This window comes from Lactuca serriola, chromosome 5 (assembly GCF_051521515.1).
Source record: "Lactuca serriola cultivar US96UC23 chromosome 5, Lser_US96UC23_V15, whole genome shotgun sequence".
Lineage (NCBI taxonomy): Eukaryota > Viridiplantae > Streptophyta > Magnoliopsida > Asterales > Asteraceae > Lactuca > Lactuca serriola.
Genome location: NC_136412.1, coordinates 31804132 through 31948310, shown reverse-complemented (window position 1 = coordinate 31948310; position 144179 = coordinate 31804132). Strand labels below are relative to the sequence as shown.

The 144179-nt window shown below is 40.6% G+C and overlaps 1 protein-coding gene across 1 annotated transcript; it reads right to left on the bottom strand.

Moving 5' to 3' along the window:
* Positions 1-134697: 134697 nt before the first annotated feature.
* LOC145052289 (3-beta-hydroxylase-like) lies at positions 134698-136766 on the bottom strand. Its single transcript, XM_079000093.1, has 2 exons — positions 135863-136766; positions 134698-135427 (listed from the first exon to the last, which is right to left on the bottom strand). Exons 1-2 carry the CDS (start codon positions 136748-136750, stop codon positions 134813-134815), a joined length of 1503 nt encoding a protein of 500 aa, XP_078856219.1. The 5' UTR covers positions 136751-136766; the 3' UTR covers positions 134698-134812.
* Positions 136767-144179: the final 7413 nt, after the last annotated feature.

Genomic DNA, 144179 nt, shown 5'->3' with positions numbered 1-144179 from the left:
TGAATAACTTAGGCCCTAAGCAATCCAATGATCCTTCTAGATAATAGCCTTGGACGATTTTAAGATATCTTTATCCCTAAAAATTGTCCCCCTCATTATCCATAAGGATTCATAGCCCAAAACACAATTATCATACATTTGACAATTTATGCCCCTTTATTCAATTAACCTCTTTAAGTCACCAAATTAATTCTTAATTAATTTATGACTTATATCAATCAAATAATATTATTATTCCTTTAACATATTATTCTTATAATACATTAATAATAATATCTCTTCTCTTTATATAAATCATCCTGTCAAGTTGATATGGTGAAGGCAACCCAAAAGGACCATGCACAATCGGGTCAAGTACTTACCAAATATAGTTACAGCCTTAGACACTAATCCAATAGTACCCCCACATAAGCAATTTCCAACATAGAACCCCAACAACAGCTTGTGAACAACCAGTAACATAATGCATACATCCCATAGAGGCTTTCTGATACTTCCCACAGTCCTTACTGCTCCCTTAATTAAACCAACAGGTTTGTGGGTCTTCCAATTCCCCACCAATGCGTCAATATTGAGAGTATCCTAAACAAGAGAAATGAATGATCCTGTCCATTAGGCCCACAACATGAGTCTGGAATGCCATCCACGACCCTCATACTGACACTGTCAGCATTACATCGCTTGCCTAACATCCTGGGCCTAAAGATACTCACCTCCTTCTATTGTCTTGAAGGGACCAAACCAATGTTCCCCACAACACCGAACAAGCACAACAAGGGCGAAACCCTACCATGCACGATTCACTTATAGAACAAGATGTTATCCAAGCAAAACCTTACGAACCCATGGTCACACACGACCCGAGAATAGGATGATGGTCGAGCTCTTGATCCAATCTGCAGACTATAATCCCATCCTAACTACGCACATAAGTCGAACCAAACCCCAATGCTACCTTGAACATCCTACAAATACACACAAGAATTACCATCATGCACATACTTAGGGAACCCCCAACCTCATGATTGATCGTAAAAAGATCCCATACTTGATTGAGACTGAACAGATTCTACAACCATGAGACAAGCTCGCGAAGACTTCCAAGGCGATCCCGAAGGTTGTCAAATCCTGAGTCCGATATGAATCATAATTCGACTCCACCATTAAGGGTAAACATATCCTAAAGACGAAGGGATGTAACGCCCTATTCTGAATCACTTTCCTAATTCGGGACTATGGCCTGGAGATAGGTTATCATAAGGCTTAAGGCCTTTGGAAAAGAGAAATCTATACCCATTTAGGTACATATAATATAATTGAGGTGATCTAGGAGTTTGGGTTATGTCTTGGCGCCAAGGTGTAAATTGGTAAAGTGGCATTGTGAGATCTTTATGAATTTTAGATTTTCATTTGGAAGGTTTTAAGGTGAGGATAAGTTGATAGATGTGTAGAGCTTCTCGCCACCTTTCCATGGATATAAAGAACGTCAAAAACGGAGTTGAAACGAAGAAGTTTTGAGCGTTTGAACTTGGAGTGGTTCAGGCGAGTGATCGTTGACTTGTTGACCAAGCTCATTTAATGCTCACAACGTGAGCATGAAGTGCTCACGACATGAGACGCACGTAATGCACCGGAGCCTTAATTTTCAGGTTTTTAAAGGTATGGGATGATTAAGGTTGCTTCTCCTCAACATCTTTCACTCCCAAGTCACTAAAAACCCTAGATTCGGCCCTATTGAGCCCTTGAGCTATTGTCGGTGGTTTTGGTGTGCTATAGGTGTTTTAATTCCCTTGAAGAGGAAGAAGAAGCTCTTGTGGTAATTTCTTTTTGGCAAGATAATCTCCTCCTTGTGGCACTTCAGCGCTTATAATCCCTTGTAAGTCTCAAAGATCCCACCTTTCTCTTCTAATCTTGCTAGATCTAGGTTATGGTTACCTTCTTTGCATAGATCTTGGATTATCACGCATGAGGTCCATAAAGTTGGCAACTTTATGGACCATTGAGTCATTTTCTATGCTAGAATCCTTAGATCTGGATTTTGGTGCAAGTTATGCTCTCTAAGTTTGAATCTTGATGTTTATACTCATCTTTTGACCTAATAGTATTTAAGTCATGTATTGGACATATGTGACAAAAAAAGCTTTGATTTTATGGTCCTTGAGGTCAAGTAAGACCCTCTAGACTATCCCATGTTGAGGCTTAATAAATTAGAGGCTTAATGCTCATTTTGGTCAGATCTGGACTCACGACATGAGGAATGAAGCGTCATGAGGTGAGAACGTATTCTAGGAAGCTTCTGGGCCAAATTCGCAACCTCATGACGTGAGCATAAGGTGCTCACGATGTGAGAACATCCTGTGCAAGTTTTGGACTCTTTAAATGTTGGCTAGTTTTGTCTTGGACTTATACTTTGGTTTGGGATCATAATGGACTAAGGATTTTAGAGTAATGGACTTTTGGTTGGGCTTGCCTTGCTAGGCTTGCCCTAATGGGCCTTGGATGGTGAATTGGGCCTTAGTGGGCCCAATGGAGTTGGGCCTTGTTTGGGACCAATGGGCTTGGGCAAATTGCAGGCTTGGTTAGTTGGACCATTTATGGGAGTAGTACTTGGTGGTTTTGTCATGGGCAACTATTAAAGAATGGTTTGGTTGTCAGATCAATTCGTGGAAGCCGTTTCGTAGTAGCTGCAACAATTTTGGGATTTATCTACCATTCGAGGTGAGTTGTCATCACTATACTAACATGATCGAAGGCACCAATGTCGGCCCTTTTCGGATTTGTATCTGGGTTTATTACATATTGATATGCTTAGTGATCTGTTAGGTCAGTATCCTGGTATATAGGATGATGCTATGTTAGTGACCTGTTAGGTCAGTATCTTGGTATATATGATGATGATATGATTAGTGATCTGTTAGATCGGTCTGACTATTTGTATGTAATGCCCGTGTTTCTAGGCTAGGCATTAATATTGACATAATGGTCTAGGTTAACCTTTGTAACTCATTAGAAGAAATGGAAAGGAATTATGTGAATTTTATGTGAATTATGTGTTTTATGCTTAATTATTAGGGTTTAATTAATTAAAAATAAAAATAAGCGTCAAAATTAAAGTGTGAGATAAGCCCGATATCTTTACATAAAGTTGCAGTGGTCGAAACAAGGATTTCAGGGATATAAGGAATGCCAAAATCTGAGTTCTAACGAAGAAGTTATGACCTGTCGAAGTTTCGCGACAAAACCGGCACGGTGCCGAGTTTCGTAAAAAGTGAGTTTTCAATAAACTACTTTTTAGCCTTAGTAATCTAAACAAAAGTCGTAGTATTTGTTAAACCGAGAAGTTCGATAAAAAGAACGCCCAAATCTGACTTTGTATGAGGAAGTTATGATTTTTCGAAGTTTCAGCGTAGCAGTAGACAGCTAAAACCTCGAATTTTAGATCGAGCGATTTTTAGCCGACACAACCTAAACGAGAATTGAAGGTCTCGTCATTAGGAGCACAACGGTAAAAAGTCTGACGAAAATGGACGTCGGATGAAGAAGTTATGAATTTTTAACGGATTTCCTGTCCCGTTCTGTTAAAAATAATAATATAAAATTTAAAATCAAAATTAGCCGACAAAGTCTAAATGGAAGTTGTAGATTGTAATTTTAGCTACGCGTGCATATAAAGAACGTCAAAAACGGAGCTCGTATGCGAAAGTTATGGATTTTAGAAGTTTTGGCACGAAAATCGAGAAAATTCGCATAGTCACACTTTGCCACGTCACCCTCGCTTAGAATGTGACACGTGTCCTTCTGAGTCACCAGGCTGCTGAGTCACCGAAACTGCTGAGTCATGCGAAGCCACGTGTCTTCTTCTGATTCGACCGAGGAGGAGGCCTAATCCGAAGCAGCCAGCTCCCTAGCCGAAGCTTCGCCCTGCTGCCGCATGTTCCGAGCCTCGCATAGCCTAGCTCCGAGCCTTGCTTAGCCTAGCTCCGAACCTCGCAGGTGCACCAGTAGACTCCGGTCCACTTAGAAGCTGCCAGCGAGCCCTCGCAGGTGCGAGCCATGTGCGAGCCATGCGCAGCCTCGTGCGAGCCTTCGCCTGCGAATCCTCTCAGCCATCGGATCAGATGCTTCTCAGCCCTTGGATCAGAAGCCTCGCCCCTATAAATAGAAGGGTGCGAGACCTCCCGGGTAATTTTGGAATTTTGCCATATTTAACCCCTAAACCCATATTTCTTTCATCTTAACATCCCGCAAAGCCCCGATATCGATTGTAAAGCCCGGAATACGCCACGAAGCGCCCGAGAAGCCCGAAAAATTTATCTTTTCGGTTTCAAAGCCCGACTTTTGCAGAGCCCGGTTTCTCAATAAAACTCCCGATTTTATTAGAAACGATCGTTTTAGGAAACGAATTGCTGCCCGGTTTTCATTAAATCAAGTGAGTGTGTAGTTACTTTCACCTTACACATAGATATGAAGTATTTTACATAAAATACGTGTTGTGTGAATATATATTGTTTGTTTATTTAAGATGGGTGCTGAAGGAATGATTTATACATGCTTTTAAATAATTTAAACTATATATGTATTTTTATCTACGAAAAATGTTAGGTAAAACATGGGTAGATGAAATAGTGGGTATGATGAAAGGTGAGTTGGATAAAGGAGATGATCAATAATATTGATTCTGAGTTGAGGGTGAGTGGTGAAAATTTGAGAGAATCACTTACCCAAATTGTTGGGCCCCGTCATTCAGCAGAGTATGGATGACAACCATGGACTATTCTAGACAGTCTATGGAACACTAGCAGGCCCGCAACCTGTAGGTGTAATGAACTATATGTTCATTTGCTGTACTCTAAAAACCCGTTGACATGTATTCCAGGAGAGAATACCTATAAATAATACTGTCGATAAATGAGAGCTATGGACTTAGCACATGTTGAATAAACCTTGGCAGCTATGGAATTTGTGCCTGTTGTATAAACCCCGATCACGAGGTGACTTTGTGTCTATTCCTTAGGATGAATCCTTAGGAAGGAGTGATAGTTGATTTTTAGGGTAAACCCTTAAGAAATAAATAAAATAATGGGGTTTGGGGTAATTCGGTTGATTGATTGATGTTTAAACATAATAAATTTATGTATTTTGGGTTGAAAACCCTATATGCTCACCAGGCTTCCAAGCCTGACCCACTCAGTTTTTTATATTATAGGTAGAGGACCCCGAGCATAGTCAGATGATGATGATTGAGTGAATTTTGGATTATAGGCCAGTAGTTACAAATAACTGTCGTAAGGCTTATAATGTCTTGTTTATGCTTTTGATCTATATCGGAACATGACATCCCGAGGTTTTGATATAAAAGGAAATGATATATTTCTTAAAGAAAGGCTTTGACAAACTTTTATCATATTTTGTTTTGGGGACCAATTCCGCAACATCTTTTATAAAGATTTCTCTGATTTGATTTTAAAAAGCATAAATTAAATCGGTCTTTTCTGGCCGAGAAATTAGGGGATGTCACAGTTGGTATCAGAGCATTAGTTTAAGCGAACTAATAAATTGTTGAATTTCTATACTTGAACTTAGAATGCTAAGTGATGACTGTGAGATGAGTGTCTACCATAATTTAGACACGAGCACTAGTTTATTTTAGGAAGGATGCCTAAAATGCTTTTATGTGCTAAATGTTTTGTGTTATAGCTATAACAATGCTATTATTTGTTCGGATCTATGGTCTGTTCCCGACTGGATCTGGAAACCTTATGTGTGTAGGATTCTAAACGTATGAGTACGATATTGGAACTAACATATAAACGTTTCGAGACTTAACATCTAACGAAAATGAAGATCTAAATTCACCTACGATTGGTGTATAGATTGAAATGGCGAGTACTCAAAGTGGGTTCGGAAGTGATAATCCATAGCCTGAGCCAATCACGATGACTGGAGTGCAGGCAATGGTACGTACGATGTTAGGTGAACAGATGGAAGAAACAAAACGTTTACTTCAACAAAGTAAGGATGAACTTATTGTGCCAATAGGTCAGACATCTGTTCTTGAGGCAACTATTAGGGTTGCTAAGTCTATTGAGGAAATGATCAATGACACAATCGCCAACAAAGTTGAAGCTGGCAAGAAGAGGAAATTTGAGGGGTCTTCAAGGCCCAACAAGAGCAACATATCCTCAAAGTTTGGCAAAAGAAGAGATAAAGGAAAATGGTGCGGGAAGTGCAAAAATAAACACTCTGGGAATTGTGACGGGAAGGTGAAGTGATTTAAGTGTGGAGAAATAGGGCATTACGCCAATAAGTGTACGATTCCCAAGGAGGTGTGCTACGGATGTAAAGAAGAAGGCCATATTTCTAAGAATTGTCAGAAGAACAATGATGTAACAAGGCCAAGTGCACCATCAATGCCAAAGGAATTTCAGGATATCCTTGACGAAGCGATTAATAATACTAGGAAGTAGAAGTCAAGAGTTGATACCCAAAGATCAAGTTACGAAGTAGTAATGTGAATAGTAACAAGTAGTTTAGCCTATGAGAGGCATAGTATAGGGTAAACTTGAACCTTTGTGTAATCGTTTCAAGGAAATAAAATAAACCCTAGTTTTGTCATCTGATGAATAGAATGGCTGGTGTAATTTTTTTTTGAAGTTGTCCCAATCATCTGGAATTTCCATCACCAACCAAGTTGAAGTAGAGTTGATCATTGAAGATACGCGTGAAAGAAGTCCTAGTAGAGTCTAGGAAATTTTATGATTAATTGGACACATTTGTATGTGTTAAATTGTTTTGTGATTTTAGGACTTGGGGACTGCGAGACAGTACTTGGGACGAGTATGAGTAGGTGTGAATAGTAGTAGAGATCTATACTACTGGAAGCATAGGACTCGCACTTGGATCAAGGAAAGTCACAAGGTTACCAAGAAGCTATTATTTGATTCCGTCTTGTTCTAGTCTGTCGTTACCATCGTTTCGGTAATGACTAAGAAGATGATTGTTATTCCGACCTTAGAGGTCATATCAAATTGAGTCCGACGACGATGAGTTTAATATGTGGTTCAGAGAACCAAATTCGATGTAACATTTGACTTAAGCCAGAAGATTGAAATGAAAGATGATCAAAGCGATCAATAGAAGTATCGCACTCATTGTTAAAGAAGTTGGTAGTTAGAAATGATACATGTTGAACGGTGATTGTATCACATTGGAACATGAAGGAAGGTATAAGTTGTTCTAAAATTTGTCCCTAGGAGATCTGAGTCTAAGTAGTGCAGTATACAATGAGAGATCGTTAGAACATGACCCATCGGTCTGTTACAATAAATGACGGAAAGTACTTATTCCAAGAAGAAGAAGGAGTCCTCAATAAGGATTTATTTTGTAACTCGAAGGTTACGATTGAAGGTCCTATGAAGATCTGAAGCTTTTTAAGATTAGCTGGATATTATTACTGAAGTATCCAAGGCTTTTCTTCGATCGCGACTCCATTGACAGCTTTGACCCACAAAGGAGCTGTCTATACTTGGAATGGGAAGCATAGGAAGCTTTGAGAAGTCAAAGAAGAAGTTGTGTGAAGCACCGATTCTTTCGTTACCCAAAGGAGTTGATGACTTCACAGTTTATAGTGATGCCTCTGGAGTTGGGTTAGGATGTGTTCTGACCCAAATGGATAAGGTGATAGCGTATGCATCGAGGCAATTGAAAGAGCATGAAAAGAACTACCCCAATCACGATTTGGAGTTGGCAGCGATAGTATTCGCCTTAAAGATATGGAGGCATTATCTTTATGGCACAAAGTGTAAACTTTTCACTGATCATAAGAGTCTTCAATATCTCTTTAATCAGAAGGAATTAAGCATGAGGCAACGACGCTGGCTAGAGTTACTCAAGGATTACGACTGCGAGATACTTTACCACCCTGGTAAAGCAAATGTGGTTGCTGATGCTCTCAATCGGAAGGTAAGCCTTGAAAAGAAAAGGCCAAGAGCATTGAGAATTGAAGTTGTCTCGACAATTGTGGAAAGTATAAAGAAAGCTCAAGAGGAAGCTTTAGAGAAAAGTGACCGAAAGGAAGAACGTTTGGGCAAAACGTTAGTATTCGATACAAACAACCAAGGGTTGAAGGCATTCCAAGATAGGATTTGGGTACCTAAGACGGGCGGAGTAAGAGATCTTCTGATGGAAGAAGCTCACAAGACCATGTACTCGATTCATCCCGACAGTACAAAAATGTATAGGGATTTAAAACCCTATTATTAGTGGCCGACGATGAAGCTCGAAGTTGCTAAAGTATATGGCTAAGTGTGTAACTTGTGCCAGGGTTAAGGCAAAACATCAGAAAACATATGGGAGTTTAGAACCTTTACCTGTACCCATGGGTAAATGGGAAGATATCACTATGGATTCTGTGACTAAACTGCCCAGAACAAGGAACGGTCACGGCATGATTTGGGTGGTCGTTGATCGCTTCACTAAGAGTGCGCATTTCATAACAGCCAACGAGAAATGGTCTATGGATAAACTTGCGAATTCTTATGTGAAGGAAAGTGTGAGGCTTCACGGTGTTTCATCAACGATTGTATCCGATCGTGACAGCCGTTTTACCTCAAGGTTTTGGAGGAGTCTATAAGAGGAAAAGCAGTTTATGGGACTTGAAATAGTCCATTAGATTGCTGAAAAGTTGTAAGTGATTAGGGAAAAAGATGTTAGCTGCTCAAAAGAGCTATGCTGACAAGAAAAGACAACCGATATCATTCGAAGTTGGAGATTCGGTTTCACTTAAAGTCTCGTCATGGAATGGACTTTTAAGATTTGGTAGAAGGGGAAAGTTGAGTCCAAGGTTTATTGGACCATTTAAAGTTCTTCAGAGAATCCGGAATCAAGCTTACAAGCTAGAATTACCGGAAGAACTAGAGAGTATTCATAACACCTTTCATATGTGTTATTTGAAAAAGTTCACGGGAGGTGTGCCCGACATAATTCCCATTTCTGAATTAAGGTTGGACGAGAACAAGAGGTTAATTGGAGAACCTGAGGCAATCGTTAACCATAAGACTAAGAAGTTGTAACGTAAGATAGTCGATTTAGTGCCTGTACGTTGGAAACTTATAAATGGGCCAAATCCCACCTGGGAAACAGAGAGTGACATAGTGAGTCGCTACCCGTAGTTTTTTGTCGTTGTGTGATTCCGGGGACGAAATCATCCTAAGGGGGAGAGAGTTGTAACGCCCGTGTTTCTAGGCTAGGCATTAATATTGACATAATGGTCTAGGTTAACCTTTGTAACTCATTTAGAAGAAATGAAAAGGAATTATGTGAATTTTATGTGAATTATGTGTTTTATGCTTAATTATTAGGGTTTAATTAATTAAAAATAAAAATAAGTGTCAAAATTAAAGTGTGAGATAAGCCCGATATCTTTACATAAAGTTGTAGTGGTTGAAACAAGGATTTCGAGGATATAAGGAATGCCGAAATCCGAGTTATAACAAAGAAGTTATGACCTGTCGAAGTTTCGCAACAAAACCGGCACGGTGCCGAGTGTCGTAAAAAGTGAGCTTTCGATAAACTACTTTTTAGCCTTAGTAATCTAAACGAAAGTCGTAGTATTCGTTAAACCGAGAAGTTCGATAATAAGAGCGCCCAAATCTGACTTCGTATGAGGAAGTTATGATTTTTCGAAGTTTCAGCGTAGCAGTAGATAACTAAAAACTCGAATTTTAGATCGAGCGATTTTTAGCCGACACAACCTAAACGAGAATTGAAGGTCTCGTCATTAGGAGCACAACGGTAAAAAGTCTGACGAAAACGGACGTCGGATGAAGAAGTTATGAATTTTTAACGGATTTCCTGTCCCGTTCTGTTAAAAATAATAATATAAAATTTAAAATCAAAATTAGCCGACAAAGTCTAAATGGAAGTTGTAGATTGTAATTTTAGCTACGCGTGCATATAAAGAACGTCAAAAACGGAGCTCGTATGCGAAAGTTATGGATTTTAGAAGTTTTGGCGCGAAAATCGAGAAAATTCGCATAGTCACACTTTGCCACATCACCCTCGCTTAGAATGTGACACGTGTCCTACTGAGTCACCAGGCTGCTGAGTCACCGAAACTGCTGAGTCATGCGAAGCCATGTGTCCTCTAGATTCAACCGAGGAGGAGGCCCAATCCGAAGCAGCCAACTCCCTAGCCGAAGCTTCGCCCTGCTGCCGTGTGTTCCGAGCCTCACATAGCCTTGCTTCGAGCCTCGCTTAACCTAGCTCCGAACCTCGCAGGTGCACCAGTAGACTCCGGTCCACTTAGAAGCTGCCAGCGAGCCCTCACAGGTGCGAGCTATGCGCAGCCTCGTGTGAGCCTTCGCCTGCGAACCCTCTCAGCCGTCAGATCAGATGCTTCTCAGTCCTTGGATCAGAAGCCTCGCCCCTATAAATAGAAGGGTGCGAGACCTCCCAGGTAATTTTGGAATTTTGCCATATTTAACCCCTAAACCCATATTTCTTTCATCTTAACATCCCGCAAAGCCCCGCTATCGATTGTAAAGCCCGGAATACGTCACGAAGCGCCCGAGAAGCTCGGAAAATTTATCTTTTCGGTTTCGAAGCCCGACTTTTGCAGAGCCCGGTTTCTCAATAAAACTCCCGGTTTTATTAGAAACGATTGTTTTAGGAAACGAATTGCTGCCCGGTTTTCATTAAATCAAGTGAGTGTGTAGTTACTTTCACCTTACACATAGATATGAAGTATTTTACATAAAATACGTGTTGTGTGAATATATATTGTTTGTTTATTTGAGATGGGTGCTGAAGGAATGATTTATACATGTTTTTAGATAATTTAAACTATATATGTATTTTTATCTACGAAAAATGTTGGGTAGATGAAATAGTGGGTATGATGAATGGTGAGTTGGATAAAGGAGATGATCAATAATATTGATTCTGAGTTGAGGGTGAGTGGTGAAAATTTGAGAGAATCACTTACCCAAATTGTTGGGCCCCGTCATTCAGCAGAGTATGGATGACAACCATGGACTATTCTAGACAGTCTATGGAACACTAACAGGCCCGCAACCTGTAGGTGTAATGAACTATATGTTCATTTGCTGTACTCTAAAAACCCATTGACATGTATTGCAGGAGAGAATACCTGTAAATAATACTGTCGATAAATGAGAGCTATGGACTTAGCACATGTTGAATAAACCTTGGCAGCTATGGAATTAGTGCCTGTTGTATAAACCCCGGTCACGAGGTGACTTTGTGTCTATTCCTTAGGATGAATCCTTAGGAAGGAGTGATAGTTGATTCTTAGGGTAAACCCTTAAGAAATAAATAAAATAATGGGGTTTGGGGTAATTCGGTTGATTGATTGATGTTTAAACATAATAAATTTATGTATTGTGGGTTGAAAACCCTATATGCTCACCAGGCTTCCAAGCCTGACCCACTCAGCTGTTTATATTACAGGTAGAGGACCTCGAGCATAGTCGGATGATGATGATTGAGTGAATTTTGGATTATAGGCCAGTAGTTACAAATAACTGTCGTAAGGCTTATAATGTCTTGTTTATGCTTTTGATCTATATCGGAACATGACATCCCGAGGTTTTGATATAAAAGGAAATGATATATTTCTTAAAGAAAGGCTTTGACAAACTTTTATCATATTTTGTTTTGGGGACCAATTCCGCAACATCTTTTATAAAGATTTCTCTGATTTGATTTTAAAAAGCATAAATTAAATCGGTCTTTTCTGGCCGAGAAATTAGGGGATGTCACAGTTGGTATCAGAGCATTAGTTTAAGCGAACTAATAAATTGTTGAATTTCTATACTTGAACTTAGAATGCTAAGTGATGACTGTGAGATGAGTGTCTACCATAATTTAGACACGAGCACTAGTTTATTTTAGGAAGGATGCCTAAAATGCTTTTATGTGCTAAATGTTTTGTGTTATAGCTATAACAATGCTATTATTTGTTCGGATCTATGGTCTGTTGCCGACTGGATCTGGAAACCTTATGTGTGTAGGATTCTAAACGTATGAGTACGATATTGGAACTAACATATAAACGTTTCGAGACTTAACATCTAACGAAAATGAAGATCTAAATTCACCTACGATTGGTGTATAGATTGAAATGGCGAGTACTCAAAGTGGGTTCGGAAGTGATAATCCACAGCCTGAGCCAATCACGATGACTGGAGTGCAGGCAATGGTACGTACGATGTTAGGTGAACAGATGGAAGAAACAAAACGTTTACTTCAACAAAGTAAGGATGAACTTATTGTGCCAATAGGTCAGACATCTGTTCTTGAGGCAACTATTAGGGTTGCTAAGTCTATTGAGGAAATGATCAATGACACAATCGCCAACAAAGTTGAAGCTGGCAAGAAGAGGAAATTTGAGGGGTCTTCAAGGCCCAACAAGAGCAAAATATCCTCAAAGTTTGGCAAAAGAAGAGATAAAGGAAAATGGTGCGGGAAGTGCAAAAATAAACACTCTGGGAATTGTGACGGGAAGGTGAAGTGATTTAAGTGTGGAGAAATAGGGCATTACGCCAATAAGTGTACGATTCCCAAGGAGGTGTGCTACGGATGTAAAGAAGAAGGCCATATTTCTAAGAATTGTCAGAAGAACAATGATGTAACAAGGCCAAGTGCACCATCAATGCCAAAGGAATTTCAGGATATCCTTGACGAAGCGATTAATAATACTAGGAAGTAGAAGTCAAGAGTTGATACCCAAAGATCAAGTTACGAAGTAGTAATGTGAATAGTAACAAGTAGTTTAGCCTATGAGAGGCATAGTATAGGGTAAACTTGAACCTTTGTGTAATCGTTTCAAGGAAATAAAATAAACCCTGGTTTTGTCATCTGATGAATAGAATGGCTGGTGTAATTTTTTTTTGAAGTTGTCCCAATCATCTGGAATTTCCATCACCAACCAAGTTGAAGTAGAGTTGATCATTGAAGATACGCGTGAAAGAAGTCCTAGTAGAGTCTAGGAAATTTTATGATTAATTGGACACATTTGTATGTGTTAAATAGTTTTGTGATTTTAGGACTTGGGGACTGCGAGACAGTACTTGGGACGAGTATGAGTAGGTGTGAATAGTAGTACAGATCTATACTACTGGAAGCATAGGACTCGCACTTGGATCAAGGAAAGTCACAAGGTTACCAAGAAGCTATTATTTGATTCCGTCTTGTTCTAGTCTGTCGTTACCATCGTTTCGGTAATGACTAAGAAGATGATTGTTATTCCGACCTTAGAGGTCATATCAAATTGAGTCCGACGACGATGAGTTTAATATGTGGTTCAGAGAACCAAATTCGATGTAACATTTGACTTAAGCCAGAAGATTGAAATGAAAGATGATCAAAGCGATCAATAGAAGTATCGCACTCATTGTTAAAGAAGTTGGTAGTTAGAAATGATACATGTTGAACGGTGATTGTATCACATTGGAACATGAAGGAAGGTATAAGTTGTTCTAAAATTTGTCCCTAGGAGATCTGAGTCTAAGTAGTGCAGTATACAATGAGAGATCGTTAGAACATGACCCATCGGTCTGTTACAATAAATGACGGAAAGTACTTATTCCAAGAAGAAGAAGGAGTCCTCAATAAGGATTTATTTTGTAACTCGAAGGTTACGATTGAAGGTCCTATGAAGATCTGAAGCTTTTTAAGATTAGCTGGATATTATTACTGAAGTATCCAAGGCTTTTCTTCGATCGCGACTCCATTGACAGCTTTGACCCACAAAGGAGCTGTCTATACTTGGAATGGGAAGCATAGGAAGCTTTGAGAAGTCAAAGAAGAAGTTGTGTGAAGCACCGATTCTTTCGTTACCCAAAGGAGTTGATGACTTCACAGTTTATAGTGATGCCTCTGGAGTTGGGTTAGGATGTGTTCTGACCCAAATGGATAAGGTGATAGCGTATGCATCGAGGCAATTGAAAGAGCATGAAAAGAACTACCCCAATCACGATTTGGAGTTGGCAGCGATAGTATTCGCCTTAAAGATATGGAGGCATTATCTTTATGGCACAAAGTGTAAACTTTTCACTGATCATAAGAGTCTTCAATATCTCTTTAATCAGAAGGAATTAAGCATGAGGCAACGACGCTGGCTAGAGTTGCTCAAGGATTACGACTGCGAGATACTTTACCACCCTGGTAAAGCAAATGTGGTTGCTGATGCTCTCAGTCGGAAGGTAAGCCTTGAAAAGAAAAGGCCAAGAGCATTGAGAATTGAAGTTGTCTCGACAATTGTGGAAAGTATAAAGAAAGCTCAAGAGGAAGCTTTAGAGAAAAGTGACCGAAAGGAAGAACGTTTGGGCAAAACGTTAGTATTTGATACAAACAACCAAGGGTTGAAGGCATTCCAAGATAGGATTTGGGTACCTAAGACGGGCGGAGTAAGAGATCTTCTGATGGAAGAAGCTCACAAGACCATGTACTCGATTCATCCCGACAGTACAAAAATGTATAGGGATTTAAAACCCTATTATTAGTGGCCGACGATGAAGCTCGAAGTTGCTAAAGTATATGGCTAAGTGTGTAACTTGTGCCAGGGTTAAGGCAAAACATCAGAAAACATATGGGAGTTTAGAACCTTTACCTGTACCCATGGGTAAATGGGAAGATATCACTATGGATTCTGTGACTAAACTGCCCAGAACAAGGAACGGTCACGACATGATTTGGGTGGTCGTTGATCGCTTCACTAAGAGTGCGCATTTCATAGCAGCCAACGAGAAATGGTCTATGGATAAACTTGCGAATTCTTATGTGAAGGAAAGTGTGAGGCTTCACGGTGTTTCATCAACGATTGTATCCGATCGTGACAACCGTTTTACCTCAAGGTTTTGGAGGAGTCTATAAGAGGAAAAGCAGTTTATGGGACTTGAAATAGTCCATTAGATTGCTGAAAAGTTGTAAGTGATTAGGGAAAAAGATGTTAGCTGCTCAAAAGAGCTATGCTGACAAGAAAAGACAACCGATATCATTCGAAGTTGGAGATTCGGTTTCACTTAAAGTCTCGTCATGGAATGGACTTTTAAGATTTGGTAGAAGGGGAAAGTTGAGTCCAAGGTTTATTGGACCATTTAAAGTTCTTCAGAGAATCCGGAATCAAGCTTACAAGCTAGAATTACCGGAAGAACTAGAGAGTATTCATAACACCTTTCATATGTGTTATTTGAAAAAGTTCACGGGAGGTGTGCCCGACATAATTCCCATTTCTGAATTAAGGTTGGACGAGAACAAGAGGTTAATTGGAGAACCTGAGGCAATCGTTAACCATAAGACTAAGAAGTTGTAACGTAAGATAGTCGATTTAGTGCCTGTACGTTGGAAACTTATAAATGGGCCAAATCCCACCTGGGAAACAGAGAGTGACATAGTGAGTCGCTACCCGTAGTTTTTTGTCGTTGTGTGATTCCGGGGACGGAATCATCCTAAGGGGGAGAGAGTTGTAACGCCCGTGTTTCTAGGCTAGGCATTAATATTGACATAATGGTCTAGGTTAACCTTTGTAACTCATTTAGAAGAAATGAAAAGGAATTATGTGAATTTTATGTGAATTATGTGTTTTATGCTTAATTATTAGGGTTTAATTAATTAAAAATAAAAATAAGCGTCAAAATTAAAGTGTGAGATAAGCCCGATATCTTTACATAAAGTTGTAGTGGTTGAAACAAGGATTTCGAGGATATAAGGAATGCCGAAATCCGAGTTATAACAAAGAAGTTATGACCTGTCGAAGTTTCGCAACAAAACCGGCACGGTGCCGAGTGTCGTAAAAAGTGAGCTTTCGATAAACTACTTTTTAGCCTTAGTAATCTAAACGAAAGTCGTAGTATTCGTTAAACCGAGAAGTTCGATAAAAAGAGCGCCCAAATCTGACTTCGTATGAGGAAGTTATGATTTTTCGAAGTTTCAGCGTAGCAGTAGATAACTAAAAACTCGAATTTTAGATCGAGCGATTTTTAGCCGACACAACCTAAACGAGAATTGAAGGTCTCGTCATTAGGAGCACAACGGTAAAAAGTCTGACGAAAACGGACGTCGGATGAAGAAGTTATGAATTTTTAATGGATTTCCTGTCCCGTTCTGTTAAAAATAATAATATAAAATTTAAAATCAAAATTAGCCGACAAAGTCTAAATGGAAGTTGTAGATTGTAATTTTAGCTACGCGTGCATATAAAGAACGTCAAAAACGGAGCTCGTATGCGAAAGTTATGGATTTTAGAAGTTTTGGCGCGAAAATCGAGAAAATTCGCATAGTCACACTTTGCCACATCACCCTCGCTTAGAATGTGACACGTGTCCTACTGAGTCACCAGGCTGCTGAGTCACCGAAACTGCTGAGTCATGCGAAGCCACGTGTCCTCTAGATTCAACCGAGGAGGAGGCCCAATCCGAAGCAGCCAACTCCCTAGCCGAAGCTTCGCCCTGCTGCCGTGTGTTCCGAGCCTCACATAGCCTTGCTTCGAGCCTCGCTTAACCTAGCTCCGAACCTCGCAGGTGCACCAGTAGACTCCGGTCCACTTAGAAGCTGCCAGCGAGCCCTCACAGGTGCGAGCTATGCGCAGCCTCGTGTGAGCCTTCGCCTGCGAACCCTCTCAGCTGTCAGATCAGATGCTTCTCAGTCCTTGGATCAGAAGCCTCGCCCCTATAAATAGAAGGGTGCGAGACCTCCCAGGTAATTTTGGAATTTTTCCATATTTAACCCCTAAACCCATATTTCTTTCATCTTAACATCCCGCAAAGCCCCGCTATCGATTGTAAAGCCCGGAATACGTCACGAAGCGCCCGAGAAGCTCGGAAAATTTATCTTTTCGGTTTCGAAGCCCGACTTTTGCAAAGCCCGGTTTCTCAATAAAACTCCCGGTTTTATTAGAAACGATTGTTTTAGGAAACGAATTGCTGCCCGGTTTTCATTAAATCAAGTGAGTGTGTAGTTACTTTCACCTTACACATAGATATGAAGTATTTTACATAAAATACGTGTTGTGTGAATATATATTGTTTGTTTATTTGAGATGGGTGCTGAAGGAATGATTTATACATGTTTTTAAATAATTTAAACTATATATGTATTTTTATCTACGAAAAATGTTGGGTAGATGAAATAGTGGGTATGATGAATGGTGAGTTGGATAAAGGAGATGATCAATAATATTGATTCTGAGTTGAGGGTGAGTGGTGAAAATTTGAGAGAATCACTTACCCAAATTGTTGGGCCCCGTCATTCAGCAGAGTATGGATGACAACCATGGACTATTCTAGACAGTCTATGGAACACTAACAGGCCCGCAACCTGTAGGTGTAATGAACTATATGTTCATTTGCTGTACTCTAAAAACCCATTGACATGTATTGCAGGAGAGAATACCTGTAAATAATACTGTCGATAAATGAGAGCTATGGACTTAGCACATGTTGAATAAACCTTGGCAGCTATGGAATTAGTGCCTGTTGTATAAACCCCGGTCACGAGGTGACTTTGTGTCTATTCCTTAGGATGAATCCTTAGGAAGGAGTGATAGTTGATTCTTAGGGTAAACCCTTAAGAAATAAATAAAATAATGGGGTTTGGGGTAATTCGGTTGATTGATTGATGTTTAAACATAATAAATTTATGTATTGTGGGTTGAAAACCCTATATGCTCACCAGGCTTCCAAGCCTGACCCACTCAGCTGTTTATATTACAGGTAGAGGACCTCGAGCATAGTCGGATGATGATGATTGAGTGAATTTTGGATTATAGGCCAGTAGTTACAAATAACTGTCGTAAGGCTTATAATGTCTTGTTTATGCTTTTGATCCATATCGGAACATGACATCCCGAGGTTTTGATATAAAAGGAAATGATATATTTCTTAAAGAAAGGCTTTGACAAACTTTTATCATATTTTGTTTTGGGGACCAATTCCGCAACATCTTTTATAAAGATTTCTCTGATTTGATTTTAAAAAGCATAAATTAAATCGGTCTTTTCTGGCCGAGAAATTAGGGGATGTCACAGTTGGTATCAGAGCATTAGTTTAAGCGAACTAATAAATTGTTGAATTTTTATACTTGAACTTAGAATGCTAAGTGATGACTGTGAGATGAGTGTCTACCATAATTTAGACACGAGCACTAGTTTATTTTAGGAAGGATGCCTAAAATGCTTTTATGTGCTAAATGTTTTGTGTTATAGCTATAACAATGCTATTATTTGTTCGGATCTATGGTCTGTTGCCGACTGGATCTGGAAACCTTATGTGTGTAGGATTCTAAACGTATGAGTACGATATTGGAACTAACATATAAACGTTTCGAGACTTAACATCTAACGAAAATGAAGATCTAAATTCACCTACGATTGGTGTATAGATTGAAATGGCGAGTACTCAAAGTGGGTTCGGAAGTGATAATCCACAGCCTGAGCCAATCACGATGACTGGAGTGTAGGCAATGGTACGTACGATGTTAGGTGAACAGATGGAAGAAACAAAACGTTTACTTCAACAAAGTAAGGATGAACTTATTGTGCCAATAGGTCAGACATCTGTTCTTGAGGCAACTATTAGGGTTGCTAAGTCTATTGAGGAAATGATCAATGACACAATCGCCAACAAAGTTGAAGCTGGCAAGAAGAGGAAATTTGAGGGGTCTTCAAGGCCCAACAAGAGCAAAATATCCTCAAAGTTTGGCAAAAGAAGAGATAAAGGAAAATGGTGCGGGAAGTGCAAAAATAAACACTCTGGGAATTGTGACGGGAAGGTGAAGTGATTTAAGTGTGGAGAAATAGGGCATTACGCCAATAAGTGTACGATTCCCAAGGAGGTGTGCTACAGATGTAAAGAAGAAGGCCATATTTCTAAGAATTGTCAGAAGACCAATGATGTAACAAGGCCAAGTGCACCATCAATGCCAAAGGAATTTCAGGATATCCTTGACGAAGCGATTAATAATACTAGGAAGTAGAAGTCAAGAGTTGATACCCAAAGATCAAGTTACGAAGTAGTAATGTGAATAGTAACAAGTAGTTTAGCCTATGAGAGGCATAGTATAGGGTAAACTTGAACCTTTGTGTAATCGTTTCAAGGAAATAAAATAAACCCTGGTTTTGTCATCTGATGAATAGAATGGCTGGTGTAATTTTTTTTTGAAGTTGTCCCAATCATCTGGAATTTCCATCACCAACCAAGTTGAAGTAGAGTTGATCATTGAAGATACGCGTGAAAGAAGTCCTAGTAGAGTCTAGGAAATTTTATGATTAATTGGACACATTTGTATGTGTTAAATTGTTTTGTGATTTTAGGACTTGGGGACTGCGAGACAGTACTAGGGACGAGTATGAGTAGGTGTGAATAGTAGTAGAGATCTATACTACTGGAAGCATAGGACTCGCACTTGGATCAAGGAAAGTCACAAGGTTACCAAGAAGCTATTATTTGATTCCGTCTTGTTCTAGTCTGTCGTTACCATCGTTTCGGTAATGACTAAGAAGATGATTGTTATTCTGACCTTAGAGGTCATATCAAATTGAGTCCGACGACGATGAGTTTATTATGTGGTTCAGAGAACCAAATTCGATGTAACATTTGACTTAAGCCAGAAGATTGAAATGAAAGATGATCAAAGCGATCAATAGAAGTATCGCACTCATTGTTAAAGAAGTTGGTAGTTAGAAATGATACATGTTGAACGGTGATTGTATCACATTAGAACATGAAGGAAGGTATAAGTTGTTCTAAAATTTGTCCCTAGGAGATCTGAGTCTAAGTAGTGCAGTATACAATGAGAGATCGTTAGAACATGACCCATCGGTCTGTTACAATAAATGAAGGAAAGTACTTATTCCAAGAAGAAGAAGGAGTCCTCAATAAGGATTTATTTTGTAACTCGAAGGTTACGATTGAAGGTCCTATGAAGATCTGAAGCTTTTTAAGATTAGCTGGATATTATTACTGAAGTATCCAAGGCTTTTCTTCGATCGCGACTCCATTGACAGCTTTGACCCACAAAGGAGCTGTCTATACTTGGAATGGGAAGCATAGGAAGCTTTGAGAAGTCAAAGAAGAAGTTGTGTGAAGCACCGATTCTTTCGTTACCCAAAGGAGTTGATGACTTCACAGTTTATAGTGATGCCTCTGGAGTTGGGTTAGGATGTGTTCTGACCCAAATGGATAAGGTGATAGCGTATGCATCGAGGCAATTGAAAGAGCATGAAAAGAACTACCCCAATCACGATTTGGAGTTGGCAGCGGTAGTATTCGCCTTAAAGATATGGAGGCATTATCTTTATGGCACAAAGTGTAAACTTTTCACTGATCATAAGAGTCTTCAATATCTCTTTAATCAGAAGGAATTAAGCATGAGGCAACGACGCTGGCTAGAGTTACTCAAGGATTACGACTGCGAGATACTTTACCACCCTGGTAAAGCAAATGTGGTTGCTGATGCTCTCAGTCGGAAGGTAAGCCTTGAAAAGAAAAGGCCAAGAGCATTGAGAATTGAAGTTGTCTCGACAATTGTGGAAAGTATAAAGAAAGCTCAAGAGGAAGCTTTAGAGAAAAGTGACCGAAAGGAAGAACGTTTGGGCAAAACGTTAGTATTCGATACAAACAACCAAGGGTTGAAGGCATTCCAAGATAGGATTTGGGTACCTAAGACGGGCGGAGTAAGAGATCTTCTGATGGAAGAAGCTCACAAGACCATGTACTCGATTCATCCCGACAGTACAAAAATGTATAGGGATTTAAAACCCTATTATTAGTGGCCGACGATGAAGCTCGAAGTTGCTAAAGTATATGGCTGAGTGTGTAACTTGTGCCAGGGTTAAGGAAAAACATCAGAAAACATATGGGAGTTTAGAACCTTTACCTGTACCCATGGGTAAATGGGAAGATATCACTATGGATTCTGTGACTAAACTGCCCAGAACAAGGAACGGTCACGGCATGATTTGGGTGGTCGTTGATCGCTTCACTAAGAGTGCGCATTTCATAGCAGCCAACGAGAAATGGTCTATGGATAAACTTGCGAATTCTTATGTGAAGGAAAGTGTGAGGCTTCACGGTGTTTCATCAACGATTGTATCCGATCGTGACAGCCGTTTTACCTCAAGGTTTTGGAGGAGTCTATAAGAGGAAAAGCAGTTTATGGGACTTGAAATAGTCCATTAGATTGCTGAAAAGTTGTAAGTGATTAGGGAAAAAGATGTTAGCTGCTCAAAAGAGCTATGCTGACAAGAAAAGACAACCGATATCATTAGAAGTTGGAGATTCGGTTTCACTTAAAGTCTCGTCATGGAATGGACTTTTAAGATTTGGTAGAAGGGGAAAGTTGAGTCCAAGGTTTATTGGACCATTTAAAGTTCTTCAGAGAATCCGGAATCAAGCTTACAAGCTAGAATTACTGGAAGAACTAGAGAGTATTCATAACACCTTTCATATGTGTTATTTGAAAAAGTTCACGGGAGGTGTGCCCGGCATAATTCCCATTACTGAATTAAGGTTGGACGAGAACAAGAGGTTAATTGGAGAACCTGAGGCAATCGTTAACCATAAGACTAAGAAGTTGTAACGTAAGATAGTCGATTTAGTGCCTGTACGTTGGAAACTTATAAATGGGCCAAATCCCACCTGGGAAACAGAGAGTGACATAGTGAGTCGCTACCCGTAGTTGTTTGTCGTTGTGTGATTCCGGGGACGGAATCATCCTAAGGGGGAGAGAGTTGTAACGCCCGTGTTTCTAGGCTAGGCATTAATATTGACATAATGGTCTAGGTTAACCTTTGTAACTCATTTAGAAGAAATGAAAAGGAATTATGTGAATTTTATGTGAATTATGTGTTTTATGCTTAATTATTAGGGTTTAATTAATTAAAAATAAAAATAAGCGTCAAAATTAAAGTGTGAGATAAGCCCGATATCTTTACATAAAGTTGTAGTGGTTGAAACAAGGATTTCGGGGATATAAGGAATGCCGAAATCCGAGTTATAACAAAGAAGTTATGACCTGTCGAAGTTTCGCAACAAAACCGGCACGGTGCCGAGTGTCGTAAAAAGTGAGTTTTCAATAAACTACTTTTTAGCCTTATTAATCTAAACGAAGGTCGTAGTATTCGTTAAACCGAGAAGTTCGATAAAAAGAACGCCCAAATCTGACTTCGTATGAGGAAGTTATGATTTTTCGAAGTTTCAGCGTAGCAGTAGATAGCTAAAAACTCGAATTTTAGATCGAGCGATTTTTAGCCGACACAACCTAAACGAGAATTGAAGGTCTCGTCATTAGGAGCACAACGGTAAAAAGTCTGACGAAAACGGACGTCGGATGAAGAAGTTATGAATTTTTAACGGATTTCCTGTCCCGTTCTGTTAAAAATAATAATATAAAATTTAAAATCAAAATTAGCCAACAAAGTCTAAATGGAAGTTGTAGATTGTAATTTTAGCTACGCGTGCATATAAAGAACGTCAAAAACGGAGCTCGTATGCGAAAGTTATGGATTTTAGAAGTTTTGGCGCGAAAATCGAGAAAATTCGCATAAACACACTTTGCCACGTCACCCTCGCTTAGAATGTGACACGTGTCCTACTGAGTCACCAGGCTGCTGAGTCACCGAAACTGCTGAGTCATGCGAAGCCACGTGTCCTCTAGATTCAACCGAGGAGGAGGCCCAATCCGAAGCAGCCAGCTCCCTAGCCGAAGCTTCGCCCTGCTGCCGCGTGTTCCGAGCCTCACATAGCCTAGCTCCGAGCCTCGCTTAACCTAGCTCCGAACCTCGCAGGTGCACCAGTAGACTCCGGTCCACTTAGATGCTGCCAACGAGCCCTCGCAGGTGCGAGCTATGCGCTGCCTCGTGTGAGCCTTCGCCTGCGAACCCTCTTAGCCGTCAGATCAGATGCTTCTCAGTCCTTGGATCAGAAGCCTCGCCCCTATAAATAGAAGGGTGCGAGACCTCCCAGGTAATTTTGGAATTTTGCCATATTTAACCCCTAAACCCATATTTCTTTCATCTTAACATCCCGCAAAGCCCCGCTATCGATTGTAAAGCCCGGAATACGTCACGAAGCGCCCGAGAAGCTCGGAAAATTTATCTTTTCGGTTTCGAAGCCCGACTTTTGCAGAGCCCGGTTTCTCAATAAAACTCCCGGTTTTATTAGAAACGATTGTTTTAGGAAACGAATTGCTGCCCGGTTTTCATTAAATCAAGTGAGTGTGTAGTTACTTTCACCTTACACATAGATATGAAGTATTTTACATAAAATACGTGTTGTGTGAATATATATTGTTTGTTTATTTGAGATGGGTGCTGAAGGAATGATTTATACATGTTTTTAAATAATTTAAACTATATATGTATTTTTATCTACGAAAAATGTTGGGTAGATGAAATAGTGGGTATGATGAATGGTGAGTTGGATAAAGGAGATGATCAATAATATTGATTCTGAGTTGAGGGTGAGTGGTGAAAATTTGAGAGAATCACTTACCCAAATTGTTGGGCCCCGTCATTCAGCAGAGTATGGATGACAACCATGGACTATTCTAGACAGTCTATGGAACACTAACAGGCCCGCAACCTGTAGGTGTAATGAACTATATGTTCATTTGCTGTACTCTAAAAACCCATTGACATGTATTGCAGGAGAGAATACCTGTAAATAATACTATCGATAAATGAGAGCTATAGACTTAACACATGTTGAATAAACCTTGGCAGCTATGGAATTAGTGCCTGTTGTATAAACCCCGGTCACGAGGTGACTTTGTGTCTATTCCTTTGGATGAATCCTTAGGAAGGAGTGATAGTTGATTCTTAGGGTAAACCCTTAAGAAATAAATAAAATAATGGGGTTTGGGGTAATTCGGTTGATTGATTGATGTTTAAACATAATAAATTTATGTATTGTGGGTTGAAAACCCTATATGCTCACCATACTTCCAAGCCTGACCCACTCAGCTGTTTATATTACATGTAGAGGACCCCGAGCATAGTCGGATGATGATGATTGAGTGAATTTTGGATTATAGGCCAGTAGTTACAAATAACTGTCGTAAGGCTTATAATGTCTTATTTATGCTTTTGATCTATATCGGAACATGACATCCCGAGGTTTTGATATAAAAGGAAATGATATATTTCTTAAAGAAAGGCTTTGACAAACTTTTATCATATTTTGTTTTGGGGACCAATTCCACAACATCTTTTATAAAGATTTCTCTGTTTTGATTTTAAAAAGCATGAATTAAATCGGTGTTTTCTGGCCGAGAAATTAGGGGATGTCACATTGTATATGCTAGCATTTGATATTATGTGTTGATTGTGTGATTGGGGATGGGTTGAGGCAGACTTGATTTGTGCTGAAGGCCAACAAACCCAGGGCAGACCGGATAGACTGCAGACCTAGTAAGGGCATACTAGTCAGACCGAAGGCCTAGTGAGCAGTCCAAATAGGCTGATGGCCCTGCGAGGAGGTCCAGTCAGGCTGATGGCTTAGTATGCAAGCTATTTGTTTGCTATGATATGGCTATGTTTGTATGGCATTGGTATTTTAGGGGAACTCACTAAGCGTTGGGCTTACAATTTTGGATTTTGTTTCAGGTACTTCAGATGATGGTGGGAAGTCGAAGGCGCGATTGTGCACCTCCTCACATTTTATGATTTTGATTTCTGGGATAATCTGATATGAAACTATTTTTAAAACATTTTGTAATAAATAATGGTTTTTGAATGCTTGAAAAAGTTTTAAATTTTCATGAATTTTATGAATATTACAAGTTGGTATCAGAGCCTTAGTTTGAGTGAATTGGAGGAACACTCTTCTGAATCCTGTCTCAAACTATGGAAAAAGATTTTCCAAAATGATTTTCAAATGGTTTCAAAATACTAAAGGAGGATGCAGAGTGTACGATCAGCCGAAGCCAGTAAGTAGACCTCAAAATACCATACAGATATTTGATTATGATATGTTAGAACAACATGATAGTGATAGGCTAGGGATTTTCAGGAATTGTATAATAGAATTGCCTAATTATATGATGCCTGATAGCCTAGGATTTCTTTATATGAAGTTGACATCATTACTGTAGGTGCTTAGTGTATGCATCATAGGTGTACATAATTAAGATCTTATAGCCTGAGAATGTTTGGTTTGGCCTTATTTCTTGTTCTTGTCTGATTAAGGGCTTAGGGTAGGATCGGATATTCAAAAGTCTATAGGGTCTAGTATTATGTATGACTAGCATACATGAGTGGTGCAGGGTGGGTGGAAGTTTCATGGGTGAGTTGTGCGGGGTCAGTCAGCCAGTTATGAGATATTTAGCCTTCCTCTAGGAGTGAGGATTAAGCACACACCATGCTTACATATATTATTAGGGCGTTGTGATGACACTTGAGACAAATATAGGTAGGTGTGGAAGGTAGTATGGTGCCGTACTACTAAAAGCACAGGACCCATACGCGTATCAAGGAGGTCACAACCCCTAGGGTTTTGTTGGTAGTTGGTTTTCCATTGTTGCATGGATTGTCTGATATCTTTCTGGTATATTTTTGGTATGGTGACTCCGAGGCAATTTGAGGCCGGATCCGGGTCAGGATCAGGAGCTGCCAGCCAGGATAAGCCAACATTGACATAGGATCATGTCAGGGAGATCATCCGGGAGGAGGTGATTGAGAGATAGTCCGGGGTCAGATTCTAGAGATTTTTGGGTCTATTAAGACCACCATGATGGGGTATTTTGTTGACAGATACACAACCATTGCAAAGACTGCGACTGCTGCAGCCCTCACAACCGTAGCGGCTACAGGTGCGGGGACAAGTCGGGCTTTTCATTATCGTGACTTTGATAACACGAAGACTCGACTTTCGTGGGAGTTCAGGAACTGATATTAGCCATGAGGTGGCTGTCTAATGTGGAGGGATGTTTCTTCACTTGTTCCTTCCCTGCTGACCAGAAGGTCAGGTGTGCTCTGAACCTGCTGAGGTCCAAAGCAAAGGATTGGTGGAAGTTGATTAATGGGTCGTATTCTGACGAGCAGAGAGCTGCGGCTACATGGGATCAGTTCAGGGAGTTGTTCCGTACTCGATAAATTCCACGGGTTGAGTGTGAGCGGCTGACACATGAGTTTTTGGAGATGAGATAGGGTACAAAGTTGGTGACGGAGAACACCCACATGTTTACTGAGAGGGCGATGTTTTGCCCTGAGTTTGCTTCTGAGCAGGCTCAGATGACTCGTTATCTGAGCATGTTTAAGATGGACATCCGATAGTTCAACTCCACTCAGCGTTGTGACACATTATTATAGTTACAGGAGGCCGCCAAGTGGCATGAGATAGAGATTGAGCTTCAGTTAAGAGAGAAGAGACAGGCCCCGATGCAGTCACAGCCTGCACCGAAACGGTTTAGGGCCGCTGATTCTAGGCATGAGAGTCAAAGGGGTTACACTTGTGGGAAGTGAGGAAAGGCGCATGGTGGGGTTCACCGATCTTCTTCAGGATGGCACAAATATGGCAAGGAGGGTCACATCACGAAGGATTGTAGGCAACAAACTTCAGGTTCTGGTGTCAGACTTTGTTACCATTGCAAGCAGGTGGTCCATGTGAAGGGCCAGTATCGCATCCTAGCTGCCAGTCCAATGTTTGCTCCAGTGTCGGATACCTTGAGGATTGCTGACGGAAGTCCGGGTAGAGTAGAGCCCCCGAGGGCTTGGGGACGCGCCTTCCAGCTTACTATTGGCAAGGCCAGGACAACACCTAATGTGGCGACTGGTATGTATTTACCTCTTATCTTATTGTTTATGATTGTATTGTGAAGTTTCAGTTGCCTTCTGCATGAGACACTAGGACATAGCAGGGTCATGGAATTTGGTATCAAAGGGTTGTAGATGGTTAGGATCCAGGGATGCATTTGAGGATGAGAAGGTAGGGTAGAGAATCCCCATCCCAGGGTAAGTAGTCATAATTTGGAAATTCAGAAGTATTCAACTGGGATTCAGGTTTCTCTTGAAGTTCGGTTGCTCCGTGCCGGGAGGACTGTTCTGTGTAGGTTATTTCATTCCAGGGTTAACCATTCCATGGTTAAGTATGGTAATACCTGGTTGGGATGGTTAAGTTGTGTTTTTGTTTTGCCACTAGTAGGTAGTGGTTAGTGTCCTACATGGGGGAGGATTGAGAATTCTCAGATGGAGCATCATCCATTGAAGGTTCTGTCTGTTGCTGTCTGGATAATGGTTTCCAGAGAGGTTGGGCGATCAAACATGAAGTCACGGGTTTCCCTAAGTACGTGCATGGAGGTGATATTTTTCGAGTATATCTGCAGGTGCTCAAGGTAGCATTGGGGGTTTGGTTCGACTTACGTGTATTATTAGGTCGGGATTATAGTCTGTGAATTGAATCGAGAGTTCAAACGCCAAGTGGGGGAGTGCTCGATATTTATGGAAAGGGCACCAGGATGGGTCCAGGGTTTTGGCTCAACGGACCTAGGGCGGCCCGAATAGACTGAAGGCCCAATGGGGCGTACCAGTTAGGCCGAAGGCTCGGAGAACGGTCCAGACAAGCTAAAGGCCCGGGGAGGTGGTCCAGACATGCTGAAGGTTCTGAGAGTGGCCAGATAGGATGAAGGCCCGGTGAGGCGGTCCAGTCATGCTGAAGACTCTGTATGTATTCTGTTAGATCTACGTTCGGATATTGAGCATGCTACTTTGTGATAATAACTAGTGGAATTGTATGTTACCTATGCTTGTTGGTTATCACCTATGTAATGCCCTTAAGGATTGTCGATGGTCATGAGTGAGAGCCTGAAAACTCTTGTGCAACTACTTTTTCTATAAGGGAATCGTGCATGGTAGGGTTTCGAGTTCCGACATAGATCAAGAGTTCAAGCGTTTTTCCTCTGAGGATTGTATGCGAATTTGTTTTTGTAAGAATTGCTTGGGTTGCAACTATGTGGGGTTCAGTGGTACTGGGGATTGTTGTCGAGGTTTGTGTGTTATCAGAAGCATTCCAGTCATGGGTTGTCGGCCTAGTGATCATAAAGATTCGTTCCTTCTGCTCGTGGTGTTCTCGGCATTGACGCGTCGATTGGGGGGGGGGGGCTGGCGAGTTGTAAATCCGTTGGTTGGAGAAAGGAAGTAGTAAGGACTGAGGGAAGTATCAGCCAGGTATTAGATTGAATCTATGAAATGTTTGCCCCATATTCCTATATGTTCATAAGTTGTTGTTAGGGATCGGATGAAATGCGGAAGTTCTTAGTTTATCATCTTCTTTCATCGCTTCGAAGATTGGAAATGTCATGGTAAAGAGTCAATGGTTATACTAAGGTTTTGGTGTATCATACGGACTCAGATTGTGAAAGGTTTGCTATCAACCTGTTTGAGGATCTTTTCTGCATGGTTTGTGGTAGTTTCAGTCAGAAATACGACCATTTCGGGATGGATCATATTGGAAACTTTCGTTGGGAATCGAAAGTATATCCGTGTGAGGCATGCACTTTGGAGGTCAGTGATGTAAATGGGGGGAACCTTTTTTTGGTTGTGGGGTGAGTCGCGAGTTTTAGATGGAAGGTGTGATGTCATCGATGGTAAAATCGAGGATTTTCCAGGTTAGAGTGTTCCTGTCTTTCAAGTTTTGTGAATCGGGTTAGACGTTTCTCCTGATTGTCTATGGCAACACATTGGGTTGGGAGGGTTGAGGCGGTCTTGCTTTATATAGTAGGCCAAGATACCCGGTTCGGGCCGACTATGAGTCGTAAGGACGAAGACTCAGGAGGAGCAGTAGTATTAAGACAATAGGCCAAGATGCTTGGTGCGGGACGATTGTGAGTCATAGACACAGAGGCTCAGGGGGAGCGGTAGGGTTGAGGTGGTAGGCCAACAAACCCTGAGGATTTCAACCCGATGGTTGAACTGATTTGACATGTTGATATTCCAGCTCAAGGTTAATCGGGCCAATCATGGGTGTTCATGGTTATGAGTTGGCAGTGGTGTGTATATTAGTTCGGGGGTTAATGGAAACATTAATGGGCGACACAAGAAGGTTCATCTTCTAGTTTGACTCCCATTTTCACCATATCCTTGGAAATTTTGTCATTAGTATTAGCTTTCTTTGGAAGGATTATCGAATCTCTTTGTCTAGTAAATAGTTGTCGGCAGCAGAATATGATCTACAGTTCTGTTTTCTAGTAGGAATTTCAGGTTTCCAAGGTTGTGTAGTCCATTTAAGGGATAAAGGGAATGGAATTAGTGATGGATAGTATGGACGGTCTATCGGGGAGTCAGACGAAATTCAAGTTTCCGGATTACAAATTTTTAGGTGAAGTAGGGTTGATTGGTTGCACGGGATTATGTATTTGTTTTCTTTAGATTGGAAACTTTCTGTTGGGTTTGGATGCCTTGGAAAGGTCATAGTATGTTCAAGGTTGTGGGTGTGTCCCTCAGGATGTCGGGCTTACCAGGGATGGCAAAGGATGATTTCGAGGATGAAATCGAATTTAAGTGGCAGAGAGTTGTAGCGCCCTGTTCCGAATCGCTTTCCTAATTCGGGACTATGGCCTGCAGATAGGTTATCATAATGCTTAGGGCCTTTGGAAAAAAGAGATCTAGACCCATTTAGGTACATATAATATAATTGAGGTGATCCGGAAGTTTGGGTTGTGTCTTGGAGCCAAGGGGTAAATCGGTAAAGTGGCATTTCAAGCTCTTTATGAAATTTGGATTCTCGTTCGGAAGGTTTTAAGGTGAGGAAAAGTTGATAGATCTGTAGAGCTTCTTGCCACCTTGCGTTGGATATAAATAATGTCAAAAACGGAGTTGAAACGAAGAAGTTATGCACTAAAACCCCAATTTTCGAGTATTTAAAGGTATAGGATGATTAGGGTTGCTTCTCCTCAACTTCTTTCATTCCCAAGTCACTAAAAAATCCTAGATTCAGACCTCTTGAGCCCTTGAGCTATTGTTGTTGGTTTTGGTGTGCTATTGGTGTTTTGATTCCCTTAAAAAAGAAGAAGAAGCTCTTGTGGTGATTCCTTTTTGGCAAGATAAGCTCCTCCTTGTGGCACTTCTAAGCTTATAAGCCCTTGTAAGTCTCAAAGATCCCACCTCTCTCTTCTAATCTTGCTAGATCTAGGTTATGGTTACCTTCTTTGCATGGATCTTGGATTATCATGCATGAGGTCCATAAAGTTGGCAACTTTATGGACCATTGAGTCATTTTCTATGCTAGAACCCTTAGATCTAGATTTTGGTGCAAGTTATGCTCTCTATGTTTGAATCTTGATGTTTATACTCATCTTTTGACCTAATAGTATTTACGTCATGTCTTGGATATATGTGACAAAAAAGCTTTGATTTTATGGTCCTTGAGGTCAAGTAAGACCCTCTAGACTATCCCATGTTGAGGCTTAATAAATTAGAGGCTTAATGCTCATTTTGGTCAGATCTGGACTCACGACATGAGGAATGAAGCGTCATGAGGTGAGAACGTATTCTAGGAAGCTTCTGGGCCAAAGTCGCAACCTCACGACGTGAGCATAAGGTGCTCACGATGTGAGAACATCCTGTGCAAGTTTTGGACTCTTTAAATGTTGGCTAGTTTTGTCTTGGACTTATACTTTGGTTTGGGATCATAATGGACTAAGGATTTTAGAGTAATGGACTTTTGGTTGGGCTTGCCTTTCTAGGCTTACCCTAATGGGCCTTGGATGGTGAATTGGGCCTTAGTGGGCCTGATGGAGTTGGGCCTTGTTTTGGCCTAATGGGCTTGGGCAAATTGTGCTCTTGGTTAGTTGGACCATTTATGGGAGTAGTGCTTGGTGGTTTTGTCATGGACAACTATTAAAGAATGTTTTGGTTGTTGTTTCAGTTCGTGGAAGCCGATTCGTAGCAGCTGCAACAATTTTCGGATTTATCTGCCGTTCGAGGTGAGTTGTCGTCACTATAATAAGAGGGTTGAAGGCACCAATGCCGACCTTTTTCAGATTTATATTCGGGTTTATTTCATGTTGTGACGTGTTAGGTCGGTATCCTGGTATATAGGATGATGCTATGTTAGTGACCTGTTAGGTTGGTATCCTGGTATATAGGATGATGATAGGATTAGTGATTTGTTCGATCGGTCTGATTGTTTGTATATGCTAGAATTTGATATTATGTGTTGATTGTGTGATTGGGGATGGGTTGAGGCAGAGTTTCTTTGTGCTGAAGGCCAACAAACCCAGGGCGGACCGAATAGACTACAGACCCGGTAAGGGAGTACTAGTCAGACCGGAGGCCTGCTGAGCGGTCCGGATAGGCTAAAGGCCCGCGAGGCGGTCCAGACGTGGCGATGGCTTGGAGAGCGGTCCAAATAGGCTAATGGCCCAGTGAGGCTATCCATTCAGGTTGATGGATCAGTATGCATGTTGTTTGTTTGCTATGACGTGGCTATGTTTGTATGTCGTTGGTATTTTGGGGGAACTCACTAAGCTTCGGGCTTACAGTTTTGGATTTTGTTTTAGGTATTTCAGATGATCGTGGGAAGACAATGGCGTGATCGTGCACCTCCTCACATTTTATGATTTTGATTTCTGGGATACTCTGACATGAAACTATTTTGAAAACATGTTGTAGTAAATAATGGTTTTTGAATGCTTGAAAAAGTTTTAAGTTTTCATGAATTTTATGGATGTTACAAGGGAACATAAACACATTGCACAGGAGGGTTGGTGACACATCTCTTGCTTTTGACTGTCGCCTCTTGGATCCTTCAGAGGATTCCTGCTAAAAGATGAACTCAACAACTGATGGTCTAGAGTACTCTGACACCTAAACCAGAGACCCATGAGTCCACCTGGGGATGAACATTCTCGCTTCTGGAAAGGTTCACCGACCAACACATGCCCAACAAATCTGAAAACAGCAGTTCGAACAGCAACTGATAAAACCTTCAATTGCTAACGCTCAACCTGAGAATTCCGAATTCTCCCCCCCCACTTAGAACACTAACTACCTCCCACTGGTGGTGAAACCAAAACATAACCTAATCGATCCAACCAGGTATTACCATGCTTAACCATGGAATAAATAACATACATAGAATAATTCTCTAGATACAGATCAAAAAAACCCCAAGAGAAACCTGAATTCCAGCCGAGGACCTCTGAATTTCCAAATTATAACTACTTACTAAGCATAAGCAACTACCAATTTTCGATCCAGACATACCTTTCTTGCTTGCAACCCAATCCAATTCCTAGCTTTCCCATTCCCAAGAATGCGGGCCCTTGCTCGCATCACTAAGGTACTCATGCCACCTTAATCCACCTGCACACCCTGGCACTAATATATTATTGCTAACCACGGCGACCACCTCCTTAAGTCCTTTATGTTGGCGACTAAAACCACAACCCTTACCCTGAACTGGCGAATCTTTACTCTAACGTCTCATCCTCAAATGAATCTTTGAAACCTATCTATCTATAATCCCTTGTGATAATAAAATTCCCCTGGAATTCCCAATGACCTAACGACCCATGCGGAAGGTACATGGAGATGCATAATTCATAGATCAAGCAAAACAGAGAACTAACCCAAAGTTACCACTTACCCAAAACAAAAAATACTGATCAAGGACAATTTCGCCATAAGATTATTACAGAACAGAGAGGGGGGGGGGGGGGTTCAATTACATACCAGAGATTCCTTGCGGCTCGACCTTGACCTCCTTAGGAATGATGATCGGTGGAACCCGAATTCCCTCCACCCCCAAAGTAGGACAGCTGGACGTGAAATGACCTGGTTGATGACAGTGAAAGCATATCTGATCCTTCTTACAATCCCGTTGCACATGCCCTCTTTCTCCACACTTGAAGCACCTGAACTTGTTACAAGCAAATCCATGAGTGCCCCCACACTTGCCACACACCTCATGATTCTCTTGACTTCCAGTTCCCCGGTCAGCAATCTCAGACTCCTCGTCTCCTGCTGAAAGATCCCTCCTCTTCTTTCCTAGTTGTGTCCCTATATCCAGCACTCCCCCAGTGGTAATCTCAATGGTAATACCTCTCGCAGTCTGCAAGGTCGCAGTTTGCTTCTCGAGTTTGGCGATTACCCTAGCAATGACCCGATCCATGACACCAAACAATTCTTCTTGCAAAATCTGATAAATCTCCATGGATATCGTCTCCCGTATCTGATCAACGGACAACACCGGCCTATCCTGGCCACTAGATCCCGCCTCCAATCGTCTCGCCATCACCATACTAAACATAAACTAAGGAGGTATGAGATGAAGCACATAACATACCAGGGGAGCCAACTCCCAACAAAGTCCTAGGGGTTGTGACTTCTTTGCTACGCATACGGGTCCTGTGCTTTCAGTAGTACAGGCCCATAGTACCTTCCACAACTACCTGTATTTGTCTCAGGGAATATCACAATGCCCTAACAATACTCATAAACATAGGCGAGTGCTCAATCCTCACTCCTAGAGGAGGGCTAAATATTTCATAACCGGCCGACTGACCCCATATAATCCATCCTACGACCAACTGCCACACGACCCTCCTTTGGTGCCAGTTAGCTATTGAATGACCACCATCACATATCACATGAATTAAACAATCCTAGGCTAAAAGATTCAATTCCATAACGGTTGGAATCAGACGAGAGCTGCGTAGCAAGACCAAATCCCCTAACCTCAGACCGTTTAACCCATGCAGTATGTGACTTAACGCATTCATTCAATAATTAAGTTACACATGAAGGAGTCACACAACAATCAATGAGGTACTCCACACAAGATAAGGCATCAAAGATCAGGAAATTCTATCATACGATTCCTTAAGGATCCTTATCCTATCACTAGCATACTATTCTAACGTATCACAATATCAAATAATAACATGGTGTTTTTGGGTACTATTTACTGGCTCCGACTGATCGTACACTTTGCATCCTCCTTTAGTATTTTGAAAATTATTTGAAAATCATTTTTTAAAATGTTTTCCTTAGTTTGAGACTAGATTCACACGAGTGTTCCTCCAATTTACTAAAACCAAGGCCCTGATACCAACTTGTAACATCCGTAAAAATTCATGAAAAATTTAAACTTTTTAAATATCCCAAAACATTCATTGTTTAAAAATTGTATTCAAAATAATATAACATCAGAGAACCCCAAAAATCATGACATAAAATGTAAAGAGGTGCACGATCAAGCCTTCGCCTTCCCGTGATCATCCGAAGTACCCGAAACACAATCCACAACTGTAAGCCCGAAGCTTTGTGAGTTGTAACGCCAAGTTTCTGGTATGTATTTAAACTTGTAATTCATTCATTTTTATAGAGAAACTCAACGATTCGGAAGCCCCAGACTCGTTGAATAGAGATTTTTTGGAGTGCGTGTTTTGGTGACCAACTCGATGAGTTGGTAGACCTCAACTCGACGAGTTGGTTTGGTAAAATGAAACCCTAATTCAACGGTTTTGCACCCTATTTAAACACCTTAAACCTTTCATGCTGGCCTCATTTCCTAGCCTCCACTATCCTAACCCTAAAACTCGAAACCCTAAGGCATTTGTGAGAGTTTGTGAGCTATTTTGGGTGTTTTTGGTGTGTGTTTAAGCCATTGGAAGAAGGAAAAGCTTGAAGACTCAAGAAGGAGCTTATAGATAGTGAATCCATGCCTCATCCATGACCCTTTTCTGGTATAAAGCTCGAACCTTGCCTTGTAGTTGTTTAGATCTTCTTTTGGGGTTATTTTGCTTGGTTTTGGCCCAAATATCATGGTTCTTGGGAGTTGGACGTCCCAAATGAGTTAACACTTCAGATTTAGGGTATTGAGGGGTTTTCATGGCATAAAGGTGCTAACTTTATGGCCATGGAAGTCCCATGTAACCTTTAGACCATCATTTTAATCCTTCAAACTCCAAATGGCCATGCATGTGGATAAATTCTAAGACTTTATGTGACCTTTTAGTCCCTAGAGTCCAGATCTATGACCTCATGGTCTATCTTGTAGTTTTGGTGGCTCTTAGATGAAGACTTTGACATTTGTGTGTTAGGGTTTGAGCTTAATCTCATTAGGAAAGGTATTAATGGGTAAAGTTGGAAACTTTACCCTCTTAAAGGCATTTCGAGTCTAGATATGGAGTATAGTGTGTAGATCTGAAGAATAATGGCTTAATGCATTAAGAAGGGTTAACAGACTGAAGAACTCGACGAGTTCATGGAAGGATTCGACGAGTTGTATTGAGGAGTCCCGATTTTGTTATAATGGAGAAACTCGCTGAGTTGGGGGAAAACTTGGCGAGTCAACCCGGGATATCGCAATTATGTGAGTAATGGAAACTCATCAAGTTGGAAGATAACTTGACGAGTTAGATCGCAATATCATGATTATGTGATTCATGAAAACTCGGTGAGTTAAAGGGAAAACAGGACGAGTTGAGTCAACTCAGAGTGTTAAATTTGAATTTAACTTGGACCAAAAGTTGACCCTTTAGGGATGGTGAGTGTGAAAGGGTAATTAAGGAAATCTTTTATGTTCGGGGGATTGAGTTGGATTGATATTCGGAGCCGGGAACTATTCAGCTACTTCCAATTATCAAGGTGAGTTTCCTTCTCGATATAAGTGGGTCGAAGGCACCAATGCCGGCCCACTAGTAGTCTTTTATGGTTAAGATGATTGTCTTTATGATAATTATCTGGTATGCCATTATCTATTGAGATTTATGTGCTTGTATGCTATGGTAGTGGTTGGGGGTGGGGTAGACCCTGTAACCGGTCGAAAGAGACCGAAATGGTAGGCCAACACCCAGATATGCTAGGTAGTATGTGATTTATGTGCTTATATGCTAGATATTATATGGTAGTGGTAGGGGTGAAATAGACCCTGTAACCGGTTGAAAGAGACCGAAGGGGTAGGCTAGCACCCATATATGCTAGGCAGTTATCGGTTGAAAGAGACCGAAGGGGTAGGCCAGCACCCTGATATGCTAGGCAATTACTAGTTGAAAGAGACCTAAGGGGTAGGCCAGCACCATGATAGACTAGGTGGTTACCGGTTGAATGAAACCGAAAGGGAAGGCCAACACCCGGATATGCTAGGCAGTATGTTTATTATGTGGTATATGGTATGATGGGGGAACTCACTAAGCTTCGTGCTTACGGTTTTCAGTTTTGGTTTCAGGTACTTCTACTTGGAAAGGAAAGGAGTCGACATGATCACAGCACATCACACTATGATTTTCCGCACATGAGATCTTTAGGAGTTGTACTCTGATGTTGTTTTCTTATGATATGTTTTGGATATTGGTTTTGATTATGATATGAGATTACACTATTGATGTTTTCATAGTACTGGTTTTTATAATTAATTAGTTAAAATGAAATTTTTTGTGATGAATTTTAGGATGTTACAAGTTGGTATCAGAGCCTTTGTTTGAGGGTTTCGGACAAACCTTCGGGGGTGTCTGGACTCAAACCGAGGGTTTGAGATATTTTTACAAGAAAAACAATTTTTCTAAAATTAAGAATATGGGTTTTCATAAAGAACAAGGAGTGTGATGCGCGCAATCAGCCGAGCTCCAGTATGTTTTCCCAAAGGTACCCATACATGTTATATTATGATATAAAGTGTGAATATGTGAACTGCATGCTAGATTAGGGCTGAGGATCTAGGCAGGATGCCTTGTATGCCTACTGTATGTGCTTATTGCATAACATGCTAGATTAGGGCTAAGGATCTAGGAAGGATGCCTTGAATGCCTACTGTATGTGCTTATTGAACTGCATGCTAGTAATGATTAGTCAGTGATATGATGACCTGTTTAAGATATGCCTTGTTTTGGTTACTCAATGCTCAAATGTTGCTTGCTTTTTGCTTTTAGGAGTTCTAGTCATCTTTAACTAACTAGTAAATGAATACGTTAAGTTACATATTACGAGGAATAAATAATTTCAGAAGGTTAGGTCTAGCCCTATTTCACTGCTCTTGTCTAAGTCCAACCGTTGTAGGGTAGGACCTCTCATTCGAAGAATTATCTGGTCTTAGTAATATGTAATGGTATTCGCAAGTTAGTTAGGGAGAGATAGCAGGGACTTCTTACGTAGCTGATGGCGAAGAATAGGTCAGAGATTACCCTAGGGTAAGCCCAGGAAGAGATTAGTGACATGATCTATCTAATTAAGTGTTGTATTCATGGATAGGAAGCGTATTTGGGAACCCAAGGCGACCTAGGAGGAAAGTATGGATAAATGTGGAAAGTAGTGTGGGCCCATACTACTGAAAGCAGAGGATTCGTACTTAACTCTTGGAGAGCTGCAAAGAACCAGGGGTGGAAGAGTGTGAGACCTCTTGAGGATTATTATGACCCTGACGATTGTTTGGTTTGTTTTAGATGGTGGTGACACGTCATGGATCAGGGGGCTCAGGGTCTGGGTCTGCTTCGGGTACGGGTTGCGAGCCAGTTGATGATGGATTGCATGAGTTCATTGCATCCGAGATTCCGAGAGGCATCATTGTGTCAACCCCGGGGATTTTTGAGTTGATCAAGGAGGGTATTATTGAGTTGATGGATGATCGCCTTAGGGCATTTAGGAGTGACATGGCACCTAGCCATTTGGGGACTCATACTCTATCCTTCAAGGATTTTAGCGGATGCGGAGCACCAGACTTTTGCGGGGTCAAATACCTCATTATGGGAAGGCGATGGATCATAGACATTGAGTCTGCACATGTGACGAGCTTTTTCCCTGATGTGGCATACCCAAAATCATGGCCAGAAAAGACTGGTTTCATTGATGCTTTTAAAATAATTTCAGACTAAATCCATTGATTTAAAAGAGTTGCGGAATTTGTCCCCAAAACAATACATGATAAAATAAGGTTTATCAAAGCATTTCTTAAAGAAATGTATTTTCATTATATATCAAAACTCAGGATGTCATGTTCTGATAAAGACACAAAAGCATAAACAATAAAACATAGACCTTACACAGTTATATACAACTACTTGTCTATAAACAAAAACATCTTCACAATTTCTCCAACTTATGCTCTCGCGCCACTACCTGTAATACAAAGAAACTGAGTGGGTCAGGCTTGGGAGCATGGTGAGCATATAGAGTTGTCAACCCACAATAAATAGTTATTATTAATTTCACCAATCAACAATAACCTGATTACCCATTCCCGTTATCCTCACTTAACGTCCCTATGACAACAACTATTACAAGGGACCTAATCTAGGATTTTCATCGGGACGGACACTACTGCAAAAGGGTTTCCTCAGAAATGAATGTCCTAAGGCAACCATGAGGGGGATAGAATACAACAAATGTATACCCAAGTTCACTACACCTACATGTTATGAGCCTACCAGCGTTCCGCTAAACTGTCTAGAAAAGTTTGTGGTCGTCCTCCATATTCTGTTGGACGACTAGATCACAATCACATTGAGGCCTCTCATCATTTTTATTTCATCACACATCACTATCTACCAATGTTCTACCTAACATATTTGTAGATAAAATATACTTGTTTATATACAGCTTAAAACCTGTATAACATATTCATTCAATACTTATACCACATAACAAATAGTATATAGTCACATAACATGTATTTCATAGAGTATAATTCATATATGTGTATTATCAGAAGCAACTACACACTTACTTATATCATATATCCAATACATTCATCAATACTTGTATTAAAATCGTGTATATGAATGGGACTATGCACTCACTTGATAAGATGATTATCGGAGAGCACTACGGCTCTAAATATAGTATTCTTCGATGAAACCGGGATGCTTCCTTGAAAACCAGGCTTCTTGCGGGCAGAGTTTCGGCTCAGGAACTCTGTTTCTCAGGATCTTCGGGGCTTCGAGACTCGCTTCGGGTCTCGGGATGATACCAGGGCTTCGGGGGTATAACTTGCGCGTAAATCGAGGGAATAAGGAGTGAAAGGAAAGAAATTGGCAACCCTAAATGGCTGGCCCCGCTTTCTATTTATAGGGGGCTGAAAAACCATGCTCACATCGTGAGCCACTTATGCTCACGTCGTGAGCTCGAATATGTCACTATGTTCGTCATGGCCACTTGCCCTGGAAGGCGTCCATCACCTGCTCACGTCGTGAACACTTTGCTCACGACGTGAGCTCTGACACAGGTGGAAGTTTGTGCCGCGAACTTCAGAAATTTATATATTTCGCATACGAGCTCCATTTTCGACGTTCTTTATATCCATGCATAGATGAGATTATGCTCTACAATTCTCATTTAGACTCCGTCGGCTAAGTTTGACTTTAACTTTTATTATTTTATTTTTAGTAGGCCGGGAAAGGGAAACTTCATTATAAATTCATAATTCCTTCATCTGACGTCCGTTTTCGTCTCTCTTTTTACCGTTGCATTACTATCGATGAGATCTTTGATTCTCGTTTAGATTGTTTCGGCCAAAATCGCTCGATCTCAATTTCAAGATCTGGGCTGCATACCATTAAGTCAAAACTTAGAAAAATCATAACTTCCTCATACAAAGTTAGATTTAGACGTTCTTCTTATGCACGCTCTTGGTTTAACGTATTCTACGACTTTCGTTTAGATCACTAAGGCTAAATGTCGCTCTATCATAAACTCACTATTTACATCATGCAGTGTCGTACCGGTTCTGTCGCGAAACTTCAACAGGTCATAACTTCTTCATTATATCTCGGATTTCGGCATTCTTTATATATCTGAAACCCTTGCCACGACCACTACAACTTCCTTCATAGATATTGAGCTTATCTAATATTTTAATATTACACTTATTTTTATTCTAAATTCATTTAAGCCATAGAATCAAGCATATAACACATAATACTCAAATAATACGTTTCTATTATTTCAAAACGAGTTACAAAGGTTAACCTAGACTATTACATCAATATTATTGCCTAACCTAGAAACACAAGCGTTACAATTCTCACCCCCTTAGGATGATTCCATCCCCAGAATCACACATCAACAAAAAAATGCGGATAGTGACTCATCATGTCACTCTCCGTCTCCCAGGTGAGATTTGGCCCATACGTATGTTTCTAATGGACAAGCGCTAATTCGACCATCTTGCGTCGCAACTTCTTAGTCGTATGGCCAACAATTCCCTCTGGTTCTTCAATTAACCTCTTGTTCTCATCAATTCTTAATTCCGAAAGTGGAATCATGTTGGGAACTTCTCCCGTGAACTTCATCAAATAACACACATGAAAAGTGTTATGAATTCCATTTAGTTCTTTAGGTAATTCGAGCTTGTAAGCTTGGTTCTCAATCCTATGAAGAACTTTAAACGGTCCAATAAGCCTCGGACTCAGTTTTCCCCTTTTACCACATCTTATGAGTCCCTTCCACAGTGAGACTTTAAGCAAAACCGAATCCCCAACTTCAAAAGTCAGCGGTCGTCTTTTCTTGTCGGCATAGCTCTTTTGACGATCCTTAGCTACTAACAATCTATCCCTAATCACTTTCAACTTTTCAGCAGTCTGATGGACTATCTTAGGTCCCATAAACTGCTTTTCCCCAGCCTCAAGCTAACAAGACGGCGTACAACACTTCTGTCCATATAAAGCTTGATAAGGTGCCATCTTTATGCTCGAGTGGAAACTATTACTGTATGAAAATTCTACCAAAGGCAAATGTTCATCCCAGTTGCCTTGGAATTCCAGGGTACATGCTCTCAACATATCTTCATGTGTTTTTATCGTCCATTAGCTCTGACCATCAGTCTATGGATGGTATTTTCCAAAACATTGAGGTGAAATGGCTATCACGATCTGATACAATCGTTAATGAAACACCGTGAAGCCTCATAATTTCTTTCATGTAAGAATTCGCAAGCTTATCCATAGACCATTTCTCATTGGCTGCTATGAAGTGCACACTCTTAGTGAAGCGATTAACGACCACCCAAATCATGTCATGACGATTCTTTGTTCTGGGCAGTTTAGTGACAAAATCCATAGCAATGTCTTCCCATTTACCCATAGAAACAGGTAAAGGTTCTAAACTCCCGTATGGTTTCTGATGTTGTGCCTTGACCCGTGCACATGTCACACACTCCGCCATGTACTTTGCAATATCAAGCTTCCTCGTTGGCCACCAGTAATAGGGTTTTAGGTCCCTATACATTTTAGTGCTGCCAGGATGAATTGAGTACATGGTTTTGTGAGCTTCTTCCATCAGAAGATCTCTTATTCCTCCTGACAAGAGTACCCAAATACGATCTTGGAATACCTTCAGTCTATGACTGTTTGTACCAAACACTAACGTTTTACCCAAACGTTCTCCCTTTCTGTCATTCTTCTCAGAAGCTTCTTCATGAGCTTTCTTTATACTCTCCATAATTGTCGAGAAAACTTCTATTGTCGATGCTCTTGGACTTTTTCTTTCAAGATTGACCTTCCGATTAAGAGCATCAACGACAACATTTGCTTTACCGGGATGGTAAAGTATTTCACAGTCGTAGTCCTTAAGTAGTTCTAGCAAGCGTTGCTGCCTCGTATTCAATTCTTTCCGACTAAAGACATATTGAAGACTCTTATGATCAGTGAAAAGTTTGCACTTCGTTCCATAGAGGTAATACCTCCATATCTTTACCGCAAAAACTACCGCTGCCAGCTCCAAATCGTGAGTGGGGTAGTTCTTTTCATGCTCCTTCAGCTCTCGAGACGCATATGCTATCACCTTTTCTCTTTGGGTCAAAACACAACCCAACCCAACACCTGACGCATCGCTATAGACATCGAAGTCTTTAACTCCATCGGGTAGAAAAAGAATCGGTGCTTCATGTAGCTTCTTCTTTAGCACCTTGAATGCTTCTTTGTACTTAGCACTCCAAGCATAAGTAGCTCCTTTGTGGGTCAAAGCCGTTAGTGGAGTAGTGATCGAAGAAAAGCCTTGGATAAACCTTCAATAATATCCGGCTAATCCCAAAAAGCTTTGGATCTCCGTGGGACTTTTCGGTTGTTCCCACTTCATTACAGCTTCAAGCTTTGCTGGATCAACCATTATCCCTTCTTGGTTGACTACGTGACCCACGAATTGCAATTCTCGAATCCAAAAATCACATTTGGAGAACTTGGCATACAAATTCTCCTTCCTCAAGACTTCCAACAATTCTCGCAAGTATCTGCCATGCTCCTCTTGGCTCTTCGAGTAAATCAGAATGTCATCTATGAACACTATCATAGATTTATCAAGGAACAGTTTACAAACCCTGTTCATTAAATCCATGAATGCTGCTGGAGCATTGGTTAGTCCAAACGACATAAACAAAACCTCGTAGTGTCCATATCGTATTCTGAATGGAGTCTTTTCGATATGCTGCTCTCTCACCTTCAGCTGATGATATCCTGACCTTAGGTCCATCTTTGAAAAATAACTTGAACCTTGTAGTTGATCGAACAGGTCATCAATCCTCGACAACGGATATCTATTCTTTATTGTTGCCTTGTTCAGCTCTCTGTAATCGATGCACATTCTCATACTTCCATCTTTCTTCTTCACGAATAACACCGGAGCTCCCCATGGTGATGAACTATGTCTAATGGAACCGTTGTCCAAAAACTCCTGAAGTTGCATCATCAGCTCCTTCATCTCCGTTGGTGCTAATCGATAAGATGCTTTTGCTATTGGCGTGCTTCCTGGTAATAAGTCTATTATGAACTCCACTTTTCTATCAGGCGGTAATCCTGAAAGATCTTCGGGGAATACTTCCGGATAATCACACACCACAGGAATGCTCTGCATCTCATTTTTCTCCTTCTTAGCATCGATCACGAATGCCAAATATGATGTACATCCTTTGGCTAAACACTTGCTGGCTTTCATTAGGGAAATAATCCCAGAACTTACTCTGTGTTTGTCCCCATACACCATAAATGACTCCTTTCCAGGGGGATTTACCCTTACTATCTTCATTCGGCACAATATTTCAGCATCATTGGCGCTAAGCCAATCCATTCCCAACACGATGTTGAAACCATTTAGTTCAATAGGCAATAATTCCTCGCGGAACTTATTCCCATTCAAATCAATGAAGACATTTTTCATGCGATGGCTAACATGTATAAACTTGCCATTAGCAACCTCGATTAATAAAGCATTATCTAGTCTAACGACAGGCAAAAGCTAGTTTTCTACCAAATTCATGTGAAATAAAGGGGTAGTTGGCTCCAGAATTAAATAAAATTTGGGCATGCAATTTGTTTACGAGAAAGGTACCTGAAGCGACATTTGCTTCATCTTTCGCAACCTCAAGTGTCATCTAAAAGGCTCTCACCTTTGGCTTTGGTGGAATATTGGGTTTTGCTGCCTCCTTCTTTTTAGGACAGTCTTTTAAAATGTGCCCCTCTTCGTTACATCCAAAGCACACTCTCTTGTTGGACGGACACTCATTTGCATAATGCCCATTTTTTCCACATTTGTAAGAGTCACTTCCTCACTACATTTCCCAAAATGTTTTTTCTTGTAGTTTTCACACCATTTCGCTTCGCCTCCAAACTTCTTCGAATTAGACTTCAAAGATTTGTTTTTTCTTGATGGAACCCGAAGTTCCTTCAAACTTTCTCTTATCACAAACTTCAACCTTTCTGGTAGTTCTTCCCTTGATCATGTCCTCAACAGACTCCGCAGCCCAAATAGCTGCCTCTAGAGTAGGTGCCTGATGTACTGGCACATCGTAATGCCATGGGAGTCCTTTTGCGTACAGGTCAACTTTTGTCAGCTCATCTGGGACGATGCGCAAAGCAAACTCCATTTTGTCTGTAAAGGCATTGGTGTATCCATCGACTGACATGCTGCTTTTTGTCAATGTCAGAAACTTGTTCTCCAACGCCAGTAGATTTTGGGCCGAGCAGAACTTGCACTTGAATTGCACCAAGAACTCTACCCAAGTCAGTTGCAGTGGCTCATTAGGGCTTAGGGTCTTCCCAAGAGTGTTCCACCAACGAACAGCTCCACGCCTAAGCCGACGTATTGTGAAAGTGGTCTGCAACTTGCCTCTGCAGCCACACGTCAAGAAGGCTAGCTCCATTTCTGAGATCCAATCCATAACTCCGATCGGACCCTCCTTTCCAGTGAAGGTCGATGGTTTGCAAGTCAAAAAGTCTTTGTACTTGCATCCAAGTCCATCAATTCCTCCCTCATGTTTGTTTTTTCTAACTAACAGTGGGTTGGCTTGACCAACAATCCTACTGAAGTTACCTCCATCCGAATACTGTGATGTGAGCGGTTCAAATTGGTGTGATCTTTCCCGATCATCCTGTCCGGAACTTGTACGCCCTTATTCAACTCGGGCTATTCAATAGACATTGAAAGTTCTTCACGATTCTGCCGAAGCAGACGTCTAGTTTTATCCATTTGATGATCCAACATCGCCTGAATCATTAATTGTACATCAACCATTGTTATTGGCTCAGGTGTTGCTGCTACAACAGCCACTCGCTCAATCAGATGTGGTTGATTCCTGTCTTCGTTCACGTTTCCAACTCCACTTCTGGTTCTTACCATTTTTGATCTACACACCGAATAAGATGAATTTAGATCTTCAATGACGATAGATAATTAAATCGGATGGGTTTTGAGCATTCTAACACTTCCTAAGTGTACATGCAACCCTAATAACCTTGAATCTATGTTTTCTCTATATACATGCAAACTGCTTTTCAAGGTTATTTCCTAACTAGCATGGCATGGGGATTACATAAAATATAAAACTAGTAGAAATACATACCTTGTTGTTGCTTGGATTCCTTCAAGACTTTGTGAGCCTAGCACCCCAAATGTTGCGCCTCAAATGCTTCACACAACACCACAAAACTTGTAATAACTTGAACGAATACTTCTTAACCTTGAAAATCGGCTATGCCCTCCGAAGAATACTCTCTAGTGTCTGATTTTTCTAGCCATGGGTCCCTTTTATAGTGGTGTCACAATTAGGGTTTCATCATGAAGGCTCATAATTTTCATGACTCTTCCATTCTCATGACCCATGGGTTTGTAACTCCCATGGACTATCCATGGAGCTCCAAATGGTTATATCCATAACCCATAAACCATGGATCATTTAATCCACTATAAAAGTCTAGATGATTGTTATAATCAACCCCACATATTTAATTAGTTTCAACTTGATCACCAAATTAATACTAGATTAATACTTGATCAATACTAATTAAATAATACTATTATTAATATATTAGAACTTATAATATATTAATAATCATAAGTGCCTTATTCTCTCATTTAGTCTATCCAAGTATTGCAATGCCATGCAACCCAATTGGACCATGCTGGGTCGGGTCAAGTACATACCAAATAAAGTTGTGGACTTAGAAACTATATCCAACAGTCTCCCACTTGGATAGGTCTAATAACTATATTTGCAAATATGACTTCAAAATTCGACTAGCAATCGTAGCTCTTTCAAAGTCTGTCAGAATTGAGATGATGATGATACGCCATTTAGAATAAGTTATCATATAATCCTCTGTTCTCATGATATCAGCCGGACAAACACATGGAACATGGTCTTACTTATTGTCCAGCATTTGTTTCTCGATCTCTAATTTGTTTCGACATAGAACTAAATTGAACACATCAATTAGGTTCTGACCGGGCACGGTACATAGGTCAAAACCAAATCATCGAGGGGCCCAAATATCGTTTCTATTTCTAGAAGGAACAAATAAACTTCGACTGATATGTTTGTACTAACTACTTGTTGAATTACTCACAAAGGCACATTTTATAACATCGAGTTACCAATGCGTTTTCGTACAATCAATGAATAACCAACTCAGAGTCAACAACTCATATCTCTAGGTTTGAAGATTTATATGATATTACCGTCTCACGATCACTCGAGATAAATTCCATGAAGTGATGCAAGTGAGCGTGGGTTGAATCCAATACTCAGCCCTTATGAGTACTCATGAATGTTGTAGCAACCATTGCATTGTCTAAAGCACTTTAGACAAATCATACAAGCCAAATTCATGACGGTCTTAAATCAATACTTACTTCCAAAGTTTGACTGACTGTGGATGGTTTGAATAATAACATAATTATTTTGGAAGTAAAAACATGCAAAATTGAAACATAGTAAACAATCGACACAAGATAGTAACACCTTACTCATAAATAAATAACAACTTTTATTTATCATCAAATTTCAATTACATTTTACAAGTTTCAGGAATCTAATTATTGAAACTAATGTCATCCTTCAGCCCAATGCGTCTCGCATGCTATAAATGCTTAACCCTGCTCAGTCCCTTCGTGAGGGGATCTGCCGGGTTCTCATCTGATGATACCCTCTTTGCCACGGGGAGTTCTTCTTCTATTCTATGTCTGATGAAATGGTATTTTCTGTCAATGTGCCTAGATCTCCCGTGATCTCTTGGTTCTTTAGCCAAAGCAACCGCACTTTCCCTGTCACAGAAAATTTCCATTGGATCCTTTATAGCTGGTACAACTCCAAGGTCTCCGATGAAGTTCTTTAGCCATATCGCCTCTTTTGCTGCCTCGCTTGCTGCTATGTACTCTGATTCACAAGTTGAATCAACTACTGTCTCCTGCTTGGAACTTTTCCAAGTAACTGCTCCTCCATTTAGGATAAAGACCCAGACTGACTGAGAGCGGAAATTATCCCTATTAGTCTGAAAGCTAGCATCACTATATCCTTCCACTCTCAAGCCATCACTGCCTCCGAGGGTAAGGACCCAATCCTTAGTCCTCCGCAGATACTTAAGAATGTTCTTTACCGCTGTCAAGTGTTCCTTGCCAGGGTTCCCTTGATATCTACTGACCATGCTCAAAGCAAAGGCTACATCAGGGCGAGTACAAGTCATAGCATACATGATCGAGCCCATAGCAGAAGCATATGGTATCTCACTCATCTAATCTATCTCAGCCTCTGTACTCGGACTCTGAGTCTTATTTAGCTTGGCATCACTCTTGATTGGTAATTCTCCTTTCTTGGAATCTTGCATACTGAACCTCCTCAGTACCTTATCCACATAAGTACTTTGACTAAGTCCAATTAGTCTCTTACTTCTATCTCTCAATATCCTTATCCCTAGGATATTGGCAGCTTCCCTAAGGTCCTTCATAGCGAAATACTTCCCAAGCCAGGACTTAACCTCCTGCAAATTTGGGATGTCGTTTCCTATGAGAAGTATTTCATCCACATACAACACCAAGAAACTAACTATGCTCCCACTAGCCCTGACATACACACAAGACTCATCCTCACTCCTAGAAAAGCCAAACTCTTTGACTTTCTGATCAAAGCAAAGATTCTATCTGCGAGATGCTTGTTTCAATCCATAAATGGATTTCTCAAGCTTACACACTTTATTAGGGTATTTTGGATCGACAAAACCCTCTGGCTGAGCCATGTAAACATCCTCAGCCAACTTCCCATTAAGGAAAGCGGTTTTGACATCCATTTTCCATATTTCATAATCATGAAATGCAGCTATGGCTAACAAAACTCTAATAGACTTAATCTTAGCTACTAGTGAGAAGGTCTCATCATAGTCAACTTCCGGAGTTTGAGTAAAGCCCTTCGCAACCAGTCGCGCTTTATAAGTGTGTACTTTCCCATCGATGTTAGTCTTCTTCTTGAAGATCCATTTGCACCCAACTGTCTTACGACCTGGTACATTGCCAACCAAGTTCCAAACTCGATTGTCATACATGGAATGAATCTCCCTGTCCACAGCGTCCTTCAATTTCGCAGACTCAGGGCCTACCATGGCTTCTGTATAATTATTAGGTTCATCCAAATGTATCAATGTACTATCATTGATAAATGTATCACCTTCAGTGGTGATGTGATAACTATAATAAAATTCAGGTGTGTTCCTCACCCTAGTGGAATGTCTTGGAGGTACAGACTCATCTATCGGCTCAACAAGAGTTTCCTCCTCAGGTTGGACGTTAGTGTTTGAGGTTCCTTCACCACTTGACTCTTGAATTTCTTCAAGGTCAATTTGCCTCCCACTGTCCCCTTGGCTTATGAATTCTCTCTCACGAAAGACTCCTCTCCTTGCTAATAAAAAACACATGATCACTGGGTTTGTAGAAGAAGTAACCAAAGGATCTATGTGGCTAGCCGATGAAAATACACCTCTCGCTTTGGGGTTCAATCTGGTCATGAGTCTCACGCCTCACAAAATCTTCACAACCCCAAATCTTGATGTGGTCCAAATCGGGTACTTTCCCAGTCCACATCTCGTGAGGTGTTTTGGCAACCTTTTTAGTAGGGACTAGATTAAGGATATGGGCAACAGTATCTAAAGCATACCCCCAGAAAGATATTGGTAACGAAGCTCGACTCATCATGGAACGAACCATATCCAACAAGGTTCGATTGCACCTCTCAGCCACACCATTCAATTGTGGTGTCATGGGAGGTGTCAATTGTGAGACAATCCCACATTCCTTAAGATAGTCAAGGAACTCAATGCTAAGATACTCTCCTCCCCGATCGGATCGGAGCATCTTGATGTTCCTGCCCAATTGATTCTCAACTTCCTGCTTAAACTCTTTGGACTTTTCAAAGGTTTATGACTTATGCTTGATTAAGTAAATATATCCATATCTACTATAATCATCAGTAAAAGTCACATAATAGCGATTAACATCTCTTGTAGCAACTCTGAAGGGCCCACACACATCCTTGTGTACAAGGTCCAACAAACCTTCACCCCTATCACAAGTACCTATGAAGGGTGACTTTGTCATTTTTCCAAGTAAACAAGACTCACAACTATCATCTGAATTGAGGTCAAATGATTACAAGACTCCAGCCTTTTGGAGTTAGCCAATGTGCTTCTTGTTGACATGTCCAAGACGACAATGCCACAAGGATGCTTTATCCAAGCTATCTGAAGAATCAATATACAACACATTATTTCCTAAATTTTCTACAACATTCACAACTTCATATACACCATCACAAGGTATTGCTTTAAAGTAAAATACATCATTGTAATAAACATTAATAGCACCATTTTTATTATCAAATAAAAATGAAAAACCTTGTTTGTACAACGCATGAAAAGAAATAATATTTCTCGCCATTTCGGGCAAGTAACAACACTTATTCAAATCTAACATTAACCCATTATTAAGCAATAAAGAATAAACTCCTATCTTGGTAACAGGTGATGCTTTCCTGTTGCCCATGACTAAGTTTATCATCACGTGCTCCACTTGCTCACTTCTTTTTAGTTCCTGCAAATTAGTACAAATGTGAATACCACAACCTATATCAAGCACCCAAGAAATAGCATTAGATGAGTTGTTAGACAATATTGTGTAAATATCTACATGGGTGGGTTTCACCTTCCCATCCTTTACATCTTGCAGATATTTGGAGCAACTTCTCTTGAAGTGCCCCTTATCCTCGCAATAGAAGCAATGTGCTTCCTTTGGGTTTGAAGAAGGAGTAATGGGACCTTTCTTTGTCCCACTTGAAGAGGAACCATCAAGAGTCTTACCCTTGGTACCCTTCGAAGGGCTTTTCCTCTTCTTACCCTTTCCCTGCCCAATAGCCAGAACAGGGGCTGTTGAAGGAGTAGAAGTAGCAACCGCTTTACCCTTAAGGCCATTTTCAGCTGTCCTTAAGAGTCCTTGAAGTTTGCTAAGTGTGACTTCCTCCTTGTTTATATGATAAGTCGTACGAAACTGATCATAACTTGGAGGTAAGGAATGGAGAATGATGTCAATCGCCATTTCCTCAACGAAGTCAACATTTAGCTTCAACAACCGGTCAATGAACCTTTGCATCTTCCACAAGTGACCGGTGATGGGTTCACCATCCTTCATCCTTGAGGTTATCATGGAGGAAATGATTTCATACCTCTCTTGACGCGCGCTCTGATGGTACCTTTCCATCAGATCCTAGTGCATCTCATAGGGGTAGAAATCTTCATAAGACTTTTGGAGTTCCGGAGTCATTGTGGCCATCATGATGCAGGACACCTTGGTGGCATCCTTCTCATGTGCAATGAACTCTGCAAACTCTTCAGGAGTGGCAGTGGCTTCATTAACAACCTTAAGCTCCCTGTCAAGAACATATTCTTTGTCCTCATAGCGGGTAATCATTCTGATGTTTCTGATCCACTCGTTAAAGTTGGATCCATAAAAAATGACCTTACCACACAAGTTCATTAGGGAAAAGGAGCTTGTAGGGTTTGATCCAGCAGCGTTATTGGAAGACATCTGAAAGAAAGACAAGTTTTATTAGATTAAGAATCCTTAATAATTCACCCAAATGAAATATTAAGGCTAGGATCCAACAAACTATTTATAGGTGGAAGAGGGATGCCGTAATCCACACTATAAAATATTTGAAGGTAGGTAAATGACGATTTACCAATTTCCACAATAAGAACGAAATATTTTATTATTAGGTTTTATTGGTTTTGAAACTCCTAGATCTTTTGAGATACATTGAAGTTTTCAATGGCATGTTTGAATCTCGATTGTGCCCTCTCAAGTTTGTGACTGGGATGCCGAGGATCACAAACAAGGTGTGAATAACCACACGAATTGACTTGGTACCCTCAACAATATTACCTAATCGATGTGCCGGTTAACCACAAACGCTCCACCGATCTATAATAAAGTCAAGTTACCCTTTGTAACTCTTACTAGTCCATGTTAGTGTGCCGATTAACCACACACACTCCACTAATGACTTGGTAAGGTACAAAGTGTAATTTTATGGGCTAGCACCAATTTCACATTTTCCTAAAGTAACTAAGATTGGGAATTTATAATGTATAGTTACTTTATAATTCATTATACTTTTAATGAGTCTTTAAAGTCATATCCTACCCGTTCGGCTAACGACCCTCCACCGATCAAGGAAGTGGTGGGTGAGAGTGGACACCCATTAAGTCACCATTTTATAGGCAACAACCTTATACCCCCCTTATAGATTGGCTTCGTGAATGAGGCTTACTAACGGTAAGAATGATATATTCTTATACATACATATATATATATATATATATATATATATATATATATATATATATATATATATATATATATATAAATAAAATTATAATAATAGTATAAGTGTTGATTTTTAAACTTTTTAAAAATCTAAGGTTTAATTTGGAATTAAAGTATTAAAGTGTAAGACTTTTCAAATTCCAAAACTTGAGGGCAAGATTTGAAACTATTCCAAGTCTCTTCAATTTGTAACTTATGAGTTTTAATGGTTCATAAAAAAATGAAGACTCTTCATTTTATGAAACCTATTTAGTTCTTTAATCACAATTTCAAGAAGTGACTTTTAGTTATCCATAACTTGATGACAAGTTATGGACACCATCATTGCCATTAAGATCATGAATTAAACACACATGGAGGTTACACATAATTCCTATGATCTTCTAAAAACTCATAAGAACACAAATTCATGTCAAGCAATTTCAAGAAATCATATAAACATATATAATACTTGAAAATTGATAAAAGTCATGTAAAATGGGTTAACATAATCATTATCACTTTGAAAAACAGATTTTACAAGTCCAAAACAGATTGGGATAATGATTTTAATCCATTTCCAGCAACAAAACTCAAAAAAACTGACCAGCACGCTCCTACTCGTCGAGTGCATGATCCTACTCGACGAGTAGGATGAATTTGTTAATGGACTCGGCGAGTCCTCCCCATGAACTCGGCGAGTCTAGTCGTCAGAGTGCAGAATTTTCGATTTTGTTAAGCAGTTTTGCATCAAGTATACAGAAAACAATCCTAGGCTCTGATACCACTGATGGGTTTTGAGCATTCTAACACTTCCTAAGTGTACATGCAACCCTAATAACCTTGAATCTATGTTTTCTCTATATACATGCAAACTGCTTTTCAAGGTTATTTCCTAACTAGCATGGCATGGGGATTACATAAAATATAAAAGTAGTAGAAATACATACCTTGTTGTTGCTTGGATTCCTTCAAGACTTTGTGAGCCTGGCACCCCAAATGTTGTGCCTCAAATGCTTCACACCACACCACAAAACTTGGAATAACTTTAGAGAATACTTCTTACACTTGAAAAACGGCTATGCCCTCACAAGAATACTCTCTAGTGTCCAATTTTCCTAGCCATGGGTCCCTTTTATAGTGGTGTCACAATTAGGGTTTCATCATGAAGACTCATAATTTTCATGACTCTTCCATTCTCATGACCCATGGGTTTGTAACTCCCATGGACTATCCATGGAGCTCCAAATGGTTATATCCATAACGCATAAACCATGGATCATTTAATCCACCATAAAAGTTTAGATGATTGTCATAATCAACCCCACATATTTAATCAGTTTCAACTTGATCACCAAATTAATACTTGATCAATACTAATTAAATAATACTATTATTAATATATTAGAACTTATAATATATTAATAATCATAAGTGCCTTATTCTCTCAGTTAGTCAATCCAAGTATTGCAATGCCATGCAACCAAAATGGACCATGTCGGGTCGGGTTAGGTACATACCAAATAAAGTTATGGACTTAGACACTATATCCAACAAAATCATCCTTATCACTCCGAAATGTTTACATGCTAGTTCTAATACTATCGTAATACGCTTAGAAACCTACACACATAAGGTCTCCAGATCCGGTTGGCAACAAACTGTAGATCTGAACAAATAACATCAAATATGACAAACATATAACATTTAGCACATAAAAGCATTTTAGGCAACTTTCCTAAAATAAACTAGTGCTCATGTCTAAAATATAACAGACACTACCTCAAAATCTTCACTTAGCATTCTAAGTTTTAGTCTAGAAATCCTACAAATTTCTAGTTTGCTTAAACTAATGCTCTGATACCAACTGTGACATCCCCAAAAATCATAGCTAGAAAAGACCGGTTTCATTTATGCTTTTAAAATAATTTCAGAGTAAATCCATTGATTTAAAAGAGTTGTGGAATTTGTCCCCAAAACAATACATGATAAAATAAGGTTTATCAAAGCATTTCTTAAAGAAATGTATTTTCATTGTATATCAAAACTTGGGATGTCAAGCTCCAATATAGAAACAAAAGCATAAACAATAAAACATAGACCATACACAGTTATATACAACTACTGGTCTATAAACAAAAACATCTTCACAATTTCTCCAACTTATGCTCTCGCGCCACTACCTGTAATAAAAAGAAACTTAGTGTGTTAGGCTTCAGAGCCTAGTGAGCATATATGGTTTTCAACCAACAATAAATAGTTATTTTTAATTTCACCAATCAACAATAACCTGATTACCCATTCCCGTTATCCTCACTTAACGTCCCTATGACAACAACTATTACAAGGGACCTAATCTAGGATTTTTATCGGGACAGACACTACTACAAAGGGGTTTCCTCAGCAATGAATGCCCTAAGGTAACCATGACGGGGATACAATACAACAAATGAACACCCAAGTTCGCTACACCTACAGGTTATGAGCCTACCAGCGTTCCACTAAACTGTCTAGAAAAGTCCATGGTTGTCATCCATATTCTGCTGGACGACTAGATCACAATCACATCGAGGCCTCTCATCATTTTTATCTCATCACACATCACTATCTACCCATGTTCTACCCAACATATTTGTAGATAAAATATACTTGTTTATATATAGCTTAAAACCTGTATAACATATTAATTCAACACTCATACCACATAATAAATAGTATATAGTCGCATAACACATATTTCATAGAGTATAATTCATATATGTGTATTATCAGAAGCAACTATACACTTACTCATATCATATATCTAATACATTCATCAATACTTGTATTAAAATCGTGTATATGAAAGAGACTATGCACTCACTTGATAAGATGATTATCAGATAGCACTACGACTCTAAATGTGGTATTCTTTGGTGAAACCGAGATGCTTCCTTGAAAACCGGGCTTCAGCTCGGGAACTCTGTTTCTCGGGATCTTTGGGGCTTTGGGACTCGCTTCGGGTCTCGGGATGATACCGGGGCTTTAGGGGTATAACTTGCACGTAAATCGAGGGAATAAGGAGTGAGAGGAAAGAAATTGGCAACCTTAAACGGCCGGCCTCGCTTTCTATTTATAGGGGGTTGAAAAACCATGCTCACGTCGTGAGCCACTTATGCGCACATCGTGAACTCGAATATGTCACTGCGTTCGTCATGGCCACTTTCCCTGGAAGACGTCCATCACCTGCTCACATCGTGAACACTGTGCTCACGTCGTGAGCTCTGACACAGGTGGAAGTTTGTGCCCCGAACTTCAGAAATTCATATCTTTCACATACGAGCTTTGTTTTCGACGTTCTTTATATCCACACGTAGGTGAGATTATGGTCTACAACTCTCGTTTAGACTCCGTCGCCTAATTTTGACTTTAACTTTTATTATATCATTTTTAGTATGCCGGGACAGGGAAACTTCGTTAGAAATTCATAATTCCTTGATCTAACATCCGTTTTTGTCTGTCTTTTTACCGTTGCATTACTATCGATGAAGTGCAGCAAGTTGGGGCACTTTAGCAGGGATTGTACTGCCCTTACCCCCACCATTAAGACATTAGACATGCTTTGTTTCCACTACTTTCAGCGAGGTCATAAAAAAGCCAACTGCCCGAGATTGGTATCAGGAGTGCCATTGGTGGCGCCGGCTCCAGCTACCCTGCGGATCACAGAAGGCCGCCAGGGCAAGTCAGATGCTCCTATGGTGAGGAGCCGAGCCTTCCAGCTGACCTCCAAGGAGGAGCGTGCTTCACCAGATGTGGTGACTGTTATGTTTCTTCTCCCTAGTTTTTTTTTTATATGTCAGTTATGATATTTATGTTCCATATATTTTTTTAGGATCTTTCCATGTGAACGGTATCCCGGTACTGGTATTATTTGACTCGGAGGCTACCCGATCCTTTGTATTTCTCGCGCTTAGCAAGCGGTTTGTTGGAGCTCCAGGGTAGCTGGACTGTCCTGTAACATCCAAAAATACGACCCAAAATTTTTTGTTTAAATAATAATAAAAATCATACACTGAACGACATATCATAAAACCATACGTTAAATATCTCCAACCATAATAAAATGTCATGACACAACTGTATCAAATCAAACTAAGTATCAAAACAAACTCACAGGACAAAGACTGAAGTTGTGGTGTGTGCGATTCCATCATCCCGAGCTCTTCCCTTTACTTGCGGAAGTACTTGAAACCAAAACTGAAACTGTAAGCACGAAGCTTAGTGAGCTCCCCCAGACTACGACATACCATACAATACATGTATATCACATACTGGGCCTTTCCCACTGCATTGGCCCAAAGTTCGGAAACTGCATCAGACCGAAGTCCGAAACTGACTGGGACCTTGTCCCTTGCATCGGACCGAAGTCCGGAACTAGCTGCATCGGACCGAAGACCGGAACTGACTTCATCGGACCAAAGTCCGGAACTGACTGATCATAGCATAACATAAACACATATCAACTAGCATAACACACATCATCTAGCATAAACACATATACTGCATACTGCATCAGGCCGTAGCCGGGAACACATAACACATAAATCCTGTCTGAGCCACGAAGACATCAAACACACTATCTATTGCATCGAACCGAAGTACAGAAACTGCTGTTAGCTAATCGGACCGGCATTGTGGTCGTAGAACCGTTCCTACTGGAAGGAAACTCACCTCGTAATATGGCTGCTGAATGAACTGCTCGGGAAACTGTCTGCTGCTGCTCCGGTATCTCCCTGACTACAATTTCCATAAGTACACTCCATCAATCACTGATAACTATACTGAGGGTAAAATGACTATTTTACCCCTGGTCAAAGTTAACCTATTGGTCAAAGTCAACATTTAGTTGAATTGACTCGTCGAGTTGGGTCACCAACTTGTCGAGTCCTTACTCTCACTTTCTTGCTTCTGCTCGCTACTACTCGTCGAGTTTGGCATAGACTCGACGAGTTCCTCTTCGATACTAACACTCAGTCAATCTGCATCCGACTCGCCGAGTTGTATGAACAACTCGTCGAGTCCTCCTTCAATACATGAACACTCTGGCTGTGACTCGCCGAGTTGTATGAACAACTCGTCGAGTCTGATCTTGAGGTATGAAGATTGCCTTCGACTCGCCGAGTCAGGGCATTGACTCGCCGAGTCCCTTCATGAATGAGTCCGATCTCCGACTCACTGAGTCCACCTATTACTCATTGATTCCACTCGGCATGACACATAAAATGGGAAGAAATCGGGGACTCGCGACTCGACTCGCCGAGTCTGAAGAACAATTCGCTGAGTCGGTTGCATGCAACACTACTCCGATGATTTAGCTCAAAACTAATGCATACAACTTATAGATCTGGGTTCATAAAGCTTAAATACCACGTAAAGTTTCAAACGTTACGTGTACATATGCATGAAAAGGGGTTTAAAGGCTAAAAAGACACTTAAAGGAGTAGATCTAGGGCTTTCAAGCAAAATGGCTCCATAAAGGTGTTAGATCCACGACTTAGGGACTGAAACATGGCTAGACCCGAAGGCCAATCACCCCAAACTGATCTCTCCACCATAAATAAGCTAAGGAATGGATTAAATGATCTAAAAGAGACTCAACACTGGAGAATCAAACATAGAAACAGAGGGAATCTAAGTTTTAGCTCAATAACTATGCAATAGATGCAAGCTCTTGGATTTCCTTCTACTCCCTTGGATCTAGCTTTCTTCTTCTCTTCCAAAACTTCAAGATTCACACAATAAATGCTCAAAATGCTCAAGGAAAGGTTAGGGTTTGCTAAATGATGCTTCTGAGGGTGAAGGGGACGAGGTTGGGGCTCATAACATGGTTTAAATAGGGTGCAAAACCCAGGGATTTAGGGTTTCATTCAGACTGATGGACTCACCGAGTCTAGGATATGTACTCGCCGAGTCACCAACTTAAACGTGCTTGAAATCCCGTCTCTACTCGACGAGTCAGGCCACTGACTCATCGAGTCCCTCTTGAAACTTGAATAAATAATAATAATATTAAATAACATACCAGAATTGGGGCATTACATGCCCCCTTGATGTAGAGATTGCAGGTGATAGGACCATTCAGGTTGTGATGGTTCACCAAGGATGTACACTGTAGTTGTTCGATGAGCAGTATTCCATGGATTTAGTCCCTATTACCCTACGAGGGAATAAGGTTATCATGGGTATGGACTGGTTGAGCGCCAATGCGGCAGTGATCGACTGCGAGCAGCAGCTAGTGTGAGTTCGGATCCCAAGTAGGGGAGGATTAGTGATTCAGGGCGAGAGGCCGCAGTGTGAACCGACTTTATGTTTAGCACAGAGGGAGAGACACTACCTACAACATGGTTGTGCAGCTTATGTTGCCTATGTGATGGATAACATGGATAAGGGTTAGGAGACCGTGCATTTTATACCGATGGTACGGGAGTACCCGGACGTGTTTCCTGAGGATTTGTCTGGGGTACCTCTGGAGAGGCAAGTAGAGTTCAAGATTGACTTAGTTCCTAGTGCGGCTCCGATAGCCAAGACACCTTATTGGTTGGCTCTTCCTGAGATGCAGGAGTTGTCTACACAGCTGCAAGAGCTGTTAGACAAGGGATTTATCAGACCGAGCAGTTCACCATGGGGAGCCCCGATCTTATTTGTGAAGAAGAAGGATGGGTGATATCAGATGTGTATAGACTCTTGGGAGTTAAATAAGGTAACAGTGAAGAACCGTTACCCACTCTCAAGGATTGACGATCTCTTCGACTATCTTCAGGGAGAATCTTGGTTTTCCTAGATTGATATGCGATCATGCTACCATTAGATGAGAGTTAGATACCAGGATGTACAGAAGACAGCCTTTCAGACTCGATATGGTCATTACGAGTTCTCGGTGATGGCATTTAGGATCACCAATGCTCCTGCGGCGTTCATGGATTTCATGAACCGCGTATGCACACCGATGTTGGATCGGTTTGTGATAGTCTTTATTGATGACATCTTGGTTTACTCCAAGACGCAGGAGCGGAACGATGAGCAACTGAGGGAGGTGATGGAGTGTCACATCCGGACTTCTAGGTATATTGTTTATTTATTTATTTTGAGGACTATTGAGCAAATCAACGAGTTGGTGCTACAACTCGTCGAGTAGAGTCGCGTTGTGTCACGTGGGATTAATGATCTACTCGACGAATCAGAGAGTCGACTCGCCGAGTAGACGCTATGAAGTGAAACGCTAAGTCCCCGGGTTTAGGACATATTTAAGGGCACTTATTGCCTCATTTGCGGCTCATCAGCTGCATAACTCTTCTGAGAGAAAACCCTATTCGGCCATTGAGCTAAGAGAGAGTATTTAAGTTAACTTGAGTGTTTGGTGCATCTTTTGAAGAGAAGGGAAGGAATCCAAGCCAAGGGACGAGAAGGGGCTGTTAGATCCATGGTTATTTCATCCGAGAGCTTCTGTGAAACATAAATGTTTGCACCTTTCTCATTTTATTGAGTAGATCTCATGATTTTGGGAGTTTAGGGATTTTTCCATCTAACTTTAGGCCTTTGAGTGTTTTGAGTTCATATTGAGGTTTGGACTTCAGATCTGGACATGTGAGGTCCCTAGAGTCCAAAGGTTCCTGCTTTATTAAGCCATAATAGAGCTCTTGAGTGAAAAAACCATAATAAAGCATGTTCTTGGCATTTCAAGCCCTAAGTTCCATGCATGGACGTAAAGCTCATGGCTTTACGTGATAAATGAGCCTTAAGAGTTTAGATCTAGAGTTTTGGGAAGGTTTTCTGCCTTGAAATCGCCTGAATGAGAAAAGAGTTTGAATGAAATCGCCGACTCGACGAGTCGATTAGGGTTTGTCCTGATGAGTATGATCATGCGATAACTCGGCGAGTTGGGGGTCGACTCGACTCGATGATTTTAACCTTTACGATACTTACGAGGAAAATGAGTGGACTCGACGAGTCACATTCGTGCACTCGTCAAGTCGAGTCAAACATGGACTGTTGACTCGAGTTTGATTTTTTTTTGACTTTAGGGTTTGGTCAAATATGGATAGTGGAGACCATGAAGGGGTAAAATGGTCTTTTGCCCATAACAAAAGTTAGAGAGAGAGAGAGAGAGAACAACCCTTGGTATATTTTGCGCATGAGTAGAGTATTATATAGGGTCAATTATCCAATGTGTTAGGTGGAGGCTAGTTCAAGATTTCCGAGTACGAGACATTTACTTGCTAGCTTACGAGGTGAGTCTTCTCACTATACTTACCATGAGTGGTATACTTGTGTGATTGAGATGTCTTATGTGCTTATCTGTGTATTGCGATATTCTACATTATGTCTTTGTGATTTATGTTAAGTATTATTATTATGAGCTTATTGAGTTATGACCGGAGGGTCCACTCGAGTTATGGTCGGAGGGTCTCCACTGGAACACATTGAGCGGAGGGTCGTATTGAGTTAGCCTCGAGTGGCTAACGTGATATGTGTGGTATTTTGGGGAACTCACTAAGCTTTATGCTTACCGTTTTAGGTGTTATGTGTTTCAGGTACTTCTCAAGATCACGCGAAGGCACCGACTTGATTGTACACACATTAGAGTTTGAGTTATGATTGAAATGATCCTGGAGTTTTTATATACAGTTTTTGGATATGGGTTTTGATGATTTGACATTGAGATATTTTGTGATTTTATTATTAGGATACATGTGTTTTTAAATTGAAAATTTTGGTTGAAAATTTACTTTGTTACAAGTTGGTATTAGAGCCTTGGTTTGAGGGATTCGAATACACCTCCGGGTGTGTTTGGACTCAAACTGAGGACTTGAGAAAAATTTCAAAAGAAATGATTTTTCTAAAATGAGAAAGAGTTTTAATGAAAAACGAGTTGGAGTGGTGTGTACAATCAGCCATTGCCCGAACGTTGATTTCCCAAAGTACCCTTACCTTGTGTTATGAGATATTTATTTAGGATTGCATGCTAGAGAGTAGGCTAGGTGTTTCATATCCTAGGGCTAGAGTTTCCTGATTTGTGATGCCTTAGCCTAGGAGATGCTTTGATCAGTGTTAGATGTTATTTGCTTGAGTATGTGCTGAGTTCTAGTCGGGAGATAATATAGGAAGAGATACTTAGATGAGTTTGAGAGGGGTCTTCTGAGAGAGTAGTCTATGATTCGTGAGATATAGAGTATTTGTGAATTAGAATCCTAGAAGGAGGACTTGGGGTGACTATACGTGGGTTGTGGAAACTAGTATTGGGCCCATACTACTGAAAGCACCCGGTATGTATGCAATCCAAGTAAGAATCCTTGGGATGCTAAGGAGCAAGTAGGGATGAGTAGTCGAGTGTGAGTATGCTCGAGTGAGTCTCTGATGATTTTTGTGTTGTGTTTCAGAGACATCATGGTAGGTACACGCCACACCCCAGAGAGTAGTGGAGTTAGCGATGATGAGATTCGCAGGATGATTCACGACGAGGTTGTCGCAGCTATACGAGAGGCTATTACGGAGATGTTTGGGTCTATTAAGACCACTTTGATTGAGATGTTTGATGAGTGAGATGCTGCAGTTTCTGAGGCGGCTGCTGCTGCAGCCACCGCAGTTGTCGCTGCTGCCAGGCCACAGGGAGGTGACTCGTTGCTGTATCGGGAGTTCAACAACACAAAGCCACCATAGTTTGATGGGACTCAGGATCCGATTGCTGCGATGAGATGGATCTATGATATCGAGGGGTGTTTCTACACTTGTTCATGTCCAGAGAATTTGAGGGTATGGTTCGCGCTGAACCAGCTTCGCTTGGGAGCGAAGGACTGGTGGAAGTTTGTGATGGCCAGTTTTACTCCTACAGAGCATGCTGCAGTGTCTTGGGAGAGGTTTACTAAGATGTTCTGAGATGAATATGTTCCCCCGGTGGAGAGGGAATGGCTGGCCTAGGAGTTTCTGTCTCTCAAGCAGAAGACAGAGTCGGTGACTGAGATTACACATATGTTTCACGAGAGGGCACTATTCTGCCCCGAGCATGTGTTGACCGAACAGGCGCGCATGAGCCGATATTTTAGCATTCTGAGGAGGTATATTTGGGAGTTCATGGCGAACTTGTCTTATTGGACATTTTTTGAGCTTCAGTAAAATGCCAGGAGGATGGAGATCGAGCGGGAGACTTAGGCCAAGGAGAATGCGGAGTCTCAGGGGAGAGACCGGCGGTCGGTGTAGTCATAGCCGGCAGCGAAGCAGGCTAAGCCCGCTGATTCGAGAACGGGAGGCCAGAAGGGCTGCATTTGTGGCAAGTGTGGCAAGAGTCATGAGGGATCTTGTCAGGCGGGGATTTGCTACAAATGTAGCAAGGAGGGGCATATGGCGAAGGATTGCCCCAAGGGATTTTCATTCTGTTTCCACTGCAATCAGACCAGCCATCGGAAGGCCGAGTATCCTCAGCTCGTTCAAGGATCAGCCCAGGGTTCCACTCCTACAGCTTTGCGTGCTACCGATGTTCGGCCGGTGAAGGACGAGGTTCCGAGGGCTTGTGGGAGAGCTTTTTAGCTGACAGCGGAGGAGGTCCATGCAACACTTGATGTCGTGGCTGGTACGTATTTATTTATTTATTCATTTTGAGATTTAATATGCTTATCTTGTGTTGTATTTAGGTATATTTCTTGTGAGTTTTGTACCTGTTTTGGTGTTATTGACTCGGGTGCGAGGCGATCGTTTATGTCCTTAGCTTTTAGTCGTCACATCTATGTTCGACGTGAGATGTTGAGTCGACCTCTGAGGGTTTCTATAGCGGACGAGCATGCAGTTTTCGCTACTGATGTCTTTCGAGGATGTGTGTTGGAGATCTTTGGTGTCGAGTTCCCGATTGATCTGGTACCGATTACGATGGGGGATGTCTGTGTCATCGTGGGTATGGATTGGTTGAGCCGTTTTGGATCAGTGATCGACTGTGATGTCAGTTGGTGACAATACGAGACACCAGTGGGGGGAGTTCTTACAGTGTATGGCAAGGGTACCAGATCTGGGACAACTTTATGCTCTGCTGCCAGGGTGAGGCAGAATTTGTAGTAGGGTTGTATGGGTTTTCTAGCGTATATGATGGATATGCGGATTGTGTCACGGAGGTCGTGTTCTATCTCTAAGGTTCCAATAGTGTGCGAGTTTCTTGATGTTTTCCCGAGGAGTTTCCCGGTATGCCTCCTGAGAGGCAAGTAGAGTTTCAGATTGATTTGGTTTCGGGAACGACGCCTATCGCCAAGGCACCTTATATCCTTGCACCACTAGAGATGCAGGAGTTATCCTCACAGCTCCAGGAGCAGCTGGGGAAGGGATTTATTAGACCGAGTAGCTCGCCGTGGGGGGGCGCCGATCCTTTTTGTCAACAAAAAGGATGCTTCACACCGAATGTGCATTGATTACTGGGAGTTGAACAAGCTTACGGTCAAGAACCGTTATCCACTTCCGAGGATCGACGATTTATTCGATCAGCAACAGGGGGCATCTTTGTTTTCCAAGATTGCTTTGAGATATGGATATCACCAGATGAGAGTATGCGACAAGGATATTCAGAAGACGTCCTTTAGAACTCGTTATGGGCATTATGAGTTTGTGGTGATGCCTTTCGGGCTCCCCAACGTACCGACAACATTCATGGATCTCATGAACTGGGTTTGCATGCCTATGTTGGACCGGTCGGTGATCGTGTTCATCGATGAGATATTGGTGTATTTGAGATCCAGAGAGCAACATGAAGAGCATCTGCGAGAGGTTCTTGGGGTATTAAGGTCGAAGAGGCTATATGCCAAATTCTCCAAGTGTGATTTCTGGTTACAAGAAGTGCAGTTCCTGGGACATCTCGTAATCAGAACGGGATATTGGTCGATCCGTCCAAGATTGAGGCGGTTGTGCGATAGGAGGTGCCAAGGTCCTTATCCGAGATCAGGAGTTTTATGGGATTGGCTAGCTACTATCGGAGATTTATCAGGGATTTATCCAAGATTGCAGTTCCTCTCACCATATTGACCCGAAAGGGTGTTACTTTTGTTTGGGGGCCTGAGCAACAGGCAACATTCGAGACTCTTCGCCCGAGATTGTGCAAAGCTCTAGTATTAGCCCTTCCGGAGGGAGTGGAGGACTTTGTGGTCTATTGCGATGCGTCTATTTTGGGGATGGGCGCACTGTTCATGTAGAGAGGTCATGTGATAGCATATGCGTCGAGGCAGTTGAAGCCTCATGAGACGAGATATCCCACCCATGATCTAGAGCTGGGGGCGGTGGTGTTTGCCCTCAAGATCTGACGCCACTATTTGTCTGGGTTTCGGTACCATATACACGGACCACAAGAGCCTGAAGTATCTCATGGATCAACCCAACCTAAACATGAGATTGAGGAGATGGTTAGATGTGGTGAAAGACTATGACTACGAGATCCTGTATCATCTGGGCAAGGCTAATGTGGTAGTCGATGCCTTGAGCCGTAGAGCCGTGAGTGCTCTAATCCGAGATGTGTGTATGAGGATGAAAGTGATGACTCCAGTCTTAGATACCATTCGAGAGACCCAAGTGGGGGCCGTGAGACCGGAGAATCACAAGAGGGAGCGGGTGATTGGGCAGGTGTCTGAGATTGTGGCGGACAGTCATGGGCTTATGACTTTTCGAGGGTAGATTTGGGTGCCATATACGGGCAAATCTCGACATATACTGATGGAGGAGGCGTATAGATCGAGATTCTCAATCCATCATGGGGCCACTAAGATGTATTTGGAGCTGAACAGAGACTATTGGTGGCCCTGTATGAAGAGGGATGTCGCTTTGGTAGTTGAGAGGTGCTTGACGTACCCCTGGGTCAAAGCAGAGCACCGGCGCCTACACGGTCCATTACAACCTCTGGAGATTCCCCAGTGGAAGTGGGAACATATTTCTATGGACTTTATCACCAAGTTACATAGGACTGCATGTGGAGTTGATTTGATTTGGGTGATCGTGGACCGGCTGACAAAGAGTGCTCACTTCCTTGCTATTAGTGAGAGCTCTTCTGCAGAGAGATTGGCCGAGATTTATGTGAGAGAGGTGTTAGCTCGGCATGGAGTGTCGACCTCGATAGGGTTAGACCGAGACGTGTGCTTTACTTCCAGGTTCTAGAAGAAATTTCATGATGAATTGGGCACACGTCTGCATTTCAGTACCGCATACCATCCGCAGACAGACAGACGGAGTGAGCATACGATTCAGACGATTGAGGATATGCTACGGGCATGTGTGATTGACTTCGAAGGAAGTTAGGACACATATTTTCCTTTGGCTAAGTTTTCTTACAACAACAACCACCATTACAACATCGGTATGCCCCCCTTTGAGCTTCTATATGGGAGGAGGTGTTAGACTCCCATTTGTTGGGGAGAAGTGGGGCAGAGAGTGATGGGTGGCATAGAGATAGTGTTGAAGACGATTGAGCAGATTCAGCAGGTTAGACAGAGGTTACAAATGGCCCAAAGTCGCCTGAAGAGTTATGCAGACAGGCGACGATCCGAGCTAGAGTTTTAGGTTGGAGATTTTGTCCTCCTGAAGGTATGCCCATGGAAGGGGGTGATCCGATTCAGGAAATAGGGCAAGTTGGGGCCCCGGTACATCGGTCCTTTCAGAGTGACCGCCAGAGTGGGCAGGGTAGCATACCAGTTGGAGCTACCTGCAAAGTTAGTAAGATTCATAACACCTTCCACGTGTCCCAGTTGAGGAAGTGTGTAGCCGATGAGATGGAAGTGGTACCCCTAGAGGACATTCAGGTGGATGCAAGTCTGAATTACATTGAGAGGCCGATCGCGATTTTGGATCAAAAGGTCAAGGTTCTGAGAAACAAAGAGGTGCCCTTGGTACAGGTACAGTGGAAACATCGGAGGGGGTCCGAGTTGACATGGGAGCCCAAATCCGAGATGCAAGAGCAGTAACCTGAGTTATTTCCAGAGCATAACTTCGAGCGCAAAGTCTGATTCTAGTGGTGGAGAATTGTAACATCCGGAATTCCAGGTATTTTGTTTATTTATTTATTTTGAGGACTATTGAGCAACTCGACGAGTTGGTGCTACAACTCGTCGATTAGAGTCCTGTTGTGCCAAGTGGGATTAAGGATCTACACGACGAGTCAGAGAGTCGACTCGCCGTGTAGACGCTGTGAAGTGAAACCCTAAATCCTCGGGTTTGGGGCCTATTTAAGGGGACTTATAGCCTCATTTGCGGTTCATCAGCTTGTTAACCCTTCTGAGAGAAAACCCTATTCGGACATTGAGCTAAGAGAGAGTAATTGAGCTAACTTTAAGTGTTTGGTGCATCTTTTGAAGAGAATGGAAGGACTGCAAGCCAAGGGACGAGAAGGGGCTGTTAGATCCGTGGTTATTTCATCCAAGAGCTTCTATGAAAGGTAAAAGTTCGCACCTTTGTCATTTTATTGAGTAGATGTCATGATTTTGGGAGTTTAGGGCTTTTTCCATCTAACTTTAGGCCTTTGAGTATTTTGAGTTCATATTGAGGTTTGGACTTCAGATCTGGACATGTGAGGTCCCTAGAGTCCAAAGGTTCCTGCTTTATTCAGCCATAATAGAGCTCTTGAGTGAAAAAACCATAATAAAGCATGTTCTTGGCATTTCAAGCCCTAAGTTCCATGCATGGACGTAAAGCTCGTGGCTTTACGTGATAAATGAGCCTTAAGAGTTTAGATCTAGAGTTTTGGGAAGGTTTTTTGCCTTGAAATCGCCTGAATGAGAAAAGAGTTTGAATGAAATCACCGAGTCGATGAGCCGACTCGACGAGTCGGTTAGGGTTTGTCCTGATGAGTATGATCATGCGATAACTCGGCGAGTTGGGGGTCGACTCGACGATCTTAGTTGAACGTTCACGAGACTTCTGAGTAAAACGAGCGGACTCGACGAGTCACGTAGGTGCACTCGGTGAGTCGAGTCAAACATGGATGGTTGACTCGAGTTTGATTTCTATTGACTTTTGGGTTTGGTCAAATATGGATAATGGAGACCATGGAGGGGTAAAATGTTCTTTTTCCCATACCAAAAGTTAGAGCGAGAGAGAGAGATAGATAGAGAGAGAGAGAGGGAGAGAACAACCCTTGGTATAGTTTGAGCATGAGTAGAGTATTAATTAGAGTCAATTATCCAATGTGTTAGGCGGAGGCTAGTTCGAGATTTCCGAGTACGAGACTTTGACTTGCTAGCTTACGAGGTGAGTCTTCTCACTATACTTACCATGAGTGGTATAATTATGTGATTAAGATGTCTTATGAGCTTATCTGTGTATTGTGAGATTCTGCATTATGTCTTTGTGGTTTATGTTGAGTATTATTATTATGAGCTTATTGAGTTAGGACCGGAGGGTCCACTCGAGTTGTGGGACCGGAGGGTCTCCACTGGAACACATTGACCGGAGGGTCGTATTTAGTTAGCCTCAAGTGGCTAACGAGATGTGTGTGGTATTTTTTGGATCTCACTAAACTTTGTGCTTACCGTGTTATGTGTTATGTGTTTCAGGTACTTCTCAGGATCACGGGAAGGCGCCAGCTTGATTGTACACACATTAGAGTTTGAGTTATTATTGAAAGGATCCTAGAGTTTTTATATATAGTTTTTGGATACGGGTTTTGATGATTTGACATTGAAATATTTTGTGATTTCATTATTGGGATAAATGTGTTTTTAAATTGAAAAATTTCGTTGAAAATTTATGTTGTTACATGGAGACGTTGAGGAGGGAGAGACTTTTCTGAAAGTTCTCCAAGTGCGAGTTTTGGTTTCATGAGGTGTAGTTTCAGGGGCATCTCATCAACCAAAATGGTATACTGGTCGATCCGCCTAAGGTAGAGGCCATGATCAGATGGGAGATTTCGAGGTCTCCATCCGAGATTCGGAGTTTTCTTCGTCTGGTGGGTTATTATCGGAGATTCATCCAAGATTGATGTTCCACTGACCCGACTAACAAAGAAGTCGGTAACGTTCTGCTAGGGACCTGAGCAGCAGGCGACTTTCGAGACATTGAGACAGAAGTTGTGTGAGGCACCGATATTGACTCTACCAAAAGGCGTTGAGGATTTCGTAGTCTATTGTGACGTGTCTATCACGGGCTTAGGCGTAGTATTGATGCAGAGAGGGCGCGTCATCGCTTACGCCTCGAGGCAGCTGAATCCTCACGAGGAAAATTACCTGACACATGGCCTGGAGTTGGGGGCAGTTTTTTTTTACCTCAATATTCGGCGACACTACCTCTATGGGTTCCGTTCTACTATCTACACAAACCATAAGAGCTTGAGGTATTTGATGGATCAGCTAAATCTGAACATGAGACAACGATGTTGGTTGGATTTGGTGAAGGATTATGATTGCGAGATCCTCTACCACCTAGGGAAGGCCAATTTGGTTGCCAATGCTCTCAGCCGCAAGGCGGCCGCGGCTCCGATTCTGGATATATGCCTAAGGATGACAGTGATTACTTCGCTGTTGGAGCGGATTCGGAAGGCTCAGGGCGAGGGTATGTAGGAAGAGTGTTGAAAGTGTGAGTAGATCATAGGGTAGGTGGCTTCATTTGACTATGATAGCTGAGGATTGTTGACCCTGCATCATAGGGTCTGGGTTCCTTACTGGGGCGGTGTACGTCAGGTTTTGATGGAGGAAGCGCACAAGTCGAGATTCTCCATTCATCCTAGGGCAACGAAGATGTATCAGGATCTTCACCCTGATAATTGGTGGCCCTGCATGACGCAACACATAGGTTGGTATGTGGAGCGATGCTTGACTTGTAGGAAAGTCAAGGCCGAGCATCAACGACCTCACGACAAAATGCAGCCAATGGAGATTCTTGTGTGGAAATGGGGAGACATCACAATGGATTTCATCACAAAGCTTCCGTGGACCGCACGAGGAGTAGATTCTATCTGGGTCATCATGGATCGGTTGACCAAGAGTGCACATTTTATCCCGATCCAGGAGAGTATATCGGCGTTGAAGCTAGTCGAAATTTATGTCCGCGAGGTGGTGGCTCGACATGGGGTGCCGATTTCGGTTGTGTCAGACCGAGATGCTCGCTTTACTTCCAGATTTTGGAAGCGATTTCATGATGAGATGGGTACTCGTCTTCATTTTAGTACCGTTTTCTACCCATTGACAGAGTGAGAGGATGATTCGGAATCTAGAGGACATGATGCATGTGTGCGTATTAGATTTTTGACGGAGTTAGGATACGTATCTTCCGCTAGCAGAATTTTCGTATAACAACAGCTATCACGCTAGCATAGACTGACCTCCCTTTGAGATACTCTACGAGAGGAACTGTAGGACCCCAATATGTTGGGGCGAGGTTGGTTAGAGAGTCATGGGGAGTACCGAAGTGGTACTCAAGACTACTGAGAAGATCCAGTCGGTCCGGAGTAGGCTCCAGACTGCTCAGAGTTGGCAAAAGAGTTATGCCGACAAGCGCCGGTTGGACCTAGAGTTTTAGGTGGGAGATATGGTTCTCCTGAAGGTGTCACCTTGGAAAGGTGTCATCCGGTTCAGGAAGTGGGGAAAGTTGGGCCCCAGGTACATTGGTTCATTCAAGGTTTTGGCTTGGGTGGGTCGGGTTGCATATCGACTGGATCTGCCAGCCGAGCTTTGTCAGATCCACAACACTTTTCATGTCTCCCAGCTGCGGAAGTGCTTAATGTATGACTCCGCAGTTGTGACTTTAGAGGATATTCAGGTGGACGACACCCTGAACTACGTTGAGATGCCAATGGAGATTCTGGATCAGAAGACAAAAACCTCGAGGAACAAGGTTGTGTAGTTAGTGAAGGTGTAGTGGCTGCACCGCAAGTGGTCAGAGTGGACATGGGAGCTAGAGGAGGAGATGAGGGAGCACTATCTAGGATTATTTGAGACAAAGAACTTTGAGGACGAAGTTTGAGACAAGTGAGGGAGAATTGTAATGCCAGGTTTCTGGTATGTATATAAACTTGTAATTTATTCACTTTTATAAAGCAACTCGACGAGTCGGAAGCCCCAGACTAATCAAGTAGAGATGTTTTGAACCGTGCGTTTTGGTGACCAACTCGATGGGTTGGCAGACCTCAAATCGACGAGTTGGCTGGGTAAAATGAAACCTTAATTCCAGGATTTCGCACCCTATTTAAACACCTTAAACCTTTCATGTTGGCCTCATTTCCCCACCTCCACTGTCCTAACCCTAAATCTTGAAACCCTAAGGCATTTGTGAGAGTTTGTAAGCCATTTTGGGTGTTTTTGGTGTGTGTTGAAGCCATTGGAAGAAGAAAAAGGTTGAAGAATCAAGAATAAGCTTATAGATCTAGAATCCTTGCCTCATCCACGACCCTTTTCAGGTATAAAGCTTGAACCTTGCCTTGTAGTTGATTAGATATTCTTTTGGGATTATTTTGCTTGGTTTTGGCCCAAATACCATGGTCCTTGGGAGTTGGACGTCCCATATGAGTTAACACTTCAGATCTAGGATCTTGAGGGGTTTTCATGGAATAAAGGTGCTAAATTTATGGCCATGGAAGTCCCATGCAACCTTTAGACCATCATTTTGATCCTTCAAGCTACAAATGGCCATGCATGTGGATAAATTTTAAGACTTTGCGTGACCTTTCAGTCCCTAGAGTCAAAATCTATGACCTCATGGTCTATCTTGTAATGTTGGTGTCTTTTGGATGAAGACTTTGGCATTTGTGGGTTAGGGTTTGAGCTTAATCTCATTAGGAAGGGTATTAATGGGTAAAGTTGGAAACTTTACCCTCAGAGAGGCATTTCTAGTCTAGATCTGGAGTATAGGGTGTAGATTTGAAGAATAATGGCTTAATGGATTAAGAAGGGTTAACAGACTGAAGAACTCGACGAATTCATGGAAGGACTCGACGAGTTGTATTGGGGAGTCCGAATTTTTATTTTGTAATTGAAGAAGTTGGCGAGTTGGGGGAAAAATCGACGAGTCAACTCAGGATATCATGATTCTGTGAGTTATGGAAAGTCGCCGAGTTGGAAGATAGCTCATCGAGTTGGATCAAAATATCGTGATTCTGTGATTCATGAAAACTGGCGAGTTGAAGGGCAAAATCGATGAGTTGAGTCAACGCGGAGCGTTGACTTTGACTTTGACTTTGACTTGGACCAAAAGTTGACCCTTAAGAGGATGGTGAGTGGCGAAGGGTAATTATGGGAATCTTTTATGTTCAGGGGATTGAGTTGGGTTGATATTCGGAGTCGGGGACTGCTCAACTACTTCCAGTTTTCGAGGTGAGTTTCCTTCCCAGTATAAGTGGGTTGAAGACACCAATGCCGACCCATTAGTAGTTGTCTATACTAGAGATGATTGTCTTTGTGCTAATTGTCTGATATGCCACTATCTATTGAGATTTATGTGCTTGTATGCTATGGTAGTGGTAGGGGGTGAGGTAGACCCTGTAACCAATTGAAAGAGACCAAAGGGGTAGGCCAACACTTAGATATGCTAGGCAGTTACCGATTGAAAGAGACCAAAGGGGTAAGCCCACACCCTGATATGTTAGGTAGTTACTAGTTGAAAGAGACCGAAGGGGTAGGCTAACACCCTGATATGCTAGGTAGTTACCGGTTGAAAGGGACCGAAAGGGAAGGCCATCGCCCCGATATGCTAGGCAGTATGTTTATTGTATAGTATGTGGTATGACGGGGGACCTCACTAAGCTTCGTGCTTATAGTTTTCAGTTTTGGTTTCAGGTACTTCTACGTTGAAAGGAAAGGAGCCGGCATAATCGCAACGCTTCACACTATGATTTTCCGCACATGAGATCTTTGGGAGTTGTACTCTGATGTTGTTTTCTTATGATATGTTTTAGATATTGGTTTTGATTATGACATGGGATGACACTATTGTCGTTTTCAGACTACTTCTTTTTATAATTACTTAATTAAAAATGAAATTTTAGGTCATGAATTTTGGGATGTTACATAAGTTCCCCAAAATACCAATGCCATATAACCGAACAATATCATAAATAAATAATATACATATAGAGTCTTCAGCATTACTGGACCGCCTCACCGGGCCTTCAGTCTATCTACCCACTCTCAAAACCTTCAGCGTGTCTAGACCGCCTCACCAGGCCTTCAGCCTATCTGGACCGTTCTCTGGGCCTTCGGTCTAAATGGTATGCCCCGATGGGCCTTCAGTCTATCCAGGCGGCCCTAGTTCTATTGTCCTAGAGCACAAAGCAGGAGCGCCTCAACCCACCCACAATCACACAATCATCACATAAATATCAAACACTAGCTAGCATATACAATAATAATACATTCCTAACAGATCATCAATCATTACATCATCCTATCCACTAGGATACAGATCTAATAGATCAGTACACATAGCATCATATGATAACTAGTATAACAATCCAAAAGGGTCGGCGTTGGTGCATTCGACCCTGTTAGTATAGTGAGGAAAACTCACCTCACAAGTAGCACTGACTAACAAGATCCAACTCTCGAATTATGGCCCCGAACTCAACCGCTTAGAACCATAATGTAACTAACTCCATCAAAATCCTGAATTCCCAAAAATACCCTTAAAGTCAAACTTGGTCAACCATGGTCAAGTTCAAAGTCAACAGTCCATGTTGACCCAACTCATCGAGTGCTTCTACTGACTCGTCGAGTTCCTTTAGAACTCAGAAAAACTGCAAAAACCCGAGTGAACTCGTCAAGTTCGTACAGTGTGTACAAGATCGAGGAAACCCCAGGCCAACTCGCCTAGTTGGCAGAGCAACTCGTCGAGTTTTCCTTCTCTTAACTCATTTAGGCATCTCCTAAGCAAGTCTAATGCTCCAAACTATAGATCTGGTCCCCTAGGACTGAAATACTATGTAAAGTTGCTAACTTTACAACCATGCATGGCATCAAAGGCGCTAAAACACTCATTCATAGCTTAATAAGGGGTTTAGGGCATGGAAGAAGGCCAATACTTTATAAAGATGACTACTTTATGTCAAAAGAGGCCATGAAATGTCAAGATGTGAAGTAATGGTTTCATGACATGCTCAAATCTAAGAATGACTCCAATATAAGCTAATAGTGACCAGAAACTCTTTAATGAAGAGATCTACCAAATATATGATCAGGGTATCATTTTTATACCACAAAATGCTTTCCACAACAAAGTGAACACCAAATCTATAGTCTCTCCTTTCAGCCAACTTCTTCAAGCTTCTTGTTACTGATGGGTTTTATACATAAGAAACAATCCTATGTGCTCATACAAACCCTAATGCTTGTATCTAGGTTTCTCTATTGTACATGCTTTGAATCTAAGCCTTACAAACCTAGATCTATCATGTATAATTTGAAATTATCATAAAGAAAACAGATCCAAGTGTCTTACCTCTTTCAAGTAGCTTAAACCCTTGTAATCTTCTTGATCTTGAGCTTAGAGTCACAATTGTAACTCCTCTAATGGTTCACAAACCCCACAAGCAAGAAGGCAATATAAGAAAGGGAGAGAGGTGCTGAAATCAGCCCTAGGGTTCTCCTAGAAGCATGTGTAACCGATCTCCATAGCCTAGGGGTCTTATTTATACTTGCAGGATGCTAGGGTTTCAGTCTAAACCCTAATGGACAACTTAACCACCAAGCAGCCCAAGGAACCTTCTGGAATGAGGCCTTGGAAGAAAATATGATGGATCCCCATCATAATTTCGTTCCCCCTTAAGTCCATAAGGCTTCCTTATCCCAAACTTAACTGTCATACATTTGACAATTTATACCCCTTTATTTAATTAATCTCTTTTAGTCACCAAATTAATTCCTAATTAATTTATGACTAATACTAATTAAATAATATGATTTCTCCTTTAATATATTATTCTTATAATATATTAATAAATCGTAATATTCTATCTTTCTCTTTAAATTACCTTGTCTAGTTGCTTTGGTGAAGGCAACCCAAAAAGACCATGCACAACCGGGTCAAGTACATACAAAATATAGTTACAAGCTTAGACATTATTCCAACAGTCTCCCACTTGGATAAGTCTAGTAGCTATATCTCACATAAGACTTCAGAATCTGATTAGCAATCGTAGCTCTTATACTTCGCTGTCAACTCTGATCAGCTTGTCCTTTAGATAAAGGATCATATAATCCTCTGTTCTAGATATCATGCTGACAATGCTTATTGTCCAACACTTGTTTCTTGATCTATGATTTGTTTGACATAGAATTTAGTTGAACACATCAACCTCATTCTGACCGGGCCTGACACATAAGTCAAAACAAATCATCAAGTGGCCAGGATATCACTTTTAATCTCATAGAATAAAAGGAACGGATCAACTTCGACTCATATGCATCTATCATTCACTAATTGAATCATGCACAACAATGTGTTTTATAACATCAAGTTACTGATGTGTTTACACATCATCAATGCATAACCAACCAGCAAATGACAACCATATCTCTAAGTTTTAAGACTATATGATATTATCACTTTGCGATCACTTAAGGTAAAAACACCACGAAGTGATACCAGCAAACACGAGTTTACTCCAATGCTCAAATCAAATTCATAAGCACTCATGAACTTTGCAGCAAACCTTTGCTATGCCCAAAAGCTTTTAGACAATCTACAAACAATTCATGACAGTCTTCATTCATATCTACTTCCAAAACATGAACAACTGTGGACCGTTTGAATAATCTTATTAATCAGGAAGTCAAAACACGTAAAAATTGAAACAATAGATAAATAACCAACATAAGATAGTAACTTTACTTATAAATAACACAACTTTATTTATTCATCAAATTTCAAGTACAAACTATCTATTACACGTTTTCTATCTAATCCAAACTTATATCATCCTTCAGCCCAATGCTCCTAGCGTGCTGTAAGTGTTTGACCCTACTCAGTCCCTTCGTAAGGGGATCTGCTGGATTTTCTTCTGATGATACCCTCTTCACAACGACGAGTCCCTCTTCTACCCGATGTCTGATAAAATGGTATTTTCTGTCGATATGTCGAGATCTTCCATGATCTCTGGGTTCCTTGGTTAAGGCAACCGCTCCTTCATTATCACAGAAAATTTCCGTCGATATGTCGAGATCTTCCATGATCTCTGGGTTCCTTGGTTAAGGTAACCGCTCCTTCATTATCACAGAAAATTTCCATCGACTCCTTTATGGATGGCATAACTCTTAGGTCTCCAATGAAGTTCTTCAACCATATAGCCTCCTTCGACGCTTCGCTTGCCGCAATGTACTCTGATTCGCACGTTGAATCAGCCACGGTCTCCTGCTTGGAACTTTTCCAAGTCACTGCTCCTCTATTTAGGGTAAAGACCCAGCCTAACTGCGATCGGTAACTATCCCGATCCGTCTGAAAACTAGCGTCACTGTACCCTCGTACCCTCAAGTCATCACTCCCACCGAGGACTAGAAACCATTCCTTGGTCCTTCGTAGGTACTTAAGAATATTCTTTACCGCAATCCAATGAGCTTTACCTAGGTTCCCCTAATATCTGTTAACCATGCTCAAAGCGAAGGCCACATCAGGGCGAGTACAAGTCATAGCATACATGATAGAGCCTACTGCGGAAGCGTAAGGTACTCGGCTCATGTCAGCTATCTATGCCTCTGTACTCGGGCTTTGAGTCTTACTCAAATTTGTATTGCTTTGGATTGGCAACTCCCCTTTCTTGGAATTTTCCATAATAAAACGCTTTAGTACCTTGTCCAAGTATGTATCCTGACTGATTCCTATCAGTCTCTTTTCCCTGTTTCTTACTATCCTTATTCCCAGAATATAAGCAGCCTCTCCGAGGTCCTTAATAGCGAAACATTTCCCAAGCCAGGACTTGACCTCCTGCAAAGTTGGGACATCGTTTCCTATATGTAGTATGTCATCAACATACAATACGAGGAAGCTTACTATATTCCCACTGGCTTTGACATATACACAAGATTCATCTTCGCTTCGCAGAAAGCCAAACTCTTTAACCTTCTCATTAAAACAAATATTCCATCTGCGAGATGCTTGTTTCAACCCATAAATGCATTTCTCAAGCTTACACACTCTATTTGGATGCTTCACATCGACAAAACCCTCTGGTTGATTCATATACACATCCTCAGTCAACTTCCCATTAAGGAAAGCGGTTTTCACATCCATCTCCCAATTTCATAATCATGAAACGCAACTATTGCAAGCATTACCCTTATAGACTTTATCATCGCAACTGGTGAGAAGGTCTCATCATAGTCAACTCTGGGAGTTTGAGTAAAGCCCTTCGCAACCAATCGCGCTTTATAAGTGTGCACATTCCCGTCCATGTCCGTCTTCTTCTTGAAGATCCACTTGCACCCGACTCTCTTATGACCCGACACATTATCAACCAAATTCCAAACTTGGTTGTCGTACATGGACTGAATCTCGCTATCCATCGCCTCTTTCCATTTAGCAGACTCCGGGCCTGCCATGGTTTCTTTGTAGCTGCTAGGTTCGTCCAAATTCATTAGTGATTCATCATTAATAAACGTATCCCCTTCAATATTAATATGAAAACCATAAAACTGGGGTTGAACACTAACCCTATTAGAACGGCTAAGAGGTAAGGACTCGTTAACGGGTTCAACAGGAGTTTCCTCCTCGGGTTGAGCGCCAGTGCTAGAGGTTCCCTCATCGCTTTGCTCTTGAATCTCTTCAAGATCAATTTGCCTCCCACTGTTTTCTTGAATCATCAATTCTCTTTCTCGGAACACTCCCCTTCTAGCAACGAAGACAACATTGTCATTCGGTCTATAGAAAAGATAGCCAAAAGACTTCTGTGGATAGCCGATGAAATAACACTTCTCACTACGAGGTTTGAGCTTATTGTGAGTATCTCGTCTTATGAAAGCCACGCAACCCCAGAGCTTAATATGTGCTAACGAGGGAGCTTTCCCTATCCATATCTCGTAAGGAGTATTGGTAACCTTCTTGGTGGGAACTAAGTTAAGGATATGGGCGGTAGTCTCTAACGCATACCCCCAGAAAGATATTGGTAACAAAGTCCGACTCATCATAGAACGAACCATGTCCAACAAGGTTCGATTACGTCTCTCAGCCACAACATTCAATTGTGGCGTTCTCTGAGACGTCAATTGCGAAACAATTCCGCATTTCTTTAGATAGTCATGAAATTCAAAACTTAGGTACTCTCCTCCTCGGTCTGACCGAAGCATCTTGATTTTCCTGCCTAACTGATTCTTCACTTCATTCTTAAACTCTTTGAACTTTTCAAAGGTTTCTGACTTTTGCTTGATTAAGTAGACATCTCCATATTTGCTATAATCGTCCGTAAAAGTCACGTAGAAGCGGCAAGCATCCCTTGTGGTGGATCTAAAGGATCCACACACATCGGTGTGTATGAGATCTAATGGACCCGCACCCCTTTCACAAGTGTCAATAAAGGGTGACTTGGTCATCTTCCCAAGTAAACAAGATTCACACATTTCATCCTCCCTAAGGTCGAATGACTCCAACACTCCATCCTTTTGGAGTTGGGCTACGCGTTTCTTATTGACATGGACAAGGCAACAATGCCACAAGCATGCTTTGTCTAGGCTAGTAGACGAATCAATATTCAATACATCATTTCCTAAATTATCAACAACCATCACAGATTCATAAATCCCATTACAAGGTAATGCACTGAAATAAAAGACACCATTAAAATAAGCAGTAATAGAACCATTACTATTATCAAAAGAATATCTGAAACCTTGTCTAAACAATCCATGAAATGAAATAATGTTTCTTGCCATATCTGGCGAATAACAACAATTTTCAAAATCAAACCCTAACCCATTACCAAGCATTAAAGAATAAACTCCGACTCTGGTCACATGCGACGATCTTCCGTTTCCCATAATCAAGTTTATCCTCCCATGTTCCATTTCCCTACTTCTTCTTAGGCCCTGCAAATCAGAACAAATGTGGTAAACACAACCTGTATCAAGAAACCATGAAGTAGCAAGTGATGAGTTATTAGATTTAATAGAATACATACCTGCGAAGGTGGGCTTGATCTTCCCATCCTTTATGTCTTGCAGATACTTAGGGCAGCTTCGTTTCCAGTGGCCCTTCTTGTGGCAGCAATAGCACTCTGCTTCTTTGGGGTCGGAAGAGGGTTTGACCGAACCAGCTTTGGTTCCACTAGAAGAGGAACCATCTTGGGTCTTACCCTTATGGTGGCCCTTACATGCAACCTTTCTCTTCTTTCCCTTTCCTTGACCAATTGCCAACACGGGAGCAGCCACAGCAGGGGATGGTGTAACGGATTTGTCTTTGAGGTTTCTCTCAGTAGTCCTCAATAGTCCTTGGAGCTTGCTCAAGGAGACCTCTTCTTTGTTCATGTGGTAGGTCATTCTGAACTGGTTGTAATAGGAGGGCAACGAGCGGAGGATTATGTCGATAGCCAAATCCTCATCAAACTTAACATTAAGTTTGAGAAGACGATCAACATACCTCTGCATTTTCTGGAAAGGAGAGGTTAGGGATTCTCCACTCCTCATCTTAGCGGTGATCATGTTAGTAATGATGTCATAGCGCTCTTGCCTTGCACTTTGGTGGTACCGGTCCAGCAAATCTAGATGCATTTCATACGGATACATGTCCTCGTAGGACTTTTGGAGTTCGAGATTCATCGTGGCCAACATGATGCAATGAACTTTTGTAGCATCACGTTCGTGGGCTTCAAAAGCAGCCATCTATTCTGGAGTAGCAACATCTGGGATGATCTTCTCAAGCTTTTCATCGAGGACATATTCTTTGTCCTTGTAGCGAGTGATCATGCGAATATACCTCATCTACTCGTTGAAGTTTGAGCCATAAAATGTCACCTTTTGACATAGGTTCATCAACGAGAATGACCCAGAAGCGTTGTTGTTGTTGTTGTTGTTGTTAGCAGACATCTGAAAAAGAAAAGGAACAAAGTTTGATTAGAAATGAGTCCCTAATTAAACACCCAAATGAGAAATTCAGGCTAGGACCCAACAACATTATTTACAACTTAGAAAGGGATGCCGTACTCTAAAAGTAAATAATTTGAAGGTAAGTGAATGACGATTCACTAATTGTCACCATGAAAAACGAAAAAGAAGATTTAAGTTTTAAATGTATTGAAAATTCCTAGATCTTTGAGATTCATTGAACTATTCAATGGCATGTTTAAATCTCGATATGCACTTCAAATTTGCGACTGGGATACCGAGGATCGCAAACAAGTTGTGAATAACCATGCGAATCAACATGGTGCACTCAATATCTCTATCACCTAATCAATGTGCCGGTAAACCACAAACGCTCCATTGATCTATGATAAACATCGAGTCACCCTTCGCCACCAATGTCAATCGTAAATTAATGTGTCGGTTAACCACGCACGCTCCACTAACGTTTGACAAGGGTACAAAGTGTATTTCCATGGAATAGCATCACTTTCACATTTTACCCTAAAGTAACTAAGATTGGGAATTTGAAAAACATGTAGTTAATTTGTATCTTACATTACACTTTTAATGAGGAGAGGATTGCCCTATCCTACCCGTTCGGCTAACGACCCTCCACCAGTCAAGCAAGCGGTGGGTGTGAGTGTACACCCATTAATATATATATATATATATATATATATATATATATATATATATATATATATATATATATTAATTAAGCTTGTAATAATATAATAGTATAGGGTTGAATTTTAAACTTGTAAAATTCTAAGGGTTTGAAATTTAAATTATTCAAAATTAAACATTTAATCACAAAATTCAAATTTAAAAACTTTAGGGCAGTTTTGAACTTTTCAAAACAAAAGGGATCAAATAACAAATAATTTAAATCAAACAATTAATTTTATAATTATCTATATTTGATCTAATCCAATTTTAGTCATTAGATAATTACCAAATAATTTTAAAGAATCCATATTTATCATATAAACAACCAATATTCAAAAGATTTGAAATTATATATTGTTTTTGCAAGGATAATCATTTAATTAAGGTAAAATTCAGATTTTAACTTCAAAAAACGATTTAGGCATCAAATCCAAGACAAAACACCAACTAAATCCTGAAATATCCTCTGCCTGACGCACGAACTCACCGAGTCAGCTCTGAACTTGCCGAGCAGGGGCCAACTCGCCGAGTCCAGATACTGACTCGCCGAGTTGGGTCGGGCAGGGGCAAAAAACTCGATTTTCAGCAAGCAAAACAGTTAAGCATCACATACAATTGAAACTAATCAAGGCTCTGATACCACTGATAGGTTTTATACATAAGAAACAATCCTATGTGCTCATACAAACCCTAATGCTTGGATCTAGGTTTCTCTATAGTACATGCTTTGAATCCAAGGCTTACAAACCTAGATCTATCATGTATAATTCAAAATTATCATAAAGAAAACAAATCCAAGTGTCTTACCTCTTTTAAGTAGCTTAAAACCCCTGTAATCTTCTTGATCTTGAGCTTAGAGTCACAATTGTAACTCCTCTAATGGTTCACAAACCCCACAAGCAAGAAGGCAATATGAGAAAGGGAGAGAGGTCTTGAAATCGGCCCTAGGGTTCTCCTAGAAGCATATGTAACCGATCTCCATAGCCTAGGGGTCTTATTTATACTTACATGCTGCTAGGGTTTCAATCTAAACCCTAATGGACAGGTTAACCACCAAGCAGCCCAAGGAACCTTCTGGAATGAGGCCTTGGACTAAAATATGATGGATCCCCATCATAATTTCGTCCCCCCTTAAGTCCATAAGGCTTCCTTAGCCCAAAACTTCACTATCATACATTTGATAGTTTATACCCCTTTATTTAATTAATCTCTTTTAGTCACCAAATTAATTCCTAATTAATTTATGACTAATACTAATTAAATAATATGATTTATCCTTTAGTATATTATTCTTATAATATATTAATAAATCATAATATTCTATATTTCTCTTTAAATTACCTTGTCTAGTTGCTTTGGTGAAGGCAACTCAAAAGGACCATGCACAACCGGGTCAAGTACATACCAAATATAGTTACGGGCTTAGACACTATTCCAACAGTTACTTCCAAAAGAGCACCAAAAATCACTCTCCAAGCTTTCTCACACTCACGATGAGGGCAACAACATGAACTAGGGTTTTCTATGGACAAGGAGGCGATGAGGGAGGCCAAAAATTAGAGTTAAGGCCTTTAAATAGGGTGGAAACCCTAAAAATTAGGGTTTTCATGTTCAGCCTTCAACTCGTCGAGTTGGGGCCTTCCAACTCGTCGAGTAGACATTGAAAGATACGCTAACATTAAATACTCTACACGACGATTTGGAGCCATCCAACTCGTCGAGTTGCCCTAGGAAAATACATATAAAGCTTAAATTCATTCCTAAAAATTTGGATGTTACACAAATAGTAACCTACATTTTCAAGAAAAATATCATGTTGAAAAATAGAAAACATTTCAACTTTGATACCTAGTTTCGGGGGCATTTAACTCAATCGATATGTAACAAAATAAGGTAAAATTATAGTTTAAAATAAAATATAAATAGTAAACTATATGTTAGAAAAAACTATAGTATATAATGAAATTGTAACATCGAATTTTCAGGTATTTTCATTTTAGCCCTTAGCGTATTTAAAGTTTGCATATTTGGTCCCTGGTTGTTAAAAGGCTTGCATTTCAACCCGTACGTTGGGTGTATGAAAGGTATACGCAGCGTACTTGTCAAAAACCTGTATTAAGGAAGCCATGCTAGTACACTGGGCGTACCTATGGTACGCGGCGCGTACTAGCTTTGTATCCAAACCCTACGTTTAAGGGCTTGCTCCCTATTTAATCCACCTTATGCCTCCCTTGTACATTTATTATCAGCTACCCTTCCCTCATAAACCCTAATCTCGAGTATAAGCTTTGTGTGTGAGATTTTGTAGCTTATTAGTGTTTTTGGTGTTCATTTGTTGAAGAAGAAGGCTATTAAAGAAGGAGATGTTACTTGCAAGCTTGTAGATCTAGAAACTACTTCACCTTATGCATCTTCTGAAGGTATAAAGTTTATACCATGATGTGTTTCCTTTTAGATCTCCATAGATGAGTTTTTATGAGCTTATTGTCCCAAGCTTGGACCTTTATGAGTATGAGGTACTCCAAATTGTAATTGTCCTTTCATATGTTCTAGGTCTTATAGATTCATAAATATGGTTGCTTGATCATTTCCATTGGCCCATGCATGAGTTAAGAGACTTAGAGTGTGACGAAAGTTCGAGTTTTTTGTAGTGGGTCCTTTCTAGCCATGCAAAGGCTTAAATTCGATGACTTTATGGGTTAAGACATGTTATTATGTTCAGATCTGAAGTTGACATATGTGTCTTCACAGATTAAGACATAAAATTTGATAAACGTGGATCAGTCAGAGTACATCGGGCATACTCCTGGCTACGCCTTGCATAGCCAGGCTCATTCCTGATTGGTCGCTGATTGAGTTGTAAGCCCCGCGTAAGAAGGAGTACGCCCAACGTACGCGTTGGGTAGTTGACTTTTGACTTTTTGTCAAATTTAGGGTTTTAAACCATTGAAGGGGAAAAATGGTCTTTTTACCCTTAAAGGGCTTAGTTGTGGAATTTGGAATTGTGAGTTGAGTTGAGGACCTTAATTATTAATTGGGGTTAATTGTTGTGTTATTAGGTGGAGTCTAGTTTTGGCAGTATGGGTGTGAGATTTATATGTTATCAGTATCATGTGAGTCTCCTAACATATTCTTACAAGTGTGGTAGAATAGCTATATTTGTGATGACTAGTTGGGTTTATATGTTATTTTGTATTATTGTAACATCTCAAAAATCACAACCAATTTAAACGTTTCAAATCAACCCATTTACTAATAAAAGTGTCTACAAAACCATTTTCAAAACAAAGTTTCCCATGATCAACAACATAAAATCAGGATATGTACGATCACGCCTTCACCTTCCCACAATCCTCAAAAGTAGCTGAAACCATAACCAAAAACTATAAGCCGACGCTTAGTGAGTTCTCCCTAACCACCACCACACACACCATATATCAAAAATGAACAATCGTGTTGGGTCTAATCAGTTATCACACTAGAATACCCATAGGTCCACAACCATCAGGCTAGATTACCCCCTCTTGGCCCAATCAGTCATCAGACTAAAATGCCAATATACAACAAGTCTACTCAATCATCAGACTGGAATACCAATATACAACGGGCCCACTTAGTAATCTGACTGGAATACCCTTGGGCCAACTTAGTCATCGGACTGTAATACCCCTAGTCTATTAACTCACGCACAAAGCAGTAAAGTCAACCCAACACAATATGTCGACATATAATAGATAAAAAAAAACTTAATCAATAGACATATAATCATGCAGTTAGAAATCTCAGGTAATCCTACAAATCTACCAGTCTATGTATCAACAACTAGCATATAATGATACAGATCTATACCATACTCAGTATATCAATATATAGCAGGATATCAATCCAATGCGTTGGCTTTGGTGCCTTCGATCCGTAAGTAGAGTGAGGAAAACTCACTTCACAGTCTGACAAAAAGCTGAACGAGCAACTGCTCCAAATACCTAATCTACAGGTCATCTATTCAATAGATAGAGACCAAGGCTCAACTATAGCTTAAAATACCCAAAATACCCTTAAGTCAAACTTGGTTAAAGTCAATGTCAAATTCAAAGGAATACCCTTGGGCCAACTTAGTCATCGGACTGTAATACCCCTAGTCTATTAACTCACGCACAAAGCAGTAAAGTCAACCCAACACAATATGTCGACATATAATAGATAAAAAAACTTAATCAATAGACATATAATCATGCAGTTAGAAATCTCAGGTAATCCTACAAATCTACCAGTCTATGTATCAACAACTAGCATATAATGATACAGATCTATACCATACTCAGTATATCAATATATAGCAGGATATCAATCCAATGCGTTGGCTTTGGTGCCTTCGATCCGTAAGTAGAGTGAGGAAAACTCACTTCACAGTCTGACAAAAAGCTGAACGAGCAACTGCTCCAAATACCTAATCTACAGGTCATCTATTCAATAGATAGAGACCAAGGCTCAACTATAGCTTAAAATACCCAAAATACCCTTAAGTCAAACTTGGTTAAAGTCAATGTCAAATTCAAAGGGTCAAGAAAAGTCAACCCAGACCGACTACGCCCCGCGTACTCGCGATTCTGATCGGACCCCCTTAGGCTTAACCGCAACGTACAACAAGCTACACCCAACATATGTAATGGCTTAATAACTTCATTTTGAGGGCTTAATTCCTTAAGTTACTACGTTAAATTTTTAGTATTAGCCCCAAATGACATCCCAAACCATAAAGTTTCCAACTTTATGGTTCTACATGGCTAGATCAAGCTCAATAACAAAACCCTAACTTATCTCAACCACTAAATCTCTTAATGGTTTGCATGAAGGAATCTTAGGGGCCAAGATCATATTTTTATGACTCAAGACATGGAAACACGTCCAAAAGGACAGCTCAAATATTCTATAACATGCCATGCACAAGAAGGACATATTAGGGGATAAAAAGCTCATATTATCATCATTCAAGCTAGATCTAGTAACTTAATCGTCATGGTGGGAACTTTTTACCTTCTGGAGATGGAGAATGATGCAAAACTTCCAAATCCAAGCTTTCTTCTAGCTTCTAAGGTTCACCACCACCTTCTTCCTCCTTTCGAACAAACAAAAATACACTCAACGGTCTCAAAATGCAATAAACGGGGATAGGGTTTGCAAGGAAACATCTCAAATGATGGGGGTTGGGAATAGGGGTGAAGAAATGATACTTAAGGATCAATAAATAAGGTCCAAACCCTCAAGATTAGGGTTTTATTCTAGACAGAGTATACCCAACATACTCTCGGTGTACGCCCAACGTACTTAAAACGGCGTTGTTTCCATTAAGAGACTTTTACGCCCCACGTACCATGTTGGTTCATCCATCGTATGAGAGTTTCATCCAAAAATTGCAATAGTGCCACTATGGGAAAATTTACAAACAAAACTCATTCCAAGGGTCAAAATAAAATATTTCCTTATACTTGGGTTAAATTCAGGAATACCTCATCGTTGGGATGTTACAATTCTCACCCACTTGAATTAGACTTCGTCCTCGAAGTCGGACATCTTGAATAACTTTGGATAAAGCTTATGTATCTGCGCCTTTGGCTCCTAAGTCTACTCAGGGCCTCTACGATGTTGCCAATGAAACTTTACCAAAGGTACCTCCTTTTTGTGCAAAACCTTCATCTTTCTCTCCAATATAGCCACCGGCCTCTCAATGTAATTAGGTGCTCATCGACCTGAATATCATCCAAGGGAATCACAACCTCATTGTCCAACATGCACTTCCGCAACTACGAAACATGTAAAGTGTTATGGATCTAACTGAGCTCACTCGACTAATCCAACTGGTAGGCCACTATGCCTACCCTGGCTATCACACAAAATGATCTAATGTACCGAGGACCCAATTTCCCCCTCTTCCTGATGCATATCACACCCTTCCAGGGTGAAACCTTTAATAATACCCTGTCACCAACCTGAAATTCTAACTTTGATCGGTACCGGTCGACATAACTCTTATGCCGACTTTAAGCTGTCTGTAGTCTCTACCTGATCTGTTGAATAAGCTTTGTGGTCTGAAGGACTACTTTGGTCCTTCCCATGACCCTGTTACCAACCTCTCCCTAACATACCAGGGTGCGACATCTCCGACCATACAAGAACATAAAAGGTGGGGCACCAATGATATAGTGATAGCTGTTGTTGTAGGAAAACTACACAAGGGCTAGGTAGGACTCCCAACTCTATGACACATGCCTGAAAAACATACTCAAGGGTTTAGATGGTCCGCTCACTCTGACTTTGACTTTGCGGATGAGAAGTAGTTCTGAAATGTAGCATCGTGCCCAGTTCCTCGTGGAACTTTTGCCATAATCGGGAAGTGAACAAGACATCTCAGTCTGAAACAATAGAGTCCGGAACCCCATGACAAGCAACAATCTCCCGGACATACACATCGGCCAACTTTTGGGCCAAAGGGCTCTCCCAAATGGCCAAAAAGTGGGCACTCTTGGTCAATTGATCCACGATGACCCATATAGCATCAAAACCCTTGACAGTCTTCAGAAACTTGGGGATAAAATACATGGTGATCTATTCCCACTTCCACATCGGAACCTCCAGAGGTTGTAGCTTGCCATGTGGCCTCTGATGCTCGGTCGTGACCATCCTACAAGTCAAGCACCTCTCAACGTACCAATACATCTCCCTCTTCATACACGACCACCAATAACTCAATCTCAAATTCTGGTACATCTTGATGGCCCCCGAGTGTATATAAAATCGAGACTTATGAGCCTCCTCCAACACTATCTGCCTGATTGCACCAGAAACTAGAACCCAAACCAGACCGCACCGAGTTAACAACCCCGACTATCGGTGACAAACTTGTCGATCTCGCTCCTGATCCTTTCCTATTTCCAGTTCTCCTTCCTAACTCCTCTACTTGAGCCTCTCTGATGAAAACCAAAAGTGGAGAATCAACGGATATCCTCATACAAATCTCTCCAACTAAAGATCCAGTCGACTTGCGGCTCAAGGCATCTGCTACCATATTCGCTTTACCCAGATGGTAAAGGATCTTGCTGTCATAATCCTTGACCACGTCCAGCCACATACGCTACCTCATGTTTACGTTCGGTTGGTCCATAAAATATTGCAAACTCTTGTAATCCGTGTAAATGGTACAACAGACCACATAAAGATAATGTCTCAAAATATTGAGGGCAAACACCACTGCCCCAACTCTGGGTCATGAGTAGGATAACGCGCCTCAAGCGGCTTCATCTGCTGAGAAGCATAAGTAATCACTTGCTCTATTTTCATAAGTACTGCCCCCAAACCAGTGATGGATGCATCACAAAATACCATGAAATCCTCAACACCCTCTGGAAGGGTCAACATTGAGTCCTCACATAACCTCTGTCATAGCGTCTCAAAAGCACCCTGCTGTTTAGGGCCCCACCAGAAATGCACTCCCTTCCTCGTCAGACGATTAAGGGGTACTACGATCTTGGAGAAATCTAGGATGAATCTCTAATAGTATCCCTCCAAACCTAAGAAACTCTTAATCTCTAAGGGAGACTTCAGAACCTCCTACTGCATCACGTTCTCGATTTTGGCCGGATCAACCAAAATTTTGTCTTAGTTAATGAGATGTCCTAGGAAATGGACCTCTCATAACCAAAGCGCATACTTCGAGAAATTGGCATATAGCCGTTCCTGCCTCAATACTCCCAAAAGCTCTCGAAGGTGCTCCTCGTGTTGCTTTCTGGTCTTGGAATACACCAAGATATCATCAATGAACATAATAACTGATCACTCGAGCATTAACCTGCACACTAGATTCATCAAATCCATAAACATTGCAGGCACATTGGTGAGCCCAAATGGCATCACCACGAACTCGTAATGCCCATAACGAGTCCGAAATGCGGTCTTCTCCACGTCTTCCTCTCTCACCCTCACCTGTTGATACCCCGACCTCAAGTCGATCTTGGAGAACCAAGATGCACCCTACAACTGATCAAAGAGGTCATCAATTTGTGGAAGGGGTAACACTTCTTCACCATTAACTTGTTCAACTCCCAGTAATCAATGCACATCTGGTGTGAACCATCCTTCTTCTTGATGAACATTATCGGCGCTCCCTACGGTGAACTGCTCGGTCTGATGCATTGCTTGCCTAACAGCTCCTGAAGCTAAGAGGACGACTCCTGCATCTCGGGAGGTACCAAAAGGTATGACACCTTGGAAATCGGAGCCACACCTGACACTAGGTCAATCCTGAACTTAACGTGCCTCTCGGGAGGCACACAGGCAACTCCTCTGGAAATATATCAACAAACTCCCTAAAAATTGGTACATCTGAAACCGAAGTCTGCTCTCCCACACGAGTATCAACTACATAGGCAAGATAACCCACACACCCATGTTGAATATACTACAAGCCCTAGCTGTCGAACAAAACCCTAAACCAACCCTGGTACCCTCTCCATAGATAACCAGTTCTCCCCCACTTGGGGTTCGAACTACTACTTGCTGGCCCTCGCAATCTATCATACCATCAAACTTGCTTAGCCAATCCATCCCTACTATCACACACACACCCCCATGCGGATAGAGATCAAATAAATTAGATAAGGCATCCCAAAGATCTCCATTACACAACCCTGATACACTCTGGATGTAGAAACCCTGTGTTCGTTGGCGATAGAAACCCACAACAGACACTCTAACTCTCCAATAGGCATATCAAACTCCCTACTGAACGTCTGAGATACAATAGACTGACTCACACCCGAGTCAAAGAGCACATGAGTAGGCAAAGAATTCACTAGGAAGGTACCTAACAGAATCATAAATATAAGCATACCATAAAATGAATATAAATAGAAACATACTCTTCATGAAGCCTGGGACCGCCCTGGCCTCCTCCGCCATGAGCCGAAAAGCGCGACCTCAGGCCCTCGGGGGCTCCGCCCTGCCTTGGCTCCCATTAGTGATCCTTAGCGTAGCCGGCTCAGGAGCCTGTGTTGGTCTAGAAGCAAGCAAGGGACAACTAGCCTTCACATGGACCACCTGATCATAGTGATAGCAAATCTTGGTACTGGGTACCGGATCTTGCTGAAGGCAGTCCCTCATAATGTGGCGATGCCTGCCACATTTGTGGAATCCAGAAGAAGATCGGCAAGAACCATCTTGAACCTTGTTGTACTTCCTACAAGTACGGACCCTTTGACTCCCATATCTCACATCAACAACCTTGAACCGCTTCACCACAGGCTGTGACTGTGCATGGGCTTACCTCTGCTCCCTTGTCTGGAGCTCCATCTTGATCACCCGCCGCCTAGCGGCCTCCTGGATATCCACCAGTGAACCATAGTACTATGTACACAAAAACTAGCGGATGTCAGTCTTGACCATGCTCAAGTACCAGGTCATATAAGCTTTCTTAGAAGCAGCAAGCTCAGGGCAAAACATGGCTCTCTATTAAACATCTTGGTGATCTCCGTCACCGACTCGATCCCCTGTCTCAGATCCAAGTACCCTTGTCTAGCCTCTCCCGCTCCACCAATGGAACATATCTTGAGTGGAACATCTTAGAGAACTATTCCCAAGATACTACAACTCACTGTTCTGGTATGTATGAACTAGTAACCAGCCTCCACCAATCATTCGCTCTAGACTGAAGAAGGCTTAGAGTGCACTTGACCTTCTGGTCAACTGGGATAGAGCAAGTAAAGAAACACCCTTAACATATGACAACCACCTCATGGAAATGATAATATCCTGAACCCCATAAAACACTAGGGGCTTCGTATTGTCGAAGTCTCTGTACTTGAAAGTTCTCCCAGCATCAATCCCTGCCGCAGCGATAGTCGCGGTAGTTGCAATAGCGACAGTCTTAGAAAGTACAACATATCAGTCATCAAAGAACTCCATCATAGTGTTCTTGATACATCCAAACAACTTTACTATATACTCCCGGACAATAGAAACAACCTCTTCACGGATGATCTCCCTAACCCGGTCCTCAGTCAATCCTGGCCACCTGCTCCGGCTCCTGACTCAAATTTTCTCGTAACCACCATACTGAAAATAAACTAGGGAGATATCAGATAAACCACATAGCAGACTATATGAACCATTCCCCAACAAAACCCTAGGGTTGTGACTTCCCTGTTATGCGTATGTGTCTTGTGCTTCCAGTAGTACGTGCTCATACTACCTTCCGTACCTACCCGTATTTGTCTTAGGGGATCATCACAATGACCCTAGAAACACTCACTAGAATACACATACATCCTATTCTCACTTCCTAGAGATAGACTAGACATCCCTCGATTGGTCGGCTGACCCCACATAACCCATCCATGAAACTTCCACCAACCCTATAGCACTTGTATATGCTAATTATACATAACAATGTATCCTATTGGCAATCGAATACTTGATTCTACCCTAAGCGCACAACCAAAAAAGGAATAGGAAATAAGGCTAAATCAAACATTCTCAGGCTATAAAATCTTAGTTATGTACAATTTTGATGCATACACTAAGCAACTACAATAATGATGTCAATTTCATATAAAGAAGAACCCTGGGTTATTAGGCATCATATAATCAGGCAATTCTATCATGCAATTCCAAAAGATCCCTATCCTATCACTATCATGTTGTTCTAACATAGCATAATATCAAATAACGGTGTGGTAACTTGGGGTTTACTTACAGGCTCCGACTGATTGTACACATCACATCCCTTCTTGATTATTATTATTATTATTTTTAAAACAATTTTGAAAATCATTTTTAAAACCTTTGTAGTTCCTTAGTTTGAGACTGGATTCACATAGGTGTTCCTCCAAATCGCTCAAACCAAGGCTCTGATACCAACTTGTAACATCTCGAAAATCACAACCAAATTAAACTTTTCAAAGCAACCCATTTACTAATAAAAGTGTCTACAAAACCATTGTTTTCAAATTATTGTTCAAAATAGAGTTTCCCAATATCACCAACATAAAATTTGGATGTGTATGGTCACGCCTTCGCCTTCCCACCAAAACTATAAGCCAACACTTAGTGACTTCCCCCAATGTACCACCACACAAAACACATATCATAAACGAACAAGCATGTTGGGTCCAATCAGTCATCAGACTGCAAAACCCACGGGTGCATAGCCATCAGGCTGGATTACCCCCTCATGGCCAAATCAGTTATCGAAATGGACTGCCAATATACAATAGGTCCACTCAGTCATCGGACTGGAATACCAATATACAGTGGGCCCACTCAATCATCAGAATGGAATACCCTTGGGTCCACTCAGTCATCGTATTGAAATACCCCAGCTGTTAAATCACAAAGAAAGCAGTAAAGTATCACCCAACACAATATGTCGACATATAACAAAAAACAAACATAATTAACAGATAGATAATCATGCAGCCAGAAATCACATGTAATCCTACAGATCTACTGGTCTACGCATATCAGCAACTAGCATATAAGCATACAAATTTATCCCATACTCAACATATCAATTTATAGCATGATATCAATCCAACGAGTCAGCCTTGGTGCCTTCGACCCGTAAGTACAGTGAGGAAAACTCATCTCAGAGTATGACAAAAATCCGAATGAGAAACCGCACCAAATACCGACTCTACAAGTCATCTATCCAACAGATAGAGACCAAGGCTCAACTATAGCTTAAAATACCCAAAATACCCTTAAGTAAAACTTGGTCAATCTTGTTCAAATTCAAAGTCAATAGGTCAAGAAAATTCAACCCAGACCGAGTATGCCCCACATACTCGTCTCGTATGCCCTGTCTACTCGTGATCCAGATCGGGCTCCCTTAGGCGTACGCCCGATGTACGACAAGCTACCCCCAACATATGCAATGCCTTAATAACTTCAGTTTTAGGGCTTAATTCCTTAAGTCACTACGTCAAATTTTCAATCTTAGCCTCAAATGGCATCCCAAAACATAAAGTTTCCAACTTTATGGTTCTACGTGTCTAGATCAAGCCCAACAACAAAACCCTAACTTATCTTAACCAGTAAAGCTCTTAATGGCTTGCATGAAGGATTCTCAGGGGCCAAGATCATATTTTTAAGACTCAAGAAATGGAAACACGTCCAAAAGGATAGCTCAAACGTTCTATAACATGCCATGCATGATAAGGACATATTTAGGGGCAAAAAGCTCTTATTATCATAATGCAAGCTTGATATAGTAACTTAATCATCAAGGTAGGAACTTTTTACTTTCTAGAGATGGAGAACAATGCAAAAATTCCAGATCCAAACTCGCTTCTAGCTTCTAAGGTTCACCGCCACCTTCTTCCTTATTTGAACACACAAAAACACACTTAAAGGCCTCAAGATGCAATAAAAGGAGATAAGGTTTGCAAGGAAACATCTCAAATAATGGAGGATAAGAATGGGGTGAAGAAATGGGACTTAAGGATAAATAAATAGGGCCCAAACCCTCAAGATTAGGGTTTTTGTCTAGATAGAGTACGCCTAGCGTACTTTGGTAGTACGCCCAGTGTTAGGTGTGTCAAACCCAACAACTAAAGGGGATACAAAATGCCTCCAAAAACACTACTACTTCGCAATAAAAATATAAATGCAAGGTAAGCATAGTCGATCCATAGAGACATGAAACAAATGCTTATAACTTTTTGCGTATGGTACAAAAATTGTCACAAAAGTGGTGATGGCAGGGGGGATATATGCAATGATTAAACCAGAGAATAAAGTAATAAGTAAATGATCGATTAAATAAAACATATTCAGAATTTTCTAGGACTCCAACTCTATGTATAATGACTTAGCAATGTGATTCCAAGATGACATGATATTTGTACAATTTTACCCAAATTGGTACTTGAAAGTGTTAACAAGCTCTAACATTTTCCATTCACCATATTAATTAACCAAAATAAGCTCTTTGATTAACCCTAACCTCACTAATCTAACCTAAACAAGCTCTTAGAATTAGATTGAAAGATTGCATTAAACTTGATGTGAATGTTCCCAAAAACATTCAATACTCCTCACAAGCTCGGGAGCATAACAATGTGTGAATATGATTTACACTAGATTTATTCAAACGAATTTAATTTAGTGCATGTTACTTACTCTATTTCAAAAAACAATTACAAATTTTTCAAAATAGATAACTTGAATGATCTAACCCTAATTCAAAAGGCCAACAAGAACTAAAATTAAAATCAGACATTCGATTGAAACAGAATCAAATTCACTAGATAGAAATTAGAAACAAACATCAAATCGCATGATTGGAATCATAATTAAAAGTCAAGACATAAAGTTGAAGAAACTAGGGTTCTAGCCACACATGACTAGAACAAGATCAACAGGTCTATAAGGGAAATTAAATTGCTAAGTGCTTACAAAGATAAAATTAAAATATTTCCAAATGATCCTCTTCAAGATACAAACTAAAAACTTCTTCTAAGAGTCATCCTTGGTCGCCTGGAGTGAATGAGAGTATGTAGAATGGCTAAAAATCCCAAAATCAGATCATAAAAGAAAACTTCCCCAGGAAGTTATGCGATAGAGAAGTGTAACACCCTAAACCAGGTTTTACTTGAAACCCTCAAAGAAGTTACATTTTTATATAAATAGCCCCCTAAGTATGTTGGGCGTACTTATGAGTACGCTTAGCGTATTCTGTATGATTGGTCGCGGAGGAGTTGGACGTACAATGGGCGTACCAGAGGTACATTGGGCGTACGTGCCACGAGAGCAAACCCTAAATTTCGGACTTGTGGCCTATTTAAACAACCTTAACCCACTTGAGCCTCACACTCATCAGATCTCTTGACCTTCAAACCTTCGTGGGTGCTTTTTGAGCTTTAAGAGTGCATTGTGGTCCTTTTTAGTGTTCATCCCAAGAAGAAGAAGTAGTCAAGCAAGCTTGGGACGAGCTGGTGCTTCAAGAATTTGCATCTTGGTCATCTTGCAAAGCTTCTAGAGATAAAAAGCTTTCACCTTTCCACATAAATCTCTAGATCTAGCTAGGGTCTTCTACTTTTGTCCCTTTGGTTGATTTTGGACCTCCATTTGTGAGTTAAACAACTTCAAAAGATGGAAATGGCAAATCTGAGGCCCCTTGGTCCTTTAGTGTCATAAAAGTGGAGATTTTATGGGAGTTTTGGCCTCATGCGGGGGTTAAAGACCTTGGAAAGGTCTTAAAGGAGGTGTTGGGTGCATCTGAGGCATGCAAAGGCATAAAGTTGCCAACTTTATGCCTTAGGACGTCTTAACAAACTTAGATCTGGGTTTTAGACGTAAAGGAACTGAGTATTAAGCAGTTAATGGAGAAAGTGCTTAATCTGGTAGTACGCTAGGCGTAACCCAGTGTATACTGCGTGTAGTCCCAAGACCCCAGTACGCTGCGCGTACCAGGATGGTACGCCAAGCGTACACATCACAGTTGGGCCCAAATCTGTTTTGGGCCTTTGAGCTATTGGGCCTCATTTCGTTATTGGACATGGTTGTATTCTAGGAATTATGAGTCATTTCATCTGTTATGGACCATGTATGTATTGATTTTTTTATATTGGGCTAGGAGGCCCATTAATAATTTTGGGCATGGACTTTGGGCCCATTAACAAGGAAATGATAATTAGGCCTCATGGAAAGGTTGGAGTTTTGGGTTTCCTTTGATTAATTAAGGTCCTAACATTGATTAATATTATTACTCAGCACGGGAGGTTATGAACTGTTAGGAGAGCAAATTTCATATTCAACAGACTCAGGTGAGTTTCCTCACCATACCAATGGGTCTAAGGCACCAAGGCCGGCCCACTTCATGATATGCGGTGTCCTAGTTATAATAGCATTATTTGGTATGATATTTGATATGAGTTAGGAAGTATGCTTGCATTATATTTGGCAAGTTGGTATCGATCACCGTGGGAGAGCCCATGACAGTTGGATGTAAGACCATGTGGAGAGCCCATGGCTTTCCTATCGAAGACAATGGGAGAGCCCATAGCACTTAGATGTAAGACCATGTGGAGAGCCCATGGATTTCCTATCAAAGAACATGGGAGAGCCCATGACACTTAGGTGTAAGACCATGTGCGAAGCCCATGGCATCCTGGAGTAAGACCCTAAGGATGAGCCGATAACATCCATATCTGTTGTATACATGGCTAGTGTGATTTGTATAGCTGTTTAGCTTGTACGTTATGTTATATATGATTGTGTGCGATTATGCTATGGGGAACTCACTAAGATTTCAAGCTTACCGTTTGTGGATTTGTTTAAGGTACATCTGAGCCCATGGGTAAGGGCAAGGCGTGATGGCGTGGCGTGCACTCTATCTCTCTTTCACTGATATGTTGTGGGGTCACTCTGATGATTTAAATAAAGTTGTAAAGAATGTTGATTTGAAAACAATTATGTTGGGATTTCATGGTTTATGCAAATGTGTTTTATTAATTAAAAATGAAAAAACAGTTCTTTGTAAAATTTGGGTCGTTACAAGTTGGTATTAGAGCCTTGGATTGAGGAATTCAGGCACACTCGAGCGTGTCAGGACTCAAACTAAGGAAATGGTAAAATTATTTTCAAAAGTAACGTAAAAGGGTTTTTTTCAAAAAGGAAATGAAAAGATGAGAGTGCAACGCGTGTGATCAGCTGAGCTATGTAAGTAGTTCCCCAATATGTTAGCCATGTTATACTGATACTTGAGCCTTGTTGATTATATGGAACTTGCTATGTGTATGCTTTTAAAATTATATACGGTTAGGAGCTTATAGCCTTAGAATGATGATTTGGCCTTATTTCATGTTCCTTGTTTGGTTGTGGTCATAGGGTAGAATCTTTTATTCAAAAGTCTATTTGATCCTTTTTTGTGTACAATTTTCATGCATAAAGGCAACCTGTTATGATTGGTTTGATGTATATGAGTAGAGTAAATCTTAGGACAGCCTGAGATTGATGTACGCGGTAGTTGTGGGATATGGTTTGGATTGTGGGACGAATTGGAGTTATTAGGTAGAGCAGTGGGGAAAGGTACAGGTAGGTGTGGAAAGTAGTATTGGGTCTGTACTATTGGAAGCACAGGACCTGTACCCGAACCACTTTTAGATCTGACGACTTCAAGGAGGACCGGTGTGGGAAGATACCTTATACGGAAATCCTGATTATTGTGATTTATGATATTTTAGTATAGCGTGGTGATGACACGATTTGGAGCAGGAGGATCAGGATAGGGATCTGGATCCGTGGCGGGATCAGGCGACACCACTGATATCATTGATGAGAGCTTGTGCGAGCTCATTGTAGCCGAGGTTACCAGGGGCATCCTTGATGCTACCCCAATTATTTTTGGGACGGTCAAGGAGGGCATTATGGAGATCATGGAGGAGAGGCTCAGATCTTTCAGGGCGGAGATTGCTGTGGGCCAGGTTGGGGCCCGAACTCCCTCGTTCCGGGAGTTCAAGGCTTGTGGGGCGCTAGAGTTTTTTCTGGGTTAGGGTCCCCATTGTCAGTCGACGTTGGGTGGCGTATATTGAGAATGCCTAGTGTACGAGTTCTTGCCCGGATGCAGCAAAGGTTGGGTTTGCTTCTTGCATGCTGAGAGATAGGGCCCGATATTGGTGGGGCGAAGTTACTAGACAGGTGGGACCAGTTAGGGTGGCTGAGATGACATGGGCCGAGTTTATTCGGCGATTTGATTCGGAGTTTGCACCACCTATTAAGGTGCAACAACTAGTGAGGGAGTTTCATGAATTGCAGCTGACCACCTAGACTGTGGCAGAGATCACTGCCAAGTTTCAGGAATGAGCTTTGTTGATCCCACAGTATGCTACCGATGAGGAAATGAGGCGGACCCGATATCATTCCATGCTGAGGGATGATATTCGGGAGTTTGGGAGCTTTACGGGGTGTAAAACCCTAAATGAGATGGTGGAGAAGGCCCGTGAGAGGGAGATGGAGTTGGATTTCTGCACGATGTGGAAGCCTGAGTAGGCTCAAGCAGCAGTAGGTCAGGCTAAAAAGCCTAAGACCTCGGATTTATCTAGCAGGTCCAGCAGGGCCGGGGCCGGTGTGCCAAGTGCGGTAAGCCGCATAGTGGAGCCTCTCGGATTAGTGGAACAAGATGTTTCGGGTGTGGTCAGACAGGTCACGTGATTAGGGACTGCCCCAAGAAGGGCTTCATATGTTTCCACTGCAACCAGAATGGCCATAAAAAGGCCGACTGTCCGAGGTTGCAGGAAGGGGGAGGAGTAGTGGCGGTACCTGCACCCGCTACATTGACGATCATTGATGGCTACCCTGCTAAGGCGGATGCCCCAGCGGTGAAGAGCCACATGTTTCAGCTGACTACCAAGGAGGCTCGGGGCGTGCCAGATGTTGTGGCTAGTACATGTCTATTATTCTCTACTCTTCTTATTTGTACGACTTATGTGTATTTATGCTTGTATAGAGACCTTTCTAGTCAATGGTATGTCTGCTCATGTTTTGTTTGATTCGGGTGCTACCCGATCATTTGTATCACTTGCGCTTAGAAAGAAGTTCGGGGATGCGTCGGGGACCTTGGATTCCCCACTCGAGGTAGAGATTGCAGACGACCGCACCGTTAGTGCTGCGAGGGTATATAGTTCTGATACCGTTGTGAAGGTTGAAAGTGATTGTCGAGATGGACTGGTTGGGGGCCAACGGGGCCATGATTGATTGCGAGCGCTAGTTGGTCAGGGTTCAAACCCCAAGTAGGGGAGAACTGGTTGTTCATGGTGAGAGGGCCTCACAGGGACTGACCCTTTGTTCGACTGCGAGGGCTAGGAGGTTTTTGCAGCAGGGTTGCATGGGATTTCTGGCTTATGTCTCGGATACGAGAATAGAGATAATGACTGATGTGGGCAGTGTGCCAGTGGTACGGGACTTTCGGGACGTTTTCCCCAAAGAGTTACCAGGAGTGCCTCCGAAGAGGCAGGTGGAGTTTCTTATTGACTTGGTGTCGGGTGCCGCTCCGATAGCAAAGGCACCATATCGGTTGGCACCACCGAAGATGCAGGAGTAATCTACACAACTTCAAGAGTTGCTAGACCGAGGGTTCATTCGTCCGAGCAGTTCCCCGTAGGGAGCACCGATCCTTTTCGTGAAAAAGAAGGATGGATTCCATAGGATGTGCATCTACAATAGGGAACTGAATAAACTAACGGTGAAGAACCGTTATCCATTGTCGAGGATTGATGATTTGTTTGATCAGCTACAAGGTGCGTCTTGGTTTTCCAAGATTGATCTTCGATCTGGGTATCATCAGATGAGGATTCGGTATGACGATATACCAAAGACGGCTTTCAGGACTCGATATGGGGACTATAAGTTTGTGGTGATGCCGTTTGGTTTCACCAATGCCCATGCAATGTTCATGGACCTCATGAACCGAGTGTGTAGGCTAATGCTGGATCGGTCGGTGGTTGTTTTTATCGATGATATTCTGGTCTACTCTAAGACCAGGGAACAACATGAGCAACATTTGAGGGAGGTACTAGAGAACCTGAGGGCGGAGAAACTTTATGCAAAGTTTTCCAAATGTGATTTCTGGCTGTGGGAAGTACAGTTTTTGGGCCATGTCATCAATCAGGAGGGTATTTATGTTCATCCAGCCAAGGTTGAGGATGTGATGTGGTGGGAGTGTCAAGGAATGCATCAAAGATTCGTAGCGTCTTGGGTTTATCGGGCTATTATCGGAGATTTATTCGGGATTTCTCCAAGATTGCTATACCATTGACCTGCTTGCCCAAGAAGAATGTGACTTTTCGGTGGGGTGCGGATCAACAAATGCCTTTTGAAAACCTGTGACGGATATTATGCGAGGCTCTGATTCTAGTACTACCTGAGTGGTTGGATGATCTAGTGGTGTACTGTGATGCATCTATTTCAGGGTTAGGTGCGGTATTGATGCAGAGGGGACATGTGATTGCTTACGCCTCGAGGAAGTTGAAGCCTCACGAGGCGAATTACCCCACACATGACCTAGAGCTTGGGGTAGTGGTGTTTGCCCTCAAGAATTGGAGGCACTATTTATATTGAGTGCGGTTCACCATTTATACTGATCACAAGAGTCTAAAGTATTTGATGGATCAGTAGAACCTCAACATGCGACGAAGGAGGTGGTTGGATGTGCTGAAGGATTATGATTGTGAGATCCTATACCATCCAGCGAAGGCCAACGTGGTGGCCGATGCATTGAGTCGCAAGGCGGTGGGGTCCCCAATTAGGGACATTTGTATGAGGATGACAGTGATTTCCCCTATGTTGGATATGATTAAAGAGGAACAGGTCGAGGGAGCGAAGAAAGACAATTGGATGATAGAGAAAATACGGGGACAATATTCTTTTTTGATAAGGATAGTTGCGGCCTTTTGATGTAGTGTGGCCGAGTATGGGTACCAGTGATAGGGGGAGTGAGGTAGAGGCTATTAGACGAGGCGTACAATTCCAAGTTCTCTATACACCCAGGGGCTATGAAAATGTATAGAGACTTGAGGCTGAGTTATTGGTGGCCTTGCATGAAGCGGGAGATCTCCTGGTTCATGGAGCGGTGCCTAACCTGCAAGAAGGTCAAGGCCAAGCATTAGTGTCCTCATGGCAAGGTACATCGACTCCCCATCCCCATCTGGAAGTGGGAAGAGATCACTATGGACTTCATCATGAAGTTTCCTAGGACAACGAGGGGTGTGGATGCTATATGGGTGATCGTAGACAGATTGACGAAGAGTGCCCACTTTATCCCAATTTCCAAGAGTATATCCGCGGAGAAGTTGGCAGACATTTATGTTCGGGAGGTGGTGTATAGACACGGGGTGCCCGTGTTTGTAGTCTCCGACAGGGATCTCTGGTTTACTTCCAAGTTTTGGAAGAAGCTCCACGAAGAACTGGGCACTCAGCTACATTTCAGCACGGCGTACCACCCTCAGACTGACGGTCAGAGTGAGAGGACCATCTACATGCTGGAGGACATGCTTCAGGCATGCTGCTGGATTTTGGAGGGAATTGGGATGAATACCTCCCACCGGCAGAGTTCTCGTACAATAATAGTTAACATGATAGTATTGACCGAGATCCATTTGAGACGTTATATGGTCGTAGGTGCAAAACTCCGGTGTGTTGGGACGAGGTCGGGCATCAGGTCATAGGGACCACTAAGGTAGTGCTTAAGAGTACCGGCTGATTCAGCAGGTGTGTGACCAGCTGCAAGTCGCGTAGAGCCGCCTGAGAAATCATGCTGACCGACGGCGATCAGATCTCGAGTTTTAGGTGGGGGGTTTCGTGTTGCTAAAGGTGCCGCCCTGGAAAGAGATTATCAGGTTTCGGAAGAGGGGCAAGTTGGGGCCTCGGTTCATAGGCCTGTTCAGGATCACGACCCGAGTGGGTAAGGTGGCATATCGCTTAGAGCTGCCTGAGGAGCTTAGTCAGATTTGCAACACCTTCCACGTGTCTCAGCTTCGGAAGTGTGTTGCCGATGAGTATGCGGTTATTTCATTGGACGACATTCAGGTGGATGGGATCCTGAACTCTATCGAGAGGCCGGTTGTCATTTTAGACTGGAAGACAAAGGGTCTTCGAAACGAGGAAGTGAAGTTGGAAAAGGTGCAATGGCAGCACCATAAGGGCTCTAAATCGACTTGGGAGATGGAGGAGGAGATGCAAGAGCATTACCCTGATCTGTTTACTGCTACAAACTTCGAGGATGAAGTCTAGTCCAAGTGGGGGAGAGTTTTAACACCCTAAACTAGGTTTGACTTGAAACCCTCAAAGAAGTTACATTTTTATATAAATAGCCCCTTGAGTACGTTGGGCGTACCTATGAGTACACTTAGCGTACTCTGTATGGTACATCGCGGAGGATCTGGACGTACACTGGGTGTACCAGAGGTATGTTGGGCGTACGTGTCGCGGGTGAAAACCCTAAATTTCGGACTTGTGGACTATTTAAACATCCTGAACCCACTTGAGCCTCACCCTCATCAGCACTCTTCACCTTCAAGCATTCCTGGAAGCCCTAATAGCCTTTGTGAGTGCTTTTTGAGCCTTAAGAGTGCATTATGGTCCTCTTTAGTGTTCATCCCAAGAAGAAGAAGTGGTCAAGCAAGTTTGGGATGAGTTGGTGCTTCAAGCATCTACATCTTGGTCATCTTTCAAAGCTTCTGGAGCTAAAAAGCGTGCACCTTTCCACTTAAATCTCAAGATCTAGCTAGGGTTTTCTATTTTTGTCCCTTTTGTTGATTTTGGACCTTTATTTGTGAGTTAAGCAACTTCAGAAGATGGGAATGGAAGATATGAGGTCCCTTGGTCTTTTAGGTTCATAAAAATGGAGTCTTGATGGGGTTTTTGGCCTCATGCATGGGTTAAAGACCTTAGAAAGGTCTTAAAGGAGGTGTTGGGTGTATATGAGGCATGCAAAGGCATAAAGTTGCTAACTTTATGCTTTAGGACGTCTTAACAAACTTAGATCTAGATTTTAGACGTAAAGGAAATGAGTATTAAGCACTTAATGGAGAAAGTGCTTAATCTGGTAGTACGCTAGGCGTAACCCAGTGTACGCTGCGCATAGTCCCAAGACCCTAGTACGCTGCGCGTACTAGGATGGTACGTCAAGCGTACACATCACAATTGGGCCCAAATCTGTTTTGGGACTTTAAGCTGTTTGGCCTCATTTGGTTATTGGACATGGTTGTATTCTGGGAATTATGAGTCATTTCATCTATTAAGGGCCATGGTCATATTGATTGGGCCTTATTGGTTAGGAGGCCCTTTAATAATTTTGGACATAGACTTTGGGCCCATTAACAAGGAAAGGATAATTGGGCCTCATGGAAGGGTTGGAGTTTTGGGTTTCCTTTGATTGATTAAGGTCCTAACATTGATTAATATTATTATTCACCACCGGAGGTTACAGACTGTTAGGAGAGCAGCTTTCGAATTCAGCAGACAGAGGTGAGTTTCCTCACCATACCAATGGGTCTAAGGCACCAAGGCCGGCCTACTTCATGATATGTAGAGTCCTAGCTATAATAGAATTATTTGTTATGATAGATTGTATGAGCTAGGAAGTATGCTTGTATTATGTGTGTCAAGTTGGTATCGAAGACCATGGGAGAGCCCATGACACTTGGATGTAAGACCATGTGGAGAGCCCATGGCTTTCCTATTAAAGACCATGGGAGAGCCCATGACACTTGGATGTAAGACCATGTGGAGAGCCCATGGGTTTCCTATCAACGAACATGGGAGAGCCCATGGCACTTAGGTGTAAGACCATGTGGGGAGCCCATGGCATCTTGGAGTAAGACCCTGGGGACGAGCCTACGACATCCCTATCAGTTGTATGCATGGCTTATGTGATTTGTATAGTTGTTTATCTAGTATGTTATGTTATATGTGATTGTGTGGGGTTATGCTCTAGGGAAGTCACTATGCTTTCAAGCTTACCCTTTGTGGATTTGTTTCACGTACATCTAAGCCTAAGGGCAAGGGCAATGCCTGATGGTACGATGTGCACTCTATCTCTCTTTCACTAATATGTTGTGGGGACACTTTGATGATTTAAATAAAGTTGTAATGGATGTTGATTTGAAAAGAATTATGTTGGGATTTCATGGTTTATGCAAATGTGTTTTATTAATTAAAAACGATTTTTTTTGTAAAATTTGGGTTGTTACAACACGGCCCCGTGTCAAATTGTGAAGAAATGACACGACCCCTAGTCACTCAAAACGTTGGTGAATTTTCTAATCCGCAGCAAATGTACAATGATAAATCATTTGACACGACGTGTGCCAAAAGAGACACAACCCGTTTCAACTCTTCTATGACGAATTCTTGTTTTCCTCGATTTTGCTCCGAAAAATCTGCGTCTTTGCTCCCAACCCTTTTTCACCATCCCGAGTCATCTCCAACCTCTAGAACCACCTGAAATGGCATTAAAAAAATGTGAAATAAAGTGTGACAAAATTTGTCCCAAAAACAAGTAAAATGCATGGATTATTACTAAATTGAAATGCAAAAGAGTGAATTAAACATGCTTCTATGGTGCATAAAATGCACCTGACACCCAGCATACTCAAAACGATGTCGTTTCCATTAAGAAACCTTATGCCCTGCATACCATGCTGGTACGCCCAGCGTACGAGTGTCTCGCTCAAAAATTACAACAATGCCACTATGGGCCATTTTGCAAACAAAACTCATTCCAAGGGTCAAAATGAAATATCTACTGATACTAGGGTTAAATTTAGGAATACCTCATCATTGGTATGTTACAATTATGTTGTTTATGTGTGACTGAGGCTGCGGATAGTCTCCAGGGTTGCTGATAACCCATAGGGCGTGCTATTGCCCATTGGGACTACAAATATTCCACAAGGTTGCTAATAACCCATAACTATTTATTTATGTTGTGTTGTGTTGTATGTGGTATCTTAGGGAACTCACTGAACTTCATGCTTACAATTATTGATATATGTGTTTCGGGTACTTCTAAGGATCGTGGGAAGGCGAATGTCTGATTGTACATACTCGCTGAGAGATTTGTTACTGGGGCAGTCTGTGATACTCTGTTATTTTGTTACGATGATTTGTATTTTACACTTATGTTTTTGATGACTTGGTTTATGAACAATATTTTGGTAATTTAAAATGGAAAACCCAGTTTAAATTTTGAGGTGTTACAATTTGGTATCATAGTCCTGGTTTGAGGGATTTTGATGAACTATAGGGTAATTCCAAACTCAAACTAAGGATCTGAAGTTTTTCATCAAAACCTTTCAAAGAAATAAAGATTTTTATAGGAGAAAAACCCAGAGAAGCAGCGTGTACAATTAACTAGAGCTAGAGCGGAAGTTTCCCAGAATACCGCAATATATATTATGAGTAGTGTAGAGTTTATATTTTATGAGTTGATAGAATTTCATGCTAGTTGGTGGTAGGCTAAGGATTCTGCGGGAATGGTGTGATAGAGTTTCCTGATTTGTGATGCATTTGGCCAATGAGTTCGCTCTTATGAGATTGAATCTGCCATTGCTATTTGCTTGGTGTATGTTATATAATTGTACATAGTTAGGATTTTATATCCTTAGAATGCTTGATTTAGCCTTTCTTCCTATTCCTTTTTTGGTTGTGGATTTGAGGTAGAATCATTTATTTGAATGTCTCTCATGTCTCGTATTATGTATGATTGGCATGTGCGAAGCAAATTACAGGGACAACGAAGATCTTGTAAGACGGAGCAGTACTAGGGAGCAGTCTAGAGTTTGTTTCTAGATGCTTAGTCATCGTTTTAAGGGACTAGCAGGGTGAATGTATAGCTGATCTGGGGAAATATAGTCCAGGTGACTTAGGGTCTTGAGAGGACGACTTGAGACAAATATGAGTTGGTGTAGAAGGTAGTATTGGGCATATACTACTGAAAGCACCGAATCCATATACGACTTAAGAAAGAACCCTAAGGAACTGAGGAGCTTGTAGGAGCGTGTGGGTGTTTGTGTATGCACTTTAGCCTGATTCTACTGGTTTTCTTGTGTGTTTCAGTATGGTGGTTACCCAAGGTTCAGTCTCCAACGACCCCAAGAGGTCGAGTGCTAGTGTTGATGAGATCTGTAGGATTGTTGCCTCTAAGGTGGCCATAATAATCAGAGGGGCTATTACAAAGATGTTTCAATCAATCAAGACCATGCTGATTGAGCCTTTGACTAGCGCTATGTCGCACTCACTGAGGATGCTGTTGTCGCAGCCACTGCAGATGTTGCTGATATGAGACCACAGAAGGTGATTTGTTGTGGTACCAAGAGTTCAACAACACGAAACCATCCGATTTTGATGGGAACAAGGATCAAATTTCTGTAATGAAATGTATTTATGATGTTGAGGGATGTTTTTACACTTGTTGTTGTCCAGAGAATTTGAGGGTTCATTTCATGCTGAACCTGCTTCGCTTAGGAGCGAAGGATTGGTGAAAGTTTTGATGGGTTTTGTACAAACAATCCTATGTGTGCATGCAACCCTATATTTGGATCTATGTTTTTACTATTGGATACAAAACATTATGAACACATGAAGAAACCCTAGCATGCCCTAGTATTTTCGAAATTCACATAGAAAGATAGATCACATACCTCTTGTTGTTATATTGCAATAACAACTCATATCTTCAAACCCTAAGTCTTGAAAGCAAGTACCACAAGTGTAGTACCTCTATTGGCTCACAAACACCACAAGCAATTGGAGAGGCTATAGAGAGAGAAGGGGAGAGGTAGAAATCGGCTCTAGGATCCCTTGGAAGCAAGTGGACAATTTCTATGGCCTTAGGGGTCTTTATATAGGGTAGAGATTAGGGTTTCAGTCCTTATCCTTATCTAGTTGCTTGCCCACCAAGCAATCATAAGATAATCCTTGATAACCATTATCCTTGGATGATTTCAAGGATTCCTTATCCCTTGAATTCATCCAACCTATATCTAGGGTAACCATTGCCCTATTTTGCAACTATCACATAATTACAATTCAGCCCCTCTAGTTTAATTAATCACACTTGATCACAAAATGAATTCCTAATTAATTATTGACCAATATTAATTAAACAAACTATTATTCTTATAGTATATTAATAAATCATAATAACCTCTTTCTCTATTTATTTCTCCAGTCAAGTTGCTTTGGTGAAGGCAACCGAAAAGGACCATGCACAACGGGGTCAAGTACTTACCAAATATGGTTAGGGGCTTAGACACTAATCCAACAGTCTCCCACTTGGATAAATCTAGTAACCACAAATGCAGGTACAACTTGATTAGCAATCGTAGCTCTCAAAGACACTGTCAAACTCTGATCTTATCAGTAACATGTCCTTTAGATAAGGGATCATATAGTCCTCTGTTTTGATATCGTGCAGACAATCTCATGAAACATTGTCATGCTTATTGTCTAGAAATTAGTTTATCGATCTCAGATTCATTCGACATAGAACTTAATTGAACACATCAATTTAGTCTTGACCGGGCCCGGCACATAAGTCAAATCAAATCATCGAGGGGACCTGATATCGCTTTTACCCTCTTAGGATAAAAGGTAACAGATAAACTTCGACTTATATGCATTTACTATTCACTAATCAATCATTCACAACAATGTGTTTTATGACATCAATTTACTGATGTGGTTTCGCATTATCAATGCACAATTAATTAGTAAAAAATAAACCATATATCTTGGTTTTAAGACCATATGATATTATCGTCTTGTGGTCACTTGTGGTACATTCCATAAGGTGATTCCAGCAAGCGCGGGTTTATTCCAATGCTCAAAACCTTTTCAGAAGCACTCATGAATGTTGTAAGAAACTTTTGTAATGTTTAATACTTTTCAGAGTATCTACACACCGATTCATGACAGTCTTCATTCATAACTACTTCCAACATATGAACGACTGTGGACCGTTTGGATAATTCTATTATTCTTAAAAAACTTAATTATTTTGGAAGTCAAAACATGCAAAGTGAAACAATAGTTAAAGAATTAACATAAGATAGAAACCTTTTAAATAATACTCCTTTATTTAATCATCAAATGTCAATTACATTTATCTATTACAAGTTTCCAAAATATCTAATCCAAACTAATATCGTCCTTCAGCCCAATGCTCCTAGCATGCTGCAAGTGCCTAACCCTACTCAGTCTCTTCGTAAGCGGATCTGTTGGGTTATCCTCTGACGATACCCTCTTAACTACGAGGTGTCCTTCTTCTACTCGATGTCTAACAAAGTGATGTTTTCTGTCGATATGTCGAGATCTACCATGATCCCTCGGTTCCTTGGTCAAGGCAACCGCTCCTTCATTATCACAGAAAATTTGCATAGGCTCCTTTATGGCAAATACACCTCCAAGGTCTCCGATGAAGTTCTTCAACCATATCGCCTCCTTTGATGCTTCGCTTACCGCAATGTACTCTGATTCGCACGTTGAATCAGCTACGGTTTCCTACTTGGAACTTTTCCAAGTCACTGCTCCTCCATTAAGGATAGAGACCCAGCCCAACTACGAACGGTAGGTGTCCCTGTCGGTCTGGAAGCTGGCGTCACTATACCTTGGCACCTTCAAGTCATCACTCCCTCCGAGAACCAAAAACCATTCCTTGGTCCTCCGAAGGTACTTAAGGATATTCTTGACTGCGGTCCAATGCACTTTGCCAGGGTTCCCTTGATATCTGCTGACCATACTCAAAGCAAAGGCCACATCAGGGCGAGTACAGGTCATAGCATACATGATTGAGCCAACTACGGAAGCGTAAGGTACTCGACTCATCTCTGCTATCTCGACTTTGGTACTCGGACTTTGAGTCTTACTCAACATGGCATTACTTTGTATCGGTAATTCTCCCTTCTTTGAGTTTTCCATACTAAAACGTTTTAGTACCTTATCCAAGTAAGTATTCTGACTAAGTCCTATTAGTCTCTTACTTTGCTCTCTCACTATCCTTATTCCCAAAATATAGGAAGCCTCTTCGAGGTCCTTCATAGCGAAGCACTTCCCGAGCCAGGACTTAACCTCCTGCAGAGTCAGGATGTCGTTTCCTATGAGTAGTATGTCATCGTCATACAAAACGAGGAAGCTAACTATACTCCCATTGGCCTTGACATATACACATGATTAATCTTGACTTCGTACAAATCCAAACTCTTTGACTTTCTCATCTAAGCAAAGATTCCATCTGCGAGATGCTTTCTTAAGTCCATAAATGGACTTCTCAAGCTTGCACACTCTATTGGGATGCTTCGTATCAACAAAACCGTCTGGCAGAGCCATGTAAACATCCTCAGCCAACTTCCCATTAAGGAAAGCGGTCTTGACATCCATCTGCCATATCTCATAATCATGAAATGCAGCAATGGCTAGCATCACCCTAATAGACTTTATTTTAGCAACTGGCGAGAAGGTATCATCATAGTCAACTCCGGGAGTTTGAGTAAAGCCCTTCGCAACCAATCGCGCCTTATACGTGTGCACATTCCCATCCACGTCGGTATTTTTTTTGAAGATTCATTTGCACCCAACCGTCTTACGTCCGGGCATATTGTCAACCAAATTCCAAACATGGTTGTTATACATGGACTGAATCTCATTGTCCATCGCCTCTTTCCATTTTGCAGACTCTGGGCCTGCCATCGCTTCCTTATAGCTATTAGGTTCATCTAGATTTATTAGAGTACCATCACTAATATACGTGTCCCCTTTGGTAGTAATATGAAAACCATAAAACTAGGGTTGAACTGTAACTCTTTCGGAACGTCTACGAGGTAAGGACTCATCAATTGGTTCAATTGGAGTTTCCTCCTCGGGTTGAGCGCCAGCGATAGAGGTTCCTTCATCACTCGACTCTTGAATCTCTTCAATATCGATTTGCCTCACATTATCTCCTTGGCTTATGAGTTCTCGCTCTCAGAAAACCCCTCTCCTCGCAACGAAGACAACATTATCACTCAGTCTATAGAAGAGATATCCAAAGGATTTCTGTAGGTAGCCGATGAAAATACATCGCTCCTTACAAGGTTCGAGCTTGTCGTGAGAATCTCGTCTTACGAAAACCTCGCAACCCCAAACCTTGTTGTGTTCCAACGAGGGAGCTTTCCCTGTCCACATCTCGTGAGGTTTTTTGGCAACCTTCTTTTTAGGGACTCGGTTAAGGATATGGGCGGCAGTCTCTAAGGCATACCCCCAAAATGAGATTGGTAGTGAAGCATGAATCATCATGGAACAAACCATGTCTAACAGGGTTCGATTATGCCTTTCTGCCACACCATTCAACTGCGGTATCCTAGGTGGCATCAATTGCGAAACTATTTAGCATTCCTTGAGATAGTAGTGGAATTCAAGACTTAGGTACTCTCCTCCTCGATCAGATCGAAGCATCTTGATTTTCCTGCCAAATTGATTCTCCACTTCATGTTTGAACTCTTTGAACTTTTCAAACGTTTCTGACTTGTGCTTGATTAAGTAAATATACGCATATCTACTATAATCATCGGTGAAAGTCACATAGAAGCGGTTCGCATCCTTTGTGGTGGATCTAAAGGGCCACACACATCGGTGTGTATGAGATCCAATAAACCCTCACCCCTCTCATAAGTGCCAGTGAAGGGTGACTTGGTCATCTTTCCAAGTAAACAAGACTCGCACATGTCATCTTCCCTAAGGTCGAATGACTCCAACACTCCATCCTTTTAGAGTTGGGCTATGCGCTTCTTGTTGACATGTCCAAGACGACAATGCCACAAGCATGCTTTATCCATACTATTGGAAGAATCCATACACAACACATCATTTCCTAGGTTATCTACAACCATAATAGTTTCATAAATTCCATTACAAGGCATTGCTTCAAAATATAAAACACCATTTAGATAAGCATAAATCGAACCATTCTCATTATTAAACGAATATCTAAATCCTTGTCTAAACAAAACATGAAATGAAATAATGTTTCTTGCCATATCTGGCGAGTAGCAACAATTATTTAAATCTAAACCTAATCTATTACTAAGCACTAGAGAATACACTCCAATCTTGGTGACAAGCGACGATCTTCTGTTCCCCATGATTAGATTTATTCTTCCATGCTCCACATCCCTATTTCTTCTTAGTCCCTGCAAATCAGTATATATGTGATAACCACATCCTGTATCAAGAACCCAAGAAATAGCATGCGACGAATCATTAGATTTAATTGTGTAAATACCTGCGAAAGACGGCTTGATCTTCCCATTCTTGATGGCTTGCAAATATTCCGGGTAGCTTCTCTTCCAATGCCCAATTTTGTGGCAATAGTGGCACTCTTCCTCCTTTGGGTTTGAGTTGGGCTTAGTAGGACCAACTTTGGTCCCACTAGAAGAGGAACCATCATGGGACTTTCCATTGTGGTGGCTCTTTGAAGGAGCCTTCCTCTTCATGCCCCTTCCTTGCCCAATAGCCAAAACAGGAGCAACAGGTGGAGTGGGAGTTAATGCAACAGACTTATCCTTAAGGTTGCTCTCAGCAGTCCTTAGGAGCCCTTGGATTTTACTTAGGGTGACCTCTTCCTTGTTCATGTGGTAGGTCGTCCTAAATTGGTTATAGCACGAGGGAAAGGAGTGAAGAACGATGTCGATGGCCAAATCTTCCCCAAAGTTAACGTTTAACTTGCGAAGACGATCAACATATCTTTGCATCTTTTGGAAGTGCACGGTTAGAGACTCTCCACTTCCCATCTTAGCGGTGATCATTTTCGTGATGATCTCATAGCGCTCTTGCCTTGCGCTTTGGTGGTATCTCTCCATCAAGTCTTGATGCATTTCGTAAGAATACATGTCCTCATAGGACTTTTGGAGTTTGGGATTCATTATGGCTAGCATAATGCAATGGACTTTCGTTGCATCACACTCATGGGTCTCAAAGACAGCCATTTCTTCGGGAGTAGCGATTTCCGAATTGATCTTTTCAAGCTTCTCGTCGAAGACATACTCTTTGTCCTCGTAGCAAGCAATCGTGTGGATGTATCTTATCCATTCGCTAAAGTTCGATCCATCAAATGTCACCTTTTGACATAGGCTCATTAGCGAGAATGAGGTAGCAGCAGCGTTGTTTGCGTTAGACATCTACAAATAGAAAGGAACAAAGTTTGATTAGAATTAAATCCCTAATAAAACACCCAAAATGAAAAATTAGGGCTAGGACCCAACAACATTATTTACACATTAGAAAAGGGATGTCGTAATCCAACATGCAAATAATTTGGAGGTAAGTGAATGACGATTCACTAATTCTTCACCATGAAAAACATAACGCTCAAGTTTTAAATGTATTGAGAATTCCTAGATTTCCTTAGAGATTCATTGAACTTTTCAATGACATGTTTAAATCTCGATATGCCCCTCTCGTTTGTGACTGGGATGCCGAGGATCACAAAGTGGGTGTGAATAACCATGTAAATCTACATGGTGCCCTCATTGTTACAGTCACCTATTCGATGTACCGGTAAACCACACACGCTCCATCGAACTTTGCCACCTTTTCTTAGAACCAATTAGTGTGCCGGTTAACCACACACGCTCCACTAACTTCTTAGCAAGGGTGCAAAGTGTAATTTCATGGGATTGCATCAATTCACTTTTGCCTAAAGTAACTAGGATTGGGAATTTGTAAAAACGTTTAGTTACTTTATATAGATTTATTATACTTATTAACGAAGAGAGGATTGCCCTATCCTACCCGTTCGGCTAACGACCCCCCCCCCCCCCCACCAATCAAGGAAGTGGTGGGTAAGAGTGGATACCCATTAAACGGCCATTTTATAGGCCATAACCTTATACCCCCTTATAGATCGGCTTCGTGAATGAGGCCTACTAACGGTAAGACTAGCATTTTAGTTATACATATATATATATATATATATATATATATATATATATATATATATATATATATATATATATATATATATATTAGTCTTGTAATAATATAATAGTATAGGGTGTATTTTAAACATTTCAAAATACTAGGGTTTTAATCTCAATTTAAAATTTTCGAAATTTAATACCATTTAAATTAAAATTTTAAATATTAAAACTCTTGATTTAATAATTATCTTAAATTAAACTATTAATTTAAATTATTAAATCATAAGGGATTATTAAAATCATGAAGGATAATTACCATTTAAACAATTAATTTATCCTAATCCTTTTAATCCGTCTAAATTTCGAAAATCATGGGATATGACAATTCAAAATCTTTAATTACCATATACAACCATAAAGGATAATTACAAGATATGAGATAATCCAAATCCCTAAAATTTAGGATCTTATCTTGGGGAGGAGGCTAATCTCGAAAATCCTAGGGCTTGCAAACCCAAGATTTCGAAATCTTAGCACTTAAGGAAAGGATTTGAAAAAACCCTTTCAAATTTTCGCAAATTAGGGTTTAGAAACCCTAGTCTCGAAATTCTTGCCTCCTAGGGTTTATCGGCTATAAACCCTAATATGTCAAGTTCATATAATTGTATAACACTAATTGAAAACAAGTTAGCCAATGGCTCTGATACCATTGATTGGTTTTGTACAAACAATCCTATGTGTGCATGCAACCCTAGATTTGGATCTATGTTTTTACTATTAGATACACAACATTATGAACACATGAAGAAACCCTAGCATGCCCTAGTATTTTCGTAATTCACATAGAAAGATAGATCACATACCTCTTGTTGTTATATTGCAATAACAACTCAAATCTTCAAACCCTAAGTCTTAAAAGCAAGTACCACAAGTGTAGTACCTCTAATGGCTCACAAACACCACAAGCAATTGGAGAGGCTATTGAGAGAGAAGGTGAGAGGTAGAAATCGGCTCTAGGATCCTTTGGAAGCAAGTGGACAATTTCTATGGCCTTAGGGGTCTTTATATAGGGTACAGATTAGAGTTTCAGTCCTTATCCTTATCTAGTTGCTTGCCCACCAAGCAATCATAAGATAAGCCTAGATAACCCTTATCCTTGGACGATTTGAAGGATTCCTTATCCCTTGAATTTGTCCAACCTATATCTAGGGTAACCATTGCCCTATTTTGCAACTATCACATAATTACAATTCAGCCCCTCTAGTTTAATTAATTACACTTGATCACAAAATTAATTCCTAATTAATTATTGACCAATATTAATTAAAAAAAATATGATTTATCCTTTAATATATTATTCTTATAATATATGAATAAATCATAATAACGTCTTTCTCTATTTATTTCTCCAGTCAAGTTTCTTTGGTGAAGGCAACCCAAAAGGACCATGCACAACGGGGTCAAGTACTTACCAAATACGGTTACGGGCTTAGATGTTAATCCAACAAGTTTGTGACAGTTGATTACACCCTTTTAGAGAGTTTTGAAGTGATCTGGGAGAGATTTACTGAGATTTTTAGGGATGAGTTTGTACTTGTGGTTGAGTGGGAGAGAGAGAGAGAGAGAGAGAGAGAGAGAGGTTGGTCTAAGTGTTCCTGTCTCTCAAGCAGAAGATAGAGACGGTTACTGAGATCACCAGGATGTTTCATGATAGGGCATTGTTTTGTCCTAAGCACGTATCTACTGAGAAGGCATATGTGAGTTGGTATATGAGTATTCTAAGGAGTGATATCCGTGATTTCATGGCGAACACTTCATATTGGACATTAGCTAAGCTGTAGAAAAATGCCAGGAGGAGAGAGATTGAGGTGGAGACCCATGCTAGAGAGGAGAAGGAGACCCAGGTGAGAGATAGGATGCCAATACAATTGCAACTAATGACTAAGAGGACCAATCCCAATGACATGAGAGTTGGAGGCCAGAAGGTCCAGACTTGCGGTAAGTTCAGCAAGGCGCATGAAGGACCTTGTCAGTCAGTGACAACTTGCTACCTGTATGGCAAGGACGGGCATTTGACCAGGGATTTACCCAAGGGATTTCAGTTTTGCTTTAATTGAAACCATAAAGGACATATGAGGGCCGAGTGTCCTCAGCTTGCATCTAGGACTGTTCAGACTCTGACCCCCGTGACCTTGTGTATTACTAATGGCCGATAAAGGAAGGTCGAGACACTGAGGGCTTGAGGGAGAGCATTTCAGTTGACAGCAGAGGTGGCTCGAGCAGCTCCAGACATTGTGGCTGCTCTATGTTCTTTATTATTTCGCTTATTTATTTATGTTGCTTATGTTATTGATCGTGTATGTACTTTTCTTGTGAATTTTGTACCTACACTTGTGTTGTTTAACTTGGGTGCGAGTCGGTCTTTTGTGTCATCATCTTTCAGTCTTTTGTGCCCATGAGAGTCTCTATACCCAATGAGTGTCCAGTCTTCGCTACTGATATCTACCAGGGTTGTGTGTTAGAGATTTTTGGTGTTGGTTATCTGATAAATCTTATCTCTATTGTGATGGAGATGTCTGTGTGAGTGTGGGTATGGATTGGTTTAGCCACTTTGGGGCTCTGATTGACTGTCAGCGTAAAATGGTGACGATTCGAGACCCTAGTGGGGGAGTGCTAACCATCTACGGTGAGGGTACTAGCTCGGGATCCTCATTCTATTCTTCCACCAGGGTGAGACAGAGTTTGCATCATGGGTGTATGGATTATCTAACATATGTAGTGGATACTCAGGTTGAGGAGAAGGAATCAAATTTCCATTTCTAATGTTCCCGTTATACGTGATTTTCCCGATGTTTTTCCCGAGTTACCGGGTGTGCCTTCTGCAAGGCAACTGGAGTTTCATATCGATCTGATCCCGGGTGCGACATCGATTGCCAAGGCATCGTACCATCCTGCACCTCCTGATATGCAAGAGTTATCCTCTCAGCTCAGGAGCTGTTGGGGAAAGGATTTATTCGTCCGAGCAGCTCTCCTTGGAGAGCACCGATCCTTTTTGTCAAGAAAAAGGATGGTTCACACCGGATGTGCATTGATTACTGGGAGTTGAACAAGTTGACGGTGAAGAACCGTTATCCATTGCCAAGGATTGATGATCTTTTCGATCAGTAGTAGAGGACATCTTGGTTTTCCTAGATCAATTTGAGGTCTAGAAACCATGAGATGAGGAGAGGAGGATATTTAGAAGACGACCTTTCGAAGTCATTACGGGCATTATGAGTTCGTGGTGATGCCTTTTCGGTTCACCAACGCATCAGCGGTGTTCATGGATCATATGAACTGAGTGTGTAGGTCCATGTTGAATCGATCAGTGATCATCTTCATTGATGACATTCTGGTCTACTCGAAGATCAGAGAGCAGCACGAGTAGAGTTTTCATGAGATCCTTGGAGTTTTAAGGATGGAGAGGCTCTATGCCAAGTTCTCCAAGTGTGACTTCTAGTGCGTGAGGTTCAGTTCTAGGACACCTCGTCAACCAGAACGGTATCTTGGTCGACCCATCCAAGATAGAGGTAGTGATGCGGTGGGAAGTGCCAAGGTCTCCATTTAAGATTTTGGAGCTTCCTCATATTGGTGAGATATTACCAAAGATTCATTCAAGACTTCTCCAAGATTGTTGTGCCTCTTACAATGTTTAAGAGGAAGGATTTAGTGTTTACCTGGGGCCCTAAGCAGCAGGCATCATTCGAGATTGTTCGCCAGAGATAGGGGAGGCACCAGTACTTGCCATCCCCGAAGCAGTTGAGGATTTCATAGTATATTGCGATGTGTCCATCACAGGGTGGGGGTGTTGTGCTGATGCAAAGGGGGCATGCGATTGCATACACTTTGATGCAACTGGAGCCTCACGAAGCGAAGTATCACACGCATGATTTGGAATTGGAGGTGGTGGTTTTCGCTCTAAATATTTTGCGTCACTATCTTTATGGTGTTCGGTGTACCATCTACACGGAACATAAGAGCCTAAGATATCTTATGGATCAGCCTAACCTGAATATGTGGCAAAGGAGGTGAATGGATGTTGTGAAATATTATGACTGTGAGATTTTGTATCATCCAGGCAAGCCCAATGTGGTGGCCAACGCCTTGAGCTGGAGGGTGGTTAGTTCCTCGATTTGGAATGTGTGTATGAGGATGACTGTGGTGACCCTAGTGTTGGAGATTATCAAAGAAGCGCAGTTGGAGGCCATAGAGGAACAGAATCAGAAAAGTAAGCGAGTGATTGGTCATATTTTAGCATTTGATATCAACAATAGGGTGCTTTTGACTATTCATATGCGGGTTTGGGTACCTTATGCGGGTGGGGCTCGACGACTATTTATGGAGGAGGCCCACAAGTGGAGATTCTCCGTTCATCTAGGGGCTACCAAGATGTATCTCGAACTGGAGCATAGTTACTGGTGTCCACGTATGAAGAGAGTTGTGGCGTGGTTTTTAGAGCGATTTTTGACCTGCCAGAAGGTTAAGGCCGAGCACCAACACTCTCATGGCAGGTTGCAGCCCTTAAAGGTTCCATTATGGAAGTGCAATAAGATCACTATGGATTTTATTACAAAATTGCCAAGGACTGCAAAGGGTTTAGACGTTATTTGGGTGATAGTGGATCGTTTGGAGAAGAGTGTTCACTCTTTAGCCATTAGCAAGGACTCTTCTGTAGAGAAGTTGGGTGAGATTTATGTCCGAGAGGTGGTGACTCGGCATGGGGTGCCGACTTTGAATGTTTCAGACTAGGATATTCGTTTCACTTCCTGGTTTTGGAAGCGATTTCACGAGGATTTGAGTACCTGATTATGTTTCAGTACTGCATATCATTTACATATGGACGGGCAGAGCAAGCGGACTACTCAGAAGCTCAAGGATATGTTGCGTGTCTGTATCATTGACTTTGGTGGGAGCTAGCACTCCTATCTCCCGTTGGCTGAGTTTTCTTATAACAACAACCATCATGCCAGTATTGGCATGACTCCCTTTGAGCTTCTGTATGGGAGGAGGTGTCAGAATCCTATATGTTATTGCGAGGTCGGCCAGAGAGTTAATGGGAGCATGTAGATAGTGTTCAAGACGAACAAGCTTATACAAAAAGTTAGACAGAGATTGCTGACGGCCCAAAGCTACCATAAGAGTTATGCGGATTAGCGACGCTCTGAGCTAGAGTTCCAAATGGAGGATTTAGTGCTTCTGAAGGTGTTACCCTGGAAGGTTGTTATTTGCTTCAAGAAGAGGGGAAAGTTGGGCCCCATGTTTCTCGGCCCGTTTAAAATGTTGGCCCGTATAGGGAAGGTGGCTTACCGGTTGGAGCTACCAGAGGAGTTGAAACAGATTCATGATACTTTCCATGTTTCCCACTTAAGGAAGTGTATAGATGAGGAGACAACTATGGTTCCTTTGGAGGATATTCAGGTCGATGATTTCCTGAATTACGTTGAGAAGCCTATGGAAATTCTAGATCGGAGAGTGAAGACCTTAAGGAAAAGGGTAGTGAATTTGGTCAAAGTTCAGTGGCAACAACAGAGAGGCTCGGAGTGCATGTGGGAGCCCGATTCTGAGATGCACGAGCACTATCCTAGTCTATTTCCTGAGGATGACTTCGTGGGTAAAGTCTGATTCTAGTGGGGGAGAATTGTAACATCCGATTTTTAGCTGTTTGTGAACGATGTGTTCACCGGTGTACTCCATCCCCCTCATGGTTGCCTTACAGACCTATATGGCTGAGGAATCCCCTTAGCAGTAGTGTCCATCCCGATGAAATTCCTTAGGATAGGTCCCTTATAATAGATGCTTTAGGGACGTAAAGTGAGGATAACGGGAACGAGTAATCAGGTTGAATGATTGTTGAAAATAATAAACTTATTTATTGTGGGTTGAAAACCCTATATGCTCACCAGGCTCCCCAGCCTGACCCACTCAATTTTTTTTCACAAGTAGTGGCACAAGAGCATAGTTCTATGATTGATGAGAGATTATGTATTATAGGCCAGTAGAAATAAATAGAAATGTTGTAAGGCTTATGTTGCTTTTGGTTTATGCTTTTGATATGTATTGACGATGACATCCCGAGTTTTGTAATGCAATGAAAATACATTTCTTTGGAAATTCTTTGATAAACTCTTATCTATATTTTTGGGAACAAATTCCGCAACACTTTCTTTAAAAACTTACTCTAATTTTATTATGAAGCATAAATAAAATCGGTCTTTTCTAGCCGTGAAAATGGGGATGTCACAGTTGGTATCAGAGCATTAGTTTAAGTGAGCTAGGAATTTGTAGGATTTCTAGACTTAAACTTAGAATGTTAAGCGATGATCATGAGATGAGTGTCTACTGTATTTTAGACACAAGCACTAGTTTATTTTAGGAAAGATGCCTAAAATGATTTTATATGCTAAATGCTTTATGTTTGCCTTATATGCTATTATTTGTTTGGATCTATGGTTTGTTGCGAACCAGATCTAGAAACCTTACGTGTTCAGGATTCTAAGTGTTCGACTACGGTATTAGAACTAGCATGTAACGTTTCAGAGTGATAAAGAGGATTTAAATGCCTATTGTAAATAAAGATCTAAATTAACCTAATTTTGTGTATAGATTGAAATGGTAAGAACCCGAAGCGGAGTTGGAAACGTGAATGAAAATAGGAATCAGTAGCCTCATCCCCAAGAAATTAAGCAAGTGCCGATAGTAGAAGCTGCACCTGAGCCAGTCACAATGGTTGGAGTATAAGCCATGATTTGGGCTATGATGGCTGAATAGAGGGAAGAAATGAGGCAATTTTTGCTGAATAACAAGGATGAACCTTCAATGCCAGTTGAACAACCATAACTGAATGATAGACAGTTAGAGGAAGAGAATTACAGCCACACTGTCAACCAAGTTGAAGCCCCAGTGGCAAGAAGGAATGACCCGGAGACGGAAATCGACAGAGATGGACGTATGTATAAGAACTTCTTTGGTACCAAACCACTAAGTCTTTCTGGAAGTCCAAAACCGGTAGAGATTATAGACTGGATCTCCGAAATGGAGATGGTATTTGAAAGCTGCAACTGTAGCGACAAGTAGAAAAATGTCATTACGGTCAGACAACTAAAGATCGGAGTCTTGAGTTAGTGGAAATTGTTGGCAGATACGATGCCACGGGGAGAAGCCCTGAAGATGTCTTGGGAAACATTTTTGGAGTAGTTGAAGATGCAGTACTGCTCCTAAATAGATATGATAGATCTAAAGAATGAGTTCCAGAACTTGAAGAAAGGAAGAATGTGCATTGATGACTATGCTACTGCGTTCCCCGAGAAGATTAAGTTATTTTGCATACCTGGTGGTGACTGAACTCGCCAAGATAGAGAAATTTTCTAACGGGCTACCATCAGACTTTGGCCCAATAGTCAAAATGGCAAGCATATTGAAGGCAACCGTTAGAGCAGCCAAGAATGGTGAGACCCAGTTAAAAGAAAGGGATTTTGAGAGAACTGAGGTTGGTGAGAAAAGGAAGTTCGATAGATCTTCGAGATCTAACAAGGAAAGTAAATCCTCGAAGTCTGGTTCGAGAGGAGGAGGAGGTGAAGCGAAATGGTGTGAAAACTGCAAAAAGAAGCACCATGGGAAATGTGACGGGGAGGTCACTTGTCTTAAGTGTGGAAAGCCTGGGCACTATGCTATTGAGTGCACCTTCAACAAGAAAGTTTGTTATGGGTGTAATGAGGAAGGCCACATCTCGAGGGACTGCCCAAAGAGGAAGGACGCAGCAAGGCCAAATATCCCACCGAAGTCAAAGGCGAGAGTTTTCCAGATGACCCTGGAAGCCACGAAGGATGCAGCGAACGTCGCTTCAAGTACCTTTCTTGTAAATGGATTGCCTACCAATATATTGTTTGATTCCGAAGCATATTACTCCTTTATATCACATAAATTTGGTGGAAGACTAGCATTTCCTATAGAAAAACTTGATAATTCCCTAGTTGTAGAAGTTGCCAGTGGGAAATTCATACCTGTTAGAAATTGCATTATGAATATCGTCATTGACTTGAACAGAAACAAATTCCATGAAGAGTTGTTACCCATTGAGTTGAATGGTTTCGACGTCGTATTGGGAATGGATTGGCTTCACGTCAACGATGCCGAGATACTATGAAAGAAGAAGATAGTGAGGATAAACCCGCCTAGAAAAGAGTCATTCATGGTGTATAGGGACAAATGCAGAGTAAATTCTAGAATCATTTCCATGATGAAAGCTAGAAAATGTTTATCTAAAGGATGCTCATCATACTTGGCATTTTTGATAGACGCTAAGAAGGAGAAAAAGGGGATGCAAAGTATACTAGTGGTGTGTGACTATCCGGAAGTCTTTCCCTAAGATCTTCCTAGATTACCCCCTGATAGACAAGTAGAGTTTCGAATAGACTTGTTTCTAGGAACGACACCAGTAGCAAAAGCACCATACCGATTAGCACCGATGGAGATAAAGGAGCTTATGACACAACTTTAGGAGTTGTTGGACAATGGTTTCATTAGACCAAGTTTATCACCCCGAGGAGCTCCGATGTTATTCGTAAAGAAGAAAGATGGAACCATGAGGATGTGCATAAACTATAGAAAGCTGAACAAGACAAGAGTAAAGAACAAGTACCCATTGCCAAGGATTGGAGACCTGTTCGATTAGTTGCGAGGTTCGAGCTATTTCTCAAAGATCGATCTTAGGTCAGGATATCATCAGTTGAAGGTGAAAGAGCAAGATATTGAGAAAACCGCATTCAGAATGAGAAACAGACACTATGAGCTCTTGTTTATGTCATTTGGACTAACCAATGCTCCAACAACATTCATGGATTTGATAAACAGGGTTTGTAAACCATTCCTCGATAAATCCATGATAGTGTTGATAGACGACATTCTGGTTTACTCAAAGAGCCAGTAGGAGCATGACAAGCACCTATGAGAAGTGTCAGAAGTTTTGAAGAAAGAGAAGCTGTACGCTCCAAATGTGATTTCTAGATTCGAGAAGTCCAATTCTTGGGTCATGTGGTTAACCAAGAAGGGATCATGGTTGACCCAACAAAGATTGGAGTTGTGATGAAGTGGGAGTGACTGAAAAGTCCCGCGGAGATTCGAAGCTTTCTGGGATTAGCCGGATATTACCGAAGGTTTATCCAAGGATTTTCTTCGATAGTTGCTCCATTGATAGCATTGACCCATAAAGGAACTACTTATACTTGGAGTGAGAAACACGAAGAAGCATTCGAGAAGCTAAAGAAGTTGTGTGAAGCACCAATTCTTTCTTTACCTGATAGAGTTGAAGACTTTGCAGTTTATAGCAGTGCACCTAGAGTTGGGTTAGATTGTGTTCGGACCCAAAGGGATAAGGTGATAGTATATGCATCGACACAATTGAAAGAACATGAAAAGAGCTACCCCACTCATGATTTGGAGTTGGCAGCGGTAGTATTCGCACTTAAGATATGGAGAAATTATCTTTATGGAACGAAGTGCAAACTCTTCACTGATCATAAAAGTCTTCAGTATCTCTTTCTCAAAAAGAATTGAATATGAGGCAACGATATTGGCTAGAGTTTCTTAAGGATTACGACTGTGATATACTTTACCACCCTGGTAAAGCAAATGTTGGGGCTGATGCTCTAAGTCGGAAAGTGAGCCTTGAAAAGAAAAGGCCAAGAGCGTTAAGAATTGAAGTTTACTCAATGATTGTGGAAAGCATCAAGAAACCTCAGGAATAAGCTTCAAAGAAAAATAACCGAAAGGAAGAACGTTTGGGTAAAAACGTTAGTGTTCGGTACAAACAGTCAAGGATTGAAGGTATTCCAAGATAGGATTTGGGTACCTAAAACGGGAGGAATAAGAGATCTTCTGATGGAAGAAGCTCACAATACCAAGTACTCGATTCATCCCGGTAAACAAAAATGTATAGGGATCTGAAACCCTACTACTGGTGGCCGACGATGAAGCTCGATGTTGCAAAGTATGTGTCCGAGTGTGTAACCTGTGCAAGAATTAAAGCACAACATCAGAAACCATATGGGAGTTTAGAACCTTTACCTGTACCCATGGGCAAGTGCGAAAACATCAACATGGACTTTGTCACTAAACTGCCCAGAACGAAGTACGGTCACAACATGATTTGGGTGGTCGTTAATGGGTTCACTAAAAGTGCACACTTCATAAAAGCCAATGAAAGATGGTCTATGGATAAGCTTGCAAATGCTTATGTGAAGGAAGTAGTAAGACTTCATAGTGTTCCTTTAGCAATAGTATTAGACCGTGATAGCTGTTTCACATCAAGTTTTTGGAGGAGTCTACAAGAGGAATTGGGTACGAAGTTGTGTTTAAGTACAGCCTACCATTTGCAGACCGATGGTCAGAGCGAAAGGACGATTCAAACACCAGAGGATATGCTAACAACGTGTAACCTAGAATTCCAAGGTAACTAGGATGAACATTTACCCCTGGTAGAGTTTTCATTCAATAATAGTTACCATTCGAGCATCAAGATGGCACCTTACCAAGCTTTGTATGGACAGAAGTGTCGTACGCCGTCTACTTCGCCTGAAGTTGGAGAAAAGTAGTTTATGGGGCCCGAAATAGTCCACCAGACTGCTGAAAAGCTGGAAGTGATTAGGGAAAGGATGTTAGCAGCTGAGGATCGTCAAAAGAGCTATAGTGACAAGAAAAGACGACCGATGACATTCAAAGTTGGAGATTTGGTTTTGCTTAAAGTCTCACCATGGAAGGGACTTATAAGATTCAGGAAAAGAGGAAAGTTGAGTCCAAGATTCATTAGATTGTTCAAAGTTCTTCAGAGGATTAGGAACCAAGCTTACAAGCTATAACTACCAAAAGAACTAGATTGTATTCATAACACCTTCCATGTGTTTTATTTGAGGAAGTTCATGGGAAAAGTTCCCGACATAACTCCAATTTCTGAGTTAAGGATGGATGAAAATAAGAGGCTAGTTGAACAACTGGAGGCGATTGTTGACCGTAAGACAAAGAAGCTGCGACACAAGATGGTCGACTTAGTGCTTGTGCAATGGAAACATTCGAATGGGCCAAATCTCACATGGGAAATGGAGAGTGACATGATGAGTTGCTATCCACATTTGTTTGTTGATGCATGATTCCAGGACGGAATCATCCTAAGGGGGAGAGAATTGTAACTCCCGTGTTTCGAGGCTAAGCATTAATTCGATGATGTGATAGTCAAGGTCAACCATAGTAACCTCTTTTAAAGTAATAAAGATGAATTATTTGAATATTATGTGAATTATGTGATTATATACTTGTTTGTAAAGATATAATAAAACTAAGTGTTAAAAATAAAACATTAGATAAGCCCTATATCTATAAAGAGAGTTGTAGGGGTCGTGACAAGGATTCCAGACATATAAAGAACGCCGAAATCTGAGTTATAACGAAGACGTTATGACCTGTCGATGTTTCGCGACAGAACCGACACGACACTGAGTGATGTAAAAAGTGAGTTTACGATAAAGTGCCTTTTAGCCTTAGCGATCTAAACAAAAGTCGTAGTGTTCGCTAAACCGAGAGCATTCATAAAAAGAATGACCAAATCTAACTTCGTATAAGGAAGTTATGATTTTTCCAAGTTTCGGATTAACAGTACACAACCCAGAGTTCGAATGGTAGATCACACAGTTTTTGGCCGACACAACCTAAACAGGAATCTAAGGTCTCGTTAATAGTAGCTCAAAGGTAAAAATACAGATGAAAACGAACGTTGGATGGAGAAGTTATGAATTGATAAAAGACTTTTCCTGTCCCGGCCTGTTAAATGGAAGAATGTATGAATTGATGCAGTCTAAACGAAAGTTGTAGAGTATGTCTCTACCTACGCGTAGATATAAATAACATTGAAAACGGAGCTCGTATGCAAAAGTTATGAATTTTTGAAGTCAGGATGGCAAAATGCGAGTTTGGCTGAGGAACGCCATGCATAGAGGCAAGGAGTGCGCTGCGTTGGAAGGCTAGGTCACAGATGCTCCACCTCGCCCCACCCAAAGTCAGACACCTGTTTGTACGAGCGCCCTGCGCACGTGGGAACGCCTTGCGCTCTAGTATGCGTTGTGCTCCTTGCAGGAACGCCCTGCTCAACAAAGGCCAGGCTTCCCTATAAATAGGATGCGAGGCACCCCATATTTCTCACATCTGGTGCACCTTCTTTCTCTTTCTAGCCTCCTTAAACCACCCCAAAGCCAAGGAAACCTTCCTAGCATTAGAAGAAATCCCCAGAGTGCCTGAAGACTCTAAGGAAAAGAGTTTTTCGGTTTAGAAACTCTACCCCCGCAGAGCCCGATTTTTATACAAACCTCCCAGTTTCGTCAAAGGAGATTATTCTAAGAAGCGAAGTATTGTTTGAATCACCACCTTATCAAGTGAGTGTATTGTTACTTTCATCTTACACATAGATATGAAGTATTTTATATAAATTACATACCATGTGTATATATTATATGTTGACCTGAGATCTATGTTGGATGAAAGATCTAAACTTCTTTCTTTTCAGATCTGAACTTTCTCATTTCAGATCTAGACTTTTGTTTTCAGATCTAAACTTTGTGTGTGTGTGTGTGTACATATATTATATATATATATATATATATATATATATATATATATATATATATATATATATTATACTTTGAGATCTATGTTGTATGAAAGATTTAAACTTTGTTTTTCAGATCTGAACTGTATATGTATTTTATATCTACAAATATGTTGGGTAAAACATGGGTAGATGAAATAGTTGGTGTGTGATGAAATAAAATGATGAGAGGTCTTGGTGTTGACGATGATCCAGTCATCTAGCGCAGAATGGATGACGACCATAGATTTTTCTAGGAAGTCTACTGGAATGCTAGCAGGCTCGCTTCCTCTAGGTGTTTGTGAACGATGTGTTCACCGGTTACTCCATCCCCCTCATGGTTGCGTTACGGACCTATATGATTGAGGAATTCCCTTAGCAGTAGTGTCCATCCTGATGAAATTCCTTAGGATAGGTCCCTTATAATAGATGCTTTAGGGATGTAACGTGAGGATAATGGAAACGGGTAATCGGGTTGAATAATTGTTGAAAATAATAAACTTATTTATTGTGGGTTGAAAACCCTATATGCTCACCAGGCTCTCCAGCCTGACCCACTCAGTTTTTTTGTTTCACATGTAGTGACACAAGAGCATAACTGGATGATTTGATGATAGATTATGTATTATAGGCCAATAGAAATAAATAGAAATGTTGTATGGCCTATGTTGCTTTTGGTTTATGCTTTTGATCTGTATTGACAATGACATCCCGAGTTTTGTAATGTAATGAAAAGACATTTCTTCGGAAATGCTTTGATAATCTCTTATCTATATTTTTAGGAACAAATTCCGCAACACTTTCTTTAAAAAGTTACTTTGATTGTATTATGAACCATAAACAAAATCGGTCTTTTTTTTTGGCCCTGAAAATGGGGATGTCACACAAAGTATTATGTTGTCTTAATCTTCATTCAAAACAAATAATTATCTCGAGAAGCATCACATTTGACGAAACTATTTTTCCTCTCAGATTAATGACCCATGATCATCCCCCCTCTTATGATTTTCTTGATATCTCCGACTCTCGCAAACGCTTCAATGTTCCGAAAACCAATTCCCACCCTCCTAAATCTCCCATTCGTACATGTTCGTGTTGGGTTTTGAGCATTCTAACACTCCTATGGTGTACATGCAACCCTATAAACCTTGGATCTATGTTTTCTCTATAATACATGCAAATAAGAACTTTCCAAGGCTTTAATCCTAACTAGCATATTATGAAGTTCTTATACTACAAAGTACTAGTTAGATGACATACCTTTTGATGTAGCTTAATGTCTTCAAGCTTTAAGAGCTTAGCTCCAATAGTGTGGAAGCCACAAATGGAATCACAAATCACCAAAACACCTTGGAAAACTTTAGAGAATATGGATACTTGGTTCTCTCTAGTGAAATTGGCTAGCCCTTCTTAGTGTACCACACTAGTCCCAATTTCACCAACCAAGGACATCTTTATATAGTGTGGAGGATTAGGGTTAAACCCTAATACCCATGACCTTTCATTTCCTAGGATCCATGGGTTAAACACACCATGGACTATCCATGAAATCTTAGCCCAACCTAAATGAACTTGGCCCATTCCATATATATAAGAGTCCATATTTAATTAGGTCCTTTTGATCACTTAATTAATTATAAATTAATTCTTGATCAATACTAATTAAATAATATGATTCCATATTAATATATTAGAACTTATAATATATTAATATTAACCATCAACATACTATTCTCAAAAGATTATCCATATAAATTGTGTCGGTGAAGTGCAACCCAAATGGACCATGCCGGGTCGGGTCAAATACATACCAAATATAGTTATGGACTTAGACATTAGTCCAATAGTCTCCCACTTGGATAAGTCTAAAACTATTATTGCGTATGACTTCAAACCTAACTGGCAATCGTAGCTCTTAAAGCCGCTGTCGAACTCTGATCTTGTCAACAAACTTGTCTATTAGATAAGGGATCATATATTCCTCCATTCTAGATATCATATGGACTAAGACATGGATTATAATCATTCTCTCTGTCCATTTGTTGTTTCCCGATTTCCGATTTATGACGACTGACTAATTGAACAAATCAAATCAGTCCTGGCCCGGCCGAGCACTTCCATTTGTCATCATCAAATCATCGAGGGGCCCACAGATATCGTTTTTATCCCGAAGGTAAAAGGAATGGATAAACTTCGACTCATATGGCTTGTTCTACTATTTGTTGAATCATACACAAAGGCACGTTTTATAGCACCGAGTTACCAAATGCGTTTTCGTGCAATCAATGTACAACCAACTCATAGTAACAACTCATATCTCTAGGTTTGAAGAATATAAGATATTATCGTCTCATGATCACTCGTGATAAAATCCATGAAGTGATTCCAATGAGCGCGGGTTGAATCCAATACTCAGAACTTATGAGCACTCATGAGTGTTGTAGCCCTTTGTCCAACACCTTAGACCTCTACAAGCCAACTCATGACAGTCTTAATTCATATCTACTTCCAACATATGACCGACTGTGGATGGTTTGAATAACTTAGTCATTCCGGAAGAATAACCTAGTTTATTCTGGAAGTCAAAACATGCCAAATGAAACACAATAATAATTGAATCCAATATGGTATCAAAACATAAATAAAACACCTTTTATTTATCACCATATGATTACACATTATTCATTGTATACTGTTTCAGCTATCAACTTTATTCTTGAATTTAAAACAATAGTTGTCCCATGCTCCAAGCATGTACACTATGTTTTCTAAACACTTGTCATGCCATACACCAAGTATGCATACTATGTTTGTCTATGATCTTTACTTTATGAACTAGATCCATTGAACATAACTTCAATGATTCTCTTTTCACACTCCCAAATCTTTACTGCAAATACAAGAATTCCAACTTCATGTCATTTACTGAAATCTGTTAGATTCTAAACTTATATGCATTGATCCTCTTGTAATGATTATGCACAAAGTCAGAAAGACTTGACAACAATCATTACAGAGTATTCCAAAGGAGATCAGCTCCTTGGAAACATCCTTCTTGCATTATGTTTCCTAATCTTAAACAGATTGAAAATTCTAACTTTGAAACATTTCCAGATTCCATTTTGACTATCACTTCTGAACAAGAGTTGCCTCCTTATAGACTATGTCAATATGGTCCTTCCAGAATTATCACTATACTTCCAACTGTCCTTGAGCACCCAATCTTTGGTAAACCTTAGATTGTCCCCGACAATTGTTTAATCCTTTTAGTCATATCCAGTTCTAAACCTTTTCCCTTCTTAATGCCCCAGGCATTTGGAAAATTTTAGAAAGGATGAATATAGCACCTGTAATCGATCCTATATCCGAAGCATATGGGACACGATTCATGATGTCTCACATAAAGACTAAACCAGTATTTTGCTATAATATTTCCATTTCAATTTGCCAAGTTCTCATAATTCAGATTATGAAAAGGGATGTCGTAATCATAATAGAATTTTAGAACGCAAATAATGGACCCATATACAGAATTTCCTTATGTTGAGCCATTCCAACATGAAATTCATATATATATATATATATATATATATATATATATATATATATATATATCCTTGACTAAATGATTAAAACCTCACGATCTAAGCTTATAGATTTGAGATGAAGTATAATTTCCTCTCCCTTAATTATAGCGAAACAACTTTTGCCAATTGAAACCTTTTGTTTTCTATAATTAACATTGCTAACTTGCAATACTTATCATAATTATCATGCTCCCACTAACATGATGATTATTAGCATAACACTTATGCTCCCACTAGCTTTGACATGTACTCAGAAATCAGCTGGACTTCTAGAAATCAATACTTCATTGACTTTCTTACCAAAGTTCAGATTTCTGATACTAGATTGTTTTGATAAGACTTTATCAAAATCATACACCTTCCCTTAGATAGCACACTTGTGTGTCTAAACAATTATGAAGAGGGATGCCGTAATCATAATGGTTAGACCTTTTTGCCACTTATCACAAGTCCAGGTTAGTGTGCCGGTAAACCACACACGCTCCACTAACGACTTTGAGAATGCAAATATCACAATTGCTATCTAGCTAAAATCTACTTAGTGAAAGTGTTTCCTCACCATCATTTTCATGAATCGGACAGAAACCTTAAGACACTTAGATTTACTGGTGTATGTGTTCTTATCCATGTGAATTGTCAAAACCATAGTCACAAGACAGGGATAATGACAAATCCAAACTCATATGGATTGAACTCAATCTTAACTTCTTGCCACCTGGCAGCTCAAGGGCCTGCCATTGCTTCCAAGTTGTTGTGCAACACATTGAGAACTCTAAGAACTCATATGCAAAGCCAACTTTAACTGGAATGGGTACATAATATGTCAACACGATAGGTTATAACCTCAAGTCGTGTGCTAGTGAAGAACTTCAGGTTCTATTCTTGATTAGTTCTTGAGACTTTCAAGACCTTTAAGACTCCCACTGTCCTCTTGACATATAAGACTTTCTTGTCAGTTATTCAAGAGATAGTGTGGATTCTAATCAAGACAAACACTTCACAAAATTGACCTAAGTTAGTCTTTGTTTTATCCAAAACATCACAACTTACCAATTTCAAATGTACAAGAGTAGAAAACTTTTACTCTTATATTTGACAAGTGTTTTAAACCTTGTTTAAGACATGTCACTCAAATTACAATCTTGGAGTATGACTCTAAGACTTGTATTGGAACGAAATATGACTCATCTTCTTGATTTAACCATTTCACAATTCAAGTTCCTCTTCTTAGTCATAAGAATGCACTAAGATTTACTTTAGAGAACTAATTGTGCTATGGTTTCTTAATCATTAAGATGATCACAAAACTGATACTAAAGTACTCTCCCATCTTTTCAGATTTGAGAAACTTTTATCTTTCTGCCTAAGTTGATTCTTCTTATTTGCTCTACCTTACATTGAAACTTTTCCAATGTCTCAGAATTATACTTTAGCCTATAAGTATAACCATATTTACTAAGATTTAGTAAATTATGACGAATAATTTTATCGATCTTTTGTGGTGGACTTAATCAGTGCACAAGAGTGTGTACTCGATCCCTTAGTCCATTACTTGACTCACACATCCATGTGAACAAGTAGTTAGTCTTAATTTTCCAATACTTGAAAGTTCTCATTCATCATGCTATACAACTTGCATGATTCCAAGTTCCAGTCCAATTGAAACTTGGGTGATGAGAATCTTTCCTTATTTGGTAAATTTAGACATTTCCACAAATGAAAGAATCAATTTCATATTTCCACTCTTGCTATTAATGGAATCATATAAGCAACAATTTTTCCTCAAATGCCATTGTAAGGATATTTTAAAATAAATAAAATCTAAAATTTTCTTCTATTTTAAAACTTTGCGGAAAAACTTATCCATACAATCCATATGAAAACTTGTTGTTATCTATTCCTAAGCAATATCTCATAACTCCTAAGAAGTAGCTCAAGAATCCGATCTTCAAGCTACGCGATAGAAATCCATCTACGCGATCAGATTCAGCATATTCTTTCTTTAAGTTTCTTTACTTTTTCTTTGCTTCTTAAAACATCAACATGTGACCCAGTCACATCATGTATCAAGAATCTTAGATTAGAAACTTAGCAGAGTTAGATAGTGGACTTTACCTGAAGTCGAGTCAACCTTATTGACTTCAACATCCTTAGGTAAATTTGGCAGCTTCGCAACCAATGCCCCTTTCTTTGGCAATATAAACATATGGACCCTTTGATAATGGTACACGGGACTATCACAGACTTAGCTTTTTCCCTTTACCATTTGGTCAACCCAGTTGACTATGGCCGATCCCTTTCCACTGGGAAGAGAGAGCTTTACTAGATATCCAATGTCATCATTGTCAATGTCCATAAAGTTTTAGGAAGTTGATCTTATCAAATAGATAAGATCATTAAGGGTCTTGTCATAGTCTGTTTCATAGGTGTTCCAAAAGAACTCACTATGTGACTTAGAAAGTAGTTGAACCACCAACTTTCTCAAGACTTTGACACCCAACTTTCCTTGCTTGTCAATATGTGACTACATCTCCAAGATGTGACCACACCTAGACCTTGCCTTGCCAATAAGGCTTGAGTGACCTTAAACTTTTCAAGAACTTGTGGGTTAGGGAGAATAATTGGAGGAGGTGGAAGAAGAATGATTTCCATGGGACATCATCTTCATTTAGGAAAGCTTGTTTCAAGAGATTTGGGAAGATCATAGATGTCTAAACCAGACATCTTTTAGGAGATATTCAAGATAGTTGATCTTAAGTCCTTAATATGACACCCAATATGAAATATTAAGGCTAGGACCCAACAAACTATTTTATAACTTAGAAGAGGTATGCCGTAATCCAAGCTATAAAATATTTGAAGGTAGGTGAATGACGATTCACCAATTTCCACCAAGATAAACGAACTGTATTATTAGGTTTTAATTGGATTTGAAACTCCTAGATCTTTGAGATTCATTGAACTGTTCAATGGCATGTTTCAATCTCGAGTGTGCCCTTCAGGTTTTGTGACTGGGATGCCGAGGATCACAAAACAAGGTGTGAAGTAACCATGAAAATTACTTGGTACCCTTAAGTGTTTACCCCTCAATCGATGTGCCGGTTAACCACACACGCTCCATCGATACTATGATAAACATTAAGTTACCCTTTTCCTACCTTGTTAAATACGAGTTAGTGTGCCGGTTAACCACACACGCTCCACTAACCGACTTAAACAAAGTGCAAAGTGTAATTTCATGGATTAGCACCTTATTCACATTTTCCTAAGTAACTAAGATTGGGTATTATTAAGAGTTTAGTTACTTAGTATTTATCATTAATACTTTTAATGAAGGGAGAATTATAGTCCTGTCAAACCCGTTCGGCTAACGACCCTCCACCAGTCAAGCAAGCGGTGGGTGAGAGTGGACACCCATTAAGTTGCCATTTTATAGGCAACAACCTTATACCCACCTTATAGACCGGCTTCGTGAATGAGGCGTACTAGCGGTAAGACTGACTTTACTCTTTTACATATATATATCATTAACTTATAATATTATAAAGTATAAGGGTTGAATTTTAACTCTTTAAAATTCTAAGGGCTAACTTGGAATTAAAGTATTCATAAGTGAAAACTTTTTCAAATTCCAAAACTTGAGGACAAGTTTTGAAACTATTCAAAACTAATTAATTCCATAACTTATGTGTTTAAAGTAGTTTTAATCCAAAAACTCTTCAAGTTCCATAACTTGAGGACAAGTTATGGAAGACTTTAAACTAATAAAAGAATTAACTTTTCTTTATTTTATAACTTATGGAATTAATTAAGGTTACACTTTTTTTAATTTATTATTTAATGAAGGGACTCTTGGTCCTCCATAACTTGAGGACAAATTATGGAGTCATAACACCATTTAATTAGAACTAGACTCTTCATTTTTGTAACCTTTGCCAACTTTTATGAGTTTTATGAAACTTAAATGTGACTTTTCATATAACTTGAGGACAAGTTACAAAAACACATTTTAGAATCAACTCTTAGATTAATTTGGATTGAAAACAACTATTTCACTCAATTTTTCTATTAATCTAAGCAACTCATAAGAACAAGATAATTCAAATCAAACTTTTTCATGTAATTAGTCTAAACCTTAAACTAATACAAAACATGAATCTATTGACAATTATCTTTGAAATTGGATTAGCATGAACATTACCACATCAAAAACAAGTTTATAAGTTCAAAAACATCTTAGGGTAATGTTCCTAGTCCAATTCCAGCCAAAAAAGTCGAATTTATGCTGCCTGAGGGTCCAACTCGTCGAGTGCATGAACCAACTCGGCGAGTTGGATCGATTTGATCACTTTTTAGGCATGGACTCGCCGAGTCTCCTTATGGACTCACCGAGTCTGATGATCAGACAACAACAACTTCGATTTTTTGAGCAGTTTTGCAAGTATAACAAGAAAACAAGCCTAGGCTCTGATACCACTGTTGGGTTTTGAGCATTCTAACACTCCTATGGTGTACATGCAACCCTATAAACCTTGGATCTATGTTTTCTCTATAATACATGCAAATAAGAACTTTCCAAGGCTTTAATCCTAACTAGCATGTTATGAAGTTCTTATACTACAAAGTACTAGTTAGATGACATACCTTTTGATGTAGCTTAATGTCTTCAAGCTTTAAGAGCTTAGCCCCAATAGTGTGGAAGCCAAAAATGGAATCACAAATCACCAAAACACCTTGGAAAACTTTAGAGAATATGGATACTTGGTTCTCTCTAGTGAAATTGGCTAGCCCTTCTTAGTGTACCACATTAGTCCCAATTTCACCAACCAAGGACATCTTTATATAGTGTGGAGGATTAGGGTTAAACCCTAATACCCATGACCTTTCATTTCCTAGGATCCATGGGTTAAACACTCCATGGACTATCCATGAAAGCTTAGCCCAACCTAAATGAACTTGGCCTATTCCATATATATAAGAGTCCATATTTAATTAGGTCCTTTTGATCACTTAATTAAATATAAATTAATTCTTGATCAATACTAATTAAATAATATGATTCCATATTAATATATTATAACTTATAATATATTAATATTAATCATCAACATACTATTCTCAAAAGATTATCCATATAAATTGTGTCGGTGAAGTGCAACCCAAATGGACCATGCCGGGTCGGGTCAAATACATACCAAATATAGTTATGGACTTAGACATTAATCCAACAGTTCGACCCCCACCAGTGACATCCCTATCCATTATGTAGATGATCCCATCAACCTAAACTTTTCTATTGATGACGCTACTATAGCAGCCACCTCCTCCTCCACTATTGCATCGTTCGATCCTCCGTTGTTCACTCTAGCTGTCAATCGGCCATCAGTTTATGGTCCACCTAGCATACATCCTATGGCTACTTGTGTTAGATTGTGTATTCATAAACTTATCGATCATCACAATCTCCATACCAATATAGTTTCAAATTCTTCCCCTCTTTCCAGAAACTATTCTCAAGCCTTTCAAGATCCAAACTGATTAAATGCTATGAAAGATGAATATGATGCACTTATTTCTAATGGAACTTGGGTACTTGTACCTTGCCCCAAAAATGATAATGTGGTTAGCTGTATTTGGTTGTTTAAAAAGAAACTTAATGCAAATGTCTCTTTTACTTGATACAAGACACGTTTATTTGCTAATGGACGCAGTCAACTTCCTGATATTGATTGTGATAAGAATTTTAGTCCAGTTGTTAAACCCTCCTCCATTCGGTTTGTTTTCAGTCTTGCTGTCTCCCATCAATGGATAGTTCATCAGTTGGATGTGAAGAATGCCTTCGTCCACGGTCATTTAGAGGAAACAGTTTATATGTATCAACCACTATGCTTTCGAGACCCCTATGCTCCTAATCATGTCTGTCTATTATAGAGGTCTATTTATAGCCTGAAGCAGGCCCCATGCGCATGGTACCACTGATTTGCTCAGTACATTACACAGTTCGGTTTCATCAATAACAAATCCGATACTTCTTTATTCATCTATAGAAATCGAGACCACATAGCCTATCTTTTACTTTATGTTGATGAAATTGTGTTGACTGCTTCCTCCACAGGTCTTTTACAACAGATCATCACCACCTTACATGTTGAATTCTCTATGACTGATTTGGGTACTCTCAATTACTTTCTCGGTATAACTGTCATTCGATATCATCAAGTTTCTCTCTAAACAAAAATATATAGCAAAGATAATTGACCATGCTAAGATGTCTAATTGTAAACCCGCGTGAACTCCAGCCGAATCGTCTGGAAAATTTGATGGCTCAGGCCCTCCAGTTGCTGATCCGACCTTATATCGCAGTCTTGTGGGTGCTCTTCAATACTTGAATTTCACTCGTCCAAATATTTCTTATGTTGTTCAGCAGGTGTGTCTATATCTTCATGATCCCTGAGAGCCTAACTTCACTACTCTTAAGCCGATCCTTCGCTAAGTTCGTGGTACTTCTGATCATGGTTTACAGTTGTATGCTTCTCTTGTTCACGGTCTAGTTACATACTTTGATGCTGATTGGATATGTTGTCCTACCTCTAGACAATCCAATTTTGGCTACTGTGTATTCCTCATACATGATCTTCTCTCTTGGTCTTCGAAACGCCAAGGTACCATTTCATGGTCTAGTGCTGAAACTGAGTATCGCGGTGTTGCAAATGACAATACCGAGACCAGTTGGCTTCGTAACCTACTTCGGGAGCTCTTTTATCCACCTCTGACTGCTACTCTTGTTTACTATGACAATGTTAGCGCCATTTACCTGTCCACCAATCCAGTTCAGCATCAACACACCAAACACATTGAGATTGCTATCCATTTGATGTGTGATAAAGTGGCCTTAGGGCAGATTCGACTTCTCCATGTCTCATCTTCATCTCAATATCTTGATATCTTTACCAATGGGTTACTGTTTACTTTGTTTCTAGACTTCCGATCGAGTCTAAACATTCGTCTCGACCTCTCATTCGGACTGCGGGTGGCTGTTAGACGTATATGTATTATGTATTTTATATATATATATATATATATATATATATATATATATATATATATATATATATATATATATATATATATATATATATATATATATATATATTGTTTGTTAGTTTGGTTAGAAAGCCCACTATTGTAATTTATCCATTATACTCTTTTGTAGCCCCTTTGTATACGATGATATTTAATATATCGTGTGGGAAGCATAATGCGAGTTCATAAGAAAATATTTTCACTACATTTTATATAAATGGAATTGTTCCTTCTAAAAAAAAACAAAAAAAAAACTAGAAGTAGTCTAAATAGATAGAGCGCTTGTTGTATTTTTCAAAACTACAAGGTTTGAGTCCCCCTGTGCATATTTCTTTGTATGCTTTTGTTTTCAATAAATATTAATATTTACAAAACTCTCTTTTGTAAGTTTTTGTTTACAATAAATATTTATATTTGCAAAATTCTCCCAGGAAAGTGGGAAACCCACTTAATTCTCTAGTCGTTGGGCTTGAGTTATCGTTGGCCTTTTACCCGATCCACCATGGTTCAATTTGTTTTTGCTCCTACTTCAAAGGTTTTGTTTTTTACAATTTTCCTGTATATATAGAAATTCCAATCAGTTCATGTACATTTTTTTTAAAATTGGTTTTGGTGCTCACCTCTAATTAACGCCCATTCTAATTTCTTTCTAGTCAATATAGTTACTTTTCTTTTTTAATTTACATGTAAATTATTGATGGTCTTATTTTATTTTTGTACATGGTCTACAATGTATTTGGACCGGGTCACAGCTAAAAAAACCCGACATATAGCAAGTATTTAGAATTTCCAAATGGTAAAACAATTTTTTTTGCTTGCATGTATATACAACATACACCCTTTCAATTTATCACTAGCATCTATTATTGAAATTACAATCTTAAAAGCAAATAGGGAACTTTGTTATGCTCGCCTCATGACCACACCGGAAATCTCAAAACTATATAAATATACAATATGTAACATGAATACAGAAGATGTGTACGTGATCTATTAGATAAAACTATACATAGTGTAAAGCCTTAACTCTTGTAGTGCATCCCAAAATATGAAATAACAGTGCAAATGCATGTTAAAAGACTTCCATTTGTCATTTCTACAAAGATAACTTTTTTGGGGAATATTCTTACCAAAGTTAAAGCACACATAAACATTCATATACATATACATATTTTGACAACTAAAAACAATAGACACAAGCTATAAAATTTAGGGATTATCAAACAAATGTTTTCCAAGGTATCCTACTGCCCTAGATCAATGTAGCATCAAACTTTGAATAAAATCTAAAAACGATTATTTGGTATAACAAGCAAAGGGTACTTCCTATGGACTGTAAGCCCACTAGACTCACTCATGTCCAATTCTTCCACTTTCCCTTCATTTGGCACTTTGAAGTCAAACTTGTACACTAAATTTGCTAAAGCAAGCTTGTTAATAGCCATAGCAAAATGAATACCAGGGCACTTTCTTCTCCCCCCACCAAAGGGAAGAAGTTCAAAGTCAAGACCTTTGTAGTCAATGCTACTATTCAAGAATCTTTCTGGCATAAACTCTTCTGGTTCTTCCCATATATTAGGATCTCTTGATATCGCCCATGCATTAATCATCACCCGAGTTCCAGCTGCAATGTCGTAGTCCATAAGTTTGACATCTTGTGTTGATTCTCGAGGAACAAGTAGTGGAAGTGGAGTATGCAACCGCATGCTCTCTTTTAGTACAGCTTCTAAGTATGGGTGTTGTGTGTTCTCTAGATCTTCCTCTGTGATTCTAGGTTTTTGTTGGGCTATTTCTCTTAGTTCTTGTAAGAGTCTTTTCATTGCTCTTGGATGTCTTATTAGCTCAGAGATTGCCCACTCAAGAGTTGTGAATGTAGTATCCGTCCCAGCAACAAACATTTCCTTCATCAAACATAGAAAGTTTAAACTAACTACTTCTCCAAGATTTATATAGGGATAATCACAAAACTGACCACATGATTGGGAGAAAATATAGGAAAATGACACAATTTTGTTTAGTTAGCCATATGGCCATCATGCCCGAAAATGTATATTTCAGGATAAATCTGCTTTGTCTCAAAATAACTTGATGTCATACCAAAAAAAAAAAAAAGTAAATTTCAGATTTTGGGCTAAACAAAGTAAAAAAAGAAACTTTTCCAAAATTTAAAAAACATATCCCAAATCCAAAATTTCAAAAAAATGTATCATTTTTGTACTGAACATACTATACCATTAAAAAACGGAAACACCCAATTTCGGAATTTTGGTTATTTAGTAAAAGGATAGAAGTTGCGTCTTCTAGACTAATATTAAAAGTTTAGGACATTTGCTTACCAAGATTAAAGCTTTAATGGTATCTCTATGAACAAGAAAGTCGGTGGTTTGTTCTCTTTGAATTTCTAGTAAGATGTCAACCACATCTTGCCTTCCACCACCACTAACCATTCTTATATTTCTATCCGAGTGTTCTTCGATTACACCCTCCAGAAACACATCAAATTCTTTCGCAAGTTTATCGGCTCTTGCTTCCAAACCAATTAAACGATCGACAACCGAAAGATATGGAATATAGCTTCCAACGCTAAACACACCCAACATCTCCATTAACCTCGTTGTCAAGTCAGTAAACTTCTTGTCATATTTCCGTCCCAAAGCTATCCGACAGATGATATCACTCGTAAGCGAGACAATAATCTTGCTTAAGTCGATCACACAATCACTGTTGTTTTCAATCATATTGATCATAAGAGCTATCTCGTCTTCTCTGACATGTTGGAACAAGTCAACTCTTTTTGCACTTAGGAGGTGGAGGACATGAAGACTTTTTGCCTGCCTCCAATATTCTCCATAACCTGCAAATCCTACGTTTTTAGCATTGTAAGTCAATCTATTGAGAATACCCATATCGGGTCTGTTTGAGAATATTAGATCATGGGTTTTCATGATTTCTTGAGCTGCTTCAGCGGAGGAAGCTAGAACCACAGGCACGCTGCCTAAATGAATCAAGACTAGCGGACCATGTTTCTGGGCTAATGTCCTCAGAGAACGGTGAGGGGCTGAGCCTAGTTGGTGTAGGTTTCCGATGATTGGAAACCTTCGTACAGATGGTGGTAAGTTTTTGGTAGCATTCGAATGCGATGAAATCCATTTGATATGGATAAAAATCATCAAAAGGAAAAATGGTGTTAAGAAGAGGATCAAAGTCTCTACAGAGGGAAACATGGCTGCAAATCTGCAATCTACTTTGCTAAACAACTTTGAATAATGACTCAATATGCTTATAAATTCAAAGTCAACGTTTAGACTTTGTACAAAGTGGACCTGAAATACGTCAATATCAAGCGGTATTGAGATAAACATGGATATATAACAAATATATCAATTAAAAAAACTAACATCTATATACAATTTAAAATAATACAAAAGCTTAGTTTTAATATTTTTAGTGTATAGAAAAATTGAACCATATTCAGTACTATTTTTCTTTTCCAAATTTGAAGTTAGACGTTTGTGATTGTGAAATACTAGTAGTAGTCTAGTATATAACAAATAAATGGAATGAACATAATAGTATATACCAAGTAATGTAATAGATTATTACACTTCATAGTCAAGTTTTACTTATTCAAACATATTTATCATACAATAAAACTCAAGTGTGCTTATTTACATTGTTCGGTTTTGAACCAAGCTAAACTATCTTATGTTTGACTGGTTGGTTTCAAGTTCGGCTCCAATTCTTACTGTGCATCGGCTAAATAGTTTGTCCAGTAGTGACCGGCTTCTTCTCAATTGATCAACTTTTCATTCCCTCACATATTCCATCTGCTTCCCACCGCTTCCTACCGCCTTTACATCGATTTCACCCTCATATTCATCTATACCTTCTTCATTTTTTCCATATTTTCTCCGATTTTGGTCAAACCTCGCTTCTTGATTTTTCATCTTCTCCGATTTAGTCTTTGGTGACACCGCCTCCGCCACAACCTTTGTGGAAGGAGCAAGAAAACGCAGTCGGGACTGCGACAAGCGAAGCGGTCCAACATAGACGGTCGAAGAGTGCATCAACAGTGTTTGTAGCTGGTTGCTGTCGGACTTCAACCAGTTCACCTACATCGCCCCACCATTGTCGTCATCAACATTCACCATGACACATACCAGTGCACCAATGCGACCTCTACTCCTGCGCAACAACGCACCAACGACACAAGTAATTTTTGGTTTTGCAAATTAGAGCCTTTCTTCTTTTTTCCGATCGATTTGTTTCTCTAAATCATTGCAATTTCATCTTCAAATCAGTGCAGGTTGATGTGATGTCTAATTGTCATACATATTAGTGTAATTTGTTTTTACGTATTGATTTGTAGCAGATGGTGTGTTCTTCGCTAAGCTAAGCGAGGGCCTTACTAGGGAACTCACGGAAGACGATTACTTCGACAAGATCCTACCATTGGAATAGGGCTTGTGGGTGCCCCAACTTGCGGAGATGTTATGAAGCTTTAGATTAAGGTTGATGAAGATACTGGGATGAGAAGTTTGACAACACTTTACTCTCTAATGGATTTTGAATAAATGAATGTGATAAATGTGATTATGTTAAACAATACAAGAATGTGTGTGTCATCATATGCTTGTATATGGATGATATGCTTATAATGGGTACTAATTTGGATGTGATCAATCAAACCAAGAAAATGCTACACTCCTCCTTTTCCATGAAGGACTTGGGAGTAGTAGATGTGATCATTGGTGTAAGAGTTCAAAGAAGACCAGATGGTTATACTCTTACTCAGTCCCATTAGATTGAAAGTGTACTCAAGAAGATTAGACACTATGATGACAAGCCGGTTGTCACCCCATTTGATGCTTCTAGTCATCTAAAGAAGAATAAAGGTGATAGTGTAACTTAGTTAGAATATACTAAATGTAACATCCTGAGTTCGGGTATGTTAATTTAATTATTTATTTATTGTTTTATTGAGGAACTCGACGAGTTGATGCCTCAACTCGTCGAGTAGAGTCTTATCTATTGACGCAGTTTCGCGATCTGACTCGACGAGTCGGGGATCTGACTCACCGAATCGGTGCTGATGAGTAAAACCCTAATCCCCGGGTTTGGAGCCTATTTAAAAGCCCTTATGGCCTTCATTTGCGGCCACCTTGTTCCAGAGAAACCCTAAAGAGAGTGAGGAAGGCTTGAGTGCAAGAGAGGGCTTATAATCTTCATTTTTTGGGTGATTTTGCTAGAGGAAGATGAGAGGATCCATCTAGAACGTGAAGGGAGCTTGAATTGGAGCTAATCATCTCGAGATATTGTCTTTGGAGGTATAATTCTTTCCATTTCACGTTCATATGGTGGATTTCATAGTTTTAGGGTTTTTCCCTCATAATTTTATCAGATCTAGTGAGTATGAGGTCCCCTTCGTATGAATAGCATCAGATCTGGACCATGAGAGGTCCCTAGAGCCATTATCTTCCAACTTTTAGCAAGCAAATAAGGAATTGGAGACTAGGTTGCCATTTCTAGTGTTATTTCTCCATTTGAGGCTTGATATGGGTTGCATGCACGTAAAGGTTGCACCTTTACGTGACTTTTGAGTGTTTAAGGGTTAGATCTATGAATTGGTTAAGCAGATCTAACCTCAAGAGGTTGTTTGAGCAAGTCCATGGAGGAAACTCACCGAGTCCATATGTAGACTCGACGAGTCGGACCGGGTTGCCCCGGGGTCTGACTCCAGTGGTGACCCGGTGAGTTGAGGGGTGACTCAGTGAGTCGAGTGAGGCTTAGCAAGAGAAGAGTCTATGGGGACGATGGGACTCGCCGAGTCGTCGTATGCACTCGGCGAGTCTGGTCAAAATGGACAGTTGACTTTTGGTTGACTTTTAGGGTTTGTCAACAAATGGGCCTTTGGGCCTATAGAGGGGTAGAATGGTCTTCTACCTTTCTAGGGATTTGCATGAGAGAATATCCAATATTTGAAGAGACATTTATTTAGTGTAATTTATTATTGTGACTAGGCAGAGGCTAGGGCAGTATTCCGATATCGAAATTTTACCGAGATTCCCGAGGTGAGTCTTCTCACTATACTTTACCTAGAGTGGTAATAAGAGCTATGTGACAATGTATCTTGTATGCTATTTATGTGTTGTGATTTCTATGTGATATGTGATATTCATGATTCAGAGTTTACAGAGTTAGGACCAGTGGGTCCACAGAGTTATGGGAGCAAGAGGGTCCCACAGAGATATTCGACCAGAGGGTCATCAGAGTTACAGCCTTGAGTGGCTGATATATGTTTATGTGGTATTTTAGGAAACTTACTAAGCATTTATGCTGACAGTGTTTTGTGTATGTGTTTTAGGTACCACTGATGATCGTGGGAAGGCGCCGGCATGATCTGTACACACTCATGGAGCTATTGTTTATATGATTATGGGATATGTTTTACTATGATGATAGTGGATACATTATGTTTAATATTATTTTATGAATGAAAGTATGTTTTAAAAAGGAAAAATTTGTTTTGAAAATCTGGTGTTACAATTTGGTATCAGAGTCTTGGTTTGAGGGATTCGGATTCACCTTCAGGTGTATTTGATCTCAAACTGAGATTTGAGAAAGTTTTCATAAAATAAATAATTTTCCTAAAGAGTAAAAGGATTTGAGAAAAACAGAAGAAAGCAGTGTGTACGATCAGCCATCGCCCGAACGGTGATTTCCCAAAATACCCTTACATTATGTATTGTGAGTTGTTATGATATGCATGCTAGAGTAGGCTAGGTATTCTTATTAGGGCTAGAGTGGCCTGATTTGTGATGCCTTAGCCTACGAAGATTACTGCTGCTATGAGATGCTTGAGAGTGAGTAGGTAGCAGTGAGGAGCTTATGAGATCCTACCGAAGGGTAGCTTATGTACAGCAAGAGATAGAGTACTTGTGATCTGGGAATCCGTGGAGGGGGACGTGGAATGAATACTGATGCAGTGTGGAAGGTAGTATAGGGCCCGTACTACTGGAAACACCGAATCAGTGTACAATCCAAGTAGGAAGCCTTAGGATACTAGGGAGCAAGTAGGGTTGAGTTATCGAGTGCGAGTATGCTCGAGAGAGTCCCTGATAAATTTTTCTGTTGTATTTCAGAGACATCATGGTTGGGACACGCCACAGGCCAGGGACTAGCAAGGGGGTGTGAGCGATGAGGAGCTCCGCCAGATGATTCATGATGAGGTGGCTGCTGCCATCCGAACTGAGATTCCAGAGATGTTCGGGTCTATCAAGACCACACTGATTGAGACTTTTGATGAGCGGTATGTTGCTCTTACTGATGTTGCTATTGCTGCAGCCACTGCAGCTGTTGCTGCTGCCATGCCACAGGGGGGGTAACGCGTTGCTGTACGGGAGTTCAGCAACACGAAGCCACCAGAGTTTGATGGGACTCAGGATCCGATGAGATGGAACTCTGACATTGAGGGGTGCCTCTACACATGTTCATGTTCAGAGCATCTGAGGGTACGGTTCGCTTTGAACCAGCTTCGCTTGGGAGCGAAGGATTGGTGGAAGTTCACGACAACACACTTCACTTTTGCAGAGCTTGTTGTGTTGACCTGGGAGAGGTTCACCACTATGTTTCGAGATGAGTACGTTCCCCCGGTGGAAAGGGAACAGTTGGCCCAGGAGTTCTTGGCCCTCAAGCAGGGTACTGAGTCTGTTACTATGATTACCAAGATGTTTCATGAAAGGTCGATGTTTTTCCTTGAGCAGGTTTCTATGGAGCAGGCACGCATGAGTCGATATCTGGGTATTCTGAGGAGGGACATTCGCAAATTCGTGGCAAACTCGACGTACCGGACATTTGCTGAGCTTCAGGCAAATACCCGGAAGAGGGAGATTGAGCTCGAGACTCAGGCCAGGGAGGACGCCGAGTCTCAGAGGATGGAGAGGCGGCCGGCTCAGTCTCAACCGGCAGCTAAGCGAGCAAAGCCTGCTGATGTGAGGTCAGGGAGCCAGAAGGGCCGCACGTGTGGAAAGTGTGGTAAGGGTCATGAGGGGGTATGTATATCTGGATCTTGCTACAAGTGTGGCAAGGAGGGGCATATGGTGAAAGAATTCCCCAAGGGATTCGCAGTATGTTTCTGTTGGAATAGTGTCTAAGGCTGTAACAATATTAGGCAAGTATTTGATCCGGTTGTGCATGGTCCTTTTGGGTTGCCTTCACCATAGCAACTTGATAGGATGATTTAATAAGAGAGAGTAAATATTATTAATATATTATGGGAATAATATAATGAATAATATATGTTGTTATTTGATTAATATAAGTCATAGAATTAATTAGAATTAATTTGGTGACTTAAAGAGATTAATTAAATAAAGGGGTATAAACTGTCAATTGTTTGATAGTTAAACTTTAGACTGTAAATCCTTATTGATATAGGTTTGGACGATTTCTAGGGCTATGATAAGCCAAAATCGTCCAAAGGGTTATCAAGGAAAGGATATGGATTAACTTAAAGTCTAAGTTATCCAATTAGGGTTTAGGTTGTAACCCTTAAGGAGTCTACAAGTATAAATAGACCCCATGGCATAGGGAATTCGTGACTTAACCTAAAGTAAGGAACCTCTGGTCGAATTCCTCCCCTCTCCTCTCTACTAAATCATTCTTCTTGCTATTGGTGTTTGTAAGCCATTAGAGGAGTGACATTTGTGACTCTAGAAGCTCCAAGACCTCAAGATCAACAAGGAACTCAAAGGTATGATTCTAGATCTGTTTCAATGTTGTTATTTAACCTAATTAGTCATTAGAAGACTTGGATTCAAAGCATGTTTATTAGAAAGCCTAGATCCGAGCATTAGGGTTTTACATGCGCACATAGGAAAGTTCTTATGGCCAAAACCCATCAGTGGTATCAGAGCCTAGCTTGGTTTTCTTTAAATTGTTGCTTGATTAACTGAAACAAACCTGCAAAATTCGATTTTTAGGTTTCTGAGTCACTGACTCGGCGAGTCCCAAGGTGGACTCGACGAGTAGGCCTGACTCGGCGAGTCCCCTTGTGCACTCGGCGAGTCCAGGCGTCAGGAATGGCCAGATTCGGGATTTCTTTGTAATTATCTTATCTAAACTTTCCATAAACTAATTAGATCAATGTTAATTCGTTTTTATGATAAATACAACTGCAATCTTGATCTAATTAAAGATATTTATCTTATTATAAAATATTTAATTTCCTTATATGATAATTAATTAATTATTTTGATTATTTTGATAATTATCTCAAAAGAAATCTTGAATAAATCAAATATAGATAATTAGGATATTAATTGTTAATTGGAATTATTTGTTATTTGATCCTCCATGTTTTAAATGTTTAAAACTTGCCCTCAAGTTTTGAAATTTATATTTGTGATTAAAAGTTTAATTTAGACAACTTAAATTTCAAAACCCTAGATTTTAAAAGTTTTAAAATACAACCCTATACTAATATGATATTACTAGAATAATATATATATGTATAACTAAATGCTAGTCTTACCGTTAGTAGGCCTCATTTACGAAGCCAATCTATAAGGTGGGTATAAGGTTGCGGCCTATAAAATGGCGCTTAATGGGTGTACACTCACACCCACCGCTTGCTTGATTGGTGGAGGGTCGTTAGCCGAACGGGTAGGATAGGGCAACCTCAGTCTCTCATTAAAAGTATAATAAGAAATATAAAGTAACTACACATATTTTAAAAAAAATTCCCAATCCTAGTTACTTTAGGAAAAGTGAATTGATGCAATCCCATGAAATTACACTTTGCACCTTGCTAAGATGTTAGTGGAGCGTGTGTGGTTTACCGGCACACTAATTGGTTCTAAGCGAAGGTGGCAAAGGGTGATTCATTGTTTATCATAGTTCGATGGAGCGTGTGTGGTTTACCGGCACATCGAATAGATGATCGTTACAATGAAGGCACCATGTGAATTTGCATGGTTATTCACACCCGCTTTGTGATCCTCGGTATCCCAGTCACAAACAAGAGGGGCATATCGAGATTTAAACATGCCATTGAATAGTTTCAATGAATCTCATCCGAACCTAGGAATTCTCAAAAACACTTAGGACTAATAGTTTAGGTTTTTGTGATGGAGAATTAGTGAATCGTCATTCACTTACCTTCAATTTATTTGCATGTTAGATTACGGCATCCCTTTTCTAATATGTAAATGTTATTGTTGGATCCTAGCCCTAATTTTTCTTATTGGGTGATAATTAGGGATTCTTATTCTAATCTATCTTTGTCCTTTTCTAATTATAGATGTCGAACGCAAACAACGCTGTTGCTAGTTCTTTCACGTTGATGAGCCTTTGTCAAAAGGTCACCTTCGATGGAACGAACTTTAGCGAATGGATAAGATACATTCGCACGATTGCTCGCTATGAGGACAAGGAGTATGTCCTTGATGAGAAGCTCGAGAAAATCAACACCGAAATCGCTACTCCAGCCGAAATCACCGCCTTTGAAACTCATGAGCGAGATGCAACGAAGGTACATTGCATCATGATCGCTACCATGAACACCGAATTCCAAAATTCCTACGAGGACATGTACCCGTACGAGATGCACCAAGACTTATTGGAGAGGTACCACCAAAACGCGAGACAAGAGCG

Coding starts and splice junctions, on each gene's coding strand:
- LOC145052289 (XM_079000093.1), bottom strand. CDS start 136,750: ATGTTTCCCTCTGTAGAGACTTTGATCCTCTTCTTAACACCATTTTTC. Junction 135,428..135,862: donor CCATTAAAGCTTTAATCTTG/GTAAGCAAATGT, acceptor TGTTTGATGAAG/GAAATGTTTGTTGCTGGGAC.